General features: G+C 51.8%; 2 protein-coding genes and 1 long non-coding RNA gene across 55 annotated transcripts; 1 reads left to right on the top strand and 2 right to left on the bottom strand.

The window, feature by feature from the left end:
* The first annotated feature begins 8,561 nt into the window (after positions 1 to 8,561).
* Pou2f2 (POU class 2 homeobox 2) lies at positions 8,562 to 95,987 on the top strand. 50 transcript variants are annotated; one of them, XM_087583381.1, is made up of 17 exons: positions 8,562 to 8,715; positions 28,255 to 28,315; positions 65,058 to 65,123; positions 65,213 to 65,247; positions 65,384 to 65,440; positions 69,710 to 69,826; positions 70,043 to 70,321; positions 83,676 to 83,781; positions 83,891 to 83,982; positions 86,115 to 86,228; positions 86,378 to 86,519; positions 86,623 to 86,771; positions 86,847 to 87,023; positions 88,754 to 88,820; positions 89,990 to 90,191; positions 90,314 to 90,387; positions 90,667 to 95,987. In XM_087583381.1, the coding sequence occupies exons 3-17, from the start codon at positions 65,066 to 65,068 to the stop codon at positions 90,993 to 90,995; spliced, it is 1,998 nt and encodes a 665-aa protein (XP_087439507.1). In that variant the 5' UTR covers positions 8,562 to 8,715; positions 28,255 to 28,315; positions 65,058 to 65,065; the 3' UTR covers positions 90,996 to 95,987.
* LOC103691054 (uncharacterized) lies at positions 31,187 to 54,052 on the bottom strand. 2 transcript variants are annotated; one of them, XR_015649917.1, is made up of 3 exons: positions 53,781 to 54,051; positions 53,526 to 53,647; positions 31,187 to 32,493 (listed from the first exon to the last, which is right to left on the bottom strand). It is a non-coding gene; the product is annotated as an uncharacterized LOC103691054 (long non-coding RNA). The 2 variants fall into 2 exon arrangements; XR_015649920.1 differs by lacking the exon at positions 31,187 to 32,493 and adding an exon at positions 45,120 to 45,969 and having other exon boundaries at positions 53,781 to 54,052.
* A 4,674-nt stretch (positions 95,988 to 100,661) lies between the features above and the next one.
* On the bottom strand, positions 100,662 to 105,945 carry Zfp574 (zinc finger protein 574). 3 transcript variants are annotated; one of them, XM_087554971.1, is made up of 2 exons: positions 105,728 to 105,945; positions 100,662 to 103,623 (listed from the first exon to the last, which is right to left on the bottom strand). In XM_087554971.1, exon 2 carries the CDS (start codon positions 103,601 to 103,603, stop codon positions 100,907 to 100,909), a length of 2,697 nt encoding a protein of 898 aa, XP_087411097.1. In that variant the 5' UTR covers positions 103,604 to 103,623; positions 105,728 to 105,945; the 3' UTR covers positions 100,662 to 100,906. The 3 variants fall into 3 exon arrangements, with proteins under 3 accessions (XP_087411097.1, NP_001019429.1, XP_087411105.1); NM_001024258.1 differs by having other exon boundaries at positions 105,824 to 105,925; XM_087554979.1 differs by lacking the exon at positions 105,728 to 105,945 and adding an exon at positions 105,508 to 105,660.
* Positions 105,946 to 109,724: the final 3,779 nt, after the last annotated feature.

Below are 109,724 nucleotides of genomic sequence, written 5' to 3'. Positions count from 1 at the left end.
CCAGGGTCTCACTGTGTAGCTCAGGCTAGCCTTGAACTCTCCATCTACCCGTCTCAGCCTTCCCGATGTGAAGAGTACAGGCACGGACAGCTAAAGTTCGTTTTACTATTAAGGAAGGCGTTTGGAGAACTGGCTGGAACTTCAAGCCTGACGGGATGTGAGGAAGAGAAACAGGTCAAGGATGGGGGTCATTTGTCTGAATTAACTTGGTTAGAGGAGGGAGGGCAGGAGCCTGAGTCTGGGTGTATTGCATGCACAGATTTGAGGTGTTAACTTGGAAATGCTTTCGGGAGGGGCTTTGGGAGGGAGTGCTAAACTGTAGACAAATTTAGGATCGCTTTCGTGGAGACAGCAGATGTGGGACGGGATGATTCATGCTTGCAGAGAACCGAGAAAGCAGGCCTTCTTGGCTGCGGAGAGGGTACTTTTGAATACGGTTGAGGTTGTATGCTGCAAAGAAGGAATGCCAGGTAGGGTTGAAAAGCTCCAGTTGGATTTAAGAAGTGGGCTGGCCTGTAGCCTGAGCACGCTCGTGATGGGAGTGGTCTGGCCTGGGCTCCTGAACGATCAAAGTTGGGTTGGCCAGGCCAGGGAGTTGTTGGTAATGTATCACTCTGGTCGCCAGGGGGCAGCAGCCACATGGAATCCAGAGCGTTGACCGAGACCAGTCAGCCTGGAGGATGTGGGCAGAGACTTAGGGAGCTCCTCCGCAGTTGAGGCTGCTTGGTAGTTGGATGACATTCCCAAGTAAAGGGAGCCGAGAAAGATGTCTGGAGACTCTTTGACGACAGTTCCCACTCCTGTCCCCATGGACCATTGGGGATGAAGATAGCTTATTTAACACCATGCCTCAGTAGCCCCGAGTTTGTGTCTTGGTTTTCTCTACTTTCGTTTTGTTTAAGTTTAGGGGGGGGGGTTGGTTGTTTGTTTTGAAACGTTCTCACTGTGTAGCCTTGGCTGGTCTCGGAATTCTCTATGTAGACCAGGCTGGCCTTGAGCTCACAGAGACCCACCTCCCACCTGTCTCTGCTTCTCCAGTTCTGGGATTAAAGGTGTGCACTAACCACATCTTTCTACACGAATATTAATTAATTAACAATTAATATTAATCAATATTAATATTATTAGTACAAGGTCTGTCTATGTAGCCCAGGATAACCTTATATGTTCCATCCCCCTGCCTCAGCCTCGCAGGGACTGTAGACAATCCCTATGCCCGATTTGTTTGTTTTTGCTTTTCTTCCTGTCCTTTTTTGGTTTTGTTTTTCAAATTAAATTTTTACAAAATTCGATGTGTATGGGTGCTTTTGCCTGCATGTGTATGTATCATGGTTGGCCTGGTGCCTGCGGAGGCCAGAAGAGGACGCCAGATCTCCTGAAGCTAGAGTTACAGATGGTCGTGAGCCACCATGTGAAGCGCTGGGAGTCATCCGGAAGAGCTGGGCTGACTCTCCAGCCGCTCCTTCCTGACTTTCCTTTGATATCAACTCACATAGCCCGAACTGGCCTCGAATTCAGCACGTAGTCAAGGATATTTTAAGAAAGCCTCTCTTGTTTTAGCTTCTCCCTTCTGGTGCACAGAGAAAGCCCAGGACCCTGTGAATGAAAGCCAAGAGCTACATCCTTAGATTTAACTTTGTTTGTTTGTTTCCTTGAACTTCATTCTCTCCCATTTATTTATTTATTTATTTATTTATTTATTTATTTATTTATTTATTTATTTATTTTTGGTTCTTTTTTTTTTTCGGAGCTGGGGACCGAACCCAGGGCCTTGCGCTTCCTAGGTAAGTGCTCTACCACTGAGCTAAATCCCCAGTCCCATCTCTCCCATTTATTATTGTATTATTATTTCCAATTGTGTGTTTGTGTGTTGTTTTGTGTGCACACTATGTGGGGCTAACTGTGGAGACCAGAGCTGTTGGACCCCCCTGAAGCTAGAGTTACAGAGGATTGTGACCTGCTTGGGGTGGGTGCTGGGAGTTGAACTCAGATCCTCCACAAAGACAATACACATTCTTCAGCATTTTCCTGCAGCCATTTCCCCACACTTTGTTTTGAAGCAGGCTCCTGGACTAATTTATAAACCTTCTGCTTCAACTTCCTAAGCAGCTTGGATCTCGGGCCCGAACCTCCTGCGTCTACCCACCAAGTGCTGGAAATACAGTGTCTTCCACCATGTCTGCAAGTGCTCTTATTTACTGGAGAACACGCCTCAGCCTTCTCCCTCTTGTTCACGTCTTACCTCAGGCATCATCTCCTTCCAGAAGGCTTCCAGCACCCAGTATGGTTTCTGTGCATTCAGTGTCAGCAAGTTGAAAATGACTGCTCTTTTCTAACTTATGGTGTGCCTGAGGATGCTGGGGACAATGTGCAGGTGATGGTTCTCTCCTGTCACCATGTGGACCCTGGGGCTTAAACTCCGGTTATCAGTACCTTTACCCACTAAGCCATCGCACGAGCCCAGAACTCTCCAAGTTTCAAAGTATTACTTAATACATGTAACACATACACAGGAAGAAATATGTATGGAGAGAGAAAGAATGGAGTAGAGAGGGTGGGTACGCTTAGCCGCTCACAGTGAACAGTCGGCCTCTGTCATCCAAGTGCCGGGATGGCGTGCAATGCCGTGACAGACACAAACTCACAAATTTTAATTTGTTTGATAGGGGTATAGTTTGACATGCCCCCCCCCCCACAGAGCCATGTAACCGCCATGATCGTGATACAAAATATTTCCATGAACCTGGGACTCTCACCATCCTGCTCTGGGTCCTGTCCCTCCACTCTGGCCCTCTGCACTGACTGCGTTTCTGTGACCACAGTGCTTACTGCCTAGAATTCCGTGTGAATACAGTTTGACATTACGTAATCCTACACACAGCTTCCCTCAGGATTTTGATTTGTTTGCTTGTTTGTTTGTGATAGGAACTTGATATGTAGCCAAGGCTATCCTCAAATTCACGGCAACCTTGCCTCACAAGTGCTGGAGTTACAGGTGAGCGCCACTGTAGCGGGCTTATTTTCTTGGATAGAACATTGCAGAACATGCTGGCTTGGAACTTTAGTTATACATACATACCTGCCCTTAAGGCAGACACAGGCGTGTGTGTATGTATGTGTGTGAATATGTATTTATTTACATATAACATATATAAATAACACACACATATATAACATATATATATTTGTGGAGAGAGAGAGAGAGAGAGAGAGAGAGAGAGAACAGAGAGTAGAAAGGAAGGGAGGGAAGAAAAGGAAGGAAAGGCTGTCAGAATGGCTCATCAGGTAAAGGTGCTTGCTGCCAAATCTGATGACCTGAGTTCAATTCCTAGCATCTACTTGTTGGAAAAGAGAGTTGTGTCCTGAAAGTTGTGTACACACACACACACACACACACACACACACACATGCAGACACACTCACATACACATACATATACACATATACACTCACACACTCACATATACGCATACACACACTCACACACATACATACACACACACTCACACACACACACACACACTCACACACATAAGTACACACCTAAAAAAATGAAAAGAACACAGCTTGCAGGCTAGTGTACATTGTATATTCCAGAGGACAACTTATTTCATTTTACACGTTTAAATGATTTGCCTGCATGTATGTCTGTGCACCATGTATGTGTCTAGTGCTTGAGGAGGTCAAAGGAAGGCACTGAATCCCCTGGGACTGAAGTTACAGATGGTCATGAGCCACCGTGTGGAAGCTGAGAATAGAACCCGAGTCACTGGAAGAGCATTACCCACTGAGCCATCTCTCCAGCCCCAGAGGATAACTTCTGTCCAGTTGGTTCTGGGGACGGAATTTAGATCACCTGACTTTTACAGCAAGCTCCTTTGCCCGCTGAGCCAACTCAGCTGCCCGGGACATGGTTGTTTTCCATGTGCTTCTGAAATACGAACGTACAGATTAAGGAGTGTCCAGGGAGTGTGCTCACTCAGACACACGCATGATCCTTTGAGGATATGGTACTTCCAGAAACAGGGCTCTCCCAGAAGCATGGGCGCACTCATTATCTCTGTGTTGTGGCCAGCATGCCTTGCACATCCTGGCGTGTTCTGGAATCATAACTCAGGGCAAGAGGACTCCTAGAAAGTTACGTAGGACAAGTGGTATCCAGGGCTTGCTTCAATCTCCTGTGGAATCTTCTTTTGTAAGTGAGGAAAGCTGTGTCTGCTAGATGTGGACATTCTGGATAATTAAGAGATATTGGACCCTGGCTCAGCAGACAAGAGCACTGGCTGCTCTTCCAGAGGACCCAGGTTCAAGTCCCAGCAACCACAGGGCAGTTCATACTGTCTGTGACTCAAGTTCCAGGGGATCCAACCCCTTCACACAGACATACATGCAGGCCAAACACCAGTGGACATACTAAGCCACACAAGTAGCTCAGCAATCAGGGGACAGAGGCAAGAGGGTTGACATGAATTCAGGCTAGCTTAGCTGGACTACTGTGTGAGGCTTTCAACAAAACTAACCCCTGGGGCTGGAGAGATGGTTCAGCTGTTAAGAGCACTGACTGTTCTTCCAGAGGACCTGGCTTTGATTCCCAGTACCCACATCAGACAACTTACAACTGCCTGAAATGCTAGCTCCTAGGGGTTCAACCTCTTCTTTTGGTCTTGTGCACACGCACATGCACATACACACAATGAATAAGGCATATTCAGGACCATGGTGGTGCATGCCTTTAATCCCAGCACTTGAGACAGGCAGTTCTCTGAGTTCAAGGCCAGCCTGGACTACAGATTGAGTTCCAGGACAGCCGGGACTACACAGAGAAACCCTGTCTTTTAAAACAACAACAAAAAGCAGAAAAGGCTGGAGGGCTCAGTGATTCAAGGCCAATAACTGTTCTTCTATACGACTGGGGTTCAAATCCCAGCACACATATGACAGCTCACAACTGTCTGTAACTCCAAGATCTGACACCGTTAAGGGGTCAGACATACATTAAGGCAAAATACCAATGCACATAAAGATAAATTTAAAAAAAAAACCAACAACTTAAAACAAAAATCCCCCAGGCTAAGATGGCTGGGTTGGTGAAGTGCTAGCCTTGCAAGCACAGGATTCCGGATGTGACCCTCCAACCTCTAGAAGGGCCAGGTGCTGTGGAATATGTATGGCTGCATTGCAACCCCAGCCTCCGGGACATGGTGCATTCCTGGGGTTCGGTGACCATCCAGCCTGGCCTAACTGTGGAGTTCCTGGACAATGAGAGACGCTGTTACAGATGAACAGCCCTCGAAAGCCACAGGAAGTTGACCTCTGTCCCCCACGTGCACATATGCACACACACCCTCACATACATATGTACCTACACACACTAAACAACTTTTAGACACTAACACCCTCCCAAAGCAATTGTGCACACACTGTCCAGAAAGCGTCCAGAAAGCTTACAGCGCTTAGCACATATCCCGTGACATTTCTTCTATCCCTAGCTCCAGGGCTTGTGTACTGAGCATCCATTTGCTGTATATGTGATTATCAGGACTTGCTCTGGAGATGCCAAGGGTCAGCAGATGCAAATATACCCTTGACCCCTTCTGTGGCTCGAAACTTCCCTCTGGAATCTCCAGGTGCTCCTGTCTGTGAACAAAGTTCTCGGGAATCATCAGGGCCTATTTATGTGGAGTTTGTTTTGTTTGTTTAGTTTTTTTTATTTAAAAGAATTTAAATTTTTTAGATTAAAAGTTTGTTTATTGTGTGTGTGTGTGTGTGTGTGTGTGTGAATGAGTGTAGGTCAGGACAACTTTTGGGAGTCCATCTTCTACTATGAGAATTCTGGGGGTTAAACAGGTGACCAGGCTTGGCAGCAATCCCCTTTACCAGATAAGCCATCTTGCTAGCCCCTATGTAGATCAGGCTGGCCTCAAATTTATGGTGATTCTCTGCTCTCCGAAATTCCGAGATTACGAATATAATCTATCACTCCTGTTAGTTCTGGGTCTGAAACCCAGGGCTTTTGTGCAATCTATATTTCCAATTCCTGTGGTATTTTTATTTTTTGTTTTGTTTGTTTGAGCTGTTTCGTTCTGTTTGAGACAGGGTATCATGTAGTCCAGGCAGGTCTTGAACTTGCAAGGTAGCTGGGACTGGCTTTGAACACCTGATCTCTCTGCTTCCACTTCCCAAAGTGCTGGCATTGCAGGAGTGCACTATCACACCTAACATACCAGGTGGCTCCATGTCCCTTACAGTTATTCTCTGAGGGCCCGGTATGACTAATTTGTGTGCCGGTGGGGTGGGGAAACCTCTCTATTTATTTGTGCTGTGCACAAACCGCAGAGTCCCCTCTGCAGGCGCTCTTAAGTGATGGCGAGGTGGTTGGGCATATACTGCCTAAGACGCGGTGCCTACTTTATACGCAAGGGGTAGATAGTTCGTTTGTTTCGCGCACACCGTGTGAGTCCCACGGGGCCGCTTGATCGGGGAGTAGTGAGTAGCTCCGTGTTCGTTTTTGCACACGCTCAACCGGTCCCAGATACTCTGCTCGCCTGCGGGGTAGGTATTTCCTGTATTTGTTTCTGTTAGGAACTGCGCTTGCAGTGTTGGTCCCGGGAGGCTTCTCTGTACACGTGGGCAGTATGGGGGTGATGGTGTGGTATTTTTCTCGTATCGCAAGGATCCAGTGTGCACACTCGGTATACATGGGGCAACAGGAAAACCTCAGTAACAAAGCAGAGGGTGGTGGCTGCGGCTAGTAGCAAGATATCGCAGCACGTGCGGTCCTGGCCTCCTCCTCCCTTCAGCAGCATCCCTTCCCAGGTCTGGGCACCAAAGACATCCCATCTTCCTTTCTGCACCTCCACGCCCCAGCCAGCAGGGGGTGGAAGCCTTGAGCCCTCTGCTGACCCAGTGAGGACCTTCCCCTGGTCCTCTCCCAGTCGGGTACTGTTCCCCAGGAGAGGGTCCTCTACTCTCGCTCTCCCCACACCCTTGCGCTCTCCCCCTTTCGGTGTCCCCCTGCTTGTCACCCCCCCACCCCCGCCAAGGCTCTGCTGTCATCCCAGCCCACCCTTTCCGTTCCAGTTTTCTTTGGGCTCTGTCCCTGTGTCCCTTCCCCCTTCCCCGCATCGTACAGGTCTCTGTTTTGGACTTTGCCACTCTCCCTGTCTCTACCTCAACTCTCCTTACACACCTCTGTTCATCAGAGAGCCCCCGTCCAGGGTCAGCCTCCACCGGGCACTCCCTGTGTCTCCTTAGGCCTTCTCCTTTCGGGAGTGCCAAGGTCTGTGTTTCTCAGCGTCTGTCTCTAGACCTGTTTTGCGGCTGAGACCTTACTTTCTGTGTCTTCCCCGCCATGTCTTTCCGTGACTCTTCATCCCATGCATAGTTCTGGCCCCCTTCCCCAACACACACACTCATCTTAACTTGTCCCTCGTCTAGCTTTCACTTTTCCACACTCTGCCATTTTCCGTGTCTCTGGATCTTCTGGTCTCTGTTGGGGTCCCTCTGGTACTGCCCGTTCTTCTTGCGTTCCTTGGTTCCTCATCTCTCATTACCCAGGTCTAACTCCATCATCTCTGCACCTTCGTCTTCGGAGTGCTCTGTCCCTACCTCCCTTCTCTCGTTGGCCTCTGACCCTTATCTCTCTGCCTTTATCTCTCCCTCTTTCTCAGTCTGCCCTTTTCTGTCTCTGTGGGGCTCTGTTTCAGTGCTGACTTCCTGTCTCTCATCTCTCCCTTGCGTGTACCTCTTTTCCTTATCTCTTTGTCTCTGGGTGTCTCTGTGGTTCTTGGTGCTTCTATCTCTATGCCCCGTTTGCTCCCCACGCCTCCATCCCTGGGTCTGTGTATTTCTGTACATCTCTGGACCTCTCTCTGCTTCTGGATTTCTCTACCTCTTGGACTACCCTTGCTCTTCTTTCTTCCCTTTCTCTTTCTCTTTGTCTCTGGGTGTCTCTTTGCACCTCGGCTTTAGGGCCTTTTCTTGCTTTTGAGTCTCCACTCTCTCTTCTCTCTCTCTCTCTCTCTCTCTCTCTCTCTCTCTCTCTCTCTCCAACGCATCTATTTGTTTTTTGGTGTCTCTGTGTCTCTGTCATTGAGCATCGTCTCTGTTTCTGTCTCTGTGTGTCTCTGGGCCTGAGGGTCTCCCTCTCCCTGTCTTTGAGTGAGTTCCTTTCTGTTCACGACTTCTCTTCCTTTTTCTATGTCTCTGTATCTCTCCGTATCTCTGATATCTCTGTGTGTCTCTGTGTGTCAGGGTTTCCCCTTGTGTCGGTGTCCCCTTCTGCTTTTCTCTCCTTTCCCATTTCCGTGTCTCTATCTCAGCGTATCTCTGCATATCTCTGAGTCTCTGTGTCTCTGTGGGTCTCGGGCCTCTCCCTGCCTAAGTGTCCCCTGCGCTCCCCGCCCTCTCCCTCTCCCTCTCCCTCTCTCCCCCCCTCGCTCTCTGGCTCGCGCTCTCTCTCTGAGCATCCTTGGGCCCGGGGTTGCCATGGGGACAAGGTGGGAGCCGGGGATGGCGCGCGCCTGGGCTCGCGCCGGCAGCTCAGGCGAGGAGCAGCGGCCAGAGCAGCGCCAGCAGCAGGCAGCGAGCGGGCGCGGGAGCGGGAGCGGGAGCGGGGGTAGCGTTGGCGGCGGCGGCTCCTCCTCGGCCATCCCCTCGGAGCCGTGCAGCTGACGCGCATGGCGAAGACAGCGGCGCCTACCGATGGGAGCAGCGGTAAGGCAAGGCGGCGCGGCGCAGCCGGGCGGGCGGGCGGCGGGCAGCCTCCTCCTCTCCCCAGCTCGCCTGCGCGCCCGCCCGCCCGCCCTCCCTTCCTCCCTCTCCCCTCGCAGCCCCTGCCCGCCCGCCCGCGCCGCGCTCGCCCTTCCATTTAAAAATCTTTAAAACTTTGCATATTAATATCTGCGCTTTGCATAATCTGACCCGCGCTTTATTGATTGCAAGAAGCTTAATGCAGCCGGCTCGGCCTATTGCAGAGAGCTCTCCGGGCGGGAGCCGGGCGGGCGCCGCTCGCTCCGCACCGCGCTCCGGCTGCCCGCGCTGCTGCGGCCCCGGCCCTCTCGCTTCCCTCCCGGCGCTCGCACCCAGGCTTTGCCCCCGGCTGGGTATTTTTATTATTTGGGGGCGAGAGTGGTGTGGGAGATCGGCTTGCTGTTGATGGCAGTGAAGGAACCAAAGAAGAGATGAAGGGGGGTTGGGATGGGGAAAATGGGGATTGAGAGGTTGAAGAGGGAAGAAAAAAAAAGAGAGGAGGCAAAAAGGATGGGGAAAGAAGAGGCATGAAGGGGGAAGCGGGAGAGAGAGAGAAGGCAGCCGGCGGAGGACAGAGCTGAAAGGACGGAAGAGCGAGAGCCGAGACAGAGAAGAAAAAGGGAGGGAGGCGGGGAGCGCAGACTAGAGAAAGAGCCGGAGACAGCCCCGGAGCTGGCGAAAGAGGCAGGCGGCGGGCGCTTCATCATCGCCGCCCCCCAAGCCAAAAAAATAAAGAAAAGGGGAAAAAAGGGGGGGACAATCACACCAATAAAAAGGTGTTGAAAACAAAACACATCGCTTCTGGGGCCACCGAACACAAAAAGGAGTGAGCTTGGAGACGCGAGGCGAGGTGGTATCCGCTCCTGGCTGGTCGTGGCTTCGGAGAGGCTCCCAGGGCTGGGTGGGATACCCTATTTTAACCAGCATTTGAGGAAGGGGTAACCGTAAAGAAAATGAGACGAGAGGGTTCAGGACTGGTGGCGGTATCGCTTGCTTTTTTTTTTTTTTCTTTCCTCTCCCCCCTCCTTCCTGGGGGTGTGGGGGCCGGTTTAGTGTGGCGATGGTTGGTGATGCTGTCTGAAGCTCGGAAGCAAGCAGGGTGCATGGGGGGGAGAGGTAAGGGGACTGGGAACAAGAAAAGGCTTGGGGTGGGAATGGGGGCGTGAGAGAAAGGAATGGGGTGCCTCGGCCAGCAGAAAGGGTAGAGAACGGGAAGTGGAAGCAGCCGGGATGGGACGCGGAGAGGCGGTGGTGTTTCTCAGGCGTGAAGAGATGTGGAAAGCGGAGCCCAGGGGCCCCAGAGTGAGGTTAGGGAGCCGCAGCGCACCCCTCAGCTCTCTCGGCCAAGTCTGTAACTTGGGGAACCCCGTTGGCGGCCTCTTGTTCCCTGCTCCTTTCTTTCCCTCTTGTCATTTCATGCTCTTTTCTCTCTTTTATGTCTTCTCTTTCCCCCAGTTTTTCCTCTTCCTCTTCTCACTGACAGATTCCCTCCCCCAGGTTGTCTTCCTTTCTCTTTCCATTCTTTCTACCAGCTTCCCCCCCTTTATTTCATTCTCTCCCCCTCCCACTCATTTCCCCTATCCCATCCCCTCCCCCTCCCTCAGTTTTCATTTATCCAACACTTTTGCAGCCTCAGCATTGAACAGGGTGCCAGGGAGAGGGGCTCCATGCTTAGGCAAGGGCCCCCTAACTTCCCACCAGACTCTAACCTCTACCACCAAATCCCACAGATCGCCATGCTGAGTTTACCAGTGGTGGGGGCTCGGGGCTGTCCTGGGGTCTTGGGACCACCTCTTATCTTTTTCTGGCCTCTGGGAAAGTCTTGCTGAAGCCTCCCTGGTGTGTGTGTGTGTGTGTGTGTGTGTGTGTGTGTGTGTGTGTGTGTGTGTAAGAACCAAAGTGAGGGCTCATGATTGTGGTCTTGGCCCCATTGAGAGAGAAGGGTGTGGACAGAGAAGAAAACCACACAGGAGGGAGCCCGGGAGGAACTGGGGGTGTGAGGGCATCTGTCTGAGAGGGTCCTTAGAGCTTTTTCATCTCAGGTGAGAGATCCCAAGAGAAAGGCCCTGGCCTGCTGACCACTCCCCACTTTCTCCCTCCACCATTGAGTCTGGGGCACTAGAACCAGTAAGTCTTAGATTTTTATTTATTTATTTATTTATTTTATTTATGCGTAAGAGTACCGTAAGTCTTAGATTTAAAGAAATTTCAGTCAGCTACTTAAGCTCCACAGTTGTAGATAGACTCTTGCCATCCTGACAGACGGATTTCTCTCCCAGTCTACAGCCTATAAAGGAAGAGTGAAGAGCCGTGGCACGGTGGGGGCCTGGTGTGTACAGAATCAGGTCGTGGCTGCAGCATGCGTGTATTCAAGGTCTTCGTAGTAACGAAGAGGTGTTCAGGACAGGCTAACTGTAGGAAGGGTTCTAGAGTCGTAGAAGAGGTGAGCTGAGAGTGTAGAATGGTGACAGATGTTTGTAGTGAGGGTCAAGTGCCTAATACCTCTATTGTGGATGATCCACATACAAGAGGGAGTCTGGTGTGTACTTGGACGGGTTTCTTCTCCCCTTATATTTTTCGTGCCATCCGTTTTATGTGCATGGGGGAGGCCCTCTCTGGCTCATGTGTGGCAGTGTCTGTGAGTGTGCAGGGCCATGTTTTAAGTGTGGCATCAGCGGTGGACACAAGACTCTTGTGCTTGAGTAAAGCTCCTATGTGCGGTTACTGGACATGTGGCATGCATGTCAGAGTCACGAATGTGAAAATGTCCTTTCTGCACAGCCTGTTACTGTTGTTATTGTCATTGGGAGTTCCCGTGGGTCCTGGATAAGAGGGTAGGCAGGTTTTCAAAGCAAGGTCTAGGTGGAGTGCGGACAGGTGCCTCGCTTGCTCAAGAAGGTGGGAGGCTGGGTGGGCTTGGACATCATGTTTGCACAGCATCCAGCATCCATGAAGCTGGGTTCAAGAAAACAAAACAAGAAAATACCTACCCTCCCACAGTTGCCCCCCTCACAACCTTCCTTTAGCCTCTCCGTAGTAACAAAGTATCCTCTTCTGTGGAGACTGAAGCCGGTGGCCTGCAAAGACAGAAATGGATCAGGGGCTCAGACAGTAGCTCTAGCTGAACCAGAATCAGTCTTCTACCGGATTTGTAGATAATTCTAGGCAGAGGCCCAGCCATGAATTTTGGAGCCATCTAGACCCTGGCTTTCTGGTGCTGTTGACTGCCCGTCTGGAAGGCTGCCGTGCCGTCACTTCGGACCTCACTGTATGGTCGTCTCTATAGAAAGTAGAGGGTTCCATGGTACTGCGGTGCGAAGGACTCGGTCACACTGCGTGTGCTTGCGTGGATATTTATGGACACACCTGTACTTAGGTTGTGCGTACAAGTCCTGCGTTGTTAGCCTTCGTATCCTAGACATCGTCGTTGTTGGTCAGATATTTTTCAGTGGCCACTCTGGGCCACCTCCCACCCGGTTCACAGTCACCCCCTCCTTACATTCAGGGCCTATGGTGGCGAAACCACGAAAATAACAGCTACTGGTGGAGCTTTTCTGTAGCCCTGGTGCACAATGAGGACCCATTGGAGGCTAGTGACAGATGTCCACGCCAAGAGCTGGCCAGATGTTGTTGATAGGTGCCAGGGACCAGTTTTCCTCTCCAGTGTGTGCCGGTTAATTTCCAGGATTTATCAGGATAGAACTGGTTGAGAAGCCTGGGTATGGAGAAATAATGAGGGTGTGGGGTTCCCCCGTGCAGCTCTGCTCTCCTAAGTGTGTCCCTTACTGTTTTCCTTTGGTTTCTTCTCCATATATTATTATTAACAACAATGGGTCCCTCCACATCCCCTGGCTCTCACAGGAGCCTGGACAGTAATCTCTTTTACAGATGAAGACTCTGACACATGATTAGCTTAGTCCATGAGCCCCCCTCCCCCGAGCTGGGGCCAGAGTCAAGGGGTTTTTGGTTCCCGGTGGTGAGCTTTGTGTGCAGGAATCCACTGCCAGTCCTCCTCAGCTGTCCCAGTGACGTTCTGGACCGTTCCCCCAACTCCTCCCTGTGCCTGGAGACCACAGACCTGTCTCCAAGGACCTGTCAGGTGATGGATGCCTTATGTGACTCTGGGGTGGGGGGCTTTGAAGACCTGTGTCTTGCTTTCCATCATGAGGGGAAAGCTGGAAAATGAGTGGGTTGAACCTGCTCGGTCAGATGGTTTAGGTTGGGCCTGTTCAAAGACAGCTGTACAGAGGAGGACCTAGGTCCTGTCTGATGAGCCCAGGGTCACTTTTTCAGAAGCATGTGGTGGTACTGGGTAGCAAACATGCCTTTCCTCACTGTGCTCTCTCCCCATGCCACTCGATCCCCGAGGCAGGTCGTTTCCCCAGCTTTGACACATTCAGAAGGAGGCTGGAGGTACCCACCTCCCCATACAAAGGCCTTGCATTTAATAGGTATTTGTTGCCGTGGCAAAAATCGGTATGTGAGTGAAGTCAAGTTCCCTGAGGTAATTAGGATTGTAATATAATTACTCTTGACCTGAAAATAATGGTTAGGTACCAACTACTGACTGTCCTGGGCCTGGGCTCAAACAGGACCAACCCTGGCCCAACACTAACTTCCAGCCCGGCGCCTGGCCGTGAGCACAGGAAAGAAAGAACAAATGGGTTCCAGCTATGAGGATGGGAGTTAAAAGGATGCTTAAGGGTCAGGAAGGGAGAGAGTGGGAGGGCAGCAAGATGGCCAAAGGAGGTGGGGAGGAAGCTGCCGGCGCGGGAGCCAGGTCGGGTCGTGGAACCTGAATTTGGTCTCCTATGGCAAAGCCTCTTCTATGGAGGCTTAGAAGGGGAGTAAATCATGAATAATCACACAGACACACACACACACACACACACACACACACACACACAAACACACACATGCAGCTCACGACAGTGTTTCTTGGACACTCAGGAACTGTCATGTGTGAACACGAGTTTGCTCATGTGTGTGCCAACAGCTACAGAGCGTCCCTTCCAGAGATGAAGTGTGTGGGTGGGGGTTGGGGGGAGGCTCGCCCTTTACCCCTGCATCCTTTAACAAGCCGGGCTGTGGCCCACACTTGCAAGAGCATCGGAATAGGCCAGGGACCCTCCCCCACCCTGGGTGTGGACTCATGTGGCATTCATGGACTTAATCCGCCGCAGTGAGGCCAGGGAGGCGGCATCTGTCACTTTCACAAACACAGGCCACAGAGTCTGAGAGACACACTCCACTTGTCCGCAACCTCTCAAGAAGCCGGCATCTATACTGAGCTGCCCCTCCATGCCTAAGACAGAGAGCCCCTCGCAGTCCTCACATCGCGCACAGACAGATGTGGCAAACCACTCCTGCAACTAAAGTACTTGTGCATGCGTTTGTGAACATACACACATGCAGATTCATACATTCACACGTGGAGTACTGCTATAGCCATTATTCCTATATGCAAAACCATGCACTCATGCACCCTTTGACTTTTAACTACAACTGCTGACATCCTAACCTCCCTCCCTCCCTCTCTCTCTTTTTCTCTCTCTCTCTTTCTCTCTGTCTCTCTCTTTCACACCACACACACACACACACACACACACACACACGCACGCACACATTCCTTTTGACTTAAAACACAGCAGTACCATCCCACCAACCGTACACACATACCTCGAAGCTGATTCACACACGCATACACTCAGATACACAAGAACCACTCTGGCTAGCGGTCATTGAAGGATGACAGGCTGAGCGGTGTGCTGAGGAGGGGGATCACCCCGAGGCATGGGCCGAGGGTCACACAACAGGGTACATCGGATTCCCCTGAGGAAAGAGTCAGGCAGACCCTGAAAGGGCTCCGATGGTCCGGATGGTTCTGCCAGGTAAGAGAGATTCAACAAATGCAGGCCAAAAGCAGAAGCCAGCTAATGGCCGAGGCCGCTGATGGCCGAGGTGGCTGGTCAGCGAGGAGGGAAGGCCCTACAATTGATGTGACTCAGAGCTGGACAAATGATGGCGCATTTGGCTGAAGCTTGTGTGTGTGTGTGTGTGTGTGTGTGTGTGTGTGTGTGTGTGTGTGTGTGTGTGTGTGTGTTGCATAGACCAGAGACCAGGCAGCCTTTCTCACCTCTGTGAGGAAAGGGCCAGACAGGCTCTGATGCCGCAGGGTGGGTTCCTGACCTGACTCCACCTTGCGTGCTGCAACCTGGCAGGCGTAGGTGTCTTGGGGTCTTTGTATGTTTGAGGGTGCTTGCTTACGTGCATGGGTGTTCATACCCTCGACTGCGGCCGTCCCGTGTGTCCGCCTCAGCAGAACTTGGTGTCGTCGGCACTCTTGGTGTGCACTCTTGCATGTATGCAAAGCCCAACCACAGAGTGCTCGGAGGAACATTTTAGGTCGAAACCAGGGCACCTTTGTGTCTCTCTGGGTGTGCTGAGTGTACAGGGACGGCTCTCACTGTATACCGTGTGTTCTTACATAAATGTTTATGTGTAGAATATACATTTACGTATATTGCACTGGTGGGAAGGTTACGGTTGTGAGAAAGAATGATTCTGGCTCCATACCCTCAACTCTCCATGCATCTGGTGGTCCACGAGGCCGGCTTTGTGCATCCGTTCGTCTCCCCATCTCTGGATAGCGGGAGGTGGTGGTGGTGGGGGCTTATATGCCTTCCTGTTTTAGAGTTTGAATATCTGTGTCCACAACTCTCTCCCTCTGGCTATGGCCAAGGGTGATGTGGGGCAGACGAGAATGAAGGGGACATCTCCCTGAATCTCCTCATCCCTCTGGAGGGAGGTCAGTACAACCCACACTGGGCTTTCGGCTGGGCTCCAGTAGCCCAGCACAGTGCAGACCACTCCCCTCCCCACCCCCATGACCTTTGAGCACAGCAGTCCCAAATACATATTTATCAGAGGGGCTGTGGGGACCAGCCCCTCCCCCACAACTCCCCTCAGGGCCCAGCCTGCCTGGCTGCAGAGAAATTAACCTTGTGACATGGGAGCTTGCTGACACCGGGGGGGGCCCCCTCCCCATCCACACAGGGCATATGAGCATGGGTGTGTGTGAGCAAGATAGAGAGGAGGCACTTCATCCAGACGGCAGGCAGCAGCTAGAGGAAGAAAGGCACACAGGTTACACATGCCTGTAAAACACGAGCGGGCGTGCGTCCCCCCACCACACACACTCATAAGTCATGAATGCATGTACAGACACACGTGCAGATGTAGGCATGGGTTCTGAAATAGAGACACCTGGATTCCAGACCATATGACAGGCTTGGGGACATGGTTCAGTCAATGGAGTGCTTTTTAACTGCACAAGGCCCTGGGTTTGATCCCCAGTGTCACATAAGACAGGCTCAGGGACTCACACCTATGATCCCAGCACGCAGGAGGTAAAGGTTCAAGGATCAGGAGTTCATCGGCACCCTTGACCACCCAGAGAGTTCAAGGTCAGTTGAAAGACCACATCTCCAAAACAGGAAAGATAGAAAAGCAACTCTTGCAGCAAACACATGTAGCCACGGGCCCTGACCCAGGTTACCGGTGCTTTGCGTCAGAGAGGCTCTTGGAAAATGAGTAAGTCATACATAAGCCGTGCTTGTAAGTCCTAAGGCAGCCAATCCACACAGACATAGGTGCGTGTGTCTACAGAGATGCTGAAATGGACACATAGGATTTGGAAACAAGGGTAACCCTCTGTACAAGGCTATGACAAGCCAGACGTCTATGCAGGCAAGCAAGACAAGACTAATACCAAAATGCCAGGATGCTCTTCTTGTGGACGGCTTTTCCCATGGAGATCGTAAAAGGCAAATACTGGAACACGGTGAAGCCCCAGCCCATGTGCCTGTGAGCGCACACCGCTTAGTTCCGAAGCCATGGGGAAGGCACCTGTGGTGACCAAACCAGACACACCGAGTGACAGAACATGGTTGCTTGGCCCTCGATCCATTACAGTGAAATGAATCTGGGTCGATGCTTAAGTCCGAAAATGTTTCTGGAGTTAATTTGCTTGTTGCTCACATGCTGAGTGCCTGCGTGTGCCAGGTCTCATCCTTGATCACGGGGAAATGAACCAGCGGTTTAGAGAGCACACTTGTGCCCACAGGCCTCCCGGAACCAGAGGGGAAGAGGAACGGAAGCTGCAGGATTGAGGTGGGGAGGGACCTTATGGAAGCAGGTCATGTGTAACACCTTGGAACAGCGGATCTCAACCTTCCTAAGGCTGCAACCCTTTAATACAGCTCCTCATGTTGTGTTGACCCCCCCACCATAAAATTATTTTCGCTGCTACTTCATAACTGTAATCCTGCTACTGTAATGTGAATATCGGTGTTTTCTGTCGGTCTTAGGTGACCCTTAAGAAAGAGTCGTTTGACCTCAGAGGGATCACCACCCAAAGGTTGAGGACCACTGGTTTGAGGAGGAAAGGCTGTTCAAGCCAAGAGTTGTAGGTTCTCGTTCTCTCTCTCTCTCTCTCTCTCTCTCTCTCTCTCTCTCTCTCTCTCTCTCTCTCTCTCTCTCGTCCTCAAAGCCACACAGGCATAAATAACTCAAGGTTCAGACATGCCTCCCCCACTGTGGCACATCTGTCCCTGGGAGACTGCTCTGGGTGTGTCCCTAGGTGGATTATGGGGTCCCTCAGCTGTGGTCCAGGTCTGGGGACTGTGACCAGATACACAAAACGCAAGAGGCACCGTGGAAGGAGACTCTAGGAGGCCTCGTCTGCGAGGCACTGTGGGGACAGGTGGAGAGCTACAGGTGCGTGGGGACAGGTGGGTAGGTATAGGTTCGAGGTGGCAGAAGAGTGGAATGTCCCACTAACAGCAGGAAGATCATGAGAACGGAAGAGACTTCACACAGCTCTAAGGGGATTCAGTCCTGATGGCATGTTTGGCACCTGAAGAAGGTCCAGGGAGTAAGCCTAGCAGGGCTGGCTCAGAGCCTGGTGGGGAAGAGGGGTTAGATCCACGCCTTTCTGCTGTCCCTGTCTGTGCAGGGATCCCCGGTGAAGGCCTTTCCTGGTGGTGTTCATGTCTTTCCTTGTTCCTGGCCACAACTCTTGGCCACCAGCTGGAGACGAACTGGTGTCAGTTGCCCTCGAATGGAGACTTGCCAGGGCATGGGAGTTGGGATCCTCTCTAGCAGCTACTGCTACTTCACAGTTTCCTGAGGCCTCTGGTGGTCGGGCTGAGGGAAGTCAGCCCCCTTTCTGTTTCAGAAGGGATCCCTGGGATGGGGAGGTGGGCCTTGATAGAGCCCTGCTAGGAACATTGGAGGCTTATCAAAGCTTTGGGGGGCTGACTCTTGGAGCTGTGTGGATCAGACACCCCATAGTCTATATGGGGAAGAGACAAGGACTCCAGCTTTGAGGGCAAAGGAGCACCACAGTTAGGGGGAGCTGTCAGCTCCTCACACAGAGAAAAGCTACCCACAGGCCAGGGAGATGGCTCAGGGGAATGGCTCAGTTGGTAAAGTGTTGGTTGTGTAATGTCAGGTACCCACTAAGAAGCTGGGTGTAGAGGTACATGCTTACAGTCTAGAGCTGGAGAGACAGAGACAGGCAGGTCCCTGGAGCTTGCTAGTCTGGCTGAACTGAGCTCCAGCTTCAGTGAGAGACCTGTCTCAAAATATAAGGTGAAAGGGGCCAGCAAGATGGCTCAGTGGGTAAAAGCCCTTGCCACCAAGCCTGCCTACCTGTGTTCAATTCCTGGAACCCACAGAGAACTCAACTCCAGGAAGTTGTCCTCTGATGTCTACATGCATGCTACTGTGCTCTGTTTCACACACACACACACACACACACACACACACACACACACACACACACACACACTCCTGCCCGAGATAATCATAAAGGAAAACTAATATGGTGGAGAGAGATTGAGGAAGCCGGCGAACCTCGACTTCTGGCCTCCACATGCACCTACACACGCATGCACACACACTTGTACATATGTGTACACGCATGGACACATATACAGCACATGCACATATATACACACAACAGCAACAAAAGCAGAGGAGGAGGAAAGAAAACCCAGGCACTGTGGACCAGGACTGTAACATCAATAACAAAAATGTAGACACCAAAGGATCAGGAGTTGAAGGCCAGCCTGGACTACAAAGCAAGTTAAAGGCCAGCCTAGGCTACATGGGACCCCTCTCCCATACAAAAGCCCTATGTGAGCTGGTGCCTGCCTGCCCGCTTGAATTTTACTCCTTTTATGTTAGCTCCCAGAGATGGAGCCACATACTTCCCTGTCATTCTTTAAACCCATCCTCTGCCTCAGGGCCTTTGCAGTTGTGAACATCGGCAGGAAAGCCCTCACCTCCTCCACTCATTTGGGAAGCTGTTCAAATGACAGCACTACTGACCATTCGATCTAAAATATCATTCGCGATCCACCCCCGCCCGCCTCATTTCCTTCTGTAGTCCTCACGTGTATTTTCTTCCTGCCCTATCTCTTCTTCCACTAGAAATTCATAGGGTGAGGTCTTGTCTTGTTCACGGCCGCATCTCAGCACCCAGTTCAGCACACTCAACAATCTATCAGTGGTGTGTGCCCAAGCGATGTCACACAGGAGAAGAATGTCAAACACGAGCGAGGGGGCTCACTTTCCGGGGGAATAATAGTCTATAAGCTGCGGAAGACACCGACAAACCGGTTGTGTCCTGTCTGCTGGAGACTCAAAGCGGCTTTGTTTGGATGGTGTGTCTAATGTAGCCCAGGTTTGCTTCAAACTAAGTAGCCAAGGATTGACCTTGAATACCTGATCCTCCTGCCTGTACCTCCTGTGTACTAGCATTCCAAGTGTACACCACCACCCTCACTTTATGGGGTGCTAGGGATTGAACCCAGGTCCCTTGTGGGTGCTAGACAGGCACTCGGCCAGCTGAGCTACATCCTCAGACCTGCCTTCTGATCCACGTGCTTTCAGCCTCCTAAATGCTGGGATCACAAGCGTGCCCTGCCATGTTGAGTATAAGTGGTTCTTGGCGTACAGCTCAGAGCTTTCGTGTATGTTAGGCAAGTGCTCCACAGGGCTGCAGCCCCAGCCCTGTTTTCTTTTGTTTTGCTCTGAGACAGGGTCTCATGTAAACCAGGTTGGGCCCAAACTACATTGCTAAGGATGACCTTGAACTCCAGATCCCTGCCTCGCAGTGCTGGGATTCTCCGTGTGTGTTTAAGATGCCTGCTTTTGTGTCTTGGCTGAGACTATAGGGAGGTCAGGAGCCTCTTCATGGAGAACACAAGGCCTCTGCATGGGGTTGGTGAGCAGCCACAGTTTGGGGCCCACACTGACAGCAACTGTTATTCAATGCCGGCCAGGGGTTAAGCATTATTCTGGGTGCTTTGAACTTGTTTGCCTGTTTGTTTTGTTTCTCTGTGTAGCTCTGGCTGCCCTCGAACTCAAAGAGCTCCATCTGCCTCTGTCTCCTGAGTGCTGGGATTAAAGGTGTGTGCCATCACTGTTAGCCTTGAGTGCTTTTAACTTAAGAAAAAAACTTAGATTTGCTTATTATTATTTTATGTGTGTGTGTGTGTGTGTGTGTGTGTGTGTGTGTGTTGCCTGCATGTGTGCACCAAGTATGCCAAGGGGCCTTAGCAGTCGGAGGAAGTCATCGGAGCCCCTGGAACAGGAGTTAGACGTGCTTTTGAACTACCATGTAGGGGCTGGGAATTGAACCTGGGTCTTCTGGAAGAGCAGATGGTGCTCTAACCCTAACCCTCTCCAGCCCCTGACTTTATAGTATTCAGTTTTGTTGTTCTTTAAGAAGAAAAAGGGAGGGACAAATGCAGGCATGGGGGATCCTTAGAGAGTCAGACCTGGTGCTGGCCCTGTGCATTGCAAAGGTGAACACCCACAACGGCCAGCACCTGAAACAGCAAAGAGGTCAGGCCTGGGGTCGGGGAGGGACGGCACTTTTTAGCAGAGGCCCCAAGGGTGACTTTAGGGGCCATTGAGACAGCAACTCTCAGAGATGAGAGGCCAGCTTCAGTCGTCTGGGTTTCCTTCTTATCAACACCGGGAATGTTCCTTATTTTTTTATTTACATCTGGATTGCAGATGCTGGGACGTCTAGCCTAGAATCAGAATTGGGAAATGCTGAATGAATGAATGAATGAATGAACGAACGAACACAGGGGCATATTAAGCCAGGTATCTCTATTGCATTTGCTCACCTGCTCAGGCTACCAAAGACCTCCCTACCCCGCCATTTCTCAGCCCCCCGCCCCCGGGGGCACACGGCAAATCATCTTTTCTGCCCACGCACTCGCTACTCTCTCTGTGTCTGTGCCCTGCTGAGTTCCTGAGCAGAGACTGCCCACGCAATGTCTCGCAGGAGCGTTCCGAGACAAGTACCACTCTCCTTACGTTACACCCGAGCAGACTGGCTTCAGAGAGGTGATGCGACTCAGTCACGGCCACACAGTGAGGGGCTTGGAGATCTCCTGTCTTTGTTTGTTGTGTTTGCTTCAGAAACTCTTGTAGCCCAGTTTGGCCTGGAATTTTTTAAATTAAGTATTAGTTAACCAGTTGATTAATTTGTGTGCTGTGTGGGTGTGTGTACCAGCGTCTGCCCATGTGTGTGTAGAAGGCACAGGAAGAGGCCACACACCTTTGTCACTCTCTACCTTATTCCTTGAAGACAGGGTCTCTCTGGGCTGGGCGTGGTGGCGCACGATTTTAATCCCTTCACTGGGGAGGCAGAGACAGGTGGATCTCTGTGTTCGAGGCCCGTCTGGTCTACGGAGAGAATTCCAAAATCGCTAGGGCTACACAGAGAAAACCTGTTTCAGGGGTGATGGGAGACAGGGTCTCTCACTGGAGTGAAAGCCCCAACTTAATGGTTTCACACACAGTCATGCCGAGTTTCTCATGTGGGTGCTGGGGACTCGAACTCACGTCTCCATGTCCTTTCCCCACTGAGCCATCTCCCCCAGCCCATGGCCTCTCAGCCTTGATGCCTCTGCTTCCAGCTCAAGTGCTGATGAGGTTGGAGTCAGATGCTGCCATGTCATGGGATCAGTTTTAACTCGGGGTCTTGCAGCTGGAGAGCGCATGCACCCTCCATGGTCTGTGTGAGCATTTACTCTTAGAGTTCTTTCCTCATGGCCTTGGGATGGCAGGAGCCAGGAGTCCCAGTTCCTGCTTCTGGCTCTGTAATGAGCAGCTGTGTAAACCTGGGGGACTTTCTGTTAGCCCTCAGTTTCCTGATAAGGAAGCGGGACAGACTCGAGCTTGGTCCTATCCTGCCCACTTATTCATAGCCAAAGTCATAGGGTGATCTCTGAACTTCAGAGTCACCCATGTTCTGTTTTCTTTTGGAGATCGTGCTTCACAACCTAACCGTGGCTGGCCTGAAATTCTTTGTGTGGACCAGGCTAGCCTCAAACTCACAGAAATCCATTCACCTCTGCCTCCGGGAGTGCTGAGATTAAAGATGTGGACCGTTATGTAAGGCCCCACCCACATTCTTGAAACCTCTGGAACTCTGCTGGGTTTGGCATAGAAGACCCTGACTGGCTGGGGTGGGGAGCACTTCTTCCCTTGGCTGCAGTCCAGCTGATAGAGTGTTCAAACTCTGCTTCTGATGGTTACTTAACAAGCTGTGACGCGTGTGCATTGCAGAGAAGGAGAAGACACAGACTTAGTGGTAAGAAAAAAAAAAAAAAAACACCAGGGTAGCCTAGTTCAATGAAAGAAAGAAAAAACAAAAACAAAGCAAAACAAAAAATAGGAGTGTATACACAGCTATACTTATACGTCCCAGGAGGGAGAGACAGGAGGATGAAGAATTCAAACTCAATCAGAGCAAATTTGGAAGTATAGCTCAGTGGTAGAGCCCCTGCCTAGAATCCCCCAGTGAGGGGCTGGGGGCGTGGCTCAGTGGTAGAGCCCCTGCCTAGAATCCCCCAGTGAGGGGCTGGGGGCGTGGTTAAGTGGTAGAGTGCTTGTCTAGGATACATGAAGCCTTTGATTCCATCCCCTGCCTCAAATCATTAGCACTCCCTACCCCATCCTCACTGCATAGTTTATCTTTAAAACTTATTGGAATGCAAATTCTAGGTTCCAAACTCAGGTTCCTGATTTCTGCACCAGACCTTTTCTTTTCCTCCTCCTTCTTTTAGGTTGTATCTGTGTTCATTCAAAAAAAGGGGGGGATTATATACTTCACATTTATACATCACATTTCTCCCCAACAAATGGATTTTGACTGACAAGTCTGTGCTGGTAAGTTTATTTCAGGTGTGTTTCTCTGCCTAGCCCCACAGCATTCCTTTGTGTGGCTGCTTTGACATCGGTTACTGTGTCGACCCCCAGCCACTCATGAGACATCTGAGTTCTTTCACGGATGTCCCAATTGTCATGGTCCCCAGGTGACAGGTGAGGGGACTGAGGCTGGAATGTTCCGTCCTCTCCCAAGTGTGAGCGCCATGGAGAGCACACAGGGATAGCATGGTTATAGTTCTCCTGAGTTAGCCTCAAACAGAGGGGAGGGAGCATGGAGAGAGCAAACCCCACCAACTCCTCCTCTTAGGGGCGGGAAGGGGCCTTTGAGAAGACCATCCTGGCTCAGGCCTCGAGACCCAGACCCATGCTCATTGGATGACTGAACTCTATCTACCCCATCCAGCGCTCCACTCTCTTGCTGCCGCGTTCCCCAAGCCCACTCGCTGCCTGCTACATCCTTGCCAGCTTATCAATAGGTTAAGTGGTCAGGTCAGCGATATTGACCATTTGATTAGGACCTTGTCAGTTCAATCCCCGCTCATCTCATGGGCCTCCTCCCTAGCCCACGTGTCCCCTCTTGCTTTCAGAGCCTGGGAGCAGCTGGCTGTAGGAACAACGACCATCCCCACACGGGACCCCCACTTTGGGAGCCTGGGCCAGATGAGCCACTTTTGGCTGTCTCTTTAGGTATGGGCTGCCTGTCCCACCCCTCCCTTGCTGTGCAGTTGCACTATGTCCTATGCTCAGGCAGTCAGCGCTGCCTTCCTCTCAGCTGTGTGACCTTGGAGAGAGGGCCTTAACCTTTCTGAGTCTCCAGGTCCTCAGCCGTGTGTTTGCAGTGAAACCGGGAGTTTAGAGCAGTCTGCGACCTCACTTGCAGAACATCCGACAATCTTCGGTGTATAGACTGTGTTAGGCAGTATCCACCGCACTGATAGAGACATGCGTGGTCATATCTTTGTGTTGCCCTGTCCCTCAGTGGAGATGTATATGGGCAGGCTGTCTCCTGGGAGAGAAGTGACACCATCATCATAGGTCTGTCCTCAAGTCCCAGTGTGCAGCCACATCCTATTCTGGACGATGCTGAGGCTCATACCTGACCTCGCCCTGCCCTCAGGTACCTCATTCTACGTCAGATGGACGGTAGATGACCCCAGGAACAGCCAAGCCGTATAGCTACTGACTGGGAGAAAAACTGAGGGGCAAGGGGACCCAAACCTGACCTGACTTTGTCCTGTGTAATCTGGAATCTGCCTTCTGTGATGCAGCCTCAGGGGACAAGGTTCGGGTCCTGGCTCTGCTGCTTCCTGTGCCTGTGACAGCCAGCTCTGTTTCTCACGATGCCAAGGTGTATGAGAGGGGCTCATCCATGCACCAGTTAGAGGATAGTGCACGGCCCGCTAGGCTCTGCCTGCAGATAGCTGCTTGGAAAGGGTCTTTCTCCCCGCTGCGGAGGACAGGTGGGAGTCCTGAACTTGAAAAGTGGGATGGCAGAGTTGGAGTTGGCCCTCCAGGGTGGTGCTGACCATGGGGCACTGTGCAGGTGAAGGTGGCAGAGGGCTGAGAAACACAGGTAGGGCCTGCGAGCTGCCTTGGGGGAAGACCCCAGCCCTAAGGCTCTGTCTGACTGAGGGGGGCTCCTCTGAGACTGGGGATTCCCCTCCCGCCCGCCATCACTTACACCAATATTGACGGTTAATGCCGTGTCGCCACCGTGTTCAACACTCAGCGCGGCTAATTGTTTTGACTGGGAATCGGCAAGGCGATTAAACGCCATCGATTTTGCCCTGCGCGCTGCATCGATTTTTAAATTTCCTATTGATCCCAGCCCTAAATCTCCTTAACCAAGACCTCACCGTGGAGATGACAGCCACTGATTAGCCCTGGGGTGGGGGGGTGTGTAACGTGGGGGGGGACAACCCCCAAGGGGAGCCACCCCATCCCTCCCTCCCCCCAGGGACCCTCAACTCCCTGCCCCTGAGGATAGAGGCCGGACCAGACTCTCAGGAAGAAAGGAGGGAATGGGGAACTTGGGGGACCCCAAGCTCCTTTGACCCCTTTTTTCCTGTTTGGGATTTTTCTGTTCTCTTTGTATAGTTATACCCCTCCTCTGCTGTCTTTTCTCTCTCCCATCTCTCTCATCACTGTCTTTTTCTCTCTTCTCTCTCTCTCTCAAGTCCATGCCTCTCCCAATTTCCCAAATCGTCCTCTGATCTCCTGGGCTTCAGTCTTGCATCTGCGCCGCCCTGTCTGCCATGACTTAGAAAAGTCGTCTATAAAAGCCCACACGGCTAGTCTTGCCCGCTCTTTTGCGGTTCCCACCTCTCCCCTCCCTTCTTGGGAGTACACCCACAGGTTCACACATGGGTCTGGGCTTTGTGTCTGGTTCTCAAGTCTCTACCTCTCTGTGTTATTTCTCTTTATTTTTTTAGAGACAAAATGTCACTCTGTAGCCCAGGTTAGCCTAGAGCTCTCTATATACTCCAGGCTGTCTTTAAACTTGAGACTAAACATCCTTTCTCAGACTCCCAAATGCTAGGGTTACAGGCACGAGCCACTATGTCCAGATGTGTGTGTGTGTGTGTGTGTGTGTGTGTGTGTGTGTGTGTGTGTGTGTGTGATGTGTACACAGCCTGTAGGCAGCTGGGCAGATCAGCAGACTGGAAGGTGTTTTTGCAGGTGCCTCAGTTGTTGTAAACCTCTCCCAAGCAGCTCAACTGGTTTCTGCTTTTTCTAGGCAGCTGTTCTAGTCTTGGAGTCTTCTTGGCAGTTTGGCTTCCCTTTTCTGAGAGGGTCTCTCAGCTTTTATTGCTTACTCTGGCAGGGAGGGGGTCTAGTGAGTCTGGTTGGTTTTAGGAACTTCCTGAAACTACTTTGAGTTGTTCACTTTCCTGCTTAAGGAGCTCCCCAGCAGTACAGAATACTTCTCTTTCAGAGGACATTGTTACACAACAGTGTGTGTTGGGAGGATGGGTGCATATGTATGTAACCGAGTGTTTGTTTGTGGAATGGGCATGTATAGGTAGGTGTATGTGTATGGGGTGATTGTGGAGGTCTTTGGTGTCATTCATTTACTAGCCATCCACTTTGTTTTTTGAAGTAGTCTCTCACTGGGATCTGAGGCCTGGCCAGGCAGCCCTAAGATCCTCCTGCCTCTCTGCCTCCCCAGTACTGGGATTGTGAGCACCACACCAAGCATTCTTAATGTGGGTTCGGGGGATGCTCCTGTGGTCAGCACATATCGATTCCCCCAGCCTCTAACTCTGAGAGAGAGTCTTGCTCTATGTTCCTAGTTGGATTCGAACTCATGATCCTTAGGTTTGAGCTGCCTTAGGCTCCCACATGCTAACATGAGAACTTTCATGCCCAGCTAGTCCCCATCTCTCTCAGCATGGCTCACTGTCTGTTTCTCAGTCTCTATGTGAGGGACGCCTCCCAGAAATCCTGTTACCAATGAGACCTCCTGTGCCCCACAGTCCCTGCCCCTTCCCTAAATGCCCCTGCAGACAGGGGCGGGAGGGAATGATCTTCCCATGGGCTTGGGCAGCTCTCCCGAGAAGCCTGCATATGCAGGAGGCTTCGGTGGCAGGCAGGGTGACCCAAGCTATAGAACTGCATCTGTCTCTCAACAAACTACATAGGACTTTGGCTTTAAGACATGGCCCCTGTTGCCTCACCTGCACAGTGGAGAAGGTAGGAGCCTCTGTCTTCCAGCCTATAGGACTGAAGAGGCTTAGAAGCTGGTTTTCCTTGGGGATGGTTTGCCCACCTGAACCAAAGTTCATTCATCTTCTAGATTTGGTTGGCTGTTGCTTCCTCAGTCTTCCCTCAGGCAATACTAGCGTCCCCTGGCACCTTCTGCTCACCGTATCACACCTGTGACAGCTCCGTTCTCTGTATCTGTACATTAACCCTGGGGGGGGGGGGTGGACAGACACTTTGTCTAATCCATGTCTTGACTCCACACTTGGGTAAGAGATGCTTTAGAAAAACCTCAGTGCTTTGCCAAATACAGTGGCACAAGCGTGTAGTCCCTCCCACCGCCAATGAAGCTGAAGCAGGAGGATCATGAGTTTGAGGTCATTGTGGACTGACTGCACAGTGAGTTCCAGGCCAGCCTGGGCTACAATCAAGGTCCCATCTCTAAGAGAAGAAGGAAGGTAGAAGGGAGAGAAGAAGGGAGAGAGGGAAAGAAAGGAACGGAAATATATGTTGCGCAAATGAACAATTGAATACACAAACATCCATCCACGTCAGAAATACTGCAACCTTATATTTTCATGTCCCCAATATTCATAGGTGCTTCATAATAATCAACCCTCTCAGATTTACTTCTCCACAGATCTTGCCAGCACTCATTTAAGATGGTTTTCTAATTAATTAATTCATCCATCCATTTATGATCTTATAGAGCGCTTCAAACTTGCCAGGTCCTCTGCCAAATGCTAACATTGCAGCATGGAGTTCTCATTCGCCCAGGGACTTCCTGAACCAGGGATCCTGGTGGTACACTGGAATCCTAGTGCTCAGGAGGCTGGGGCAGGAGGATCATGAGCTTGAGGCCAGCCTGGGCTACATAGCAACACAGAAAGGCGATCTCAAAAAAATTAATAGGGCTGGATGTGGTTGCTCACACTTGTAATCCAGCACTGGGGAGGCAGAAACAGACGCTCTTTGAGTTAGGCCAGCCTGATCTATGCACAAATTCCAGGCCAATTGGAGATGCATGGTAAGAGCCTGTCTCAAAATCAGGACACACAGCAGAGATGGTTCAGTGGGCTTCACACGGTAGAATGAGAAAGTTCCTGCCATTGTTCTTAGATCTGTACTGTGTGTCCTTTGACATGTGTGCTGTACACACACACACACACACATACACACACACACACACACACACACACACACACACAGGGGGGGGCATACCCAAAATACACAATTATAATTTAAAACCAAGACAACAGCAAAAGCTTCCCATCTGATGGGAGGACGGGTGTTCAACAAGGGCAGGTACCAGTGTGCCCATTATAGGGTGGGAACATTGAGTCTCGGAGGCTATGAGTGGCCACTGAGACCAATGAGCAGCCAATAGGACCTAAGTCTCAGGCGCTTGGTCCCATGGTGTGTGGATTTACAGCTGCTGTTGGGGATATAGGAGGAGACCCTCTCGACTCAAGGGGGAGCCTCAGCCTACACGAGGTCCAGACCAGTGCAGAGGGATACTCACTCTTTTTCCTCTCCCTCCAGGTTCTCGGCTGGACCGGGTTGGTGGCCTGAATGTATTAGCTTTGCTCCGTCTGCCCAAGAGGTAAGAGTTGTGGCTTGCAAGTTGTGTGTTTCTATGCTCCGGGCTTCTTGCTTTCCTGAATCCCCACCCCTGACCTCCCCTTGGGGGTGGCTACCATTGCTTGTGCCATTTCTGCTCCCCAGAGGTGATGTTCTGTTTGGCATTTTATTTCCTCGGCGTATTCCGTGGCTTCCTGGACAGACTTTGGGTGTCAGTGACTGCGGACTGTGGTGGCTTACTTTGCATCCCTGGCGGGTGTGGATGGTGACAAGGGATTTGAGAAAGTCAGTGCTGTCGTGCTGTTATCTATAAATGAGAACAAGGGGCCAGCAAGACGGCGTGCTGGTTTAAGGTGCTTGCCATCGAGCCTGAGGGACTTGAGTTCAATCCCTGGATCTACATGGTGGAAGGAGAGAACCGACTCCTCTTAGTTATCCTCTGACCTCTGCACACAAACCGTAGCATGTGCACCCCACTACAGACACAAATAAGAGTAAGTAAATAAATCTCGATATTTTAAAATCAAGGTAACAAAGCGTGCCCATCTCATGCAAAATTGTGAGGACAGAAGAAGGTAGAGGAAAGACAGACGGATAGGTCAAGGGATTGCAGGTGTGTCTCAGTTTCCCTCTTCCAGTCAGAGGAGAGGGGTTCCCAGCTCCCTCCATGGTGAGGTGTGTGTGAAGATGAAGGAGGTTACTCTCCAAAGCATGGAGACCCAGGCGGCAGAAGCTCAGACACAGCTGGAAACAACCCCTGAACAATTCAGGATTCTCAGAGCCCAGCAAGGCTCCCAGAATGAAGCCCGAACTCCCAGGGGGTTCAGTACTGTGGGGACCGCAGGCCTGGGTATTCGCCCTGCTGCAGGCTCTACTCTGACACCTTCCGCCCTCTGTCATCCCTTCTCCTGGCAATGAGTGGCAGGGGTGGTGGGTAGTGAGGTCTGTGATGTGGGGACCCCCCCTTCATGCTAACAGCCCTGTTTAACTAGAGCAACTGAACCCCAGCTTCAGGGTCCTGGAGAGCCACCTGTCACCCTTCAGGGCCTCCTGGTCTGCAGGCCCCGAATCACCCCAGGTGCACTTTGGGAAGCTAAGGACAGTTGTAGCCCATGTTTGTCATCCAAGGCAGGGATCATGGTGCACTGGACAGTGGGGAGGGGCAGCTCCAGGCTGTACAGACAGCCCTGAGTCGCTAGGCTTTGAGTTTTCAAGAGAAACAGAAGGACTAGGAACATAAGGTAAGGACTAGGGTGGCAGCTTGGTTAATCCAGCGCTCTGCTCACTCAGAATACGCCACACCCTGGGTTCCGTCCTCAGCACTGCACGGAATAGGCACTCCTGCCATCGCAGCACCCGAGAGGTGGAGGCGGAATGAGCAGAAAGACAAGGGCATCCTTGTTTACATGGTGAGTTTGAGGCCAGCCTGGGCTACATGAGACCCTGTCTCAAAGAGGAAAAGGAAAGAAAGGAAGGATAAACAAACATTTATATGGGACATCTCCCAGTTTTAAATGCTAATGACTAATGTAAAATTTCAAAGATCTCTGTGTGGTCCAAACCACTTTTTACTTTCCTTGTGTAGTTTTATAGTAGTTACAGACTGGGACCCAGGAAAACACATACCCGTGTTAACCCAGTTGTTCAGTGACTCAGAGATATTCACTGTCCCCCCATACATGCACGCAGGCACGCATGCATGCACGCAGGCACACACACACACACACACACACACACACACACACACACACACACACAGAGTTCATTCATACGCTATTATTTTAGCTGGTAATTATATGGGTACCTTAGTTACAGGGTCAAAACTATCTGTCTGTCTGTCTGTCCGTCCATCCATCCATCCATCCATCTCTTCCTCCTTCCTTAACATGGTCAGTTCTGTAGCCCAGGCTGATCTCAAATTCTGAATCCTCCTGCCTCAGGTTCCTACTAAGATCACAGGCTCAGAGCCTCTCTAGTGCCTTCTTTAAGGAGTCAAATTACATCCTTCCCCGGCTTCTCATGCCCTCAGGTGCCCTCGATGTTGAAGGTGGCTTCTAGGAGCTTCTAGGCTACGTTAGGAGTTAGAGGGGGCTTTGAGGGCTGCTAGGAGCTGGCTTTTATTTGAAGTAGTTCTCTGTTGCCTAAAGTCGCTCAGCAGAGGTGCAATTTGAACACAGAACTGCCTGAATTTAACAAATGCTCTCATCCTCTACCCTGAATCTCACCCCAGCATTAGAAACCACGGGAGTGAATTTCTTTCAGGAAAACAGAATCTGATTTATCAACAGTTGTGTTTAACTGGAGTGGAAGGGCTTGGCTAATGCTGGTCTATGCATAGGCTCACTGGGTAAAATTAGGGACAGGCATGTGCTAGAGAGGCATTCAGCCATTGGAGTCTCTTGCCAACTGGCTTTGAAGACTGTCGCCACAGTGCCCAGTGGTTCAAGGATGAGATTCGCCTCCCACCCCCATCTGCAGGGTGGATGTGCCTAAGGAGACCACAAAGTGCCCACTCTCACTCTCTTTCCTCTAGCTCTACCAGGAAGGCAGCCGGCTCCCCAAATATGTCCCAAGGCCTTCTCAGTGCTCCCCATGAGCCCCAAAATGAGAGACACCCAGACCTGGGTCTACTGTGGCTTCCCTAACTGAGGCATGGCTCCCTCTAGCTCATCACTAGTTCTTTCTTGGGGCTCACTCCCTGCCCCCTCCCTCTCTCTGCCTTTTAAGGCGCTCTTGGGCAGCCCCTCCCCCATCCCTGAGCTGCTTCACCCCATCTGTCCTGCCTCATAGGAAGGAGGCCTCTCCATTTGTCTACATGCCTGCAGTCGTTCTTGGTGCCTAGAAAACATTTATTGGGCTAATAAATGAATGAGCAAACACATACACAACCAAATCCATATCCATCCATTTATTACTGCAGCACCCTGCCCCACCCTGGGAGTCCTCCCATGTGAGGCCTGGAGGAGGAGCTGAGGAGTAGGAGAACTTCTGAAGCGTCAGAGGCACCCCCAAATCAGGGCAAAGCTTCATCAGCTTGAACGTGCAGGGCCTCCTCCAGGACAACTTTGGGAATGTGTTCCTGAAGGGCTCAGAGAAGCCAGCATAGGTTTAGCTCTGGATGTGGTGACGGTGACAGGTGGATGAGCTGTGGGAGCCATGAACCTGCTCTGGCTTTGCGGTCTCTGAGGCCAACTGCAGTCCCCTGGGCCTGATGCCCTCCGAGTGCTACATCTGTAGGTGATGAGGACACACTTCTATACTCGGGTGTAGGAGCCCCGAAGATCTCAGGGGCTGGAGCTCAGCTGTGCGGGACAAGCCTTGCATCGCTGGGTCTAAGGAAGAACAACCCAGGGCCCTCACGAGGCAGAGTCTTCAGTGACTGGGCAGGGATGTCTTCCTCGATGGGGAAACCAGAGAGCGGTGGGTGGAGATAAGACTGAACCAGGAGGCAGGCCAACAGGTTTTCCAGACCCCCCAGGTCCACTCAGCCATCTCCTGAGCTGCATCTGCGGTATGGGGCTGGGTGGAGTCTCGACTTTAGTTCTAGCTAGGGTGTGTGCTTGTGGCTTAGGGAGGGGCCAGAGGCAGGGCTTCAGTGGTGGAACAGCTCTCTTGGTTTGGGGGGATGGGACAGCTCCTTAGCTAGCTGTGTACCAGCCACACTGTGTGAACGGGCTGCGGGCTGCGTTCCTTACTGGATATGAAGTCCAGGTTTGAGGACGGGATTCTAAGAGGTAGCAAGTGATGGCTTGATGCCTTTGTCTGTGGTCGGTGTCTCCAAGCAGGGCGGGTGGAGGGTGCTGTAGTTTGGGAGTCTCTCTTTCCCACAGGGTGGGGCTCACAGATGTGGGGGAGGGGAGAAATAGAAACCTCTTTTAGCAGGCTAGGATCCTGAGTCCCCGGAATCCCAGACAGTCAGTCCCGCAGCAAGTGAAGGCAGGCTGCAAATTTAGAGTTCTGATCCACAACAGAGGCAGACCTCAGGATAACCCCGGGAGCTTTGGGAATCCCACCAAGTGCAGAGGTCTGTCCAGCTCACTGGGCCCCACTGGTCTCCTGCTCCTGGCTTTCCATAATGCTCTGCTTCTCTCAGTGCTCCCTCCACAGTCCTCTGCTTCTCTCAGTGCTCCCGGCAGGCACTCTTCATTCAGCTTTGTCCGCCTCTCCATCCCTTCCTGAGTGTTTTCTCTTCCCCTGAGCCTGGAGGTGTATAAATAGAGTTTTAGCTTCTGGCCTCAGAGATGACCACATGGAAATGTGGGGCCTGGCAGGGCTCAGGGTGGAAGAACAGGAAGAAGAAAAGAGGTACGGGGCTTGAGGGGAGAGAAACAAGGAACTGGAGGTAGTCTTCTTTACCCCCAGCCAAGGGGAAACACTCTTCTTGAGGTACCTGGACAACAGGAGCTCCAGAGGGGTCACCATCTGACTTCGGAAGGATGTTGGGGAGCATTTGAGAAAAGCAAAGAGAAGGGAAGCAGTGGAAACGGGGTGTAGGGAACAGGAAAGTAGAGACAAGTAGGAAGGGCAGGAGCAGTATCCCCAAGCTGGAGCCCATGAAGACACCCTGCAGGTGGTAGGACAAGGCCACTGGCTTGGTATCAAGGAGGGAAGATGGGAGCCCAGGGCACAGCTGTGAGGCAGGAAGGAAGCGCCTTGTGGGGGCTCCCCGTGTCCTGTGACAGTAACTGGCTGGTGTGCTGCACTGTCTCTCAGTGAGAGCCCAGCTCTCGTCTAATGGTTGAGAGCATCTGTCTACCCTGTTCCCTCCTCAGTCTGGCTCTGGGGGACCAAGGGCTATGGGGAGGGCTTGGTGGCACCTGACTTCTGGCCTAGGGGGTGGAGAGAAAGCTGAGAGAGAGAGAGAGAGAGAGAGAGAGAGAGAGAGAGAGAGAGAGAGAGAGAGAGAGAGAGAGAGTGTCTGTGTGTCTGTGTCTGTGTCTGAGTCTGTGTCTGTGTGTGTGTTCGGGAGAAGGCTTTGAACTCGCTCTCTGTCTCTGCTGACTTGGGCTCCTCACTACTTCACTAGTGTCCATCGCCTCTGTCCGTGTGTCTGTCTTTCATCTGTCTCTGCCTGATCTCATTCTTACTCTTTGTGTTTCTCCCTTTCTGTGTTTTCTGGCTGTCCTGGACTGGGGCTCCCCATGTGTCCTCTCCCTGTGTGCCTCATCCCAGAGCTTTAACTCTGTCCTCTTTCTCCCATCCTTGTGTCCCCTGTCTCTTTTACTGTGTCTCTCTGCCTGGTCTCTGTACTTGGCCTTCCATGGCTTTTCCCTGCTGCCTCTGTCTCCTGGATCTGTGTCCATTCTCGTCTCGTCTCTCAGCTTCTGCCCCTGTAGAGCTCTGGATGTCCTTCCTTCTCACTCTGTCTTTTTCTTCAGTCCTGTCTCTCTGGGTCTCTGGCTGACCATCCCTGCCTCTGTGTGTGTGTCTCCCTCCCCCTCCCTTCCCCCCACTATTTTTTTTCTGTTTCTAACACCCACACTCACATCCTACCTCAGGAGTAATTGCTTTTGTCTGGGTTGGACTGGACTTGTGGTGGGGGGAGGGCGGGGGGAGCGGGTGGCGCTGGGGGGGGTTGGGAGGGACGGAGGTCGCTTGGTGGAGTTGAGGTAGTGTCCACCAAAGCTGAGGGTGCTGAGGGACAGAGGCGCACCCCACCCAAGGTGGGAGAAGGAAGGGTGGGAGCCTGAGCCCATCCTGGCACGGAAAGAAGGGGAACTGCTCCTTAAATTCTATGTGGAGATGATACAGCCATAAAACCTCACTAGCCAGGGTCTCGGTGGCAGCTTCTGTTGCTCCAACCCCTCCCCCACTCACACTCAAGGATGTGACCTCTGTCCCCCTCACGTATACTGAGTCACCATGGACACACACAGGGACACACCCAGAGCCTCCATCCCACTGATGGGAATGTACTTGGCCATCCACACGCAGGGTCATCTGGAGCAGGTAGACACACAGCGAGCCCTCCGGAGAGCCTTCGATACACATAGAGAGGCCATGTCCCGAAGCCTGGGGACACAGACACAGGGACACATACAGACCCACACCGAAACACCCACACTCAGACACACTCACTACAATCCAGTTCACTAGAGCACACAGGGACGCTTAGCCACCACCCTTCCTAGGGACGGAGAGTATCCTCGTGGGATTCATCCACATCTCCCCAAGGGCCACACGGTTGTTTGAGGACACCCAGCTCTCATGGCACCATGGATATATATACACAACCCCTAGTGTCCCCAGGACAAACCCCACAGACTCACAGTCACATAGACATGGCTCAAGGGTCAGGACAGTCAGAAGACAAATGTGGAGTCCCCTAACACAGCTTAAGGACCTGTGTCCACCTTCCACGTATGGCATCCATTCAGACTCCACAGCCTTTTGGCTGGAACATCCTGTCTACCACACTATGAAAGCCCACCCACACCCCAACACATTCAGCCCAGGCTCTGGGGTAAGGCCAAGGTCCTGTGGTAGGCGACAGGCTTGCCCAGGGTGCCCCCTCTTTCTCATGTCATTTTACCCTCCATATCCGGTATCCAGGCCTTTTTTTTCCCTTCTCAGGACAGCATTTCCCCATCCCCCTGCCCACCCCCAAGGCTCATCTCTCACCCTCACCTACCCTCAAAGGGCCCCATCCCTCTGAGCTGCTCCCAACTGAGGGGGTGCCCCCTTTCTTCTTGAAGGACTGTTTCTCAGTGTATCCCAGCCACCTAGCCTGCAAATGTGACCCCCCACACCCATCTGCTTCCCTGTCCACCCCCATACTCACCCCCTCTCCTGGCTCTCCAAGCTCTCAGCCCCCCTAAACGCTCCTGCAGTAGGGGAGTATGGGGTGAAGGCTGGCCCCTCGGAGGTAGAGGTAAGGGGTACATGGGGTGGGGGCCTGCCTGGGTGCGGCTCCGGGAAAGAAAGGAAGAGAAGCAAGGGGGAGAGAGAGGCAGGCAGGCAGCCGGCTTTATATCCCCGCTGTATTGATCCACCATGTCACTGCCTGGTCGGTCGATAGCCAGCGAGAAAGAGAGGGAGAGAAGGGAGGGGAGCTTTGGGGGAGGGCAGCCAGGACCCCTTAGTCCTGGGTACATCTAGGGTCTCCTGGGCAAGCTGTGAACATATTTGACCCCCTCCCCAGAAAAGATGTATGCCCTGCCCCCCCCACTCCCTTTTGGCTGCAGCCCTCTTTCTCTTCAAGAGCCCCCTCAGTCTTGGTAGAAAAGCGTAAACACCCAGGGTTTGAACATTTCTTTTTTGTTTCCCCAGTGGCCTTTTATTCCCATAGTCAGGATGGCGGCCAGCCATGACTCCTCCTTGCCAGCTGCAGTCAGGCTGGACAGGTGTGTTAGGACAGACCAGGCTGTGGGGTCCACCTTTGCTGTGTGACAATGGGAGGGAGAGAACCCTCTCTGGTGCTGGGGAGAGGGGGTGTCCTTTCCAGTTGCCTCTCACCACAAGCCCAGGCCAGAGACAGCACGATACCTCTCTGACTGTCCCGGAACACAGAGGACAACCCCTCTAGCCCCTCAGCCTCCCCTTCCCTCTTCCACCAGCCTTATGTTTTCCGCCCCCTCCAAGGGCCAACCCTGACCTGGAAGAGAAAGGCCTAAGAGAGATGGTCTCTCTCCCTTGCTAGGCTGAGAGGCTGAAGAGCAGACGTGGAGCTGAGAACCCTAGGGTGACACCTGCACCCTACATTCTCCCTGTGACTCAGTTTCCCCCTCAGCCCCAACCAAATCCTCCCTCAGCTCTGAGATCTAAAGGGATTGTTGCAGATGGGGGCGGGGCCACTGGGGCGGGAAAGTCAGGAGGGTGCTTGCTGTCCCTCCCCAAGCCAAGATTGTGGGTCCCAGGTGCTTCCCTGCCAGCCCCCAACTCCCTGGGGCTCCGGTTCTTTGTCTTCGAAGACCCGTCCTCCCCTCCCAGCTCAGAGAGGCTGAGGAATCACCTTAGCCTTGACCCGAGTGGGCGGGCAGAGGAGGGGCAGGCAGCCCTCACCCTGCCTCCTGCCCATGGCCATCCACAACCCCTCTCTGGCTTCCCTCTGACTACCAGGCAGCCCCCCAACCCCCAGCGATGGTCTGCTGTTCCCTTTGTTAGGCAGGGGGAGGGGAAAGGGATGAGCTGAGGGGACGTGGCCTGACCCTCGACCTCTCCCCCTCCTCCCTCCCATCTGAGTCCTCAGGGGCTCAGAGCCCCCGTGACGGACAGTTCTGACCATCAGCCAAATGGCTCCATGAGGAAGCAAGGGGCCAGGTAGGGGGGAGGGGAAGAGGGTCTGTCCAGGGCCGAGAGCCCACCATAATGTGGGTGTGGGGGTACCCTGAGTCAGAAGGAAGCCCTTAAGAGGGATGGGTAAGGAGGATGGTACACGTGGGGCCAGACCCTGGGGGAGCTTGATTGAACCAGGACTAGGGCTATGAAGTTAAAGCGAGGGTTCATCCCATAGACAGCGGCCCTAGAAGCCAATGGGTAGGGCCTGGCCTGGGCAGATGCCCCCACCCCACCCCCACCCAGCCTGCAGCATCGGGAGCACAGTGAGTTTAAAAAAAATTAAAAGAAAAAAAAAAACAGGAGCAGGAGAAGCTGGGGGAAAATATATAAGAAAAAATATAATAAGAACTAAGCGGTGGCTGCAGGAGAGAGAAAGGGCAGGAGGCGGGGAGGGGGGTGCAGGGGGGAGGGCGGCTGGGGCCCTGGTCGCTGCGGAGGCCCGGCCGCCGGCCTCTGTGCTGAGCCCTCCGCGTCCCCCCTGCCGGCCCCCTCCAGCCCCGATCGATCCAGTTTCTTGGCAATAAAGCATTTTTATTGTCAGCTGCCCTGAATGGCAAATGTGAGTCCTGCTTCCCCCCCAACCCTGCTTCCTCACCACCCCTCCCCCAACCTGCCTTCACCCCCTCTGCTACTATCCCCTCACCAAAGAATCAGCATCATCCATCACCAAGACCCCCTCCTCTTCCTCATCCATGTCAGCAGGTCCCTAGCACATACTCAACCATACACCAAGCCTTCCATCCTCACCTAGGCTTCTGCTCCCCTCCCTAACCCCAAACCCATCGGGGAGCAGAAACTGGCTAGTGGTCTTAGGAGGCAATGGCAGGGCAGGAGGGTGTTGGCAACCACAGATGCAGGCAGGCCACAGTGAGGGAGCCGCTGACCAAAGTCAGGAGGACACCAGAGAACAGGAACGATAACAGGTGGGTGGCAGCGGCCTGGGCATCTGAGGGGGCAGGTGCCCCATTCCTCGGCCCTCTGCATACCTCCGAGGTCCTGCCTCTGCCCCTCTCCACTGAATGGGGCCTCTTCTTCCGGGAAGCAGGTGGGTGAAGAGAGAACGAAGAGACAGGAAGTTGATACAGCTTCCCACGTATGCCCTGGGTCTATCCAGGACCGGGCACAACTCTACAACCCTTCAAAGGACTGCTGGTGTGAAGGGGCCAGGAGGAGAGTGTTGGGCAAGCAGTTTACAAAAGATCCGAGCCCCGTGTCAAGTGGGTGGCACGCTCCCTCCCCACCCTCCTCCTTTCCTCGCTTTGTCTCTCCTCTCTCTGCCCCTCTATCCTTCCGTCTGACTCCGACTCTCTCCTTTATTGCAGCCTTTTCCCCTCTGGGATTTAAAGACCTCACGCACCCCTCTGTTCTAGCGTCCGACTCCCCCCCCCGCCCCAATTCTTTTCTCTGTGTGTTCTGCTTTGCTCTGCTTTGCCTTCCCCTCTGTCTTCCTATTCCCGTCTCACTCCACCTTTCTCCTCAGCCCCCTCCCACAACCATAAGGATGAACAGAGACCTGAAGCCTCCAACTTCAGTCGGAAGATAGGATGGTCATAGTCCCCCCCCCCAAAAAAAAACCCTTTCCTCTCTTATTCTCTGAGAACTCCAAGGCAGAGGAAGAGCCACATCCCAAGGGAGATGTCCCTGTGTCTGCCACAGACATGAAGTGGGGCTTTTCTCAACTCCATCCTTTCATTTGAGCCTTGGTCCCCTCCTCTCTGCCCCCAAAGATGGTGTGGATGGTGATGTGCATGAGTAATCCCATACGTGGGAGGTGGATGCAGGAGAATCACAAGTTCTAAGTTATCCTTGACTACAATTACACTTCAAAGCCAGCCTGAGCTACATGAGAACCTATCCAAAATAAATAAATACACGAACATGTGCACAGTCAAACAGCATGAATACACATAAATAAACAAAATCAAAACAAATGAAAGACCCCGCATCCACCCCCATACTCAGGTCCCTGGGGCGGGGCTGTGACATCAGGAGGAAGGGTCCAGGGGCCATGTGTGGAGAAAGCAGGGGGAGGAGGGCACTCTGGAAGTGTGAGAGGATCTAGAATTGACAGCTGGGGCACATGGGAAGAGGACTCTGGGCATCTTTCCCAAGCTGCTCTTTGCCCAAATCTCACCCCTCCCAATATCCTCACTAGAGCAATACACTGCTTTCCTGACCTCAGAGGAGGGAGGAGTCCTGTGGTGGAGAGGTCTCTCTGACTCCATGGATAGGACCACTGTATTAAAGAAAGACTACGGGTGAGCTAAGCCTGGTGGTTATCTCAGCACTGGGAGGCAAGGTCAGGAGTTCAAGGTCATTCTTGGCTACATACTGCATTCTCAGCCAGCCTGGGCTACAGGAGACTTTCTTTCAAACAACAGTGGCAACAAGGTAACAACAACAAAAGTCGTGTGTGCTTTGAACCTCAGACATCTTAAAAAGAAGAGTCTCTAAGTTGCTTGGCTGGCTGCAAACCTTGTGATCTTCCTGCTTCAGCCTCCGAGTAGCAGGGATTGCGTGGCTGAGATTTCGAGCGCCTCACCCAGCCCCAGCGGATGTCAGTTCTTTGGTGTTGTTGTTGTTGTTGTTGTTGTTGTTGTTGTTGTTGTTGCTCTGTATTTTCCAGGCCTTGAACTCAGTATGTAGTGAGGCTGAACGCCCCAGCCTCTCCAGTGCGTGCACCCTCAAGCCCACATCGGATCTGAGCAAACTCTTCCTTCCATCGAGTATTTCTTATCAGTAAAGGGCCTGCCTAGGAGAGGAGGCTCAGGGCTCAGGGCTGGCCCTGGGGAAGGCTGGCCTGTGAACAAGGCTGACATACACATGCACGTGAATGAGTGCGCGCGCACACACACACACACACACACACACACACACACACACACACACACACAGCTCCTGCCGAGGCTCCTCTCTCCACTAGTGGTGTCCATTATTTGTGCAGTTCCACCATGTAGGCGAGTGGCAGTCTTTGCTGCGGCTCAATGATGGCACCTGCCTTGCGTGCTCTTCTGCGTCCCGCTGCCCTCTGTGGAGGCGCAGTCATTATCCTGTTTTCCAGGTGGTGACACCCAGGGTCAGAGTAGGCAAGTGGCTTGATCAGCATCCAGTGAGTGTCAGCCCACAGCTGCCAATCAGACCCACTGATGCTGGGAGACCATGTGCCAAGAGCCCACGGGGTAACGGACTGTGCATGACATTCAGACACACGGGCTCTGCTCTGGCATGGTGGCAGGTGCATTATCCTCACTGCCTCGGTTTCCTCCTCTTGGTCAGAACCACTACCACATGGGATTTTTTTCCTCCATCTCCACCTACCTACATTAGGGTCAGGTTGGAACTCCCATTGGCTATTTTGAGTGGGACCGGCATAGAGGTCATTGTCCCTTTGTGTGCTTCTTTAGTAAATACAGTGTATGCTGCAGGCAGGCACTAGGAGGGCTGCATGAGGAGAAGGCACCGGTCAGAGTGTTTAAGTAGGGGAGGAGGTGAGAAGGGCAGGATACAAGCCTGCAGTCCTAGCACTGAAGTGGAGAGAAAAGAATTAGAAGTTCAAGACTGTCACTGGCTACATGGGGAATTCCTGGCCAGCCTGAGCTATAGAAATCTTGCCTCAAAAAAACAAAACAAAACAAAACAAAATAAAAACGAAAACAAAAACAAGCCAGGTACTGCAGCACAGAACTGTAATGCCAGTGCTTAGGAGACCAAAGCAGGGAGATCTCAAGTTCAAGGCCATCTGGGCTGTATGCACAGTGAGGGTCTTTCTATAAATAAATCAACAGGGGAGGGAAGGAAAGAACAGGGGCTGTCCATAAACAAACAAACAAAAAAAATCTGAGGATAGGGGCTGGGAGATAGCTTCATGGGTAAAAGTGCTCACTGAACAACCCTGACGACCCTAGTTCAATCCCCAGGGCTTCATATGAAAAAAAGACAGGTGCTGGACTATCAAGGTGGCAGGACAAAGGTGCAGCCACTAAGTGATGGCATATGTTTGATCCCTGGGACTATCATGGTGGACGGAGAGAAATTATCTCTGTAGATGTCCTCTGACCAGGGCACTCACACTGCTGTGGCACGTATGGAGGTCCTCTCTCTCTCTCTCTCTCTCTCTCTCTCTCTCTCTCTCTCTCTCCTTGCATATGCACACTAAACAAAGAGGATGGGTGTTGTGGCACACATCTGTAACCCACATACTCAAGCTCACAGGCCAGCTAGTCTGGAGTAAGAAGTGTACAGAAACGAGACACCTTGAGAACAAGATGAAAGGAAAAAACAGAAAGAAATTTGTCCTCTGCCCATCGTGTGCCATGGCATGTGTGCACCCCTACACACACACACACACACACAAATATATATATATTATGAATTACATATAGTATATAAAGTATATCTTAATCTATATGCTGAGTATAGTGATGACTCATGTAAGCTCAACACTCAAGAGGCTGAGGCAGCCCAGTGAGACCCTATCTCAACAAATAAGACAGTGATAGAACATTGGTTTGGGTTGCAGAGAGAGATGGTCAGTTCACACTGTGACTGTAATCAGGGATTTAGGGAAACTGGGGGCAAGCAGCAGAGTGGCAGGCCTTTGTGGCAAGCCTTTAGAGAGAGTAATTTTTTTCTTTTCAATTTCTTTATGGGCATGTAGAGGGTCGTTATTTTGAAACAGGGTGCCCTGTATCCCAGGCTACCCTTAAACACACTGTGTAGCCAAGGAGACCCTTGTCCTTTCCACCTCCTGAGTTACATAGAAAGGTGCTGGGCAGCCTTCCTGTTAGTACCTTGGACAGCAGCCGCGGCCGCGGCTGCGGACGCCGAGCGTACCAAGCGCTGGGGCGGACCCTACCCAACTCAGTAACGTTCTTTCCCGACAGTGATGTTGAGAGGGCATGGGAGAACGGTAGTGCTCCCATACTCCCCTACAGTAAGGCTGACCTCTCACCACAGCGGTTCCTGGGCGACATAGCAATCCATCACTTGAGGAAAGGTGTCTTCACGGCTCCAAAAGCGCCCCCCTCCGTACACACGCCGCGTGTGTTCTCTCTCCTGCTGGAATAGCCTCGATCCCCACCTTTGGAATGATCATTTCTTTGCTATTGTAGTAAAATGTATCACTTACTATATTGACTTTTTTTTGAGTTGGGCTAATCTTCAACTCAAGTGATACCCCACCATGGTTTCTCCAATCGACAGGATGCTTTGTGTGCACACCACAGCAAAAGCTTCCATTTTAGCTCTGTTTTTTAAGCTCTGTTTTAGACTTTAATTTACAGGACTTTTTTTTCTTTCTTATTTTTTCTTTCTTTCCTTCTTCCTTCCTTCCTTCCTTCCTTCCTTCCTTCCTTCCTTCCTTTTCTTTGGTTTTAGTTTGATTTGTTTCTTTAAACAGGGTCTCACTACATACTCTTGGCTGGTCTGGAACTCACTTTGGATGTAGACCAGGCTGCCCTTGAGATCACAGAGATCCATCTGCCTCTGCCTCTCCAGCATTGGAATTAAAGGGGTGCTTTAAAGCAACCCTTTAAAGGGAACACTGCCTTGCCTGGTGTTCCCTTTCTCCCCCTCTTCCTCTTCCTCCTCGTTAAAAGACAGGATCTCATATAGCCCAGGCTAGCCTTGGACTCAGTATATAGCTGAAGATAATGACCTTGAACTACAGACCCTCTTGCTTCTGGAGTGAGGGAGTGGTAATCTGCTCTGAGATAGGCTATCTTTTCATGGCTGCATCAGATTCCTAAGCTCAAATATACTATATTTTCTTAGCCACTGTGTTGTTGGTAACATCAAGATTGTTCCTGATTTTTCTTAATCTCAGATTATTTTGGATTTTAGTTCTTCTTTGACACAGCGCCTCACAATGTAGCACAGGCTGGCTGCTGTGGTACGCTCCTCCACCTCTGCCTTCTAGGGTTACACATGTGTGCCACCACACTGTGCTCTCAATTTCAAACCTTAGAACCAGAGTTCAGATCCAAGAATTTGCATGATAAGCTGGTATGTTCTCACACATGCCTCGAACCCCAGCATTGTGGGAAGCAGAGACAAGATCATCACTGGGTCTTGCTAACAAGTTGTAGGTTCAGAGATAGACACTGGTTCAAAAGAATAGGGGGGAGATGATAGTGGAGAACACCCGACATCCTTCTCTGGCCTTCAACACACACATGTGCACAGGCCCACACAGCCACAAAATATGTACACATACCACACACACACACTCAGACACACAATACACTCACACATACTCACACACTCTCACATATACTCATATACACTTACACTCACATATGCTTACACACCCACACATTTGCATGTACTCTCATATCCACATTTACACACTCACAGTACACACATATACACTTATACTCACATATGCTTACACACTCACACACTCACATGTATACACATTCTTATACATACAATTTCACACTCATACTACCACAACACACTCTTACATACACTCACACACTCACATATTCACATATACTCACACTCATGCTTACACAATACTCTCACACACTCTCACATATATTCATACACACTTAGAAACACTCTCAGTGCTTACACACACTCACATACACCCCCACACACTCTCACATACACACATGCTTACACACACATATACACACTCACATATACAATTTCACACACTTTCACACATTCATTCTCTTATAACACACACTCCTCACACACACATACTCACACTCTCTCACACACACACACACACACACACACACACACACACACACACCCCATTCCTTTATGTTATAAGCCCCCTTTTACTTAGGCATAGTGGGAATGTTTCTACTGAAGTTCAGTGACGTTCCCATCAGCCCATGTTACTGCCCCCATTTCCCAGAAGAGCTGGAGGCTCAGAGAAGGGAATCTTGGGTATGTAGCAAACGCATAGAGGAACCCATTTCCACACCTCATCTATGACCCTCTGAATCAGTCATCATGCACCTGTGCATAGATCTCTGTGGGGCAGGTGTCCTCCTGCAACAAAGTACTGGAAGCCTTGTTATGTGAGCCCAGTGCAGGGCCCAGACTGGAGGTTAATGAGCCAAGCCCAGCCATGTCCTCAACGTGCTCAGTCTCCAGGCACAACCTCCCTGGGAAGTGGCTTTGGCTGGTGCAGACTCCACTGAACCTGAGTGTTCCCTGGGGCTGCGTGAACACTGAGTTCTTTGCTATCTACATTTCCTGTGCACTGGTGGGCTCACAGCTCAAAATCCTTCTGCCTTGGTGTTTGCTCCATACGAGTGCCCACCAGGCAAGCCCAAGTCTGAGTGATTAGTTGGGTGAGGTGCTGCATGACTTTAATCCCAGCACTTGGGAGGCAGAGGCAGGCAGATCTCCATAAGTTTGAGGAAAGCCTGGTCATCACAGAGAGTTCTAGGACAGCCAGAGCTATATAGAGACCCTGTCTCCCTGTCTCAAAAAACAGACAGACAGGGGCTGGAGAGACGGCTCAGTGGTTAAGAGCACTGACTGCTCTTCCGGAGGTCCTGAGTTCAATTCCCAGCAACCACATGGTGGCTCACAACCGTCTGTAATGAGAGCTGATGCCCTCTTCTGGTGTGTGTGAAGACAGTGAGTGTACTCATACATAAAATAAATAAATAAATTTTAAAAAAAACCAGACAGACAAAACACTGGCCAGGGGAGGCTTCTATAAAGATGGGATGGGAGTTGTAAAGTCTGTGTAGCTGACCAAGCAGGCTGGAGGGATTTAGGACACATATATTCTCACTGTGTGTCTGTGTATCTGTCTCTGTCTCTCTGTCTATCTCTGTCTTTGTCCATCTCTGTCTCTCTCTCTTTCTGTCTCTCTCTGTGTCTCTGTCTCTGTCTGTCTCTGTCTCTCTGTCTCTCTGTCTCTCTCTGTGTCTCTCTGTGTCTCTGTCTGTCTCCCTATCCTCACTGTGTGTGTGTGTGTGTGTATCACAGAGCACTTGAAGAAGTTACAGAACTTATTTTATTTCTGGAGACCTCCAGGTTGGCTTGCCTTTCACATTACAGTCCTTGGCTTTATGTGGCTTTGGAGGGTGGCGTGGATTCAAACTCAGGCCCTCACACTTGTATGGCCAGTGCTTCACCCACTGGAGTCTCACAAGCCTCCAATTTCTTTTAAAAACGATTTATTAATTTCAATTTTTGTGTGTACAAGTGTTTTTCTGTATGTATGTATGTATGTATGTATGTATGTATGTATGTATACCATGTGTGTTCCTGGTGCCTGGGGAGGCCAGAAGACGACCTCAGATGCCCTGGAACTCGAGTTACAGGCAGATGTTTGTGAGCTTCCCTGTGTGTGTGTGTGTGTGTGTGTGTGTGTTTGTGTGTGTGCATGCGAGACTCGAACCTGGATCCTCAGCAAGAGCAGCAATGCCCTTAAATGCTGAGCCATCTCTCCAGCCGTGCCCCATCCCCATTCTTAAACAGAGGGTGAAAGGGAAGTCTGACAACAAATGACTGGTGAGGTTGACAGGTGCTATAACACTCGTTTGGGGAGCCAGCCTTGGACTTGGAACCAGACATGGGAGCTTGGAGAGATTTATTCCTTCAACCTTGGGATTCAGGTGTCCACTATGTGTCTGCCATAGTTAATTTCCCAGGAACCCCACAGTAAGCCGCCATACAAATCATGAAACCTGCTTTCAGAGAGCTTGCGTTTTACATAGAGGCAGTAGCATGACTAGGCAGTGGCTAATTCCATGATGCTGTGAAGAAAACACAAAAGCGATTCACAGGGTGTGTGGCAACAGGAGGCTGTGGCCTTGGAGATGAGTCCTGGGGATGAGGACCCTGGGAAGAAGCAGGCAGTAGCCAGGGGCTGCACCAGGCTCTACTGTGGGATTGATCTTGGCTTCTTTCCGTGTGACTGGGGAGTGTGGTGCCTATGAGGGAAAAGAAGACAGATCCCACAGGGCCCTTGAGACCATGACAAAGCGGCTGGGGTTGTCTGTGGGAACGCTGGGGAGTTCATAGAAGATTCTGGAGGGAATGGCACGTGTGAGCATCCTGGTCCAGGGAAATACATTTCAGCATTTGGACAGCTCCCCGCCCAGGGTGAGCCCTCCCGGCCTTTGGGCCTTTGCGTTAGTGTTTGACGGTGTGAACCTAGTGTTTGTTGGAGCAGAGCAGGGAGCCACTGTAGGCTGTTAGGAGTCTGGTGTAGCAGGAGGTGCTGGGGTCCTTGGGATGAGCATGATGCCTTTTCCAGGGAAGGCCCAGGGCCAGGTGCCTGCTCCCTGGAAGACTGGTGAGTCTGGGTGCCAAGGGCTCACTCTGTCCAGGAAACAATAGTCCGAGTCCAGCAGGCCAGCAAAAGGCATCTTTGTGGGCAGTAAGACGCTGAGATTTTGTTCCGTGATTGTTCTTAGTTTTCTGGTGATTAAAATGGGAATAATACAAAACAAAACCCATGGAAAAATTAACAAAAGGGGTCCTGGTCTTGTTTCTGTCAGTAAAATGCTTGGTTTTTAGACAAAGGCGATGAGTTAGGACTTATGAATGCTGGATACATTGTCACAATCTTATAATGCCAGTGTCTGAGAGGCAGAGACAGGAGCATTCCTGAGACTTACTGGCCAGCCAGTCCAGCCTACTTGGTGAACTTCAAACTAGGGAGAGATCCTGTCTCAAATGAGATGTTCTGAGGATGATGCCTGAGGTCATCCTCTGGCTTCCACACATATGTGTGACATATGTATACACTCCCATGCCTGCATGGACACACATACACACACCACATTTTTAATAGGAAGAAAATGGGAGAGATCCTCTCTTTATTTAAAAAAAAATGAATGGAGAGTAATGGAGGAAGACACCTGATGTTGACCTCAGCATACACTCTCACATACATACCCACACACATGAATGAAACACAGCACAAATGAAACACCTGTGGCTACCACCTGTAATTCTAGTACACAGGTGTCTAAACACCTGTGGCTCTCACCTGTAATCCTAGTGCTCAGGTGTCTAAACACCTGTGGCTACCACCTGTAATCCTAGTACACAGGTGTCTAAACACCTGTAGCTCTCACCTGTAATCCTAGTGCTCAGGTGTCTAAACACCTGTGGCTCTCACTTGTAATCCTAGTGCTCAGGTGTGTAAACACCTGTGGCTCTCACCTGTAATCCTAGGACTCTGTGGCAGGAGGATTGCCAGAAGTTCAAGGCTAGACTGGAACACAGAATGAACTTAGACGATTCTGTCCTATCCAGAGACAGGGAAACTGAACACAGGGGAACTTGTCCTCAATCATCACATGGTCGGTTCTGGAGCAGCCAACTCACTGAGACTTTTTTAAAATATTGTGGGTGTATAGGTGTTTCGCCTGCATGTATGTCTGTGCACCACATGTACACCTGGTGCCCATGGAGGCCAGAAGAAGGTGTCAGAGCCTCTGGAACTGGAGTTACAGGTGGCTGTGAGCTGCTATGTGGGTTTCTGGGGATTGAACCAGCCACATTATCATTTTTGGGCCACACTACAGCACTTTACTTTTTTCCTTGAAGTGGCCTAGAAACTGGAGCTTTGGAAATGGCAGTGGCATCTAGAGGAATGCCTGCCTGAGTCTGTGGACTATGGAGTCCGTTCCACTGCCTGGCATCATCCCCTGCTCCTGCTAACTTGCCCTTCCCCTCCACATCTCCTCCTTTCCCCTCTGTCCACTGGAGACAACCTGGCCCATGTCAGCCTCTTAGGCCCCTGGACCCTGCCTTGAACTTGTTCATGTTATCCTCATGGCCCTATCTTTCCCCGGCCTGGGCCACCGTCCCAGGCTTCTCACGAGCCATCTCACCTCCAGTTCACCCAAATCAGTTCCCGAGGGGTCTCTTCACTCAAAATATCTAGTGGAAGACTTCCATCGACTTCAGTGTGGGGGTACATGCCTGTAATCTTAGCACACAGGAGGATCAAAAGTTCAAGGCCAGCCTGGGCTACATGGTGAGATCCTGTCTCAAAAGTAGAGGAGGGAGGAGGAGAAGGAGAAGGAGAGAGGAGGTTGAAAGAGAGGAGGAGGAGAGGAGGAGGAGGGGGAACAAGGAGGAGGTTGGAGAGGAGGAGGAGGAAGGGGAGGAGGGAGAAGAGGAAGATGGTGGGGGAGTGCGGAAGCTTCTCCTGGGTCACTACGTCTCCTGCAGGGTTGTGATCTTTGTTGGTTCTAGTTTTTAATGAGCTTAGGTCTCTCCTTTGTTATCACCGATGATGGGAAGACATTCCCAGGTACCTGGGGTTTATTCTTCACTCTGTTCCCTCCCCAACTCACATCATCTGCCACTTTCCAAATCTTGCTTTGCCTACTGGCAAAATTGTGTCTAGGGATACCTGCCCCCTTCCTCTGCTGCTGCTATGACCTTGACCTTCCCAGTCATACCGGATAGCCCTCATAGTACCTTTTAGTGTAGCCCTCCACAGCACCCATAAGTGCTCATTAAAATGTTCACATAAGGGCTGGAGACGTGGCTCAGAGGTTAGGAACGCAGGAACACTGGCTGTTCTTACATAGGACCCAAGTTCAATTCCCAGCAACCACATCACAGTTCACCAATCCTCAGGCATGTACCTGGTACAAACACGCACACGCACGTGCACACACACACACACACACACACACACACACACACGTACACAGGCACGAAAAGACCCATCCACATAAAATGACTTTTTAAAAGTCTTAAAAATGTTGACAGAGGGGCTGGGAGAGAAGTCGTTTGTAAAGTGCCCGAAGCACAAGCTCAGGGATCTGAGTTCAATTCCCAGTACAGATGTCAAGCGCTTCAGTGCTGGAAGGTGGAGACAGGACATGCCTGGGGCTTGCTGGCCAGCCAGTCTACCCAAATGATACCAGCGAGAGACCTCATCTTAAAACACTGAGGCGAATGGCTTCTGAAGAATGCCAACACACCCGCACACACCACACACACACACACACACACACACACACACACACACTCTGTTCACAGAATCACGCCACTTCCCACTTAAAACCCTTCCTACTCTACCTGGATTAAAATTTAAATTTTTTTCTTTCTCTTCCTTGTTTGCTGCTGGGCTTGGAGCCCAGAGCTGTGTGTATACTAAGCAAGTGCCCTGTGTCTGAGCCACATTTCCAGCTCCTAACTAGATTCTACCACTGAGCTACCTCTCCAGCTTTCAGAGTTAATATGGCTGCCAGGCCTGAGTGCTTCAGCCCCACTGCTTTGGGGCCACCACCACTTCTGTTCACACTGCCTGAAAAGTCCTTCCTCCCATGTGCTGTCTTCTGGAGTCCATCCAATTTGAAGTCTATCAAATTGTTGTGTAAATTTATCTCGTCAGGGCTACTTTCTTCCAGCACACCATGTGTGTGTGTGTGTGTGAGTGTGTATGTGTGTATATGTGTGTGAATGTGTGTATATATGTGTGTGAGTGTGTATGTGTGTGAGTGTGTGTATATATGTGTGTGAGTGTGTATGTGTGAGTGTGTATGTATGTGAGTGTGTATGTGTGTGAGTGTGTGTATGTATGTGTGTGAGTGTGTATGTGTGTGTGAGTGTGTGTATGTATGTGTGTGAGTGTGTGTATATGTGTGTGAATGTGTGTGTATGTGTGTGAGTGTGTGTATGTGTGTGTGAGTGTGTATGTATGTGAGTGTGTATGTGTGTGTGAGTGTGTGTATATATGTGTGTGAGTGTGTATGTGTGTGTGAGTGTGTGTATGTATGTGTGTGAGTGTGTATGTGTGTGTGAGTGTGTGTATGTATGTGTGTGTGAGTGTGTGTATGTATGTGTGTGTGAGTGTGTGTATATATGTGTGAGTGTGTATGTGTGTGTGAGAGTGTATGTGTGTGTGTATATGTGTGTGAGTGTGTGTGTGTGTGTGTGTGTGTGAGATATGGGTGTGTCCCAGTGTCCATGGGAGCCAGAGGAGCTGGATCCCTTCGAGCTGTTGTCCCGGGTGTTTGTGAGTCACATGATGTGGGTGTTGGGAGTTGAACTCTAGTCCTCAAGGAGAGCAGCAGACGCTCTTGGCCACTGAGCCACCTCATCTTTATAAAAAAAAGTTTTAGGGAAGGTCTCACTCTGGGTCTCACTCGCTCAGGCTGGCTTGGAATTTGAAGTCCTCCTGCCTCTGTCTCTAACCGAGTTGGCAGCAGAGGCAGCCATCACCAGGTTGGAAACACTTGGCAGAGAACCACACCCCCATCTCCATGGAAGCCGACGAGGTCAGATGGAGCCTAGTGCTTTGCTACTTATCAAGAGACAGACAATAAACCAGGAACCACAGTGGACTCCTTTAATCCCAGCACTCAGGAGGCAGAGGCAGGTGGACCTCTGTGAGTTCGAGGCCAGTGAGCTCACATAGCAAAACTCTGCTTCCCCAACCAGAGAAAAAGGAAAGGAAAGACACAGATGCTTACGACTGTAGGGGAGGGGACCCCAGTGTCAAGAGGGCAGAGGGCATTGCACCCTGTTTGCTGTCGGGTGACAGGAAGATTTCAGAGTTTAACAAAGAGGCCCATAGTAGAGTGAATGCTGCATCCTAATCCCTCAATCCCAGGAGCTCTAGGAAGCCCACGGAGAGAGCAAGCCCTGGGTTTGAATCCTCACTCCACCAGCCGCATGCTGTGTGACTTGGGGCAGCTGATGTTACCTCTCTGTGCACTAATTCCTCTGGAAAACGAGATAGCAAACTCATATCCTTAGACGGTCATAAAGACACAGGAATAGCACATTGCAGGAATGCGCTTACCACCTCCTCCCACTGCTGCCATCTCTACCACCGCCACCACCACCATCACTGCCCACTGCCGAATCTTAAGCCGGTAGATAGTCCTTAAAGCATTTGACTTTTTGTTTGCTTGTTTAGGGAGATAGGGTCTCATGTTGCCCAGGCTGGCCTTGAACTCACTGTGCAGACTCTGAGCCTCTGACCTCTCTGCCTTCACCACCTCAGTGCCGGCATCGCAGGTATGTGCTGCCACGCCTAGTTTTGTGAGGGGCTGGGGTTTGCCCATGCCGAGCGGGCATAGCATACCCAGCTCCAGAGCATGATTGACTTGGGGCCGTTGGAGAAGCAATACTGAGGGAGCCCCACATCGAAGAGGTAAAGAACCATGTAAACTAGAGATACGTTTAAGGGGCTGGGAGCTGGCCCAGTGGTTAAGAGCGGTGGCTGCTCTTGCAGAGGACTTGGGTTCAGTTCCCAGCACCCCCGTGGCAGCTCACAACTGACTGTAACTCCAGTTCAAGGGAATCCAGTGCCCTCTCCTGACCTCTGTGGGCTCCAGGCACACACTTGGTGCACAGACAGATAGGGAGATAAAACGTTCATACTCGTAAGAGAAAATAAATATTTCAGAAAATTAGAAGAGCTAGGTTTGAGCCCAGAAGCCAAGGAGTGGGCGAGAGATGGGCACATGATACAGACAGCCCAGAGCTGAGGGAGAGTACGGCTGGAAGTGTCTGTCTGGGGCACCGAGAGCAGCGACATATCCCTCTATCTGTGAGTTTGTTTCCACCCCTAACATTCTGTTTTCCTTTTTGTTTAGGCCCCTAAGTCAGTGTCCTTAATGCCCCAGAGGCTGCCCCTTGACCCGGGCCCTCCTGAAGTCTGCCACGTTTGTGTCCAGAATGGAGGCCGGACTGAAGACTGCTACTCTTGACTCTTAGGCCCAGGTTCATCTCTCTCAACTACCAAATTCTTGGCCTGAGACCCCATTTCTGTATCTCTCACCAGGCTGGGGATCTGAGGAGCCTCTCTGAACACCCACATGCCTCAACCCTACTGAAAGGGGTTGTGGGGACAGATCTTTTGGTTCCCTGGGCAGACCAAGGATAAGGCCATGGCTAGGTGACGAGATTGTTAATGACACAGGGAGCTGAGAGAGAGAGAGAGAGAGAGAGAGAGAGAGAGAGAGAGAGAGAGAGAGGGGAAGGAACCGGAGCCATGGAGAGGGTCCCCAGGGGTGGCCAGGAGGAAGAGGCCATGGCAGGGGGCCCTGAGGGGTGAAGAATCTCACTCTTCTGTCCCCGGTGGGCTGGCTGCTCCCCCCTACGGCTCCCTGGCGGGCCCCCGGGGGACCTCGCTCTAATAATGTATTTGATCGACTCGCCGGCCGCGTACAAGCGATTATTGTCTTGTCGGGAGTCAAACGTATCGATCCGGCGAGAAATATGAGCGGAGCAATGGGGCCCGCGTGTCAGTTACCGGCCCCGCTGGCCCTGGGGAGCCCCCTGCGTCTCCTTTAATTACCGCTCAGCCTTGAGCCCAGCCTGGCCTCCCCTGTGCTGCCTCCCTGCAGGCTCCCCGCACCTCATGTGGCCCCCCGCTGCTCCCCAATGTCTGTCCCCTACCAACCTTACTCACTGAGGATCCAGACCCTTTGCTCAGCAGGGAAGACACTCTCCATACCCTACCTATCCCATTCCAATCAGCCAGCTCCCCTCCCCCCGCCCCAGACATGTGTCCCAAACTCTACCCCTTTGTGGTTCACCCCTTCTGCAGAGTCCCCTGCACTGGCCAGAGACTCGGACTCAGCGTTCAAATGGAAGACCATAGGAGTAAAATTTATCCTTAGGGGACCATCGAGGCCTTCCCACTCTGGCCTCACTTGAAGACCCAGGAGGGCCTCGCTGGAAATGGGTGTCCCTTCTTTCCCTAGATCACCATCTGGGGCCCCGCCTGGTGCATGCGCTTCTGGCCCGCACCAAGTTGAACTGGTAAAGGGTGGACCATGGGGGAGGGGCCCCCTCTGGGTTTTATCCCTCCATAGCGTCCCAAGTAACACCACCACTCTACTTTCCAGCCCCTCAAAAAGATAAATCCTAAATGAAAATGGAGCTTACTGAGCAAATCGGGCTTCAAGACAAGAATCCACTACCCTCCTGCCCCCTGACTTCTGCTGGGAAGACCCTTGTGTATAGAAAATCTGCAGCCAGCCGCTGTGTGGTCGGCAAATGTCCTCCGAAATGGCCTTTCCGATAATGGGATGTTATAGAGTGTAGATGCCTCGGAACTGTCCCCTCTGTGTGCAGCTTAAGAGCTGAGTTCCTTCCGGCCAGGCCCATCTGCCAGGTCTTGGGGTGTCCACCTGCACGGAGTTGGGGGCAGACAGCACCCCTTGTAGTTCTTTGTGTCCTTCTTGGCTGTGCCCACGGGAATGTGGTTACATGTGGCCAGGCCTGGGCTGGCCATATGTGAAGATGTGCCCTCTGTGTGAGGTAATAGGAGCATGTAAGGAGGATGAACCTTGATCTGCGGGGAGGGGTGGTGTCGGGGCCATCTGCAGAGATATGAACTAGTGAATCTGTGTGCAATCGTGTGAAGTGTTGCGGGGTGGTCTGAGAAGAAATACTTCAGTGTACCCATGTACATGGAAGGATTAATCCGGCCGTCTATGTACGTGTACACGTGTGTGGTTTGGGGACCCCTCCATTTGGGGTGTAGAGTGTCCTGGATGGCCCTAGTGGATAGGAGAGCTGTTTGGGAGACACCAAGGCAGCCCAGCAACTCGGACCCCTGGAGCTGAGAAGGAAGAAGAGGGCAGTTGGCTCGCGCCCTCCTTTGTCTGCGCCACTGTGCGCTGGAGTCCTGAGCCTTTGTGTGACCCTCGCAGGTGTGCGCGCGGGGCGGGGGGAGGATGCGGGCCGGGAGGGAACGGAGGGCGGGGCTCCCTCCTCTGAAGCCGGCCCCGCCCTCCCGCCCATTGACTGGACGCTGCCGCCCTCTGGCGGGCTTCAGGAAAACCGCAGGGCTGAGAGCGGAGCGCCAGGCCGAAAGCGCTCCACAGGAACCTCGCGGACTCAAGCTCAGCTCCACTGCCCCGAGCGCACGCGTTTACCCTCTGACAGGCTTCTAGCTGTCTCTTGACTTAGACTTCGACCCCTCGCCCTAACTGTCACTGCCCATGGGCACTATTTCGTCCTAGTAGTGGCCCGGGATGCCTTACCTGTGGCACAGGTTGCAGGCCTTGGTCTGTCCACAGCATCCTGAGTATCCTGGCTTTTTACTTTGATGTTTCTTGCCCCTGGATCCTTGAGAAAGCCGCTGCTCCCTTCTCTGATCTTCAGTCTTGTCGTTCGTGAAACGAAGCACAAAATACTGTCCTGTAGCTTTGACACTTGTTACGTGGGAGGTGCAGGTGAGAGAGCCCTCCTCAGACAAACCCCAAATTGTGCTTGCCATTGTTTTTGTGTAGCCTCACCTTCTCTTGCAGCCTCAAACGCCCTGTTCCAGATGTGTTCGCCCCCGTACTGCGGGGGAAGGAGGCAGGAGGACTGCCTAGACACCTCCTGGTGTGACCCCTGCAAGAGTCAGTTCTTCCAGCATCCTGGCTTTCCACCTGACTAACCCCCTCCTCTCAAATACAATCATGATCTGGGGTCGACTGGGCTGCTGGGGTCGGGTCTGTGGGCCAGGGTATTTTCCCTTCTGAAGGGGGCGGACCGGCCCTGTGGTTTCCTCCCGGGGTGAACTTCCGGCAGGGAGGGCTGGCCCCCAGAGAGGGCGGGGAGATGACAAAGTTGTTCCCCAGCCCTGGCTGGCGGGCAGCATGGTTCATTCCAGCATGGGGGCTCCAGGTAAGAGGCTGATACCTTCTCATGGGTGGGGAGGACAGATAGCACATCGGGGGCCGTTCTCCTGGCCACCTCTGCAGACCCTTTCTGCACCTCCTCTTCAGCTGTCCTCCTTGTTTGGGCGGCCCCGTGCTTTAGGAATATCTTTTTCTTCCTTCACCTAGCCTCCTCCTCCTCCTCAGCTCCTCTTCCAGACTGTTTTGGCATTAGGCACGGGGAGCTTCCAATCCGTCTCTCCACTGAGGGGACAGGAGAAGGGAGGAGGAGGTCATGTGTTGGTGGCTGGACTTCACCATGGGGAACTGGCAGGCTGGACAGCTTGGGCGATCCTCTAGACACAGGGCTGCAACAGGGTTGGAAGGCCAAGCAGTCGTGTTTGGGTGGTACAAGTGTGCATAAGTGTGCGTGTGGGTGTGGTGTCTTGAGTTCCCTGCTTATCATACCGCTCCTGGGTGTGCAAGGGGGCTGTTGTGTGTGGCATTCCTGTGTGCCCGGAGCATCGATTTCTTCGTGATTCACTTCATTTATTCTGCAGAATGGCACTAATCTTATATGTCCCTCGGCCTCTTTATCCTGCCCTGACTTTCTACGTGGCGCATGCATTATGCCTTTGAGTTAGTACATGCTTGCCTGGGTGAGCTGGATGCTATGCAGGCACAGTATCAGGTGGTTTGCACTTGGGGACTCATTTCGTAGAAGGTATGCATCTCTGCCCAGACTTAGCATGCCTCAGCAGTGTGCTGGGAATTGTAAGGTGATACCGGTGCGGCTCAGCCCAACGCTGGGATATGGCAAGGATCAGTACTTCATGACTGCTTTTCTTGTGGCTCTCAAGCTTTGACCAAGTGTGTGTCGAGCTCCCGGGTGACTGACGGTGTGAGTATGGCTTAGCGTGCATCCCTCCGACGTGAGTCAGTGCGGGGGGCATCGCCAAGCCCCTCAGCAACCACTGGTTAGTGGACCGTTCTATGCTGATATTGGTGTTGAAAATATATGAGGGCTAGGCAGCTTCAAGCCTGCTTTTCTGGAGCCGAGAGTTCAGTGGAAAGGGTAATCCTGTGATGGTCAGAGGTGGGGTGGGGGTGGAGCAGGGATGATGGAGTCCACAAGTTATCCAGTTCTGCTGTCATGGTAACGGAGAGGGCTTCCTGGAGGAGTTGTCTGAGCTGGGATGTAAAGAATGATGGGACTAACAGGTATTCACTCACCAAGGTGACTGCGCGGATGCACACATGTATGTATGTATGTACACATGTATGTATGCATATATGTATGTGTGTGCACATGTATGTACACATGTATGTGAATGTATGCGTGTACACATGTATGTATGCATATATGTATGTGTACACATGTATGCACGTGTGTATACACATGTATGTGTGTGTGTGTATGTCCAGTGTACATATGTGGTCCACACCGTCTGCACGCGTTCTGCGGCTTCACTCCCGACTCATCTCAAGTGAGAACTTGCAGGCACTGGACGAGACATTAGTCCCTTTACTGGGGATTTCTCCAGGGTGAAAAATAAAAAGTCCTACCCAGGAGGACTGTTATGGGTTTTCACCGTGTAGCTTTGGCAAGAATCAATACATCGTCAGGATGTGATTAATACATCGTGTGGCCTTGGGCAGATCACTCACCGCCTGGTCTCAGGCAATCCACCCATAGGGTCTGTGTGGTTCTCACAATGAACTGACTCTGGACATGAGTGTATGCATATCAGATTGCCTGTGCCTTTGAACAGGCGAGCGTGTGTGTGTGTCTGTGAGCCACTCTGGATATGAGTAAGTGTATGCGTGTGTGCACGTATCTGGATGGGTTTTTTCATACACCAGCCTATAGCATCATCTGAGTGTGTTTCCCTGTTGGTTTTGTGTGCGAGTGTGTGTGCAAGGACATGCAAATGTGAGTGTGGGCAAGTCTGTGTGGAGGTCAGAGGTCAACCTCAGGATGTCAGGCCTTGCCTTCTGCCTTGACACAGGCTGGTTGGGTTGGTCTGCTCCATCTCTTGCCATCTCTCTTGTCTGTACTGGGGTTACAGGCGCACATCCCTGCAGCCACGTTTGATAATGGGGATCTAGGGACTTGAACTCAGACTCTGGTGTTTGGCCATTTCCCCAGCCCCTCCATCTATGAGCTTAAGGAAGCACTGCTTAGGGGATAGGGTGGACGTTTGAATGTCAGGTGGAAAAATCAGGGTGTTATAGACAGGACCAAACCTTGCAACCTAGGACGTATGTATGGCGTCCAGGGCAGTGGCAGGTGGAAGCTTGCCTTGGATGGCACTGACCCTAGCCTACCCTTCATGCATTCATTCATTCCTAGACTGTGAAGGATGATGCCCTGGGCGTACACTTACACCTCTTTGGGATCTGCACACACCAATGGGGGTAGTTTGGTGCTGCTGGCTGTAGCTGCTGTGTGCCGCCGCTCTTTCTGTGTCTCCATCCCCTCTCCATCCGTCCGTCCTGACAGCACAGCACTGTTGGTCCCTCAGGTCACCTGGGACAGCTATAGGGTTGGGAGGTATGAGGTGGCACTCCTCAAGAGACAAGGGGCTGGGCCAACTGGGTCCACAGAGGTTCCCGGTAGCACCCAACCCTGCCCGTGGGGGCTCCCAGGCTGTAAGCTCAATGACGGCTGTGGAGGCAGAGGACCCAGGGGACAGGCCAAGTGGGGCCAGGAGGGTGAGGGGCAGTCCTCCGGCTCTCTATATTTAGCCCCGTTTTCGGTAAGTACTAACGAGAAGCTAGACTAAGCCTGCTAAAAACTGGCTGGGGGAAATGCAGAGGAGAAGTGAAAGTCAGGGAGGGAGGGCCGGGGAGGGTAGAAGGGACTGAGGGTCCCCGGCCTGGCCCATTTGGGGCAAGTGAGGGTGAACTCAGAGTTTGGGCAGGCTGGGTTGGATCTGGTCTGAGTGCGGTGGGATTTAAGGGTCACGGCAGCTCTGAGAGAAGCTGGTACTTTTCCTTGCAAAAAGTCACCCATGACCCTGGGGTGACAGGGAGGGGCCACCATAAATAGCTACCCAACCTTTCCATATGATAGAGGCTTCAGGAGGTACCAGGGGTTTAGAGCACCTTAAAATTGCCCGGAGGGACTTCTAAAAGTCTGAGTGCCCAGGGAAGGGAATGTGGTTCAGTGGTCAAGCCCTTGCTGAGCTTGCACAAAGCCCCAAGCTATGACTTGAGCTGTCTCTGCCCTGAACTAAAGCTGGGGCAGAGCCTTCAATGGCTGATGCCCTTCAGCCTTGACAGGGCATCATTTGGCTTACCGTGAAGATGGAGCTCTAACCATGTGTTACTTCCTGCTTGTTTACTAGTGCTCAGCAGGCTAACACAAGAGGACTATCAAATTTGAGGCCAGCCTGGTCTACATAGTGAGTTCCAGGACAGACATGGCTACCTAGAAAAATCCTGTCTCAACACCTCCTCCCATCCTCCCCCACCAAAAACAAGACAAGCAAACATACAACAACACACAGTGCAAAAAAGACAGACAGGACTAGCAGCCCAGGCCATAATCCTAGCTACCCGGGAGGTGAGACCAAGAGGATCACAGGTTCAAGGCCAACCTGGACAAATTATCAAAACCCTATCTGGAAAGGAAAAGTGAAAGCCAGGGCTGGGAGTGTAGCTTGACAGGGTTCTTGCCTAGCATGGGTTTGAACCCCAACACCACATAAAACACAGCATTGGTGCATGCAGCCGATCCCAGTACTCAAAGGAGAGGCAGGGGACCCCAAGAGTCCAGGGTCACCCCTTGAACCTAGTGTGTTGTGAGGTCAGCCTTTGCTGCATGAGATCCTGTCCCCAAAAGGGGGAGAGTGGTAAATTGCTTGTCCCGAGTGGTTGGAGACTCCAGCTGATCAATGGTCAGTCAAGGAACCCTATTTACCCTCCATGGGATTACCTGCACCCTTTCCTTGTCAGGTGTGGGGTGCTGCTGGGTCATGGGGTAAAACTTCAGAAAGAGTAAAGCAAGCAGAATGGTGGCCTTTTCCTTCAGATTACTTTCTGTCCTTAGCTATCATTCCCTCAAAAGGCAGAGTCAGGATCGCTTCCTGAGCAGACAGGGTTTGAGGGGGACTGCAGTGCGGAAGCCGGTAGGAGAGAGACATTAACTGCCTGATGGTAGCTGACTTTCACCACAGGGAGGGCTTGCAGAAGAGCAGACACTGAGCTCCTCAAAGAGAAGCTGGAGTTGCTGGGAGAGGAAGGAAAGGTTTGCGTAGGGAGGAGCAGAGGGAAAGACCTGGAGGGAGTTCATGGCCTGGGGTTACCATCAGCTATGACAACCTCAAGATCAAACCAGACTTGCTTTCAAGGAGTTTCTAGGATGATGTGAGAGACCTGTGGGGCCCAGAAGGCCACAGCCTCTGGATGGTGATGGGAGATGAAGGGGCAGAGGGACCTGGGGCACAGATAATAGGAAGACTCCTGTCTCTGAGCCAGGCCATCAGGATGCTGTCCTAGAGGCCAGCCTGTGCTGGATCCTGCAGCATGAATGGGTAGAACGGGTGCTCAGAGTGAGTGACAAGGTTCCAGGCAGAGGTACCAGTATGAGATCATCAGGGCCTCAGGGGAGAGATGTGGGGAGGCAGCAAGGGACAGAGATCAGGAAGAAATAGTCTATAGGGGAAAGACCCCAGCAGATAGCTAAGACCTACTCTGAGCTGGTAACGAGGCAGAGGCAGGGCAGGTCCTCACCTGTGAAAGAGGGACCTAAACAAAACACCTCAGTCCCAGGACTCAAGGAGGTACAGCCAGAGGGCAGGAACCACGGGAGGTTTGGGCTGATATAAGTGTCACCGAGCAGGTGGCTGGTGTGTTCTGTAATTCTGGAGACTAGTGAGTGATTCAAGATGGAGTTTTGGCAGGGCCGGGCCCATTCAAGGCCTGTGTCTGTCAGTGACTCTATTCTCCTTATGGCTCTGCATGGTCGTGTGTGTGTGTGTGTGTGTGTGTGTGTGTGTGTGTGTCTGTCTGTCTGTCTCTCCATGTGTGTCTGTGCATCTGTCTCTGTGTGTGTCTGTCTGTCTCTCTGTGTGTTTCTCTGTGTGTGTGTGTGTGTTTGTGTGTGTGTGTCTGTCTGTCTGTCTCTCCATGTGTGTCTGTGTGTCTCTGTGTCTGTGCATCTGTCTCTGTGTGTGTCTGTCTGTCTCTCTGTGTGTTTCTGTGTGTGTGTCTGTGTGTGTGTCTGTGTGTGTGTCTGTGTGTCTGTGTGTCTGTGTCTTCCCAATCTCCCCTCCTTCTCTGCCATCCCCTCTCCTTCCTCTTCAACTCTCAGCAATCCTCCTGCCTTAGCTTTTCTTGGCATCAGCATTGCAGGCGAAATTCTTTCTCTTATAATGGCTTTGCTTTATCTTATGTATTTCATCAGTGACCCCTACTTTTCAAATCAGGGGTGGCACATACCTGTAATCCCAGTCTAGGGGAAGATCAGGCAGGAGGATCATGACTTTGAAGCCATTTGGGGCTACTGTCTTTTTATAAAAATTTTTAATCCAGTTGGAGATGTAGCTCAGTGGGTAGAGAGAGCACTTGCCTAGCATGTGTGAAGCCCTGGGTTGAATCCTCAGCCCCTCCTAACTTGTGTTGCTGCAAGGAATCCTGGCACTCGGGCAATGGTAGAAGCAGGAGGAATCAGAAGTTAAAAAGCACCCTGGGCTACAGAGCTAGGCTGAGCTACATGGCATCCTGACCCAAAAAGGCAAGCAAACAACCCCTCATCCCCAAAAGAATAAAACAGAAAAAGAAATAAATAAGACCAGCAAGCTGCCTCACAGCCAAGCCCAAAGACTTGAGTTCAATCCCTGGGACTCACATGTCGGACGGAGAGAACCCAACAGGTTGCCCTCTGACCTCCACTCACCACACATGTGAATAATTAAATATTATGAAATGGAAAACAGTTTTGAAAAAGATTCTGTCTCCAAATACAGTTACCTTCAGAGTAGACCAGACATGTGGCTTTTGGTGTGTGTGGGGGTGGGGTGGGGGGCAAACTTACCTCACAGCAGAAGGCAGGGGCATGCGTGTGGAACTTCTGGGGTGGCAAGGTCAGAGGCTGCCCCATCTGTGGGCGACAGAGGCGCTTGGCAGGTGGGAGTCACAGAACGTGCCAGCTGTGGCCCCGTCAGGTGGATTTCCCCAAGCACAGAGAGGTGTTCTCCGTGTTGAAGAACAGTGAGCAGGGGCTGGACACATGCATGGTGCCAAGGGTGGTGGCCAGGCTAGGGGACATGGGTGTGTTCTGAAGTGACGGAGCGAGGTGGAAGGTTGCTGAGTCGGGCATACGCACTGGCGATTGGGAGCGCTGTGTTTCAGGGATGCTACCAGGGTGGGATTCTGGGGCTGGGAGGGTGAGGAACTGCCTGGGTGGCTGAGATATGACTAGCATTGGTCCGTGCCTGGCCCCTGCTTCTTTCTGCGTCTCTCACTGGCAGCCGAGCACTGGACCTGAGCTGGAGAACTCGTTCCTGAGGGGTGACGCCGAAGTTTACCTCTGACCTCCATACACATAGGCACTTATGTATATATGCAAGTCATCCATGCACTGCCACGCCACACACACACATGCACACATGCACAGGCACACACATGTACACACATGCACACGCACACACATGCACACGCACACACATGCACAAACACGCACACACATGTACACACATGCGCACACACCACACACACAATACACACACACATACCACACACACATGTACACACATGCACACGCACGCACACACATACCATATACACACACACCACACACGCACACTCACACATGTACACATATGCACACGCACGCACACACACACATATACCGTACACACACACACGCACACACACACTATGCATGTCTGGGAAGGTCCTGAGCATCTACATCTGTCTCCAGTCCTCCCGACCCTCCTCAGTCCTCCCCACCTTCCCCTTCCCTCCTCAGCCCTCCCCTGCCTTCCCCTGCCCTCCCGAGTCTATGCTGCTATGGAAACATGTAGTGGCTTGTTTTTCCACTTCTATTTATGTGTCTGTGTGTGTCTGTGTGTCTGTGCACGTGTGCGTGCACATATGCCATCCATGCATGTGGAGAGGTCAAAGGATAACTTGTGGTACTCAGTTCTCTTCTCCCACCATGTGGGTTCTTGGTTTCTTGAGACAGGTTCTCTCACTGAGCCCTGGGGCTTATGGATTAGGCTGGTCTAACTGGCTAGAACTAGGGTTTTTTGGTTTTTTTTTTTCTCTCTCTCTCTCCCTCCATGAGGTGCTAGAATTAAAACCGCACACCTGGCTTTCCGCATGGGTGCTGATGCCTGCATAGGGAGCATTTTACTGACATAGTCTCCCCAGTCTTGTTTGTTTGTTTGTTTATTTTTGGAAGTGATATTGATTACATCAAGGGCCGTGCACACAAAAGGCAAGTACCATATATACCATTGAGAGATAAGCCCAGGATAGTCCCACAGAGATAATAGCCCAGGCTATCCTTTCTGGGTTTAATTGAGATATAGTGTACAAACCAAGTATTGTGTGGTTCACCCTTGCACTCCCAGCACTCCAGAGGCTGAGGCAGGAAGATTGCTATGAGCTTGAGGCCAGCCTGGGCTAGAGTGAGAAGCTGCTTCAAAAAACAAGCAAACAAACAAACAAAAGAGGGACTAGGGATGTTGCCCGGTTGGCCGGCAGAGAGCTTGCCTAACATACAGAGTCTTTGGCTCCATTCTCAGCACCATATAAACTAGGTGTGGTGGTGCACACCGCAGCTCCATTGCTCCAGGGGTGGAAGGACAGAAGTTCACGGTCATCTTCAGCTACATAGAGACCCTCAAGGCCAATGTGGGCAACATGGGACCTGTGTCAAAAAAACAAAAAACAAAACAAAACAAAACAAAACAAAACAAAACAAAAAACAAAAACAGAAACAGAAACGGGCGGTAGCAGCTTTACTCCGGAGACAGAGGCAGACAGATCTCTCTGAGCTCGAGGCCGGCCTGGTTTACAGTGAGTTCCAGAATAGCCGGGTCTTGAAAACAAAGCAAGACAAACCAACAGAAGAACACTTGGATTTCAAGCATACAGCTGGGTGAGTTCCGATGGACGGAGACGCTGCCTACTCCCTCCAGTCTTTCCTGGTCAGTGCTCTTCAGAAGCGCTCCATCGTGACTTTGGTTGCCTGAGTCTGGGGCCCGAGCTCCTAGAGGGTCCTAAGGCGTTTATTTGTTCTGTCTTTTTGTGAGTTTTATTGTCGTTGTTTATTACTGGAGCACGTGATGTGTGTGGTGTTCCTGGAAGCCAGAGGACAATTTTCAGGAGTTCGCTTTCCCCTGGCTTGCGAGGTGGGTCCAGCCATCACTCCAGCTCCAGTTCGTTTGTTTTGAGACAGGGTCTCTTTAGCCCAGGCTGGTCTCAAAGCTACAGTGTATCTGAAGGTGACTTTCAGCTCCTGACCCTCATCCGGAACCTCTCAGACCCTGGGTTGGCAGCAGTTCTCACCGTGGCCGGACTACTTTTCTGGGTGTTAAAGGTTCAGTGTCGGGTTCCCAGCGCGTGTTTACACCGTGTTTGTCCGCTTTCCCTCTGCCTGTGAGACTCAGCACTGTGGCCGAGGCAGGACTTGGTTCATTTTTCAGTGACGTGGTGCGGTTTGTTGTATGGGCAGGCCCCAGTTTGGTTATCTGGTTCACATATGGGCTTTTGAATGTTTTCTGGAGCCACGGTACAAAATCTGAACATTTGGGCCTGGGTCTTTGGTGGGAAATTATTCTTTTTCCTGTGTATATGTGTGTGGGAGGTGTGGGGTGTGTGTATGGTGTGTGTATATGTGTGGTTGGTGTGTGTATTTGGGGTGTGGTGTGTGTGCGTGGTGTGTGTTTGATGTGTATTTGTGTGTAGTGTGTGTTTGTGTGTGTGTAGTGTGTGTTTGATGTGTATGTGTGTATGTGTAGTGTGTGTGTATGTGTGGGGTGTGGGGTGTGGGGTATGTATGTGGTATGTGTATGTGTGGTTGGTGTGTGTATTTGGGGTGTGGTGTGTGTGCGTGGTGTGTGTTTGATGTGTATTTGTGTGTAGTGTATGTGTTTGATGTATATGTGTGTGTAGTGTGTGTGTATGTTCTGTGTGTGTGTGTATGTTGTGTGTGGTATGTGTGTTTGATGTGTATGTGTGTAAGTGTAGTGTGTGTGTGTGTCTGTGTCTGTGTCTGTCTGTCTGTCTGTCTGTCTTGCTGGGAATAGAACCCAGGGCCCTGTGCTAGGCTTGTCCTCTCCCACTGAGACACATGCTCAGAGTCCTCTGCTCATCAGCCACCCAGAAGTGGAGGCGCCAGGTCACAGGGGGTGGCCACCTCCTCAGCTGTCCCTGCAGTGCCTGTGTTGCTCACCCCCAAGTCATGCACAACGCCCAGCTTGGCTCTTGCCCTTCTCGTTATGTACGTAGGGGACAATACGTGCACGTCTGCAGGCTTGGATCCTCTGGAGCTGGGGTTACAGACAGTGGGGAGCTACCAGAAATGGGTGCTGGGAAGTGAACCCTGTCTTCTGCAAGAGCAGTACTTGGTCTTCGCCTCTGAGCCATCCCCTGCCCCCTCAACCTAGCTTTGGATTAGGAGTTTAAAACAAGAGAGGCTGGTGTTTCACCTCAAGTAATCCTCAACTGTGAAATTCCTAGGCGCTTACAGTTTCTCCTTGTGCAGAGCTCTCTCTCTGAGTGTTAGCCTTCTGGGACCATCTGAGGTGCAGAACATGGTCAACTGGACGCCTTCTTTGAAAGGCAGGATTCTGTGATGTTGTTGGGGCTTTTGGGTAATCCAGGAGGGGCGTTGTGGGTAAGGTCTGAGACCACTGACAGTCAAAATCACACAGAAGACTTGGAGTATGGGTTAAAGCTCAGGTCAGTCAGAAGCCCAGATCTTGCTCCGGCCCAGGCCCAGGCTGGGTAGGAGATGGCGATGAGAACAGGCTCTGAAATGTCAAAGATGGGGACTGTTAGCCCCAAGGAATTCAGATTAGAAGCAGGGGCCCTAGATTTGGGTGCACCAAGGTTCGGTCAGAACACCCATCGCTGCCGACATAGCGTTTGGTTTGGGGTGATAGCCCTGGAGCCTCAGCTTCCTCGATGTGAGACAGAGAATCTTACACCAATGGCTCCCGGGTACTGTTGGGTGCTGTGCTGGGTGGTGGCAGACTTTGATGTCAGGTGTCAGCACGCTCCCTGCCTGCCCCCTGTCTTGGAGTCTGGAAGCTACAGGACTCAGGTTGATTTGAAAGCACAGACCGGATTCCAGGCTTTGGAAGACATTGCTTTGAAGAGCAGGGTCAGGGTAGAGGTGGGTGGTGTAGGGGGTCGAAGAAAGGTAGGGCGCGGCTGCCAGGCTTGTGACATCATGCAGGATGGAAGGCCAGTGGGAGTTACGTGGGGACAGGGAAAGTGGTGGGTCAGGGACGACTGAATCACACACTCTGAGATCTGACAGCTCCTCACTTTGGGGCTACTGCAACCCCATCACAGCTAGCCTGCCCTGCTCAGAGTGGAAAACATGTATCACTGAAACCCACGAGGCACAGGCCACAGTCCCGGCTACCTACCTGGGAAGGAGGTCAGAGGTTGTACGGGCTCCTTTATGGAACCCCACTGGCCCCTCCCAGCCGGCTGATGCCTTCGTGTGACCATATCCCACCTCCCACCCCGCCCCATGGGTGCCTCACGGTAGGTGACAGCTCCTGTGCCACCTTTTGGAGGTGTCCCCTTTGGTGAACTCTCTGGAGGAGATGCTTCAAAGCGCCAGGGGTAGGTGTGGGGCTGGGAAAGCTCCGTGGGGGTGGGGCTGCCAGAAGAAGGGGCCTCGGAGCCCTCCTGGCTGCCTCTCCCTCCCCTCCATTTTCATTCCTTCTCTGGTTGCAGAAATAAGAATGTCTAAGCCCCTGGAGGCCGAGAAGCAAAGTCTGGACTCCCCGTCAGAGCACACAGGTAAATGTGGGTGGGCAGAGGCAGGGAACTGGGCAGATTGGGGTGGGAACAGAATGTAGGAATGCATCACACCCTTTCTCTCTTTGCAGACACTGAAAGAAATGGACCCGACATTAACCATCAGGTCAGGCTCGCTCAGACGCCCAGGAGGGCGGGCAGGGAAGGACGGAGCAGTGGTTAGGGGGCGAGGGGGGGGGCAAGTGTCTGGAACTTTTCCGGACCCCATTCCCACCACCCTTGCCCCAACTCTCTCTTCACAGAACCCCCAGAACAAACCGTCCCCATTCTCTGTGTCCCCAACTGGCCCCAGCACCAAGGTAAGCACCGGTGGGATCATCAGGTGAAGTGGGTGGTACTCTGGAGGAAGGGCGTCTTTAGTGTGTTTGCTGTGGACCGAGGTCCTGCAAGGGTACCGGGTGGCAAGGTTCCTCCTGCCCTTTCTCACCCTTGGGTTCCCGCCCCAGGCTTGTGACTCACCCAGTCTCCTTCCCCTTCCCTAGGGGGGTGGGGGTGGCCAGGGAAATCCCCCCCAGAGCCCCAGGGCGATAACAACAGGAAGCCAAGGCCCCGCCCCCATCCCGACTTCCCTGGCCAAAGGGGGCCTGAAGCACCCCTGTACCCCAACACAGAGAGACAGACACACAGACAGATACACAGACAGCAGGGAGCAGGATAAGAGACGTTGACAGACCCAGTGAGGACAGCCACGGGGATGAAGGAGAGGATGATGAAGGGACTCTGTGCTTAGGCACTGTGGGACTTAGAGCTTCTGAGGCCTGTGTCCATTCAGCCTGATGGCAGTAAGGGACTCAGACAAGTTCAGACGCTTAAAAGGAGAAGCAAGAATGGGGGCGTGGACAGAGCCCTGACCAGAGGCTACTGAGGGATGAGGTGAGACACAGCAGTGCTCTTCACCCAACCCCTGCAGCTCTGCTGTGTGACCATGGGAAAGTCACTTCCCCTCTCTGGGCTTCTCAGTTTCCTCTTCTCTAACACTGGGCCAGGACAGAGTGTGTGGGGAGGGAGGGTGGTCAGGACAGCCTCTGAGGCCCTCTCCATATCTGCTATGTCTCCAGTGCTGGGGGGACAAAATGCTTTGTGAGCAGGTGTCTTTTATACAGGGGCACACTTCAGAAGGGCCCCTGCGCTTGACCTTCTGACCTCAGGCTTGGCCTTTGCCTCAGCCCCAGCAGTGTGTGCCTGTCCATCTTGGCTTCCAGCAGCAGCCTTCTCTGCAAAGCCAGTGAGAGGCAGTGAGGGTCCTCCCTCCCCTTCCCAGGCCTGGCTACCCCCCACATTGCACCCTGCTTCTCTGGTCCTGGCCTTTGCCTTGCAAGTTTCCCCACCTCCTCTGACAGGAGCTTCCCCAGATGCAGCAGTATACGTGCTGCCGCCCAACACATCTGTGCACCGCTGGGGTGTATTATTTACATAATAATTTTGTTAAGTGACTCAATTTTTAAAAACATTTTTATTATGGAAAATGTGATACAAAAAAAAAAATAGAAGCGTGTTACAAAAACAGCAGCCGGCAGGAACCCATCAATCAGTTCCAACAATTACCAAATCTCGACCAGCTTCGGGTTTTTTTCAACAGCTTGAATAAACGGGTTTTTAAATGGAAATTTCATGAATGGAAAACCAGAATCGTTTACCGTGGAAATAAATACGATTATTAAACTCTACCCAGAGTCCCTCATGTACTGAAGGGTCTAACCTCTCCTCCACTGGTGGAAAGGGAAGAGAGCTGGCGTTGGTTAATTGTTTAAAATGTCATCACAGTTGAGTGTGACAGGGTGGGCCTCTGATCCCAGCTCTCCAGAGGCCGAGGTGAGGGGCCAATCCTAGGCTGCAATAGTAAGTTCCAGGCTAGCCTGGGCAACTTAGCAAGACTCTGTTTCCAAACGAAACAGTAAGCCAGAAATGTGACTTCATTGCCTTGAACAGCACTCGTGATGACTCTGGATTTGATCCCCAGTGCTCTATAAACCATGCACAGGGACACATCTCTCCAGGAGGGGGAGGCAGGAAGGTCAGAAGTTGAAGGTCATCCTTGACTACCTAGAGAATTTGAGACCAGCCTGGTCTGCCTGAGACCTGTTTCAAAAGACAAAAGCTGAGCATAATAGAGCACGCCTTTAAACTCCGGAAGCACGGGAAGGTCTATCTCTAAAGAGTCCGGGCCAGCCTGGTCTACGTAGCAAGCTCCAGGCTAGCTTGTCTTAAAAAAAAAAAAAATCAAAACAAAAAAGTTTCCAGTGTTTAACACCTATCAAAACCCATATGGATCTTGGATCTTTAGCGTGTCATTCTGAATTTTCCCAAACTAAGCACGCCCCAGGAGTGTTGTTGGATCTGGCGACGCGTGGGCAGCCCCAGGAAGAGTAAGGCAAGAAGAGTGCATTGAGTTTGAGGCCAGCCTGGGCTACATAAAAAGTAATTTAGTGGGAAGTGGAATGAGATGGTTCAGTGGATAAAGAGGCTTTCCACTAAGCCGGGATGACCTGAGTTCAGTCCCTGGAACCCACACGGAGGAAGGAAAGAAGTAATTTCTGCAACTTGTCCTCTGACCTCCACATGTGCATTGCAGCATATGCACACCTACACACGCAGATGCAAGAATATAAAATAAAAATAAATGTTTTTCTAGTAGCTGACGACAACTAGCAGGAGAGCGAGCCTCTAACATCCTTCCCAGGAAAAGCCCGTGTCTCCAACTTCTAACAGTGTCATTTCCGGCACGTCCATCCCATAACCCGAGACACCAGGACTGCCATTTGGCCTTTCCTGAGCCTCCATGTGTCTGTCTATCTCCCTCTGCGTTCCAGGAGCCACCCCCTGTTGTCCTCCTGCGGTGTCTCTAGATCTCCTTTTGCCAAAGGAGACACTGAGCGAGAGATGGTCCCTGATGTCCGGTCTGCTCCGGCGTCCGGCGTCTATCAAACGCCCCCACGCCCCCTCAGCCTGCATCATTTTAGCCAACCGTCCCCACTCTTCAGCTTTTTGTGGAAAAGGGGAAGGGGCCGGGATGGCTTGATGACGTCGGTGGGCTCTACGTGTGTGGTGCAGGCCGTGTCCACGTCTTAGTGAGAGAGACGAGGGGCTGGAGCCACCTCTGGCTGGTCTGCAGGTCAGGACCAGCCGTGCTTTGCTCTCTGCTGGGACTCTTTTACTCAGAAATGAGTGACCCGAAAGGGCAGGATGAGTGGGGTCCAGCTTCCTGTTTGGTCCCTCCAGGCTGCTCCATCCGCTCCTGCCCATGTGCCCCATGGCTATTGTCTGCTTGTCTCCACAGTGGTGTGTGATCGCGAAGGGCCAAGCCGTTTCTTTGATTTTTTTTTTTTTTTTTTTTGAGATAGGGTATTAGTATGTAACATAGGCTGGTCCTCAAACTCCTATCCTCCTGCCTCAGCCTCCCATGTGCTGAGGATTACAGGTACCCATTCCATAGCCACTCCAGCTGGTAAGGTTTAACTATTTTGGCTCTTTTTATTTTCAGTTAAAACTCCTTAATTTAATTTAATTTTTTGATATTATAATTACATAATTTTCCCTTCCCTTTCCCCTCTCCAAAGCCTCCCCATAAACTAACTGCTCCGTGTTCTTTTTCAAATTCACGACTGCTTTTTTTCATTAATCGTTTATATATATATATTCCTAAGTTCGTGTGCACCCTGCTGGCCTAGCGCTCACAGCGGCCTACCTGCCTCTGCCTCCCCCGAAGCGCCTGGATTACAGCTTGTGTGCACCACTCTGCTCAGTTCCCAGTGGTGACTTTTCCATTCCATGGCCCTCCTTCTCAACAATTATTTTTATGTGTGTCTGTCTGTGCACCGTGTGAAAAATGTGCGTGCTCAGTGCCCACAGGGGCCAATCCCCCCAGAACTTGACTTACCAATCCACGGCTGAGCTGCCTTGTGGTTGCTGGGAACCAAACCTTGGTCCTCTGGAGGAGAAGCCAGTGCTCTTAACCCCTGAGCCACCTCTCCAGTCCCTTCAACAAAATTTTATTCCAAAGGACAAATGAGAGCTGTAGCCCCCTATCTGGGTGTTGTGGGTCACACCTTTAATCCTAGCACTTGGGGAGCAAAAACAGGTGGCTCTTCATGAGTTCGAGGCCAGCCTGTGAGTTCCAGGACAACCAGGGCTACATAGTGAAACCCTATCTCAAAAAAACAAAAACAAAAACAAAAACAAAAAAACAACAGCAAAATAGTTGTACCCCAAGTTGAAGCAAATGAGGAGCATGTGCGAGTCCTAGAGACCTGCCCAGGTTCCTACTGTCAGTGTTTCCCATTTTACAGGTGGAGGAACTGATCCCAGGGGAAGGAAAGTGCTTTCCAAAGGTGGAGGGAGTTTGGGCACAGATGGGGTGTTAGCTCTAACTGATTTCTGAGAAGCCTGAGGCCAGAGAAGTGGTCAGAGGCCTCAGGCCATGGCCTGGCCGCTCCTCTAGCCCACTCCCCTGTGCCAGCCTAGGGCTGCCACAGCCACACACGTACCCTCTTTTTGGTTCACAGGTGGGCATTCTCTCTGGCCTCCACTTAACATTCTGGGGTCCCGGACCCTGCCTCTCTCCTCCCCAGATCAAGGCTGAAGACCCCAGTGGTGATTCAGCCCCAGCAGCACCCCCGCCCCCCCAGCCGGCTCAGCCTCATCTGCCCCAGGCCCAACTCATGTTGACGGGCAGCCAGCTAGCTGGGGTAAGTATCTGTGGAAGGACCGTGAGGAGGGTAGACCCTCCCATCTGTCGCAGGTGACAAGTCTCAAGGCCACAGCTGCTCTCTCTGTCTCTCTCACACTTGCCTCTTCTCCTCTGTCCTGTAAAAGATGTGTCTCCTAACGGCTTGACTCAGATCCTAAACCCTCTCTGCCTTCTCTGCCCCTGCTGCCCCGGCTGTGTCTGCCTGCTCGCCCAGCTCTCAGCGCTGATACCTGCCCAGCAGCAGCTTCTCCTTCAGCAAGCTCAGGCCCAGCTGCTGGCCGCCGCGGTCCAGCAGTCCAACGCCGCTGCCGCCAACGCTGCTGCCGCTGCCGCTGCCGCCTCCACCTCCTCCTCCACCTCTTCTGCCTCCTCCTCCACCTCGCAGACCCCAGCCTCTTCTGGGGGAGGCGACCTGCCGCCATCACAGCCTACCAGCCAGCCCCCAGGGACCCCACAGCTCACCTTGTCCCAACCCATCCAGCTCACAGCACAGGTAAGGGCAGCCACCACACCCCACTCCCCAGAGCAAGGCTGAAGCCAGGGAGTGTGCACGCAGAAGGGGTAACTGGTTCCTGAGGGCCCTTCTGACACCAACCGTGTGCTAGGCAGTTCCTCAGCTGTCGGAAGCTTTGGGAGAGTGTGCCTTCCCATTCTACAGATGGTCAAAGCAAGGCTCCCAAGAAGTAGTCCATGTTCCCGAGTCCTCTTCGTGGTGGGTTGAGCTACACAGTTTCTGTGCCTCTTCCAAATGCTCACCATATAACCGGAAGTTGCCACCCTCATTCCCGTGAATGGTGTCTGTGTGGGCATAAAACAAAAAGGCCAGGAGTCAGAATTAGTGTTCCAGGCAGGCCTGGGAGTGTAGCTAAGTTGGTAGAGCTTGCTCAGTATGCCCAAAGTCCTGGGTTCAAACCCAAGCACCCTAGCATAATTCTAGTGTGATGGCAACACACCTAGGATCCCAGCACTCAGGAGGTGAAGACACATGGATCAGAAACTCGAGGCTACTTACTAAGTCTGAGGTCAGCCTAGGCTACAGGAGACCGGCCTCAGACAACAAAACGAAACCAAAATACAAGTAACCAAACCCCCTTAGAGGTAGAGCCTTGATTCATCCAGTGAATGATCTTCCATGAGAGAGGTCAGTTTAAAACCAGTTTCATCCTCCCAATATTGGATCCGGCACATTGACCCCAAACCATGAGCTGGTGGCTGTGTTTGTTGCCTGGAGTCGTCATTACGAGCTCCTGTCATCAAGTGGTTAAAAGCAAACAGCTGAGCAGTGGTAGCTCGAGCCTCTAATCCCAGCACTTGGGAGGGAGAAGCAGGCAGGTTTGAGGCCAGCCTGGTCTACATAGCCAGTTCCAGGAAAGCCAGGGCTAGTGAGACCCAGGTCTCAAAAGACAGAAACAGAGCTCCATGTATTGGAGCAGAGCTGCAGCCCCAGCACCCAGGAGGCTGAGGCAGGAGGATCTCGATGAGTTTGAATCCAAATTGAGCCACCTAGCAAAACCTAGAAAACGTCAGAATAAAACCAACCGACAAACCCCAGAAATGTCTTATCTCGGGCCGCACTGCCGAAGTTAAGATGTTGGCAGGGCCATGTTCCGTCTAAAGGCTTAGGAAAAGCCTTTCTCCTGTATAGCCCCTGGCGACGCCAGTGGTCCTTAGTGTTCCAAGGGGGAAGCGGGTCAGATGGCTCACTCCACAGTCTGCCTGTGTTGCCACGTGGACTTTTCCATCTCTGCATATGTCTCTGTCCACATTTCCTGTTCGCATCGAGGTACTACTCACGGTACTAGTTGCCTGTTTCTCGAGCTTAGTTTAACTTTGTTATGTCTGCAAAGGCCCTAGTTGTATTTAGCGCTATCATGGTCAGTGCTTTTACCTATCTTTCAGGGGTTGGACAGTTCGACTCAAGAGTGACGATCAATTTTCCATACAGTGGTGGTGGTTCAAAGGTGGTTAGACTTAGCCGGGCATAGTGGAGCAAGCCTTTTTCCAGCACTCAGGAGGCATAGGCAGGCAGATCTCTGTGAGTTTGAGTCCAACTGTGTCTACAGAGTGAGCTTCAGAACAGCCAAAACAAACAAACAAACATAAAACAAACAAAAAAAAGGTGGTGAGTCTAGGTCTCAAAATAAAAAGTGAAAATATAGGCTAAAGATGTAGTTCACCTGCCTAGAATCCCCCAGTGAGGGGGATGGGGGTGTGGCTCAGTGGTAGAGCCCCTGCCTAGAATCCCCCAGTGAGGGGCTGGGGGCGTGGCTCAGTGGTAGAGCCCCTGCCTAGAATCCCCCAGTGAGGGGCTGGGGGCGTGGCTCAGTGGTAGAGCCCCTGCCTAGAATCCCCAGTGAGGGGCTGGGGGCGTGGCTCAGTGGTAGAGCCCTTGCCTAGAATCCCCCAGTGAGGGACTGGGGGTGTGGCTCAGTGGTAGGGTGCTTACCTAATATGCATGCAAGAGGTCTAGTTAAATAAATCCGCAGTAAAAAGAAAACAGAAGTCAGCAGTCATGGAGAAGCCCAGGCTTGCCCTTCAGATGGGTTCTTCTTCTGCAGCCCACTGCTGCCTGTCTTGTTTCTACAAGCACTTGAGTTCACCACAGTCTAAGGTGTTGAAAGTTTTGGGAAATCCTATAGGGAAGAAACCCTTTAACTGCCCTTGGGTTTGTTTCTCACCTCCCTTCTCTCATGCTATCTCCTATCCCCCCTCACCCCCCCCACATACCCATGGGGGAGCTGTCTATGAAGGGGAACTGTCCATCTCTTGTGGGGCTGTCCTCACAGGGAGTTTACCCATTTTGGGAGGTCCATCTCATTACGGATGCACCCCTTTGGGACTTTCCTGAACACTGAGCTGGCCTTGCTCATGGGCCTGGCTCTGCAGAGACTCAGTAAGCATTCTGCTCCATGATGGCTCTTCCTAGCATAGCCCTAACCATGCCAGGCTCAGCGTGTGGCTATAAGTGGGTGTTGCACTTGTACCAAACACCATGCCAGTGTGTCTAAAGGTGACACCTCTGAAGACACATGTCATCCCTCAGAATGCTGGACAGTCGCGGTGACAAGATGGCATGCCTCCGGTCATATCGCAAGTATGGTTGGCAGAGTCGGCCTGGAGCTCAGAGCTCTAGCCACACAGCCTGCCTGTCTGTCATGGGTCCTGCTTCAGGCATCCTTCACGGGGACATGGTTTCCAGTCCCCTCCCACCAGGGCCAACAGAGCCTCCTGAGCAGGTGCACATCCTTTGCTTGGTAGCACACACAGTGCAGGGTTAGGGCTCCTCTTTATCCCGTCCTTACCAGGACAGCGCCTCCTCTGCCATCACACCCAGCTCAAATCCAGGTACTCCATGTGGGTTTTCCCGTTCTGGTTGTGTCTGAATGGGCCTGAGGAGCCATCTTTCAGCAGAGTAGAGGAAGGAGGAGAGCTAGGTGGCCTGGTATAGGACTGACCATGCCACCATGGCATGGGTGAGCCATAGGCACTGCTTGTGTTTGTGCAGCATCAGGACCACTGCCAGGCTGATGCTCAGCCATCTGCTATCCCTTCATGCTCTCCCTGATGGCTAGGTCTCCTGTACTTCTCCCTGCAAGTCCTTTCCTCTCGCTCCTTTCCCTCCTAGCCACCTCCTCCTGGATCTTCCCACTCAATCTAGGAATTTATTCTCCTGGGCTGAGTTGCCCTGAGGCCTCATTTGCTCCAGAGTGGTTTGTGCCAACCTTCTGTGTGCTGGGTAGCACACAGGAACCAGGTACAGCTCCTCCTGCCCATGGCCTCCACCCCTCTAGTCCAGCTCCTGGGCTTAAGATCCCATCTCCTCTGCCCACTTCCACTTCCTTTGCCTGCTCTGCTCTGTCCTTGCAGTCAGGTCACTAGCATCCCCAGTCCTCCTGTGTGTTGGACCCTGGCAGCATCTAGGGACTTAGGAACGAGTCACAGTCATCTTTGTCTCCCAGGAGACTTCTGGCTTATAATGAAACTAAAATGTGTCACAATTCGGAACTACTAAGAAATCCGTTCTGAAGTACTCTTAAGACTGTGGGTATACCATACTGTAGAGCCCCTGCTTAGAATCCCCAGTGAGGGGCTGGGGGCGTGGCTCAGTGGTAGAGCCCCTGCCTAGAATCCCCCAGTGAGGGGCTGGGGGCGTGGCTCAGTGGTAGAGCCCTGCCTAGAATCCCCTAGTGAGGGACTGGGGGCATGGCTCTGTAGTAGGGCACTAGAATACTTGCCTGGTTTGCATGAGGCCGGGGTTCAAACCCTAGTACCACAAAACAAGCAAGAAAAAAAAAAGATTCATGACCCCACCCCCTTTAAAATGATATTATAATATAAAATAAAGTGGGAGCATTCCCCTGCCAGGTAAACCGTTTGTCAGGATGCTTCCCTGCAGTTTCTAAGCTGTTCTTCTGAAAGGACGATTATATTACATACAGTTGGATAATTGGCCTAGCCGGTGTTGCGTTCCACTGAGGGAGCCATGTGGATGTTTATCAAATCAATGAGGGATGTTTTGTTGTTACAGTGTTTCAATCAAGGAAAGGGAAGGTGTCTCTTCAGGGGGGTCTTTCATAATGCCTGGAGCAGGGTTGACATCGACTGAAAACATTAACATTAACTGTGAAAACATCGTTTTTGTATTGGTTGAATTGGAAAGGAATACAGGACACGATGCTTAGAAAATCTGCTAGACCGAGAGGATCCAGTGAATGAGTTTTCCACAGGGTCTGGTCTGGTGGAAATCTGGAACCAGGAACTGGGAGGTGGTAGAAGGTCAAAGGTGGAGGAGCAGGTGAATAGGCTTTCGGACAATGGGAAGCGTTGACATGATATAAGAACGCCGGCAGCCTTGGAAGCTGGGCCGAGGTGGTGAGGAGAGATAGCTGTAGATGAGCTTGGATGAACATCACGCAGGCCAAAGCTGACCCCAGGTGACTGAAAGGCAGCAGAATGTTTGGCTCAGATCATTGGAAAGGTCTGCTGTGGAGTATTGGGCCAGCCCCAGGGACATCTCCTCAGTGTCTTTCTGCAGCAAGCAAAAGGTCCCTTGCATCTCCCAGCTCGGTGGAACAGATGTGTCCATCGACCTCGTTTGAATCTGTGCCTAAGCCTTGGAGAACTGCCTCTCCTGAGCTCTGAGCACGGGGCAATGCAAGTGCCTAGATAGAGGAGTGGAGCCCGATTGTCTTAAAAAGGGTCAGCACATAGACAGAGCTATGGAGTTCCGGTCAGGGTAGCCCGCCTCCTGATTCCTGGTCAGGACGTGCAGTAAATTGGAATTCCAGTAAAAAGTGACACGTGCCAAGAGACTCTGAGCGCAAGGTTTTCCTCCTCCTTGTTGAATATCTGTTTGTTCGGTGACCCAATCAGGATCTCCTGAGCAGTGCAGCCTCACTGGCCCCGCCCCTCCATAGGGCCTCACTGGCTCCGCCCCTCCATGGGGCCTCACTGGCCCCGTCCCTCTGTTGCCTTTATTTTTTTAATTTCCTCCCTGACTATTCAAACTTAGTTTTTGTTGTTGTTGTTTTAGATTTATTTTCATCTTATGTGGACCTGTGTGTATTTATGTGAACAAATGCCACGTCTGTGTGGGTGTCTGTGGAGGCTAGCTAGATGTCCTGGAGTTGAGATTTCAGGCAGCCGTGAGATGCCTGCCGAGCTCTTGCAGAGCGTGGGTCCTCTGAAAGAGCAGCAAGGGCTCTCAACTGCCGAGCCTTCTCTCCAGCCTCCTCTTTCGTGCCCCCCACCCCCAGCTGAGGTCCGAACCCAGGGCCTTGCGCTAGCAAGCGCTCTACCACTGAGCTAAATCCGCAACCTCTCCTCTTTCGTTTTAAAACTGAATCTATATGGTGTAAGCTAACTCTGATCTTACTTATAGCCCACAGTGGCCTTGGACACTTACTCTTCCCTCAGCCCCCAAATATTGGGATTGTATGCACACGCCATGGCTCCCACCTCCTGCTTCCCGCTCTGAACCCTTCCTAGAACTGACTGAAATCATCACTTCCAGGCAAGTGCCATCCATGAAGTCCTTTGTGTATGCCATGCCCACTCATGACCGGCTGTCCTTGAGGATGGTGTACCCTAGCAGGGAAACAGACCATAAACAAACACAAACCAGCAACAAGTGGTTCAGAGGAAGGGTGATTCACAAAACGAAACAAGGCCTCGTGGGAAAGGGAGGGGCTGGTCTAATGGGTGGTTAGGAAAGATTTCTCTGAGAAGATGGCCTTTGAGAACCGAAGGCTGGGTGAGTCAGTTTTGAAAGAAAAAGGGTGGGGGGGGGGCGGGGAACAGCCAGATAGAGGCAGAGAGGGAAAGAGGGAAGCAATGAAGCTGGAGTGGGATGGTCAAGGAGATGAGGGAAAGCCAAGCGCACATCCGGTGGGGTGGAGAAAGGAGAATGAGGACTCAAAGCCAGCCTTAGCTATGTGAGACAATCTCTCAACCAACCAACAAAACCACCACAGGCTGAGGACATGGCTTGGTGAATGAAAGCATGCTGAGAAAGCGTGAGGAAGACTCAGGTGGATCCGTAGAATCTTTGTGAAAGTGCCAGGCTGAACAGTTCTTTCTTACCTTCGATCCTAGCTCTATGACAACAGGACATTTGGGGCTTGCTGGCCCACCAGCCTAGCTGACTTGTTGGCCTGATTCAGTGAGAGACCCTGTCTCGAAACATAAAGTGGAGAGTGATTGAGGAGTGACTGCCACCCTGTTCCTACATGCATGCATACACATGTACACAGGCATGTACACATGTACACACATGCATATAGACATGCACACATGTACACACATGTATATAGACATGCATACATGTCTATACACATGTATACAGACATGCACATACGGATATATACAGGCATGCACACATGTGTATACACATGTATACAGGCATGTACATACACATGCATACAGGCATGCACAGGCACACATGTACAAAAGATAAGTATTCAGGGAGGCAGGCATAAGGAAGAGCGTTAAGACAGATTTTAGTCTATAATTTAGAAATTAATCTAAAGCCAGGGCTGGCAGCACATACCTGTAATTCCAGCACTTAAGAGGCTGCAGCAGGCTGCAGCAGGAGGACTGCCCTGAGTTTGAGATCATCTGGGCTACAGTGTGTGTGTGTGTGTGTGTGTGTGTGTGTGTGTGTGTGTGTGTGTGACCCTAACTCAAAAGAACAAAACACAATTGTTTTAGCTGGAGGCGTGGCCGCTTGGTAAGAGTGCTAGCATGAGTTCCTGGGTTCCATCCACAGCACTGCATAAACCTCTGGTGCTGGCACACACCTGTAATCCCAGGACTCACGAGGTCGAGGCAGGAGGAACTTCCTAAAAGGATCAGAAGGGTTCAAGACCACCCTCAGCTACACAGTGAGATGGGGCAGTCTGGAATCCATTCCTAGGGTTTGTCACATGCTGGGCAGGCGGGCAGGCAACTAAACCAGGCATTAAATGGGAGTGGTATGGTTTGATTGACCTCCCCCCCCCTTATGGCTCCTTGTGCTGGCTGATGGGAAGAGGGGCCCATCTACATCTAGATCTGGATGTAGGATCCAGAGGAGCCATAGGAAGTGGGCACGCAGGTGGGAGGGGAGGCTGGCACGCACAGGAAGGATGTGCTGTTGGAACTTGGATTATATTGGCTGGGAACTGATTTCCTGGGATATTTGGCTTCGTTTTCTGAGTTAGAAAAGAAACAAGTGTTTCATTGGACCTGTTGGGTTTTGAATTCACCACCACCACCACCACCAGGGTCTCACTACGTAGCCCTGGCTGGCCTCTAACTCACTGAGATCCACCTGCCTCTGCCCTGAGTGCTGGGATTAAAGGTGTGCACCTCCATAACTAGCCTGGAGAGTCTCTTAATTACTCAAGTCGGGGCCATCATGCAGGCAGGTGGATATCTCTGGCTAACACTCACAGAGCCTGCGTGGGCACTGGACCTTGTCCATGGTTAAGAGGACAGATTTGGAAGGCAGATGGGGTTCGCACCGTTGACAGCTCACGATGGGGTAGGATTCGTGAGGGGACAGTGGCGGCTTGCACCTGTGTGTACATAATGTGTTCAGATTTCTAAAGCGCTCTCTGAATAATGACATCACTCAGGCCCCGGCGAAACCTAGGGAAGAATTACCCAGTTTCCCCTCATTTCACAGATAAGAAAGCTGCGACCCAGAGGCAGGAATGATTCAGTAATTGTGACTCCAGAGTCCAGCATTTTGCACACCTGTTACCACAAATATTTGTCATTTCTGTGTGGTGGAAACATTTCTGTGTGGCTTTGGGTGGTGGGGAGGGGAAGCGGAGTTGCAGCTTTGGTGGAGGAGCACTTGTTTGGCGTGTCTGAGGTCCTGGGTTCAATCCCTGGCACTGACAATAGTAGTAGTAGTTGTTGATGTTTTCAGACAGAGTATCTTGTAATCCATTCTGGGCTGGAAGTCTCTGTGTAGCCCAAACTGACCTTGAACTCCTCAACTTCCTGCCTCCACCTCTGAGGTGCTGCGACTGCAGGCATAACCCCCCCCCAGCCCTGCTCTCTTTAGCTGTTTGGAAATATGCAATATGTCATTAATTGCAGCTACTTCCCTGCTGTTCCAGAACGACAGGACTTTTCCTTCCTATCGAACCGAAACTGTACCCACTGACAGTGTCACTCTGCTGCCCATCCCCCACGCACCCTCCTCTGGAACTCGGCGAGGGCTGTTCCTCACTCCGTTCCCACAGTTCGACTCTTCCTCCTCACTCTAGCCTAGGCTCAAGTCAAGGCTGTAGCTCGAACTGGCCACAATCTGCCAACACCCTACAGTCATGGTGGTGGGGCTTTTCGGGGGTGGGAGGCTTGGGGGTGAGAGCCTCCTCTTCTGTGCACTGGGGTGAGGCACAGCACCTGGGCCATCGTCGCAGCTGGCCAGCTCTGGGCCCCCAGCCTCTCCCCAGTCACTCACGTAGCTTCCTACCCCGCCCCACCCCCACCCCAGTGGGGATCTAGGTCTGATGAGAAAGTGATCGTTTACACCCCCACCTCATCACCCATGTAGTTCGTTATCCGTGTATCTGCCCGTCTGTCCCTGGTCTGTCTTCAGCAAAGCATAGCCAGACTGTCCTGTAACCTGTTGGGCAGCGTGTGCACTGGAAGCAAGAATTGGTTCCTTCCCAGGCTGCATGTGGTAATGGTAATCCCGCCACTGGGAAGGCAAGGCAGAAAGGATTGTAACAAGTTTGAGGCCAGCCTGGGCTATATAGTATGTTTCCAACCAGCCTGGGCTACATAATAAACTGAGTCTAAACAAACAAACAAACAAACAAACAACGCAGAAGAGAGCTGGTCTCTTCCCTTCTCAGCTTCAGTAGGGTATGTAACCCTCCCAGCTGCTTAGAGACAAAGCAGTTGACATAAAATTTGCTATCCAGGGCCCTCCTCCAGCAACTGTCAGCTCACTCAACTCCACAATTTGAGGCTGGAGTAGTGCACCCCCAAGTGGCTAAAGAGAGCCACTCGGCCTCTGGATTGTAGACTGATGGGGCCTCCTACTGGTCGAGCCCAGTGCCGAGCTTACTCGATACACACTAAAATCCCTTCTAACTAATTTATTCCTTCACTCGGCAAAGGGGGTGGGGGTGTATGTGACCGTCCCCATGAGGGGGTGTGTTTCTTAGTGAGGATAAAATAGACGGTTTTGTGTGTCTGTTGTAGCTGGAGAGACAGACAGGAAGCAGTTCTGGCAGGACGGGAAAAGGGAAATAGGGGAGCGGGTGGCCATCCTGAGGAAGAGCATTTGATGGAGACTTGAATGAAGTGGTAGGGATGGTTCTTAGCAAAAATAGCAAAGGCCTGGGTTGAGTGACAAGCACTGGAGGTTTCTTTCTGCTTTGAGTGACAAGGAGAGGTTGTGTGGCCAGACAAGGGTCAGAGGGCAAGAACGTCTCAAAGAGACATAATGACCCACAAGCACCCGTGACTCCCTCCCCCTCTGAGGCCTCCTTCCTCAGGCCTCCATGTGTTCATGCTGACATCCACACACATACATATACATGTGCACACACCGAACCCACGCCCAGACATCTGCAGCAGGGGGATGGGGATTTCATGGTCGTCCTCAGCTACATGGGGAATCCCAAGCTGACTCTGACTCAGGAAAAAAAAAAATTGCAGAAGTCTGTTGCGATCAGACCCTCTCTGGGTACTCGGAGGAAACGCGTGAGCTGGGGTAGATGTGCTGTGACTTGGATCAGGGTAGTGATGTGGAGGGGGAAGAGAAAAAAATGGGAGGTGAGGGCTACACATGGGAACGAGAGAGGAAAGGAAGGCAGGAGTAGAGGTTGACTCCCAAGTCTCCGTCTGAGTAGACAGACTGGAGTGTGGCTTCATTTGTTTTTTGTTTTGTTTTGTTTTCTTTTGTTCTGTTTGTTTAGCATGCCTCTGCCTGCTAGAGGCTGGGCCCAGCAGAGGAAGACCACCCATTAGCAAACATGCTACCTTGTAAGAAGGGCGGTAGAGAGCAGGATAGGTAAGCCTTTGTGGGCCCCGAAGGGTGCACCACTTGGAGAGCCTTTGAAAGAAAACTATTTTGCTAAGAACCATCAGCCAGGTGTGATGGTGCTTGCCTGGGATGCCAGCCCTTCAGAGGAGGAGGCGAGGAAGACCAGTGGGCTTTCATAGGCTAAGGCAAGGAGTATCAGGCCAGACAGAGGTACTTAGGGAGGGGAGGGGAGGAGGGAGGAAAGAGAGAAAAGGAAAGGGAGGGAAGAAGATAGGAAGGGAGGAAGGGAAGGAGGAAGGGGAGGGAGGGGGAGAGGAAAGGAAAGAGGTGGAGAGAAAGATAGAGAAAAAGACAGAGAGACATGGAACATAGGCCATAGAACTGGGTTCAGAGCCTTAGAAGGTGACACTATCAATGGACACTTAAGCTTCATTGCTTCTCGACTGATCCTCAGCTGGAGGGAGGGGGCCATGAGGAGTTTTATAGGACTTAGGTTATCCGGGGAAGAAGGATGAGAGGTCACCAACGTAGAACAAATTATGAAAAGCGTGCCAATCACAAGCACAAAGACCAGGTCCCCAATAACAACGCACCCCCATGCCGATGGCACTCGGAAGCCTTTGCGGTTTGTAATGTGCAAATGGAAATAAATATAAGCAGGATCCTGTAGGGTGTCACGGCCGTGTGTGGAAGTTTGTGTTGTTGCTGATTCCATGGAATCGGTTCATCTATCTGTTCCGCAGCTGGTGGGCCCTTGAGCTGGAGCGGAGGCCCTGCATGGAAAACACGGCACACATTTCTGGTGGCCTCACAGCCAGGAGTGGAACTGTTGGGTGATAAGGCAGGTGCATGTCCAGCTTGCATCGGTTTGCTGGTGCTGCGGTAACAAAGAGCTGCCGTCTGGTGATTTAAGCAGTACACACTTATTCTCTCACTGTTCTGGAAGCCAGGAGTGTGGGCAGCGCCTCTCGTCCTCTCCCTTTGGCTTGTAGACGTCTTCTTTCTTCAGTCTGTTTACATCATCTCTGCTCTATGTGTATTTATATCAAAAATGTGCCCCCCTTTAAAACAAGTATTAGTTTTCTATGTGTGTAGTGGGTTGTGGGTCCGCATTATGCCCCGCTCCTGCTGTTGGGGTGTAGAAGAGCCACTGGGAGGCTTTAGGTGTTGGGCTTTAAGGGAAGACACTGCTCAAGGGGTGGGAAAACGCAATCAAAGATGTGGCAGTGGGGCTGGGGATTTAGCTCAGTGATAGAGCGCTTACCTAGGAAGCGCAAGGCCCTGGGTTCGGTCCCCAGCTCCGGAAAAAAAAAAAAAGAACAAAAAAAAAAAGAAGATGTGGCAGCAGTCAGGATTCCCTGACTCCTGGGTATCTAGTTACTATTGGGGTGTCATACAGAGGAGTCAGGAATGAAGGATTGGGGATCTATGGGTCTGTGACAAAGACCTGGACCATTGGAGGGCCTCGGGCTGAAGACAAGGAGGACAAGCAGAGTGGGAGGGGGATGGGGAACTTCGGCTTAGCTCATGGGTGAAAGTCCTTAGCTTAGCAACTGTTATCGGGAAGCGCAGAGGGGCCTTCTACAGAAGACTTAGGCTGCAGCTCTGAAGGCAAAGGCCTTCTCCATGCACCCCAGGGCAGTTCTCGATGAAAAAGACAGTCCATGTTTATCCATACTGGGGGGATGTCCAGGAAGGGAGCGTGGACACGTGTTCAGGGACAATCTGATAGGGAACACGGAGGGGTTTACCCTCTCAGGTGGATACCTAGATACCCGGGTCTCAGACGCACTCTACCTTACCAAGTTTCCTGACATGGTCCCCTGTTTCATAAAGGGTGCCAGTGTGCCATGGCATATGTGTAGAGGTCAGAGGTGACTTAGGGGGTCAAACTCAGATTGTCAGGTTGGGCAGCAAGCCCTTTTACCCACTGAGCCATCTTGCCAGCACGCCTTTTTGTTTGTTTGTTCACAGCAGTACTAGGCAGTTAAATCACTGGTCTCATGAACATGAGGCAAGTTCTCTACTATGCCACGCCCCCAGCCCCTCACTGGGGGATTCTAGACAGGGGCTCTACCACTGAGCCACACCCCCAGCCCCTTACTGGGGGATTCTAGGCAGGGGCTCTACCACTGAGCCACGCCCCCAGCCCCTCACTGGGGGATCCTAGGCAGGGGCTCTACCACTGAGCCACGCCCCCAGCCCCTCACTGGGGGATTCTAGGCAGGGGCTCTACCTCTGAGCCACGCCCCCAGCCCCTCACTGGGGGATCCTAGGCAGGGGTTGTACCACTGAGCTAACACTTTCAGCCCTTTTCTTTTTTTAAAGATTCTTTTCTTAAAGCTGAGTAGTAATGGTACACACCTTTAGTTCCAACACTCTGGAGGCAGAGGCAGGCAGGTCTCTGTGAGTTCAAGTCCAATGTAGTGGTCAATGTGAGTTCTAGGATAGCCAAGACTACAAAAGAGAAACCTTGTTATACACACACACACACACACACACACACACACACACACACGTGCGTGTGCACGTGCACACAGCAAATTTGTTTTTGTTGTTTTTTTAATTATGTGCACATGCGTGTCTGTGGATGCACATGTGTGTGAGTGCCCATGGAAGCCAGGAGAAGATGTTAGCTTCTCCAGACCTAGAGTTACAAGTGGTTGTGAGCTGCCAGATGTCAATGGTCCATCTGAAAGAGTAGCTAGTTCTCTTAACCACTGGGTCATCTCTCTAGGCTCCTCTCTCCCATTTAAATTAAGCTTTTAACCACCGGCATGCAGCACCACTCCCGGCCTGAGTTTTCCCTTTTAATGACACTATCAACCGTAACGCATTAGAATGTACTTTCGTGGCCTTGTTTTAAGTTGATCATCTGCAAAGACCCTGTCTCCGAGTCAATTCACATTCTGAGCTCTCTTTTCCACATAAATTAGGGCCAAAGCTTTTCTCCAAGCAGCTGCACCAAGGCACACACCTGCTATTTGCTGGAGCGCATCAGAGATAATTCCAGACATCATAGCACTTGCCTCGGGAGCATTTTAAAGAGAGGAAAGACTTAGTCTGGTTTACATTTTTAAACAAGTCTATTTGTTCTGTGGGAATGTAAGGCAGGGCAAACATTTCACCAGGAAGGGAAAGGCAAAGAATGAGCCCTCCTGGCGCAGCCGGGAGAACGGGACTCTCAGGCGCCCCACGGTCCGTCGGTGAGCTGTTCCAAGCCCAGTGGACCAGAGCCTGCTATACCAGCCTCCATGGCTCGTGGCTTCAACCCTTTGAGGGTCCACCACCTCCTGCTGCAGGGGAGGTCCAGCCCGGACTCAGTCTATGTTTCTGTCCATCCCCTCTCTACCAGGACATACAGCAACTCCTCCAGCTCCAACAGCTGGTGCTTGTCCCCGGCCACCACCTCCAGCCACCTGCTCAGTTCCTGCTGCCACAAGCGCAGCAGAGTCAGCCAGGTGAGACCTCAGCTCAGCTGACATCGTCTCCCGACTGTTTTCCGTGTTCCACCACCCGCTCCTGCCCCCCCCCCCGCCCACTCACCTTCTGTGTTAATTGTCTCCCTAGGGCTGCTACCAACGCCAAATCTATTCCAGCTACCTCAGCAAACCCAGGGAGCTCTCCTGACCTCCCAGCCCCGGGCTGGGCTTCCTACACAGGTGAGACTGTCCACTGCGTTTATCAAGCCACTGGCCGCAGCGTGAACAAGGGCTGAGTGTCTGAGTCGGGGTGGGGAGCTGTGAAAGTCATCGGCCTACCTCATACCCCTCTGTTCCATAGGCCCAACTCATGCCCATGAGCACTTGAGGGACCTGAGGTTCAGCTCTACTCTGCCACCAAGTGGCCATAGGAAGTCACAACAAGCTAGGCTCCGTGCCTGGGTCAGCTCCTTCCTTTGTACAGTGAAGGGATTCAAACCAGACCAGTGGTTCCAAAGCCTTTGAAAGTCCGATGAAATGTTTAGCTCAGAGGCTGAAGGTGTGTGGCTCAGTAAAGTGCCTGCATACACACAAGGACCTGAGTTGGAGGACTCCTCAGAACCTAGGTTAAAGGCTGAGTGTGGCAGTCACTTCACCCTGGGGGCACCAAGGTTGACAGCAGGTAGATCCTTGGGCAGCCAGCCTAACCAATACGTTTCAGGTTCGTTGAGAGCCTGTCTGAAAACTAAAAGACTTTAAAAACATAGCAAGTATCCAAGGAAAGACACTTGCCTGATGGTGACTTCAGGCTCTCCACACTCACATGCACTCGTGTGCACCTGTGTACACACACACACACACACACACACACACACACACGACGGTGAACTCTGTCAGAAAGTCTGAATAGTTCACAGGCCCACACAGGTCTCAGGGGCAGGGCTAAGTTCCAGATGCCCCGGAGGGCTAGGTGCTCGCAAGACAGAAACATCAGAAGTCATTTGGTGGCTCAAGCCGCTCTACCTGCTCTGCCATGGCGTCCTTCCTCCCTCCTGGGATGATAGTGCCACTGCTATCAAGCCATTGATGTGACCGATTACAGAGCGACACCTTGAATCCAGCAAGCCTCAAGTCTTCGTGGCTTCCCAGACATACCTGCCCCAGGATTTTAGATCACCAAGGATCCATGGGACAGAAATCCCTGAACCAACCACCGGCTTCCAATCTTTCATTTTTTTATTCCATGAATCACCGTGGAGAGTTTGTTGCTTCTTGTCCAGCCCTCTAATTGACCTCCCTATTCATTTCTGTACTTTTTCTCTGATTGCAAGCTACTTATTTTTAAGACTTTGTTTTATTTTATTTATATTTTGGTAGTATTAGAGAGTCGATCCATAATTTTGAGTATACTAGGCAGGGACTCTACCACTGAGCCACGCCCCCAGCCCTCATTGGGGGATTCTAGGCAGGGGCTCTACCACTGAGCCACACCCCAACCCCTCATTGGGGGATTCTAGGCAGGGGCTCTGCCACTGAACTAAATCCCCAGCCCTCTTTTCACGCTTTATTTTGAGATGGTCTTTCTGAGTTGCTCAGGCTGGCATTGGACTCACACTGCAGTCCAAGCTGACCTTAAAAGTAGAATCCCTCTGCCTTGCTCTCCCGAGCAGCTGTATGTTTGCTACCAGGCCTGTAATTTTTTTAAGAGCAGTTTTAAATGCACAGTGAAACTGAGCTCAAGATAGATTCCATATGTCTCCTGTCCCCCACATGCAGCACCTCCCCCTTTTCAGCATCCTCGACCCATATAATACCCATCTGTAGTCCAGGCGTCTACATGTTATTGCCACATCTATAGACGGAAGCTCAAGCGTCACTCTCTGCCTACGGGTTTGGACAATCTACTTATCAGTAACCTTAATCTGATAACCCAATGGACAGGCAGAGTTGTAGTGATGGTTTCTATTCAACAGAAGGGAATGTCGATCCCAGGAGGGTTAAGGCTCAGGCTGAGCTGCCTGACAAGTCAGTACCAGAGGATGATGGCGGATGAACCCACTGTCCCTAGCTCTCAGCTTTGAGCCCACTGAGCCATCAGCAAAAGACACTGGCTGCTCCCTCTGAGAGTTCGGATCTCTTAGGGGAGGCGAAGAGTAGTTGAGAGGAACATGGTAGGCAGTAGAGTGAAACCTTTAACAGGATTAGAGATTAGTGTGGACGCCTGGGGCAGATGAGGGGAGTCTGATGCAAACAAGTGCACAACCATTGCCTAGCTCCATCCGGGTCCTCGATCCTGCATCCCATCCACCTGCCCACCTTACCAGGCTATGACTCGCCCCACGCTGCCCGACCCGCACCTCTCACACCCGCAGCCCTCGAAATGCTTGGAGCCACCATCCCACCCGGAGGAGCCCAGTGATCTGGAGGAGCTGGAACAGTTCGCTCGCACCTTCAAGCAACGCCGCATCAAGCTGGGCTTCACACAGGTCTGGGGCCATTTTATGAAGTAGCGGGTGGAGGTGGGGGGAAGGAACAAAGAGGCAAAGGTCCAAATACTGGTGGAGTGTTTGCATCTGGCCTCGGACCCGGAGGTCCCGCCTTAACTTACAAACTCTACCTCCTCCTCTACCACCAGGGTGATGTGGGCCTGGCCATGGGCAAGCTCTATGGCAACGACTTCAGCCAAACGACCATTTCCCGCTTCGAGGCCCTTAACCTGAGCTTCAAGAACATGTGTAAACTCAAGCCCCTCCTGGAGAAGTGGCTCAACGACGCAGGTGAGCCTGGCTGGAGGCCCTCGTGGGGCGCCCCAAACAGGGGACTGGTGATGGGGCAGGACTGGAAGTAATTGCTCACGTTCTTGTCATCTCCTGTCTTCAGAGACTATGTCTGTGGATTCAAGCCTACCCAGCCCAAACCAGCTGAGCAGCCCCAGCCTGGGTTTCGACGGGCTGCCGGGGCGGAGACGCAAGAAGAGGACCAGCATCGAGACGAATGTCCGCTTCGCCTTAGAGAAGAGTTTCCTAGCGGTGAGTTTCGCCCCCTGGCGACCGGAAAGGGTATTAAGTGGAAGAACCCAGCTCACCGACCCTGTATGCCTGTAGAACCAGAAGCCTACCTCAGAGGAGATCCTGCTGATTGCAGAGCAGCTGCACATGGAAAAGGAAGTGATCCGCGTCTGGTTCTGCAACCGGCGCCAGAAGGAGAAACGCATCAACCCTTGCAGTGCGGCCCCCATGCTGCCCAGCCCGGGAAAGCCGACCAGTTACAGCCCGCACCTGGTACCCAGAGCTGGGGGGCTATGAGTTGGAGGTGGGAATGGGGTCGGGAGTTAGAGCACAAGCCTGTAGGCATCTGTGTAACACAAACGTTTCTAGAATAGACACAGGAGAGTTGTCCCCAGAGGTTCTGGGGAGAGTATGTCATATACAGAGCGATCACAAAGGGATACAGTTTCCAGAAAAACACACCATCCAACCTGAGTGGAGGTCAGAAGACTCTTGGGTGTGAGTTCTCTCCTTGTATCGTGTAGGTCCCAGGGATCAAACACAGGTCGTCAGGCTTGGCTAGGAGTGACTTCACCTACTAAACCATCTCCAGGCCCCAAACTGTTGTCTGATGTGGTGGATACAAGCTCCCACAGATAGATACACCGACATAGCTAGACAAGAGCTGTGACAGGGACATTAGCATAAAGGAGGATATAGTATGGTTCAGGCAGGATACATAGGTTCCCACCCACAGTGGCAGGAAGGGCCATCATTAGACCTGTGAGACACACATGAGGCAGCTTAGTTACCAGACACATCCGGGCTATCCTTTATTCTGTCCCTTTATTTCTGTTTATGAAAAGGGCTGTGGTATCTAGAGAGAAGCCCTTCAACTCCAGGGCTGGGCAGAAGGAGGGAGTCTTGAGAGAGAGGAGGAGGACTACCCAGAGAATCACATTCTGCCAGGCCCAACATGCATGAAGGCTTAGATGCTAAGATGTACTGAATCCCAGTGCAATGCAGTGTGGCTGGGAATAGGCTTGGGAGTGGAGGGTTGGCAGCGGCAGATACATCATGAGTTTTGTTGCTGCTCTTGGGTTTTTGTTGTTGGGCATTTGGTTTGAGTTTTCAAGACAGGGTTTCTTTGTGTAGCCTTGACTGTCACCGATTTTTTTTTTTTTTTTTTTGAGGCAGGGTTTCTCTGTGTAGCTCTGGCTGTCCTGGAACGCACTCTGTAGACAAAGCTAGCCTCAGACACAGAGATGAGCCTGACTCCTCCTCCTCCTCCTCCCCCTCCTCCCCCTCCTCCTCCTCCTCCCCCCTCCTCCTCCTCCTCTTGAGTCAAGGTTGCCTGGAACACACTAGGCAGTCCAGTTCCAATTTGTGATCCTCCTGCCTCAGTCTCCTGAGTGCTGGGACTAAAGGCCTGCGCCACCATCGCCCAGTGGATACCTCACGTTTTACCAAGTATCTAAACCATGGAGTTTTGAGCTGTGAAGAGACACTGTCAGCCTTTACGGTTAGGCAGAGTGAGTCTGTCTCAGGCTTTGCCAGCACTTATCTTCTGTGAGGCAGTCCAGTTCCAATTTGTGATCCTCCTGCCTCTCCCTCCTGAGTGCCCAAACTTCAATTTTTTTTTTTTTTTTTGAAGACAAGATTTCATGACAGGTAGCCCAGGCCGGACTTTAACTTACTATGTAGTCCAGGCTTGCCCAACTCTCTTACAGGAGAGTCTCTTCTAGGAGAGCCAGTAGCAGGACTACACAGAGCAGTGTATATCACTGAAGATAGGGCCAGCTCTGCGGGGACACTAGCCAGACAGGAGAGTGTCAGAAGAGACGTGGGGAACTCTCAGCTTCCTGCTGTGGCTCAGGGTCACTGGGGTACACATGGGGGAGGTTGACCTGCCTATAGCCCTGTCTCCCCACCCTGTGAATGGGGCAATGGGAGTCGGGTGCATAGCAAACACAGCGCGGCTGCCTGTGACAGTAGTGTCTTACCCTACTTTCTTCTCTTCCCAGGTTACACCCCAAGGGGGCGCAGGAACCTTACCATTGTCCCAAGCTTCTAGCAGTCTGAGCACAACAGGTTAGGAGCAGGCCGGGAGGGAGACCGGGATGACACACACTGCATGGCTACAACCTGAGGTTCAGCAGTGGCTCTGGACAGCTGTGGGCCTCAAGGCTTAGTCTCTTGGGTGGTGCAGGACAAACAGAGCAGGGGGTAGTCCCTTGATTTGTTCGCCAGAGCAGCCTTTAGTCAGCTCCTCAGTTCCCTGTGAGGAAGTTGCTGGAAGGCAGCACTCGTTGTCCCCTGGCCCCTGTCAGGGGCATGCCCTGTGAGGGAGCTTGCTTAGTACACAGAGCTCTGGGGTCCATCTCCAGCCTCCGTATTTCTTTAGATCTTTTTTTTTTTCCGGAGCTGGGGACCAAACCCAGGGCCTTGTGCTTCCTAGGCAAGGACTCTACCACTGAGCTAAATCCCCAACCCCCTCCGTATTTCTTTAAACGTTTTGTTTTATTTATGAACTGGGGGTTTTGTTTGTTTTGCATCATAAGCATGCAGTGCCCAACAGCCACCAGAAGAGGGCATCAGATCCCCAGGAACTGGAGCCATTGACAGTGATGTGGGTGCTAAGATCCAAAAACCTAGGTCTTTTGGAAGAGCAGTCAGTGCTCTTGACTGCTAAACCACTTCTCTAGCCTGTTTAAAAAAAAAAATTAATAACGCAAGGCAAACACTCTTTTAAGGTTAAGAAATAATAAATGGAGGATTATAAATTATGAGGGGCTGGTACCCACTGGACCAGGTCCTCCTTCATACAATATGTGGACTGACTTAATCTTCATATGCCTCATGAAGTTAGTCCCATTTTCCTTGAGGGAACTGAAGGTCAGAGAGGTTGGTGTGTTCACCATCGACACAACTTGACCCTCAGTGACCCCTCTCAAGTTGGCCACTCTTGATCGTCCGACAGCACAGATGTAGCCTCGACTCATCTCCATCTCCTGGAGGGAGTCATAGGACTCAGTCTCTTGGGCAAGCCATTTCTTGTCCACATTAAAATGGTCTGGGCACTGTTTGCAGACAGCCAGTGCCCGTGATTATTTTGAGATTATCTCCTATCATGGGATGGAGACACAAGGATTCTGGGGAAGGGTTGGGAGGAGACGCTGGGTATACAATAGAGATAACCCTGACTTTCTTGATAAGGGACCAGAGGAAGCTGAAGACTGCTTTCTGTCTCTCCCTGGCAGTTACTACCTTATCCTCAGCTGTGGGGACACTCCATCCCAGCCGGACAGCAGGAGGGGGTGGCGGTGGGGGCGGAGCCGCGCCCCCCCTCAATTCCATCCCCTCTGTCACTCCCCCACCCCCGGCCACCACCAACAGCACAAACCCGAGCCCTCAAGGCAGCCACTCGGCTATCGGCTTGACGGGCCTGAACCCCAGCGCAGGGTAAGTGTGCAGCTGCCAGTGGGAGGTCTCAGCAGCTTTCAGCGTGGGGAGATGCACCTCAGTCCTGCCGTGGGCTCCTCCCCCGGCCCCTCTCCGCTAACGCCTCTGCTTTGCTCTTGCAGAAGCACAATGGTGGGGTTGAGCTCGGGGCTGAGCCCAGCCCTCATGGGCAACAACCCTTTGGCCACTATCCAAGGTGCGTGCTGCCTCATGTCACCCCATTGCCACCAGTCCTGCCCTCTCCTGGGCCTCGAGGCCCCCTCCCCATTGCTGCCCCAGCCATGCCATCCTGCCCTCCCGCTCACTGCATTGCTCGCCTGTTCATCACCATCTGTCTTCGGGGAAGGTGTGAGGGTGCTGCTTCTTGGGAGTCAGTGGGACAGACAGGAGATGGGCTGTTCAGGCAGGGTCCACAGAGGCCAAGGTCTCCCTGGCCTGATGTACCTCCAGCTCAGCCTCTCTTTCTCCTCACCAGCCCTGGCCTCTGGTGGAACCCTGCCCCTTACCAGCCTTGATAGCAGCGGGAACCTGGTGCTGGGGGCAGCCGGTGCGGCCCCAGGGAGCCCCAGCCTAGTAACCTCGCCTCTCTTCTTGAACCACACCGGGCTGCCCCTGCTCAGTGCCCCACCAGGCGTGGGTCTGGTCTCAGCAGCGGCTGCAGCTGTGGCAGCGACCATCTCCAGCAAGTCTCCTGGCCTCTCCTCCTCGTCTTCATCCTCCTCCTCCTCCTCCACTTGCAGTGAAGTGGCAGCGCAGACCTCTGGAGGCCCGGGGGGACCCGAGGCAGGGTCCAAGGCCGAGTGAGAGCCCACCATGCCTCCCCTCCTACTCCTCTGAGTCCCCTGACCTTGGTCCCCTGCCCAAGAGAGGGTGAGGAGGCTGGTGGGGGATACAGTGGATCCTCGGAGCAGGAGTGACAAAGGAGGAAAAGACCAAAAATCCAACCAAAAACAAAAACAAACAAACAAACAAACAAACAAAAGGAAACCAACCAACAAAAAAGAAAACCAAAAAATGTTCACAACAGAAACCAGCTGCCCTAAAGGAACCAGAGAAGAAAAACAAAGAAATGAACAAAAAAACACCTCCAAACTAACCAAACACCCCTACCCCCAAACCAAACAAACCAAAAACCAGTCTTGAGCCAGATCTTGGAGTGCTCACTGCTATGACACCAAATAAGAACCCTCAGCCAGGAGCGGAGCGGCCTCCAGCAGGCCGGACCTCATGCCGCAGAGCCCTGGCTGTGGGACCAACTCCTAACCTTACCCCACTGGGGGTGGGCAGAGAAGGAACCAGAGAATGTGCCAGCGTGCTGGCCCAGCCCCAGCCCTGGGCCAATAGAGACAGGCACTGCCTGGGGCAGGAGGCCCAGGGCCCAGAGCCACCTACCAAATGGTCTTTTCCAGAAGGTAAAAGAGAAAGGACCCGAACAACCTTACACCAAATACTCAGTAGCTTCATCCAAAGGATGTACAGAGTTTTTAGCGTTGCGCTCAACAGAATGTGTGTCTATTCTACGTGTTCCCTCTCCCCAGCCCCCCAGCTCTCCCCAACAGGGCAGGGGTCTTGCTTTAAACCCCCCTCCCAGCACCCCCAGCCTGGGGAGAGTTCAGAGGAAGGCCTAGGAATGGACATTTTTGTCCTCTGCTCCTTCCTTTCTCCCTTTGAAGGGTGGGCTAGGCCATTTTTTTTTGCCGAGTTCCAGCTCTCAAAAGCCCCCTCCTCAGCCCCTGTCACCTTTCTGCTCTGGAGTCTACCTCCTCCCCAGCCTGTGGGAAGGTTGTGGGCTCGAGCAAAGGGGGATGAGGTGAGGGCATCCAAGTTGTCTTTCTTCCCATCCTGTCTGTCAGTTTCCCTGAAAAAAAAAAAAATCATATTCCAGTGCCTACCCGTGGGATCTTCACGTTCTTTCACATTAACCAGAAACCAAAAAGATTAACTCTCCTTATTCTGCCCACCCTATGCCCCTTACGACACTGGCAGATACCTCTCCCTTCCCCTTCCCTCCCCACCCTCCAATGCACACTCGCACACAGCCCAGTGGTGGACTCCTCCGGATGGCATCTCCATCAGGGACTGCGTGGTGGTGACATCACCATGACCTGTGGTTCCCCATGCAAGCGGCCACCACTCCCACGAGACCTCCAGGAGTCTTGGCTGGACCTTATATTTGCCTAGCTCTGGACGTATCTCAGCAGTGGACAGAGGAGCCGCTGCCAGGAGCCGCCATGCTCTCCTTCCATCATGGAGGCCAACAAAGTTTTGAACCAAAAAAACCCAAACCAAACAAACAAACAAAAACACACAAAAACCCAACAAAAACAGAAAACCAAACAAACAATAAAATTAAAACTAGAAAAAAGAATTTATAGATATATATATAGATATATATATATATATGGGAAAGAAGATGAGGACTCTTCAAGACAAGAATGAGCCCTGCAGAGTGATCCAGGCCTTTGGTTGCCTAGGTGGATGGAATGATGGACGCTTCTTTCTCTTCACAAATACCTCATGGACGTCGTTGTCTTCAGAAAGCTGGAGTGGGGTGCGGCTGGGGCGGGGCCTGTCCCTCAGCCAGGGTGGATGGAAGCGGGTGGGTGGGGCTGAGAGAGGATGTCAGGGACATGGGTGAAGAGCCCCAAGCTCCCTCCCCGCCAATCAACTGAAAAAGCTTTAAAAGAAAAAAAAAAAAAAAGGAGAAGCAAAAAGAATGGACGAAGGAAAACCAACTGTTGGGTGGTTTGATTCCCTGATTTTTTATTTGTTTCTCTCCTCTCCTCTCTTCCTTTGTTCTTCTGTCATATCTCTTGACCTCCTTTCTGATCTCTCCTCCAAACCAAAGTGTTGCTGTGAAGGACGCGAGCCATTGAAATCAGAGTGGCCCCTGCCCCTGGCTGGGCAGGGGCAGAGGAAGGGGAGAGCTGGGTCCCCCTTTTCATCCTGGACACTCCGAGGAGAGGCAGCCAGAGCCCCCAGGCCTCAGCGTTCTCTTTTCTTCTGGTCTCCCTTCTCTCACCCAGAACAAAACTGTCAGGCTGGGTTACAGAGGCAGCAGAAACTAATTCTCAGCCAATGCGGGGCCTTGGGTGCCATGCCCAGCCCTTGGTGGAGTGGCTGCACCTCCTACCCAGGCACCGGGCACCTCATCCACCCATCCTCGCTGGAATGTAAGCATCTTCACCGAACCGCACCCCCCACCTCGCCCTCTCCCTACCTCTGAAGTTGTCCATTTTAATTTCTTGGAAAGCGGCTAGCGAGAGGGCCTGGACCCAACCCAAGGGTGCAGAGGGGCCCAAGGGCTCCTGACCTGATAGGAAGACATTTGAACACAGCAGAATGAAGGAACTAAAACCAGAACAACAAACAACCCTCGGAGAAGACAGGCAGCCTGGAAGGCGTGGCAGAGATGACTCGGACATAAACTATGATTCTAGACCAAAAACAAAGAAAAAAAGAAAAAAAAAAGGGGGGAAAAAGTTAAGAAAATCCGGGACTCACCACCACCCAATTCATCCTGCTTCTTCCTGATCAAGTCCCCACCATAGTGTAGGGGAGTGGGGCAAAGAGAGGAGGAAGCAGGGGCAGGGATGGGGCAGATGCCCTGACATTGGTGGAGGGGCCCCCATGCAGCGGGGGTGGGGTGGGGACCCTCCCCATCCAACCTCCACACTGGGAAATGAAAAACAAAAAAATTCCTGGGAGGTGGGGGGTGGAGGAAATAACCAAATTCCAAGCTTTAACTACAGCTGTGAAACCAAATATCGGGAAGGGGGTGGGAGGGTGGGAGGGAGGGGCAGGTGAGCCCCATGTCTCCCCCCACCCCGGGCCCCTCTCCTTCGAGGACTCGAGATAAGGCACCAAATACCTCATAGAACTTTAATGTTAAAAAAAAAAAAAAAAAAGAAAAGAAACCAAATATCGTTGGCTGGGGGCCAGCCAGGGCTGGGGGCTAGGGGCTGGGGGGAGCCAGGTTTGGCTAAGTGATGGGGGACTGCCAGTCCCTCCCACACCCAGCTGCCCCTTTCACTTCAGTCACCCCAGTCTCCGACTCCAGGAAACAAAACTATCTCATCGTTTTTATTTTGTGGTCTGTACAGAGCCTGTGTCCGTGTGTCTGTGTGTGAGCGAGAGATGGAAGGCTAGGGAGCTTTACGTAGAGTGGGGAGGGAGACCCTGGGCCAGCTTGGATGACAGGTAGTGGACCAGGGGCCTGGGCCAGAGGGAGAGGTGAGTGGACCAGGGAAGAGAAAGCTTTGAATTTTTCCTCTCCCAGTCCTGACCCCTGCTTAAGGGAGGAAGAGAGAGAGGCTGGTCTGCCCTTGATGGTGGGCCTTTTGTGCCAAAAATAAATAAATAATGCCAGCAACCAAACCACGTCTCTGTTCTTCTGGGGGTCAGGGTAGGGACTAGAAGCAGGAGGAAAGGGTTGGGGGTGTGAATAGGGGAGGGTGAGGTATGGGGTCTCCAAGCCCCTCCCCCTGGGGTGCTCCAGCCTGGGACTAGTCAAGTCGGGGGCAACCTGTTAACCTGGCTTAGCTTCTCTCATCCAGCTCGTTCCCAGGGTGCCCCTCTCTCCCTCTCACCCCGAGTAAGAACTGAGTGAGGCAAATGTGCAAGATTGAGACACGCGGGCCCCACCAGTCTCTGAGTGGGAAAGGCAAGTGCGAGAGATAAAGGCCTCCAAGAGAAAAAGAAACAAACCAAAGATTTAACCATTTAAAAAATAAAAAAAATATTAAAAAAAAAAAAAAAAACCACAGACAACTCCGCTACCTTTTTATACGTTGGGAAAAAAAAAAAGAAAAAAAAGTTAGAATAAAAACTTAAAAAAAAAAGAACCAAAAAACAAACAAAAGAAAAAAACAAAAAAAAAAATAAGAAAACAAAAAACAAAAAAAGGAAACAGAAACAAAAAACCCAAAAAACTTCAAACCGCGGTTCTTTTGTGCGGTTTAAACTTTGACCTCAGCAGTCTCCAAAGCAAGACGATGATGACAAAGGCGAAAAAGAAAAAAATAATGTATATTTTTAAGTATTTGTCTTTGGTGTTAGCTCCTTCCTAAAAAACACAAGGAGCAAAGGAAAAAAAATCCAGAAGTGTTGCTGGGATGGAGACAATTACTTACTTTGTCTGTGAACCCCCCATTCCTCTGCCCCCCTTCTCTAGCCCTGCTGCCCTTCCCCCAACCTGTCCTCCAAGGCTAGGGGCTCAATATTTATTTATTTATGTAATTGCAGGGTGATAGTGGCTTCTCCTGAACAGAGGTCCTTTGGATCATAGCCGGGCAGGGGAGGGGGGCAGGCATTTTTGGGGGTCTGGTCTTTTGATCAGCTACCCTGGCTCCTGGTATTAGCCCACCACAGCCACAATCACCTCCCAAGGCCAAGGCCCTAGGGCAGAGTGAGCAGCTACCTTGTAAAGATCTGATGGCTCCACCCTTTGGTGAGGCTGTCCCCCACCAACTCACTTGAATGCCCAGGTGGAGACAGGAATGGGGAGCCATGGTAAGTAGTGGGTCAGGGTGGGGGCCCTGGAGTGACCTGCCTTCCCTCCAGGCCCATCGAGGTAGCTCCTCTTTTGGTTGTCAGACCCCTGTGTTGGCAGCCCCTCCTCTCCCCTCCCAGATCCCTTCCCTGTCTCTTCTTGTGGTAGCGGGTTAGTGTTTCCGTGTTTTTAACTTCAATCTGCTTGTTCATTGTACAATGTGCTTCTTTTAAGGCCCCGTTTTTGTAACTTGTGTCATTCATCTGAACCACAAACATCAAAAAAATAAAAAACTAAAAACTGTACAGAGAGAAACGTTGTCTGGTGTCCTTTGGCCTCCTGTGTCCTGGGAGTTAAGATCAGGGTGGGGAAGGGGAAGACTGCTCTGTTTAAATACAGGATCAAGAATGGTTGTGTGGCCCTGTGAGCCCAGGCTTTGAAGGGCTGAAGCATGAGGACTGCCTTGAGCACCAAGCTAGTTTTGAGTTACAGTACAAGGCCAACGTAGGCTTAATGTCTTCAAAGATGGGGCTGGAGAGATAGCTCAGTGGTTAAGGACACTGGCTGCTCCTCCAGTCCTGAGTTCAAATCTTTTCCTCCTTGCAACCACATGGTGGCCCACAACCACGAGCTGGGTCTCACTGTAGCCATACATATATAGATGGATAAATGGATGGATGGATGGGTAGATAGATAATGCTTAGAACAGATAGCTCTCTAGCATACAGTCTTCAGTAAGAACCAAGAAGCCAGGAAACCAGCCAATACTGCCCATGTCCTACCCATGTGTTCCCCAAAGGGAACTAAGACCTTCAAAACCAGAGTTGACAACAGGTTGAACAGAGAGTTCACACAATAAACTGCTTGTGTTTGCACTGAAGTGCAAGGACCTGAGTTAGAGCCCCAGAATTCGTGTAAAAACGCCTGGCATGCTGATGACCTTGGAATCCCAGCATTAGGGGCTGGGAGAGTGGAGAGAGGTGGATGTCTCAGGAGAGGATAGCCGCCTGTATAGCACCATTGGTGAACTTCAGGGGAGGGCAGTGAGAGACCCTGTCTCAAAGGAGTTTCTGAGGACAACAGCTGAGACTGCCATCAAGCTTCCACATGCACATGCAACACGAAACACAATAAAAAGGGGAGGGGGGATTGGTAAATCTAAGCCATTCTGGGGACACACACTTCTACTCCTAGTACTGGGGAGGCAGAGACAGGAGTTCAAGATCAGTTTTGGCTATGTAAGAGACTAACATGGGTGCATAAGATCTGGTCTCAAAAGTAAATATAAAAGTACATGAGACTGGAAGACTGAGGATTTGAAGCAAATCTAGTAAGGCTTGGTTCAAAAAGGTGAGGGGCCTAAGGGTACATCATTAGTGAGTGTACAAGGTCCTGGGATTCAATCCCCAGACTCTGAAGTCTGATTGATACAATGTATGCACCTCCTTAGAGGGACATCAACTCAAATCATCCTGCCATCTTGAACATGTCACTTGCAGTAGTAACTTCACAGGTCATGGCTGGGTAACTCCTAGATGTTACCACTGAGAATCAGAACTGGCCTTTAAACATTCTGCAGAGAGCCACTAGGTTTCCTTTGTCCTTGTTATGTCCTGTCTGGCACACAGGTGCTGGGACCCAGGAGGTCCGATAAAAAAGAGAGGCTGAAGATCAGAGAAATTAGTGGGAGAGAGCCTTAGACACTTTGAAAAGTAGTGCATGGTGCATGGTTTGGGCAAGATTGAAAGGGGACAAAAAGTAGAACTGTGGATGAGCTCAGGCCCTGGGTTTCATCCTCAGAATCATTAAAGAAAAAGCCTTTAAATCAGTAATAGTTGAGGAGGAAGATCTTCATCAGCCTTCAAGGGGCTGCAGTTAGAACCATAGACTGTCCTGCGGCACACGCACACACAGCACTCTGGTTTTGAAACCACTACACACCTACCTGGAGCACAATAACATGCAGGCTCTTCTCAACATGCCCTGTCTACTTAGCTGGCTTTTGCCAAGTGTTACAAGCCACCAGTGGGACAGCGTTCTATTCCCTTGCTTACTTTGTTTCTGCAACTTCTAAAGTAGGCAAGGCAGCTGGGTGAGATGACACAGGCTGGCAATCCCAGCAGAGGTAGCCTGGGCCACACACAATCCTTCCTCACAAAGGGAAAGTATTAGGTAAGCCTTCCTTAAAAGGGCCCCAGGTCACTTTTGTTAAGAGTTGCTTGCACAATACAGGTTCCTGGATTGTTCTTGGATGCGCTGGCTGGATGCTATCTAGGGAGGAGTATCAAACAGCCACTGAGTTTGGGAACTTGTCTGTCCAGTAGAAAGGTATTATCTTTCTTTAGGGACTGACTCAAAAGGTCATCAATGTTTTAGCAGGGGTCATAGCCAACGTTGATGCATCCGCTCAATTTGTGTATTTCTCAGGGGGTTGGTCAACTGTCTTTTTAGGCATACACGTGTCTGTGTTTACCACTTGTGTGCGCCCAGATGCAAGAGGGCATCTGACCTCTTAGAGCTGGAGTTACAGGCAGTTGAAAGCTACCCAACAAGGGTCCTTTGGAACACCTTTCTGGTCAGTTTTTGTTTTGTTTTGGTCTGTATTTTCTTCAAGACAGGGTTTCTTTGTGTAACCCTGGTTGTCCTGGAACTTGCTCTGTAGACCAGGGTAGCCTCAAACTCTGAGATGCGCCTGCCTCTGCCTCAGGAGTGCCCAGATTTGTTTTTAAGGCTCCAATGAAAGATGGTCATTCCACTGTCAGGGGTTAATCTCTGCCCCAAACACCTTAATATTGTGGCCTTAATCTATCAGCTTCCTCATGGTTTCCCCATTCCTGTTCCTTCCCAGTTGCTTTTCATCCAGTGTTGCAAGGATAAAGGACCTTACTATCCTAATCCTTGAGATGGCTTGTTCAGTAGATAGATCTTCCAAAGGGGAGCTTGGGTCACGTGTACCCTTTTGTTCCTGGGGAGGACCTAGCACTTTGGTTTGTGGCTCATGTCTTCCCTGCAGGGCAGACTCAAGAGGGTGGCCATGACTGAGAAATCCTAAGTGGAAAATCAACTGCATAGGAGAATCGTAAGATCTGTGAGGGAGCCTGTAGGTACTTCTTTAACATTCATCCCTGTGTGACTGCAGGAGCATGCAGGCCATGGTGCACAGTGCATGGGCAGAGGTCAAAGGACTTTTGGGAGTCAGTTCCATCATGAGTTCTAGAGAATCCAAGGAAGGTCATAAGCTTTCTGTGGCAAGACCCTATTGCCAGGTCGTAACAGGTGCTTTTTTTTTTTTTTTAAGATTTTTAAGATTTATTCATTTATTATATATAAGTACACTGTAGCTGTCTTCAGATACATCAGAAGAGGGCATCGGATCTCTTTACAGATGGTTGTGAGCCACCATGTGGTTGCTGGGAATTGAACTCAGGAGCTCTGGAAGAGTAGTCGGGTGCTCTTAACCGCTGAGCCATCTCTCCAGCCCAACAGGTGCTTTTTAAAAAGTTTATTTAATGTATCTGCATGTACACCTGCAAGCTAGAAGAGGGCCCAATATTTCACTACAGATGGTTGTGAGCCTCCATGTGGTTGCTGGGATTTGAACTCAGGACCTCTGGAAGGGCAGCCAGTGCTCTTAACAGCTGAGCCATCTCTCCAGCTGTTTTTTGAAATAAGGACATAAAAAGCAGGAGGATGGGTCAAGAACCTTACCGCCTGTGTAGCCTCATCTCTTCCTTCTCACCCGAGCAACCTATCTAGGCACAGGATAATACGCATGCTCAATCTAAGGCCTTCTGACCCCAAGTTCTTTTTATCTTTCAAGCTGTTCCTTTCCATGAGTATAGGAGCATAAGGGGTTTCAGAGGCAACACAAATACACACCCCCACCAGGTCACTTCCATTCTTTTGTTGGGAAAGACCTTGTAACAGGAAGCACAGAATATGGATGCTTAAACTAAATGAAACAAGATTCCAAGCTCTGCCCTGGGCCAAACTGTCACCTAGTCACATGCCAGAGGCCTCCTCTGTAGGGTTAAGTTGGAATGCTACTCAAAATAACCCGAAGGCACAGGCCTGTCATCTTAACTCTTCAAGAGACTGAGACAGGACCGCCAAGTTCAAACCCTGCCTAGGATATAGTAAGCCTGAGGTCTGGGCAATCAGCAAACCTGACCTCAAATATAAGACTGGGACACGGCTTTGTGGTTATGTGTTTGCTCAACATGTGAGAGATCCAGGGTGTATAGATGTGGGGTGAGTTGGGAGAATACTCAGTCCATCACTCTCTTCCTACAGTAAGTATCTACTGGCTGAGATACAGCTTTGTACGGGGAGGTGGCAGGGAAACCACCAAAGGAACTTCCTACTCTAGTCCTTTTTTTTTTTTTTTTTTTTTTTTTTTTGGTTCTTTTTTTCGGAGCTGGGGACCGAACCCAGGGCCTTGCGCTTCCTAGGTAAGCGCTCTACCACTGAGCTAAATCCCCAGCCCCCCTACTCTAGTCCTTAATACTCACAACTTCAAACTCAGCTACTAGGTAGAGGCCCCAGGAACTCCCCTCCGCCACTGTTCCCCTTCGTGCCTGACGAAAGTCTGACTGTCCTCAGGGATCTAGTTTGAGAAATACTGATGGCTTTGCAGATGTGACCCACATCAGATGGACCTGGAGGGCCAGGCTGAGAAGCACACCAATGTTTCTCTATAGTTTGATTTTACCCACCCCAGCCCCAAAGCCACAAAGTGCTTCAAGATTTTCCTCAGGCTTTGGGGACCTCTAGTGGCAAGACACACTGCTTTCATCTGCCAAAAGAGGTTGGTTTCAAAGATCCATGCCCCAGACTCAGGCTGCCCTCTCTTCTATCCAGCAAACTGTTACTATCTGCCAAGTTCTATCTGGGCACTAGGAATGCAGCCTGAAGTCAGATCTATTGCCTGGCCTCATGACCCTCCAAATCTACCTTACACAGCTACCTGACAAAGAGCATAAATGTCCAATCAGTCTTTATTGACTGCTTCATTTGGAGACCACCAAACAGGTGGAAGATGGGGAGAAGGGTCCTTTACATATCAAGGACTCCAGAGCAACCCCCTCAAAAAAAAAATCAGTTACAGAACTCATGTGGTGGTGGAGAGGAGAGAGGGCTACAATATGTACATAGGTTTTCAGGGGCTGTTGGAGGGCCTTCAGCACCAGGGCTTGGTGATGCTGAAGAGAAAAATGGGGGCCAGTTAGCCACTGATCTGGACCCCATCCGCTTCAGCTAGAGGGTAGATCTCAATGGCCTCCACAAGGGGCAGAGCCTCCACTGCAGTTTCCATCACAGCCAGGCCCACAGCAGCCTCGGCCTCTGCCAGCTGCTGCCGCACTGCTGCCTGATGCTGCTGCTGGTGAGTCTTGCGGTGTTTCCAGAGATTGGAGAAGGAGCGGTAGCTCTTGCCACAGTCAGGGCAGGAGTAGGGTCGTTCACCCGTGTGGATGCGTCGATGTTCTGCCAGGCGCATGGAGATGGCAAAGGCCTTGCCACACACTTCGCAAGCAAAGGGCCGCTCGCCTGTGTGCAAGCGCCTGTGGTCTTTCAGATGGGTACTCTGGCGGAAGGCCTTGCCACAGTCTGGGCACGGGTATGGCCGCTCGCCTGTGTGGATGCGCCGATGGACCTGCAGTGATGTCTCCGTGCTGAAGAGCTTCTTGCACTCACTGCATTCCAGACCCCGGCGCCGGGCAGGGGCTGCAGGGGCAGCAGAGGTTGTACCACCAAGGGCTGTTGGAGAGGGAGCAACTGGTGTGCGAGTGGCCCTTGCGGCCCGGGGAGCCGGAGGCTCCTTAGCCAAGACCTCTCCAGGACCTGCAGCAGCGTGGGCAGCTTCATGTGCCTGCAGGCGAGCAGCAGAGCCCACTTTCTTGCCGCAGGTGCCACACTCAAAGCGCCGTGGGGCCTGGGCGGCAGCAGCCGCACAGCGATGCTCACGAAGCCGTAGTGACGAGGGGAAGGCAGCCCCACAGGACGGGCAGCGGTGGGGCTGTCGCCCAGCATGGACCACAAGCTGGTGGACCTCTAGCAGCCGGCGCAGCAAGAAGGAGCGGGGGCACTCCCGACATTTGTAGGGGTACTCGCCTGTGTGGTGGTAGCGGTGCATGAGCAGGCGGTAAGGGCGGTGAAAACGTACTCCACACTCCTGGCAGCGGTAGGGGAAATGCTGGGCATGCACCAGGCGATGCTGCCTCAAAGTAGAGCTCTGAGTGAAAGCCTTGCCACAGTCCCCACAGCGATAGGGCCGCTCCCCTGTGTGTGTCAGCCGGTGCCGTGCCAGGTTGGCTGGTGAGTTGAAAGGTTTAGAGCAGTCAGGGCAGGGGAAGGGCCGTTCCCCTGTGTGTGTACGCAGATGGTTCCGCACGTGAGACTTCTTCTTGAACATCTTGCCACAAATGCTGCATTTATGGCGCCGCTCCAGCCGGTGCACAAAACGCTGGTGCCGGGTCAGCTGCAATGCCTTACTAAACTCCCGGCTACACAGGAGGCAGCGGTAAGTGCCTGGAGCTGCAGGCTCAGCTGAACTCTCCTCAGATACAGGGAGCTCCGGGGCCTCTAGCTCTCCAGTCTCTGCAGGGGCCGGCTCAGGAAAGCTGATAGCAGGCTCCTCTGGTGGAACTGGTGTTGTGGGCAAAGGGACACCTCCTGCTCCATGGGTACGCCGGTGATAAAGGAACTTGGTGAGGTTAACAAAGGTCTTCCCACAGGGACATGAATGCAGAGGGTTCGGGGTATGGGCTCGACGGTGGGCCAGGAGGAGAGCTTCTGTGCCAAAAGCTAGGCCACAGTCCACACACAGAAAATGTGACTCACTGCTATGGTCACCAAGGTGTTGGTCCAGACTAGAAGGGCTGGGGAAGACACGACTGCACAGGGGACACTTAAAAACACCCTCCCGGTGACTCCGAAGGTGCTGTTGCAGCTGGTGGGGTGAGAGAAAGATCTGGTCACAGGCTGAGCAAAACAGTTCCTGGGTGGCACCCGACTCTCCACTGCTGCTCCTCCGGGGCTTCCGCCCACGGCGATCTCGCCCCATGGCCTCCCCATTTCTCAGCTCGTTACGCAGCTCATAACTGTGATCAGAGGCTGGCAGGGGGTCAGGCTGAGATACTGCCGCCTCAGTGGGTGAGGGGACCAGAGTTTCCTGCTGGGTGGCAGGCTCCTCGGCCTCTGGGACAGGAGCAGGGAAGTGGGTGGCCTGATGTTCCAGGAAGTCAGCTGGCATCTGGAAGAGCTGGGAGCACTCAGAGCATTTGTAGAGGAGCAGTTCCACCTCTGTCACCATCTCAGTGGCAGCAGCCACAGATGGGACAGCTGCCCCCTCCCCACCCTCTTCTGCTTTTCGGTACGAATGTTCCACAGCTACTCGGGCCTGGCCCACAGGGGGGCCCAAGACAACTGGAGACCCCAAGACAACAGGGGCAGGAGCCTTGTTGGGTGTGGCCCTGAGATGCGTCTGCCGATGGCTCAGCCACATCTCTTGGCTGGCGAACAGAGCCTTACAGTCCACACACTCATAGTGGATGGTGCTGGAGCTCAAGGGGGGCACCTTGGGTGGTGGCTCAGCTGGTACTGCCTCCTGGGGTGCCATCATCTTCAGGTGCAGCTCTTGGTGCTCCAGGAGCTGGCTGGGTGACAGGAGAAGCTGCCCACACTCGAGACACTGGTACTGGCTCTCCTGTATGAGGGTCTGATATAGGCCTGTACCTGAAGTGGCCTCTGTGGCCACTGTGACTCCAGGGTCAGCCACGCCCACCAGCTCAAAGTGCTGCTGGGGCACATGGGAGTTCTGGTGCACAAGCACCTCCTCCAAGGATCCATAGAGCTGGTTGCACTCAGAGCAGACATAGCGGTGCTCAATATACAAGACCGTTTCTTCACTCTCTTCAGTCATGGCAGCAGCAAGGCCCTGGGCTGAGAGAAGGGAAGGCAGGGACAAGTCAATTCCCCCAGGGCAGGCCTATCCCTTTCTCACTGCCACCTAATACCTCAGATATTTTTTCCTCTCACTTCTTGATTGCATTTTTCTGCTCCAATGCCCTACCTAATCCTCCTTTCCTGAACATAGGGCAGCCAACACAAATTTCTCCAATGGTCTCTTCCAGGGACTCTATTCCAAACCTCCCAGCTCATTTAACTTGCATCGAACTCCACTCAGCAGATCCTACAACTTCTCTGATCCTCTCCACTTCCCATACCTCAGCACAGGTCCCCAAGGCCCCGTCCACCACAGGAGCCTGTTCCTTCCAACAGACTTCCTCTGACTCCTTACACTGCACAGGACAGTATTCCTTTCCAAGCTCCTCAGAGTCATCAAACACTCATGTGGCCTGCTCCTCCAGCTGCACTCCTGCAGACTCTGCCTTCTCGCAGGCTCACAAACTCCTTTTCACACTCAGACCAGTGTCCAAGCACTGGTGGTCTGAGCCCTCCTCTTGCTACCCAATCCTCCCATTACCCGGCTACCAAATATTCTCTCACCAACCTAACCCATCTCCACACTGTCCCACCTTAGCTGCTTCCTGATACTCAGACTCTTAAAACTGGTTCAAACTAAGCATATCAAGACCTCCTCAGCTGGGCAGTTCACTATTTTAATCCCAGCCCTCTAGGGCAGAGGCAGGAGGATCTCTGAGTTCAAGGCCAAAGCTGGTCAACAGAGTGAGTTCCAGGACAGCCAGGGCTGTCACAAAGAGAAATCCTACCTTGAAAAACCAAAAAGGAAAAAGACCTACCACACCATTAACCTTTACCTGGAAGGGAGATCTCCACCAAAGCCTAACCCTTCACAGCCAGATCCCCGCCCTTCTGACATGCACCTAGAGTATTCACCTTTTCTCTCCATCAAGACTGAGTATGCTGTGCTAATTCCGAGCACCCTGTCATCTATTCACATTGACTTGACTCCTTTCTTGAGGCCACCATAACTTATCTAGGAATGACTGTGTGCCCCCTCCCCAACCACACCACCCCTTTTTGCATAAAGGCTGCAGGGCAGCTTTAATGAATTCAGCTGAAAACCCCCCTTCAGAATATCAACCTAAACCTTTTCTCTGAGAACAGACCCAAATCTACCCTAACCCACTCCAGGAACTTTGATCCCTATTCCATACAAACTGAATTTCTCCTTTGTGGTACTCTTGTCCAGGAACAGCCAGCCCCATCCTTCACCAAAGCTTAACCTTCCACCTATCTCACTCAGGGTTTCCAAGGCCTGTCACTTGGAAGCCCCATCTGTACTCGAACACTGCAAAAAAAGACCCTTTTCATACTTCTACTTCTCACCAGCATTCAACTTTGGGGATACCCAGGCCCCCAAAGTTATCAGTAATAGTACACCCCAAATTCCTAGACTACTCTGTAGCAAACGTCTCTTGGTCTCTCCAACTACACCCAGGATTGCCCAAAAATTCACTTTGGCCTACTTACCTATACCTAAGACAAAACAATCCCTCCCTTCCAACTCAACCTCTGGAGAATTATAGGATATAAAGATAAAAATAAAGATAAAATAATAAAGAATATAAAGATTGCTGTCAACACTTTCCAGGGTATTGGAACCCCAACTTTCACGCGTTTATTGGCCTTTCATGTCAGCATAACTCCGTTTTCCACACTCGATCTCTCCCTTCGCTCTAAAGATACCTCAAAAACCTCTTCTCTGCCTCAGTTCTTTCCAGGCACAAATCGATTTTCCTCCCTGCATTAATTGCCTCCCTTCTCGGGCCAGCTCCCCACCCCGGCACCCAAGAGTCCTCTAACCGTCTTTCGATCCTGGACCCATCCCAGCTCACCCACCCGTGGCCCGGATACCCCATGCAATCAGAGAGCCCTCCGGCGAGGCAGCTCTGGGACCTCCCCTTCCCGCCAAGGTCGGCCTCCGGCCTGCAGCCCGAGCCCTGCCCCTCCTCACTCAGCCCCACACTCAACTCCAGTTCACCTATCCCACCCGCCGCCCCGGCACGGCCCCCGCCCGGCCCGCGCGCCCGGCGGCCAACGGCCGCTCCGCTCTCCGCACCCGGGACTCGATCCTTCAGGCCTTCAGCGTGCAGGCCGAATGACACCGGCAAGCCGCCGGGTGGGGCCCGACCTCTGCGCTCCCGCGGGAACTCACCCGCCTGGGCTGTCTCGCCGGCCCCAGGCCGGGCCGCGGGCTGTAGCTCCCTTTGCACCGCCACTCTAGCGCCGCGTCCTCTCTAGGGCCCGTCGTCTCGCCTGCTCCACAGCCTCGCTCTCACCCTAGACCGCCCTCAACGTCGCCCCTCCCACCTTCCGCCTGGGCGGCTGCGCAGACTGCACAGTGCGCCCAATCATCGACTGCTTGCCCCTGTCGTTAGACCAATCGATGCTCAAATTTCTGAAGCCTCGGCCAATAGTAAGGAGGGGCGGAATCATGCAGAACTTAGCCAATCCTCTAGCAATATTCCCTCACTGGTCGGCCTCCAAGTGGATAGTGCCCGCCTCCTTAAGCCTCCCTGGAGGTTCTTCCTCTTCCACCTCTTCTTGGACTCCGCCTTTGATGGCTTGAAAGGGCAGTGCTGAGCCGAGAGCGGCGCGATGACGTCGGGAGGCGGGACGAAGCTGTAGGCGCCATCTTGGAGGCGCCTGGCAAACGTCGGCGTAGGGGATTTGGGCAGTGTGGGATGTAGAGACGTGCAGTTCCCTGAGGGCCGGCGAATTACAGTCCAAGAAACCCTAGGGCCAGTGGGGGGTGGGGGGGTGGGGGAAGAAACACCACTCAACGAGAATGGGAGAGGAAACCAAGCAACAGCAGTCACACAGTGAAAGGGGCAAAACACGGCTTAAGACTTTTTTTTCTATTAAGAGGATGAAAGGGGAAAATGAGGATGAATTCTGGATGGAAACAAGATGTTAGAAGAAAACCTAAAGAACATGACAAGAAGTGGGAAATGGAAGGAAAAGGGAAAAGCTCCATTAGTAAGGTCCTTTGGAAGAAAAAGTTTATCCGATTTGTAGGGATCGAGTCAGTCGTTCATGTTTTGTTTGAGATAGGGTCCCACTATGTGAACAGGCTGGCCTCAGGTTTGCCTGACTCCGCCTCTCCTGTTAGTTCAGGACCCCTAGGCATGGGAAGGACTCCATGGAAACACATGAATTTCCAGGTTATGAGAGACCCTGGCTTCAGAAAGCAAACAAACAAAAATAAAGTGGAGAGCCAAAGAGATGGTTCAGCTCGTAAAGCCACATGCTAAGCCTGATCTGGACTTTTGACTCTGGGATCCACAAGGTGGAAGGAGAGAACAGACTCTGGAAAATACAGTCTCTGCTTTGGGAGTTGGTTGTCTAACACCGTTGGACATGTTTTCAGAGGGGCTTGGACTGCAAACCAAGAGGACCTGAGTTCGGATCCTCAGCACCCACGTAAAAGAGGTCCATGGTGCTTCTGTTATAGCACTGGGGTGGAGGTGAACTACAGATCAGATCCCTGGAGCTTGCCGTTTAGTCAACCTAGCTGAGTTGGTGAGCTCCAGGTTCAGTGAGAGACCTTGTCCCAACAATAATGAGGAGGCTGACATTTCTCAGAATTAAAAGGCCAGTCTGGACTACACGGCATTCGAGGCCAGCTGGGGTTACATACCCCATCTTCAAAGAACAAACAGTAAGTGGAGAGCCAGTGAGATGGTTCAACTTGTGAAGGCACTTGCAACGCCTGGTGCTGAGTTTTGTCCCTGGGATCTACAAGGTAGAAGGAGAGAACTCACTCCTGAAAGTTGCCCTCTGACTTCTGCACATACCATGATTTGTGTGTACACACACACACACACACACACACACACACACACACACACGCCTGAATATAATATGGTGTTGAGTGACTGAAGATGTCCATATCTATATTTGGACTCCACACAAATACGCTATAGTTTTCTGGAAACTCCTTTTTGAAGCCAAGGTTAAGGGAGCAATCAGAGGTGTATCTGGTCAAACTCCATTTCTCATTTCCCCGACTGAAGCCCAAAAAATTATGAGGGGATTGAACACAGAACCATAGGTAGGTCTGACTCTCCAGGTGCCACCTTTTGTGTGCCCTCCTTTTGATGTCTTAACTGGTTGTCCTAACTTCTCTCTCTCTCTCTCTCTCTTTTTTTTTTTTTTTTTTTCCTTTTTTTCGGAGCTGGGGACCGAAGCCAGGGCCTTGCGCTTGCTAGGCAAGAGCTCTACCACTGAGCTAAATCCCCAACCCCTGTCCTAACGTCTCAATAGACTCCCTAACAAGTACGCCTACGTGTTCCAACTAGGCTTCTTAGCCTGTATCCTGGCCCTGACACTTCCTAGCTGTGACTTTGGGCAAAACAACTCCACTCTGTCTCAGTTTGTTTACCTCTGAAAAAGGGCTGGTAGGTAGTCTTTGTCCCAGGGTTGTGAGACACTAAGTAAACACTTATATAGAAATTAATTTTTGAGACAGCGTCTCTATGTAACCCTGACTGCCCTGAAACTATGTAGTCCAGGCTGGACACTTGGCTGGAGGACTTATTTTTAGTACCTGATTAGTATCTCAAGGTGCCTAGTGGTAGCTGACATCTGAGTGTGTTAAATGACAATGGGCGTTCTATCTTGTGTTTTCCATGAATTACTTAATTCTACCAATCCTCTTAGAGACAGTTACCATGAGGTGCTAAGAAACAGGTTCAGAGAAGTCATGTGTCCAAGTCCCCATGGGAAGAGAAGAAAGCCATCTTTCCACCCCGGGGAGATGACTGCCTAGGTCCCAATGCTCAATTTCCTGGTGGGTGGATTGTTTGGGGTCATAGGGTAAATGGTTGACTTTAGGAAGAGCAAAGCACAGGATGGGGGTGGGGGTGGGGGAGACAGCAGGGTTTTGTTTTTTGTTTTGTTTTTTTTTCTTTTTTTTTTTTTGGAGCTGGGGACCGAACCCAGGGCCTTGTGCTTGCTAGGCAAGTGCTCTACCACTGAGCTACATCCCCAACCCCGAGACAGCAGTTTTTAAAATAAAAGATTAAGGTAAATAAACCAGTTGGTGGGAGGTAGTGAGCTCTAAGGTCTGGGCCTAGCTTTTTGCTTAGTGTAGTCTGGGTTTGCCCTTGGGGTGAAGTCACTTGTGTAGGAGCCAAAGTGCAAACCATGCTGAGCTTTGGCAAGCTCTGGGCTTGCAGGTAGTGTTTTGTCCCTGCTGAGGCCTCCTTTTCCCTCTTGAGGTCTCAGCTTAGCTTCTCAGGCTCCTCTCTATAAACCTGTTTGGGCATACCAACTTAATTTGGGCTGGCTAGGTCCTTTCCCTGCACAGACATTGTGTCGGTGGTAGCACTGGACTGGACCTTTTGGGACAGATGATATTTAGAGAGGGTAGATGATGCCATCCCTGGATCAGCAAAGATATAGAGGCAGGCATGCAATCCTGGCCTCAGGCTTGGCTAGAGCTGAGTGTGGGTGTTAAGGAGACTGTAGATGTTAGCCCTAGAAGGACAAAGAGGTATATACAAGATTGGTGGTCCTACAGGATCAGATGCATGTGTCACATGTTGCATGTCCCACAAAGTCAGAGCCTCACCAAGCTAGACCTGCTATACTCTGAGTTGCCACGTGCCAACTGTGTGTGCGAGGCATGTGGTCACATGTGCTGGGGGCTGCACGTGAGAGTGTCAGTGTCTCCTCCCCATCACGAGCATGGGGGTGGTGGTGAGTCACGGGCTCAGCCTTCAGCGCCAACTGTCATGTTCCTTCCCCCCCCAAATTTCACCCCCAGCCCTGCGCCACCCACCCCCACTTGAAGATCTGTGTCGATTCTCTGTTCCATCCCCCTGGCCTTCTGGGCTCCCTCAGGGAGACAGCAGTATTCCTTAAGAGAGGGCTCCTCTCAGCTCTGCCACTTTGTCACCCCTTCCCACTGCCTCACTGCTCAGGTGACTAGAAGATAAGGGCCTCTTCTAGCTTCCTACTCATCACCACAGGTCCCCAGGAGTTCTCTGGGCACAAAGAAGAATCCCCACCCTCCTCCCCTCAGCATCTTCAGCCTCTCTTTCCAGTTCCAT

This window comes from Rattus norvegicus, chromosome 1 (assembly GCF_021556685.1).
Source record: "Rattus norvegicus strain SHRSP/BbbUtx chromosome 1, alternate assembly SHRSP_T2T, whole genome shotgun sequence".
NCBI classification, from domain to species: Eukaryota; Metazoa; Chordata; class Mammalia; order Rodentia; family Muridae; genus Rattus; species Rattus norvegicus.
This window is presented reverse-complemented; position numbering and strand designations above follow the sequence as displayed.

Bases quoted from the DNA above. Each gene is read 5' to 3' on its own strand.
- Pou2f2 (XM_087582652.1), top strand. From the start codon at position 54,129: ATGGTTCATTCCAGCATGGGGGCTCCAG. The intron at 54,157-65,057 runs GTAAGAGGCTGA...CTCTGGTTGCAG, and splicing joins TTCCAGCATGGGGGCTCCAG to AAATAAGAATGTCTAAGCCC. The intron at 90,192-90,313 runs GTAAGTGTGCAG...TTGCTCTTGCAG, and splicing joins GGCCTGAACCCCAGCGCAGG to AAGCACAATGGTGGGGTTGA.
- Zfp574 (XM_087554971.1), bottom strand. From the start codon at position 103,603: ATGACTGAAGAGAGTGAAGAAACGGTCTTGTATATTGAGCACCGCTAT.